The 144,179-nt window shown below is 45.8% G+C and overlaps 2 protein-coding genes across 2 annotated transcripts; one reads left to right on the forward strand and one right to left on the reverse strand.

Annotated features, from left to right (window-relative positions):
• Positions 1-15,772: 15,772 nt before the first annotated feature.
• LOC136620477 (oocyte zinc finger protein XlCOF22-like) lies at positions 15,773-86,425 on the reverse strand. Its single transcript, XM_066595268.1, has 10 exons — positions 86,307-86,425; positions 79,251-79,398; positions 78,948-79,127; positions 78,748-78,871; positions 65,494-65,642; positions 32,500-32,679; positions 32,300-32,423; positions 32,159-32,223; positions 20,850-20,970; positions 15,773-18,535 (listed from the first exon to the last, which is right to left on the reverse strand). The coding sequence occupies exons 2-10, from the start codon at positions 79,341-79,343 to the stop codon at positions 17,286-17,288; spliced, it is 2,286 nt and encodes a 761-aa protein (XP_066451365.1). The 5' UTR covers positions 79,344-79,398; positions 86,307-86,425; the 3' UTR covers positions 15,773-17,285.
• A 342-nt stretch (positions 86,426-86,767) lies between these two features.
• Positions 86,768-101,256, forward strand: LOC136620468 (oocyte zinc finger protein XlCOF22-like). The gene is made up of 7 exons (XM_066595253.1): positions 86,768-86,861; positions 88,417-88,564; positions 88,688-88,867; positions 88,945-89,068; positions 89,145-89,209; positions 91,665-91,785; positions 100,170-101,256. The coding sequence occupies exons 1-7, from the start codon at positions 86,788-86,790 to the stop codon at positions 101,249-101,251; spliced, it is 1,794 nt and encodes a 597-aa protein (XP_066451350.1). The 5' UTR covers positions 86,768-86,787; the 3' UTR covers positions 101,252-101,256.
• Positions 101,257-144,179: the final 42,923 nt, after the last annotated feature.

Consider the following 144,179-nt stretch of genomic DNA (forward strand, 5'->3'; position numbering starts at 1 on the left):
TATACTCTTGCTATAGAAATGTTACAGGGGTCCTCCTAAACTCTTGCTACAGAAATGTTACTGCGGTCTGCCTATACCCTTGCTACAGAAATGTTACAGGGGTCCGCCTAGACAGTTGCTACAGAAATGTTACAGGGGTCCGCATATACTCTTGCTACATAAATGTTACTGGGGTCCGTCTGTACACTTGCTACTGAAATGTTACAGTGGTCTGCCTATATTCTTGCTACAGAAATATTTCGGGGGTCCACCTATACTCTTGCTGCAGAAATGCTACAGTGGTCCGCATATAGTCTTGCTACATAAATGTCACTGGGGTCCGCCTATACACTTGCAACTGAAAGGTTTGAGGGGTTCGCCTATACTCTTGCTACAAAAATGTTACAGGGGTCCAACTATACACTTGCTACAGAAATGTTACTGGGGTCTGCCTATACTCTTGCTACAGAAATGTAACTGGGGTCCGCATATACTCTTGCTACAGAAATGTTACTGGGGTCCGCCTATACACTTTCCCCTGAAAGGTTTGAGGGGTTCACCTATACTCTTGCTCCATAAATGTTACTGGGGTCCGCCTATACGCTTGCTGCAGAAATGTTACAGGGGTCCGTATATACTCTTGCTACATAAATGTTACTGGGGTCCGCCTATACACTTGCAACTAAGAGGTTTGAGGGGTTCGCCTATACACTTGCACCAGAAAAGTTTCAGGGGTCCGCCTATACACTTCCTACTGAATGGCTTAAGGGGTTCGCCTATACTCTTGCAAAAGAAAAGTTTCAGGAGTCCGCCTATATTGTGGGTGCACAAAGGTTTCCCATAGCGGTGTTCAGCTGCCTGACACCTACACAGAATGAAGTGTGTGGGGACACATGGATTTCCCATAGCTATGTAACTCACAGCACCTTGGGTTACACAAGGTGGAGGCTGGGCCTGAGCCTGACCCAGGGCCCGCTCACGTACTTCTGACACAGAGTATTGCGGGCCCTACCTCTGTCATGGTTTCTTGGCCTTATTATGCCACCTCCTCCTTCTGATTGGGGTCTGGGGATCAGCACTGGGCAACATGTATTTGCTCTTGTGTTACCTGGAGCGTTACTGAATTAATGCGACATTTACAGCTGTACTAGCATCCGAATCCGCTTTAGGCCTACGATTATTGAGGGTGTGGGCAGAGGCCAAGGTCCTGGGGGGGAAGAATCAACTGCGCAAGGTTTGGTCTGTGGAACTTCTTGGTGGTTTATCCAGTCTTTGGAGCGATGAAAGCAACTGTAAATGATTTAATGAGACGTTCACAGCTGTACTAGCATCCGAGTCCCCTTTACAACCAAGATTACTGAGGGTGTTGGACGAGGCCGAGGTCCTTGGAGGGGTGAAACTCTGCCATGTGTGGGCACTCTGATTTCTTCATGTGTAATACCGTCTTTGAATTTCATGGGCTCGCCTATGCTGTGGCTGCACAAAGACTTCCCATTGCGGTGTTTTACCTATCTGGCACAAAAACACTGAATGACTAAGGCAGAAGTGTGGGCCGAGGTCCTTGGCGGGTTGAAACTCTGCCATGTTTGGGCACTCTGATTTCTTTATGTGTAATACCATCTTTGAGTTTCATGGGTTCGCCTATACTGTGGGTGCACGAAGACTTCCTATTGCGTTCCTTTACCTGTCAGGTACAAATAACTTGACTGACTTGGCTAGGGTGCAGAAGGCTTTCCCATTGCGGTGGTTTGCTTATCTGGCACAAATACACTGAATGACTAGGGCAGAAGTGTGGGCCGAGGTCCTTGGCAGGGTGAAACTCTGCCATGTGGGGGCACTCTGATTTTTTTATGTGTAATACTATCTTTGAGTTTCATGGGCTCGCCTATGCTGTAGGTGCAAAGATTTCCCATTGCGGTGTTTTACCTGGCACAAATACACTGACTGACTTGGGTAGGGCGCAGAAGGCTTTCCTATTGCGGTGTGCAGCTATCTGACATTTACACAGAATGAAATGTGTGGGGACACATGGATTCCCATTGCTATGTATCTCGCGGCACCTTGGTTCACACAAGGTGGAGGCTGGGACCGAGCCTGACCCGGGGCCCGCTCACGTGCTTCCCACACAGAGTATTGTGGGTCCTACCTCGGTCATGGTTTCTCGGGCTTATTATGCCACCTCCTTTTCCTGCTTGGGGTCAGGGGATCAACGCTGGGCGACATGTATTATCTCTCGTCCTACAAATTACGACAGTTATCCGAGATACTGGATTGGAGCGTTCACAGGAAGCGAAACAGATTTTATGAGACTTTCACAGGGTCACTGTATACGTGTGGTGGCTAGTTTTACGACACCCCTGGCTTCAAACTAATCTTTGGTGTTAGTATGCGCTGCTGCATTGTGGGGATGTGTAGAAGTGCTGGCACCTGAGTCCCCTTTAGGGCAACCTTTGCGGATCCCGAAAATTTTGTGACGGAGGTGGCACGGGATTGGAATGATGATCATACATCAATTTATCATCAATTCTCATCAGTATTGTGGGCTATCGCCCACACTTTCAAAGAGGGTCACTGCCTAGCCCTGCCAACCCTCTGCAGTGTGTGCCTCCGGTTCCTCCTCATCGCAGACGCACTTATAAATAGACATGAGGGTGGTGTGGCTATGAAGCGAGCGTGTGGCATGAGGGCAGCTGAACACTGCGCAGGGAAAGTTTTGTGTGCACTGTGGACGCAGGGTCGTGCGGGGGGTTGGACAGCAATGCCAGCATGTAACCCAGGAGAAGAGGCAGCGGCATCACCCGCAGGCAGTGATTGTCCTTGGGTGCAGCTAGTGTGATGCTTAGCTAAGATGTGCCAGCGTGTGTGCCTTGCTAATGAGGGTCTGTCCCAAGTAAATTGTTAGGGGGGTGACGCCAGGCTCCTGCCCCCATTTTGGCTTAATAGTGGGACCTGGGAGCCTCAGATGCAGCCATGCATGCTGCCCCTGCCATTCCCTATCTGTTTCTGTGGTGTTTCCATGACTTTTTGATGTTTTCAGGTGTTTCACAAATCATCCCCTATGCGGAGCATCGGTCCCATACACAAATGCTTCAGCCGTCCATTGAGCACTACGAAAAATTTGACTCGAGTACCGAGCACCCGAGCATTTGGGTGCTCGCTCATCTCTAATTGTAAACTGTTATGACGAAAGGCATTACCGATTAGGACAGTGGTGGTGAAATTATGGCATGCATGCCAGAGGCGGCACGCACAGCCCTCCCTACTGGCCATCATCGGCCACTCACCACTTGTGGAATACTGTCAGGGGCCACGGCCCCTGCCGGGTTTTCCTGAGCTGTGCTGCTAGCAGCGCTGGGTACTGGTGTATAATGTCGCCACCGGAAGTTAGGGGGGGCAACATAATACACCAGCTTTGACATTTGTTAACGCATCCAGCTTCTAATTGGCTTGGGGCGTGTTTATTCCGGGAGCAGCGGAAGCGTCAGCAATGGGGCCAATTCCAGTGCTACCCTGCTCCTGGAGGAGAGGACGAATCTGGGCAGCGGCACTGGTACGGGCGGCAGAGACTGCGGCAGCTCCTATTTATTTTCCGTCCTGGGAGCGGCAGCAGCCCAGCCGCCACAGATTGCATTGCCGCCTGTGGCCCCTAATGAAGGTCCGTCCTGGAAATGTAAGCGGCAGCGGCAGGGCATCTTCAAGTGCCATCCTATCGGCAATGGCGCGGGCCAGAAGTGGCGGGGTAGTGGTTGACCAGCGTTGATGCAAGGGGGACCCTGAAGGCCAAGTTAAAAGCAATAGGGTCCTGCAGCAGGCATACCCCTTCCATGTGCTAATTTAGCCTATCGCGAGCTAGGGGTGTGACCCTGGGGTTGGGGTCTGCTGTGAGATATCACTATTACACTTGGAGCCGCTGTGGGGTGTGGCTATTACTACTGGATCCGCTGCGGGGTGTCACTATTACTACTGGGGCCGCTGTGGGGTGTCGCTGTTAGTACTGGGGGCCGCTGTGGGGTGTCGTTGTTAGTACTGGGGGCCACCGTCGGGTGTCGCTATTACTACTGGGGCCGCAGTGGGGTGTCGCAATTACTACTGGGGCCGCTGTGGAGTGTTGCTGTTACACTGGGGCCCACTGTCGGGGGGGGGTCACTATTACCGCTGGGGTATGTTTAAATGTGGCGGAAATAGGCAGGGCTGTTTCAAAATAGACAGTGTGTAGATTTTGACTGCTTTTTGGATGCGGAAATGCTGCAGAATTTTCCACAGAAATTTCTGCATCTAAAAAGCAGTCAAAATCTGCACCCTGTCTATTGTGAAGCGGCCCTGTCCTTTTTAGAATGACGGGGGTAAAGTCATACGTTGTGATAAGCCCCGCCCCCTGATGTGTTGGCACTTTGCCATAAATAAGTGGGTTTTGGGTTGCAGTTTGGGCACTCGGTCTCTAAAAGGTTCGCCTTAACTGGATTAGGAGAACTGATAGAGGGCAGCTCATTGCCTTCAATGTAACAATCACTAAAGAAACCATGATGAGATCTTCTAAAGTAAGTTGTGACCAGTGTTGCCACCAATCATCTGGACTGCTCACGGTTCCCCCGTAACATATACACTCGTCAAGAAAATGTAACCTCGGAGTTGTCAGAATTGTATGAAACTTTGTGTGTGATTAATATCAGAGGAAAAGCTTAATTTATTGTAGAAAACTAACCACTGAAGGGAGGCTCTAGTACCATGTTGGGACACCTCTAGCTTGGAATCAAGAAGTGATACGGTGGGGGGGGGGGGGGGGGAGCATTTAGGCTGAGAAATGCTCCTTGGAAGCCTTGCCATGAGAGGAACTCATGTGGCTGCAGGATGTCCTGAACATTTCACTGAGCTGTCATTGTCCCTTGTACCACTACTAGGGGGGACCGACTGTCTTATGCGATTGTTTGCCCAGACCATCACAACATCTAGATTGCGCAAACTCATACACTGTGTAAGTTGTCACCCCCAGATGGTCCCATACATGTTCTAATGCCAATAAATCTGGCAACCAGGCAGCCATGGCAGTGTGGCAATGTTGTGAAGGCATTCCTATGATACCCTTGTGTTGCGGCCGGGCATTATCCTGCTGGAAAAGACCAAATGTCCTTCAGCCAAACGCCTGGTCAGAACGGCGCAGGTGGTGGGTAGTTTGTTGATCTGACCGTTGAGCTACTCGCATGCCAATAATACTCCCCTCTCCCACTCTGTTTGGGCCTCTCTCAGACAAGTGTTGTTTCACTGTGTATTACGAGCGCTTAATACGCACCCCTATAGCTCCATGTATCATAATGAGCATTTTTGTGCCACATATTTCAGGCACACAGAATCTCCCTGCCGATCCTATATCCTACATTGCCGCACATATTTCACGCACTTTATCGCCCTTTGAAATTAAGGGGGTGCGTGAAAAACGCAGTAAATATGCCATTGCTTGCATAATACGGCATTTTACACGCAGGTTATTGTGCCACCGGGAGGGAAAACATGACATCAGCTGCTTGTCTGCATTGTTACTGAGCAAAAAATGCAGTAAAAGCGCATGGAGGCAAATAAAAACATGGCTCTGCGTGCTGCAGAATGCGGAGGGAAGACCGTTCATCTAATCACGCCACAACGCTAATCGATTGCATATCTGTCTGAAATGTAACTGCATGCCAAGTTTTGCAGAAAAAAACCCTCCTTTTAGGTCCTTGTTTTTTTTTTACATTTGTGCGGCAAATATCATGGGAGAACGAGGTGTAAATTGATGATTAACTGGCAACTGGGTCGACCCCCACCCAGCATCACATAGTAATCCAAGCAAAGGCAGACGTTCGCACATCCAGTTGTGTGATCAGCAACCCATTTGATGCCATATATTAGGGATTATGGTGCCAGGCTATGTCAGGGTAATCAATCAGTACAGCATCAATCAAAGCCCACCCTAAAATGTCCCGCTGTCGACGGTAAAGGAAAAACACCACACACAGGTCTGGTATGCTTCCCTGTACGGGAGTAATGGCGCTTTACTGGCTTACACAGGGCTTTATACCCTCCTGTTGCAACACAAAGCATATAGCATCTCATTGGTCCAGATATATATATCATAGCTATATATGTCCATTACATTATTCAGAGCAGATTTTAATCACACAAGCAGCTGCATTAATCACATGTTCTTATCAGACACTTCTGCTTTTCTCCTCAGTCCTTTGAGCGAGATGTCGCAAATTTCCTGTCTGTGAAGACTGCCAAGCTAATAGCCATCGCATCTTGTTCCTCTTTATGGTTTCCAAGACACTTCCTTGTCTGCCTTGCAAAAAGCCTTGTCATATGTGATTTGATTTTTTAAGAATACATATTGAATATTAAGGTTTTTGTCGCAAAGCATTGCATAGAATATGAACGCAGGTATAAAGATAAAAAAAAAACATATATATATATACACACACACACACATACACGTGCCCTCACAGCTAGCCGTTGCATCTGTCAGCATAACCAGCAGTTTACTTGGTATGCCAGGAGGTACAGTATCAAAAGTGGTGCCAGAATCCACCCCTGAAGGCAAAACATCATCTGATGACCACAATAATGGCTGAAAGTGTAGACTTAGTGAAAGAGACAGAAGGCGGTGAAGCGGATTGTGACTTCTAATAGGGAGACACCTGCAGCCAGAGTGACTGCTGAGCTTGGTCATTATTTCCAGCATCCTCTCGACCATTACAGCGAGGAGAGAACGCCACAAACTGAGTTATTATAGCAGAGCAGCAATACATAAATGAATACACGAAGACAACTACAGTGGTGCCATGAGCACAACTCCTGCTCTGCTGATGTGGTTGGTCCAATGAATACTCCCTTATGGTATTTCCCTCCATAAAATGGGTTTATGCCTGGCAAACATCAAAGGAAGCCTGTTATCCCACCCGTTTGCTTCCCATAGTCAAACATGGTGGTGGATCGGACATGGTTTGGGGAGCTATCTCATGGTTTACTACAGCGCCCTTCATCACCTTAAAAAGGGAGGGCAATTGCCGAGGACTATAGTGACATTCTGGCTGATCAGGTCCAACCAATGGCGCACAGTGCAGGCATGGTCTTCTCACAGAGATGCTATTTTCCATGATGGTAATACCCCTATCCATGCAGCTTGCAGGGTCCAGGTGTGGTTTCAGGACTGTGAAGATGGGGTTCAGCATCTTCCCTAGCCAGCACAGGCAGCAGACCTGAACATCATGTTGTAAAAGCACAGGAACGACTATTGCTGGGACGACCTGTCGAGCATCTGCAGCCAACAGGTTGTTCTATGTAAACGTGCCCTTAATCTAAAGTTCCACTAACTCTCTCTGTGCAAAATCGATTTATATCCACCTCCCCACCAGGACAACATAGTATCTCTAATGCTAGAAACCTTAAGCAATCTGGATTTCCCCCATGTTCTTGATAGATCTGTCCTGCCACTGGAGTATCCCTTCCATCCATCACAACACATATATGGTCGGGGACACTTTGCTAGTAAACTACAAACAAAAAAAATTAATTTTGTGTCACCGCATTCCAAGAGCCATAGCAATTTTATTTTCCCAACAACGGTCTATGAGCGCTTTATGTTTTCTTTTTGCAAAAGAGTTCTAGTCTTGATGGATTCCATTTTTGGGAACAAATAACATTTTGATCACTTTTTATGCCATTTTTACTGGAGACTTTATTTAAAAAACATCAGAATTCCAGATTTTGTTAATCACTTTTTATGGCGATCACCAAGATATTAATGTTTAACCCCTTAGAGAACAAGCCTATTTGTGCCCTAATGACCAGGCCAAATTTTATAAATCTGACATGTGTCACTTTAAGGGCGAGCACCCACTGGCGTTTGCGTTTCCCGCGGGAAAAAAACGCAGCGTTTTCGCCGCGTGTCCCGCGTTTTTTCCGCGCGTTTTCCGCGGCGTTTTTAGCGGCGTTTTCGCGGCTTTGCCATTAATTTCCATGGAGAAAAATAAGGACACGTATGCAACTGACAGTTCCTATGTTAAAAACGCAAACGCAATGCAAAAAAAACGCCAGTGGACAGGAACACATGTTATCTCTATGCCTGTGCAGGAAAAACGCAAAACGCAAAACGCAGGTAAAAAAACGCCAGTGGGTGCTCGCCCTAACATAGAATATTCTGCGCTCATAGAATTGTGGGTTTCGGTAACTAGTAATTGTCAATTCCAGAAAGGAGTCACACTTACTCGGGAGGAGGGGGGTATGGTGGACAATAATCCCCCTCCTTGAAGTGATGTCTCCTCACTGTCCAAACACACGTCACGTCCTAGTCGTATAAGTACAGTATCACCTTTATTCCAATAGATGATAATATGGGCAACGCGTTTCTGTGCTCACAGGCACCTTTCTCAAGCCATAAATTGTATAATAGATAAACATGTATATATAGTCCTAACAGTTACCTTACATTGAGAATCATCTGTGCATACCGGCAGTAGCGGTGACATTGAGGGCGTGTCAGCTTGTCAGACGTCATCACGGCCGTCACGTGATCGGCGTGTGACGCTCATGTGACCAGGACGTTTGGGACGGCATCGGGGGTGTGGCTACATCGTCATCACGACCGTCACGTGATCGGCGTGTGACGCTCATGAATATCTCAAAATATATATTGAAGAGAAAAGAACTAGAAGCCCTTGCAGAAGGTCTGTCCTTTAGCCCCCCTATAAAAGCTAATCTTTTTGATCTTTTTGAATTAATTTATTAGAAAATTAACAATCAATCGTCACTTTGAAATTAAAAATCTGACAGGTAATATCACAACACAAGAGGCATTTCAAGATTTTCCATCTGAACTTATAAAAACAACACTCAAACCTAAGAGCCGCTTCTATCCTTTAGAGAGTAAAGGGTGTTACATCGAAACCTTCTATCAAAAAGTATTGAAAGATCTCAATACAATATGTAATGTGAAAGAACCATTTCCTAGATATAAGAATATAAAACAAAAGAGCATACTTTTAGGTCTGGCAAATAATGACCAAATTGTAATCAAAAGAGCGGACAAGGGAGGAGCAACAGTAATAATGGATGTAAGCTATTATGAAAAGGAGGCCAACAGAATTTTAAGTAATACTGAATACTATACTAGACTATATGAAAACCCTTGAAGAGAATATCTAACGAACTGTATGAATTGATAGATGAAGCCTTAGAAGAAAAATGCCTCACAAAAGAAGAAAGGAACTACATCTGCAAAAAAGAACCTGAGTCTCCTTATTTTTATTTTTTGCCAAAAATGCACAAAAACAAAGAAACTCCTCCAGGACGTCCAATCATCGCAGGAATGAATTCTATAACATGCTCACTGTCTGAATATGTAGATCACCAGCTACAGAGAATAGTAGTAAATTTGCCAGCCTATACACGTGACACAAGTGATTTTCTGAAAGCCTTGAAAACTGTTGATTGGCAAGATAATTACTTTCTATGTACCTTGGATGTAACATCCTTCTATTCGAATATTCCATACCAGAAAGGAATAGAAGCAGTAAATCATTTTTTGACAAAAAATACACTGATGCCCCACCATCAAAAAGAATTTATCCTTAGGGCTATTAGATTCATTCTAAATAACAATTATTTCACATATAAAGTACAATATTGTATTCAAAAGAAAGGAACAGCGATGGGCACAAAATTTGCGCCGGCATACGCAAACTTATTCATGGAGGCTCTGGAAGAGGAAATTCAGGAAAAGATTATTAGGTTTTATTGTCGCTATATTGACGAACGATGTCTTTTTATTATGGGGAGGAGAAGAATTTAAAATAAAAATTTTTATAAAGGGATTTAAATTCGAGTAGTTGGGGTCTTGAGTTCACAGGAAACTGTAGTCAAAAAAAACCCACAGTTTTTTTAGATGTAGAATTTTTTATCGATGAGAATACAATAAATACAAACAATTTTTTAAAACAAACTGACACCAATAGTTACTTGAAATTTACCAGCTGTCACGCAAAATCCTGGAAAAATAATATTCCTTTTGGGCAATTTGTACGTATGCGCCGCAATTGCACAAAGACTGAAGATTTCATTGCACAATCATCATTACTGAAACAAAGATTCCAGGAGAAACAATATCCTACCCAACTAGTCGAATCTGCTTTTAAAAAAGCCTTGATGAGAAGAACTGAGAATACTACACAAGTACTAGAACAAAGAAAGAAAACAAGCAGAGAAGAAACGAACATCCCCCAATCAAGATTCATAACAAAGTATAATGTAAAGCATGGAGAAATACGAAGAATCCTACAAAAACATTGGAGTATATTGAAAGATGATCCTTTTCTACAGAAAAGCCTACTAGAGAGACCAGTAGTAACCTTTATAGCGCCTTCTTGCCCCTTCAAACGACAGAAAAATAAACAAAATAGGAATGTAAATATTGCGAATCAATTTTTACGACCCATTCAAGGTACATACAAGTGTGGCATATCTAGATGCAAATGTTGTACACATAATCACACACGGCAAAAAGGAAATACCCATACCTCCAAATAAAATTCACAAGATCCTTTCTCTCTTGACATGCAGTACGAAATATGTAATCTACCTTCTGCAATGCCCTTGTGGGTTAAGATATATAGGACGTACAATCAATCCATGACGAATACGAATTAATAAGCATCGTAAGAATATAGTGAATGGTTTTGACAAACGTAGCATTTCAAGACACTTTGCGAAGGTACATAATAAAGACGCTAGAGGTCTAAGAGTAACACCATTAGAGAAAGTAAAACCAGAACTCTTCTCTTTACTCAAAAAACGAGAAATGTATTGGATCTTTCGTATGCAAACATTAAACCCAAACGGGCTGAACGAAACTCTGGGAAAAAATTTTTGAGCGAAAAAGTACCCTTAAGAAATTAATATTTAAGCGTTTTATATATATATATATTTTTTTTTAAATATTTTCTGTAAAAACTTTTTTAAATATTTAAATAATTTTTATAGATTTATAAATATTATCTATTAACATTAAAAACCATTTGATAATGAGATGTATACACAAAATAGGTTTTATATAAATAATAGGTTTTATTGATAATATTTATATATAATTTTATTGATAAGTTTTTATATGTGACATAATGGAACATATTGAGATATTAATCATGTGATTAACACACTTATGCCGGCAGTTTTGATGCCATACCATGGGAACAGTACAAATATGCCTGTACAACAATGATAGAACACACTGTTCATTATATTGAACAGTGCTTATATGGGATACAATGTAATGAAATTTTGATCACGTGACTAATAGCATTACGTCACCAGCCATGATCCCATACCAGATGACCAGCGCAAGTACGCTTGTATAATATGGATGGAACACATTCAGCGCTCCATCCATGGTATGTACGTCACATGCAGATCATGTGACGGCCGTAGTGATGTCTTGGCCACACCTCCGGTGTTGCCTCACGCTTGAGATTCATGAGCGTCACACGCCGATCACGTGACGGTCGTGATGACGATGTAGCCACACCCCCGACACCGTCCCAAACGTCCTGGTCACATGAGCGTCACACACCGATCACGTGACGGTCGTGATGACGATGTAGCCACACCCCCGACACCGTCCCAAACGTCCTGGTCACATGAGCGTCACACGCCGATCACCTGACGGCTGTGATGACGTCTGACAAGCTGACACGCCCTCAATGTCACCGCTACTGCCGGTATGCACAGATGATTCTCAATGTAAGGTAACTTATGACTATATATACATGTTTATCTATTATACAATTATGGCTTGAGAAAGGTGCCTGTGAGCACAGAAACGCGTTGCCTATATTATAGTCTATTGGAATAAAGGTGATACTGTACTTATACGACTGGGACGTGACGTGTGTTTGGACAGTGAGGAGACATTACTTCAAGGAGGGGGATTATTGTCCACCATACCCCCCTCCTCCCGAGTAAGTGTGACTCCTTTCTGGAATTGACAATTACTAGTTACCGAAACCCACAATTCTATGAGCGCAGAATATTTTTAATGCTAATAGTGGTTTCCTATTGTTTTTCTTTTGGGACCACTCTCTTATGAGAGACCCCAATTATTTCCGCAGCTCTGCCCCATTGGAGGATTAGAATTGCATGGTTTTGGTCAACTGAATCGCTCCTGAGGCGCTGTCTGGGTATTTTTTTCATGGGAGTTTAACATAGAATATCTCCGTAAAGGGTTTGCATCTCCAAGCGATTCTGACATGTTGTTGTTTTTTCACCACATGTTGTACTTCATTTAGGTAGTAAAAATAGTCCGATAGAACTTGTGTATATTTATTAAAAGCGCTAAAATTGGGAACTTTTTAAAAAAAATTGCTATTTTTTCACATATTCAATTATAAAATATCAAATATGTGCAAACATACGTTACACATTTTTCATAAGATATATTTTTCTATCGGTTTACTTTATTCTGGACGCACATTTGAAAAGCTTTCATTTTTCTTTAATCATTTAGGAGACGTACAAATTTAACATTTGGAGGAACACTTTGTTTTCCTGCACCAAGCCAAGATTGCAAAGGCTCATAAGTGTCAGAATGATATATACCCCCACATAGGACCCTATTTTAATAAACGACACCCCTTAAAGTATTCACTGAGTCGGGTCGTGAGTATTTTGACCCCACAGTTATTTTTCAGGAGTTTGTGCAATTTAGAGGAGAAAAACAAAAATTTCATATTTGACAAATATGTCATTTTAAAGGCAGTATTTTTTTTCTAGAATGCACATGAAAAAGAGAATTTACACCCCAAAATGGCCCACCCTGTTTGTCCTGTGTTCAGAAACATACCTATTGTGTCCCTAATGTTATGTCTGTATGTACAACGGGGCCCAAACCGAAAGGAGCAGCCGGTGGCTTTCAGAAGATTTTGCTTGAAGGTGTTTCCGGCCCCATTGCCCACTTGTAGAGCCCTTGAGCGGCCAAAACGATATAGAACCCCAACAAATGACCCAATTTTGAAAACTAAACCCCTTAGTGAATTCATCTAGGGGTGTATTGCGTATTTTGACCCCCCAGTACTTGAATGAATCTAAGCAAAGCAGAAGGAAATAATTACCGTTTTCATTTTTTTGGCAATTGTGTCACTTTTAAAAATAGTTTTTTTTGTACAACACACACATGAATGAAGACTTGCACCCCAAAACGGATCCCCTGTTTGTCCTGTGTCCAGAGACATACTCACTGTAGCCCCAATCTACTTATAGCATACATGGCTAGGACTATAATGAAGGGAACACCAATTGGGTTTCAGGGTACAACTGAATAAATTCTAGGCCCCATTGCCCAATTGTGCTGAATAAAAATTAACTCCCTTAAAAAAAAACCCGCCCCCTCCTGTGCCCTTTTTGGCATTCCCTGAATCTTAGATAAAAGTAATAATGTAAACTGTGTAGTATGTCTGAAGATAGGAGTAATTATAAAGGCTGGTTCGGATGGGCAAATGGGGCAATAAAATCTGGTATGCCTCTTCCTCCCATGCTTTTTGGGGGGTATTTTTTGATCCCAGTGGCAGCAATGGGGTGTAAAATGTGGTGCTCTGTGAGGCTTTGTAAGCTTGCTGAGGTGCGGCGGTCTCACACAGAAGGCACTCAACAAGCTGCTCCTGGAACTGCAGGAAGGCAAGCATTCTTACACCCCAGGGTTCTAAGGGAACTAAGTGATGTGATAGCTAGACCACTATTTCTTTTTTACACACATATACAAAATTTGTATATATATATAATATACATATATACACACACACATATATATATATATATATATATATATATATACACACACACACTATTCAAAGACTGGGTTGTACCATTGGATTGGCGCATTGCCAACCTGGTTCCAATTTACAAATAGGAGTCCAAAAGCTAGTAAGTCCCACTTCAATAACTGGAAAAATATTTGAGTGGTTTCTAAGAGATGCCATCGAACACTACCTCAAGGAGAACAACAGAATAACTCCTCACCAGCATGGGTTCATGAGGGGTCAATCATGTCAGACCAATCAGATCAGCTTCTACGATGAAGTAAGTTCTAGGCTGGAACTGGGAGAGTCTATTGATCTCGTATATCTGGATTTCTCTAAAGCATTTGACACCGTGCCGCATAATAGGCTGATATATAAAATTGAGGCAGCTCGGACTGGGTGAAAACGTGTGTATCTGGGTAAAGAACTGGCTCAGAGATAGAAAGCAGAGGGTGGCAATAAATGGTTCATACTCTGATTGGGACACTGTTGCTAATGGGGTGCCACAGGGCTCAGAACTAAGCCCTCTTCTGTTCAATATATTTATCAACGACCTGATAGAGGGACTGCACAGTAAAATATCAATATTTGCAGATGATACAAAATGATATAAGACAATTAATGCAACGGAGGACAATGTACGCCTACAAACGGACGTAGATAAGCTGGGGGCTTGGGCAGAAAAATGGCAAATGAAGTTCAATGTTGATAAATGTAAGGTTATGCACATGGGCAGGAGAAATGGATGTCACCAATATACACTAAATGGGGTACTGCTAGGGAAAAGTGATATGGAAAAAGACCTGGGGGTACTAGTGGACTAGACTAAACTGGAGTAACCAATGCCAGTCAGCTGCTGCAAAAGCTAATCAAGTCTTGGGGTGCATTAAAAGAGGTATAGGGGCGAGGGACGAGAACATTATCCTCCCACTATATAAGGCACTTGTCAGGCCCCACATGGAATACTGCATACAGTTCTGGTCACCGGTGCTCAGGAAAGATGTTGCAGTGCTTGAGGGGGTTCAAAGAAGAGCAACTAAATTAATAAATGGAATGAGAGGACTGCAATACCCAGAGAGGCTATCAAAATTAGGATAATTCAGCCTGGAAAAAAGACGGCTAAGGGGCGATCAAATAACTATGTATAAATACATGAGGGGACTATACAAGGATCTCTCCCATGATCTGTTTATACCCAGGACTGCGACGGTAACAAGAGGGCATCCACTAAGTCTAGAAGAAAGAAGGTTTCATCACCAACATAGAAGGGGGTTCTTTACTGTAAGAGCAGTGAGACTGTGGAACTCTCTGCCTGAGGACGCGGTGATGGTAAAATCTATTGAGACGTTTAAGAGGGGACTAGATGTCTTTCTCGAGCGGAAGGATATTACAGTATATAGACATTAGGTGACCAGCGGGGTTGTAGTTCCCGGTCTTACATTCAGGTAGGAACTATCAAAGGTGGATCCAGGGACTATTCTGATTGCCATTATCGAGTCGGGAAGGAGTTTTCCCCTAAATGGGCTAATTGGTTTTTGCTTTCCTCTGGATCAATTAGGGGGTTGAAACAGGCTGAACTAGATGGACATTGTCTTCATTCAGCCTAACATACTATGTTACTATGGAATCCGCAATTCCTATCCGGTCGTGTGAGAACAGCTTAAGGCAGTTCGCTACTAGAGATAAGCGAGTATACTCGCTAAAGGCAATTGCTCGAACGAGGATTGCCTTTAGCGAGTACCTGCCCGCTCGAGACAGAAGGTTCGGGTGTCGGGGTGGGGGAGTGGTGAGTAGCAGCTGTCAGCAGGAGGGAGTGGGGGGGAGAGAGGGAGAGAGAGATCTCCCCTCCGTTCCGCCCTGCTCTCCCCCGCAGCGCCTTGCCCGCCGCCAGCACCCGAACCTTCTGTCTCGAGCGGGCAGGTACTCGCTAAAGGCAATGCTCGCTCGAGCAATTGCCTTTAGCAAGTATACTTGCTCATCTCTATTCCCTACCTTTTTATAATGTGACCAGGGACTGCCCAACACTCCAGGCTCTCGGTGACTTTTGGTAGCCGGGAGCAAGGTGATTTAAAATTTCCTGGGCTCCTCGGCTCCTGTGCATGTGTCCGACATTTTGCCAGCAGGCGCATGCGCAGAAGCCGGAAAGGTCCATGGAGGATGATCACATCGGGGTTCAAATGTGGAGGCCTCTAGGAAGATGTTTCATCTCCTCTCACCGATCGCATTAGTGAGGGAAGCTGAGACTTCAACTTTATAAAAACTTTTACATGATCGCCATTATCCATTGGATAACAGCGATCATGTTACTAGAAGCCACATACCATGGGCCCCTGTGACATCTCCAGACTCTCGGCTACCTTTGGTAGCCGGAAGTATGGAGATTTTAAATTACCTGGCCAATCCTAGACTTTTGCGCATGCATCCGCCATTATGCTGACGGGTGCATGCGCCAAAGCCAGGGTAAGGTCTGCAGATAAAGATCCGATTAGAGGACAAACTTTAATCCGATCGGCGCTATTCATCATATAGCGCCGGTCACATTCCCGGGGAAGGACTCCCCACAGCCCGGGATGACAGCTCCATGTTGTCAGCTACCTCTGGGCACCGACAACATGGAGCTGTCACATCCATATCCCATGTGGCTTAAATCCCTGCAAGGTGCATGTTTTTACATCCTCAGGGATTAAACCCCACTTAGGCAGGACATAAAAACACTATAAACTGGTCACTAAGAGGTTAACAAAAATGAATTGAATGCCATAAGGTTCCCACATTCTAAACATGGGTTAGCGGGAATAAAAAAAAACCTAATGGGCATAGGCGCAGCTGGCCAAAATATAAACACCATGCACATACCAATAGCCAACACAAGGTGTATCTCCAGCTATAACTGAGGAGGGGGCGTTGCCATGAAATGCGTCTTTTTATGCTGGTTTAAAATAAAGCGGAGAAGCTGAGCTTACTTTCTGATTGAACTGAACTTTACATTTTGGTCAGCTGCGCCTACACACAGCGCATTTTTTCCCCTTCATTAATCCATCAGAATAGTCTCACCTGCCAGTGTGACTTTCATTGGGTTGACTGCACCCAAAGAACTAGGTCCTTTCCATGACCCACCATCTTAACAAGAGAGAAGAATCATATATTCTGCATGTTCCCCTGCTTATATTTACCCAAATCACTCACTCATTCGGGTAGCGCCACCCGATTTTTTCACCTTTCTACTAACATTCTGAACATGAAAATGGCTTTGTCCCATGTGGATTCTCTGATGTCTAACCAGATCTGATTTCAAGGTAAAATATTTCCCACATTCAGGACCTGAACCTGGCTCTGCGCCTGCATGAACCCTCTAATGTCTAACTAAATAGATAAAATATTTCCCACATTCTGAACATAAATATATGACTTCTCTTGTGTGTGAATTCTCTGATGTAGAACAAGATTTGATTCCAGCGTAAAACATTTCCCACATTAACGACATGAAAATGTTTACAAGTGAGATCTCTGATGTGTAACAAGAACTGCTTTCCGGGAAAAACATTTCCCACATTCTGAACATGAAAATGGTTTCTCCCCTGTGTGAGTTCTCTGATGTGTAACAAAATGTGATTTCAAAGCAAAACATTTCCCACATTCTGAGCATGAAAATTGGTTCTCTACTTTGTGAGTCCTCTGATGTCTAACAAGATGTAATTTCCGGATATAAGATTTCCCACACTCAGAACATGAAAATGTTTTCTCCCCTGTGTGCGTTCTCTGATGTGCAACAAAATGTAATTTCCGGATATAAGATTTCCCACACTCAGAACATGAAAATGTTTTCTCCCCTGTGTGTGTTCTCTGATGTCTAACAAGATGTGATTTCCGGATAAAACATTTCCCACACTCAGAACATAAAAATGGCGTCTCCCCTGTGTGACTTCTCTGATGTCTAATAAGATGTGATTTCCGAATAAAACAGTTCCCACACTCAGAACATGAAAATGGCTTCACCCCTGTGTGAGTTCTCTGATGTATAACAAGACTTGATTGCCAGCTAAAACATTTCCCACACTCAGAACATGAAAATTGTTTCTCCCCTGTGTGACTTCTCTGATGCATAACAAGACCCGATTGCCAGGTAAAATATTTCCCACACTCAGAACATGAAAAAGGCTTCTCTCCTGTGTGAGTTCTCTGATGTGTAACAAGATATGATTTCACAGCAAAACATTTTTCACATTCTGAGCATGAAAATGGCTTCTCTCCTGTGTGAGTTCTCTGATGTCTAACAAAATGTGATTTCCGGATAAAACATTTCCCACACTCAGAACATGAAAATGGTTTCTCCCCTGTGTGACTTCTCTGATGTGTAACAAGACGTGATTTCAGAGGAAAACATTTTCCACATTCTGAGCATGAAAATGGCTTCGCCCCTGTGTGGCTTCCCTCATGTGGAACAAGATCTGATTTGTCTATGAAACATCTTCCACTTTCTGAATGTAAAAATGCCTTCTCTTCTGTGGGAGCTTTTTGATATTCAACATCCCTGCGGTGACTTTTATCTGGCTCAGTAGTCTGTGATGCATCAGAAAGCAGGACCTGTGTAGCAAGATCAGATGATAGATGTTTGCTGTGAAGGGCTGATGGTATATCTGGGATAATAGTGGGCTCTTCTAATGTATCCTGGGCAATATTGCAGTCTTCTGCGTTAAGATCTGAAGACATCTGATATTCCCCTGAGCTCCTGGTACCGGCATCTGCCAACAATAAAATGTATTTTTGATATTTTTGAACAAAATATATATTTCATATTTTATAATATTTACAAAGAAAATTTCTATACACAATTTGAAGGCTTGAAGCAAATTTCAATATTTAACCCATTCCCCCTCTGTGACTTGCATTTACATCATAGAGGTGCAGGGTGAATATGAAGTGTGCTTGGAAGATGTGCCCGCTGCTTACCCAGTGGGTGCTGGTTGTTTGAAGCATATGACACCTGCCAGCTACAAATCACAGGTGTTTGACAGCTAAGGTACCTTTACATGGGACAATAATCGCCCAACTTATCACTGGTGTAAGAGTAATCTAGCAGTTGTTTCTGCACATTATACCCCGGGGTTAATAATAAATATTTACTTGACTTTTTGATATTATCCTCCAAGGCTAATATGGGTCACTCATAAAATTTCATGGAAATGGTCAAGAGTAGAACAGACTGGCTAGAAGCAGTTTGTGTGTGGGGGGGGGGGGGGGGATGTGAAACAAACTAATATGTAGTCACAGAAGACCTTGTTTGGCTTTCGCAACAAAATGCTGCACTTGTGTGACTTTCAATAGTTGGACGATTATTATGACTGCTTATATTATTAAATTGCCCTAGGAATACTCCGGGTTAGATAAACACAATTCTAATTGACAAAGGCAAAAAATACCCATAGGTGATATTCCCTGAAATATAATCTAAAAACTTTATTATTCAAAAAGACAAAGACAGCATTGAATGATATTTAAAATAAAGGGGCAAATGGTGGCAGTAATGGGATGGGGCCAGCAGTCATCAGTTAGTATCATGTGTGTAACTGTGCATATACACACCAAAACATAGGCCTGGATGGCCAACTGCCAAAAGCCTATGTGGAAATTTATAAATCAGCACCACCAAACCCCTATTAAAATCTAATGCATATACACAACATGTGTCGCCTTACGGCGCCCTCAGGGGGAGCAAAAAAAGAGCTATAGTCCCCCTGTGAGTGCCTTGCATCAGAAGTTAAGTGTCACTCGTAAACATGAATTTTCCTTGATTCCAGATCCAGACTCAAAAAAAGGGTCACATATTTTGTATCCAGGACCGGGTTGTCCTCAAAAGACATCAAAAAAAGTTTTGAACCAACATTTGACAGTCCATACCGGATCCAGTTGACAACTGCCAATTCAGTCAAACTGGAAGGAAAGGACACCTGGATACAAGCTAGTCATTGCAAAAAGCTCCAGAGCCGGAGGAATGCTTGGAAGGCTGTCTCTACTGTTATGGACAATCCTCGGTATAGAGGGAATCTATGATGTGCTAAATGAAGAGTTGGGACAAGAAGTTGTAAAGCATCATGAGATTATTGTTAAGGCTTTCCATAAATCAGGGACACATAAATATTGCTGGAGACGTACACATAGTCCCATAGCTGCAGAAACTATGTCATATATAGCCATTACCCTCAATATGTTCGAATTGTAAGACCTGCCAACACCCCAAACATAGCAGTGAGCTCCAGCAAATTATCACAGGAGGAATATGTATCCTCAGGAGTTAGATGGTATGAGAACACTTGGCTGATCCTTAACCGATCGTTGTCAACCGAGAAAGGCAGAAATGCACATTCACTTCAGCCCTCAGAAAATGACCGCAGCAACATGTCTACCCAACGGGATTAATTGCCCCAGACCCCAAGCAGCGCTGCAGCAGCCCCACTCTCTGCACACCTGCCACATGTGTGTGGGCAACGTATCACCCAACACCCAGTGTATAATAAGAGGAGGACCAGAAGTAAAAGCAATTACCCCTGTAATTACCGTAGGTTAGTGATCTGTCTTGCAGTCATTACAACGATGAGACATCTAAATACAAGACAGTAGATATTGTTTCGGCCCGGTGGTTAGCTGTTGTCCCCAACCATACTGTCCTAGCACTTCCTCCAAGTATCTACATTGTATGCAGACATGAGGCCTATGAACGGCTTCCGTTTAACAAGACAGGGTTATGTACCCTTGCTTGGCTTACAGCTGCCACCTTTGTACTTCCACACAATGATCTGTCATATATGGGAATCCCTAAACACATCCTTTAAAGAGATCAGCAGAGATCGGCATATTTAAATCCTCATCACGGTTTATCTCCTATAGCGATATCACATTTTCATCCACATTTAATTTGTGTTTCGGCTAAATGGATGAATACGCAGCTGAACAATCTGACAGAACGCAGAGCTTAAAAATGTAACACAAAAACATTGCAGGTGATGAAAGAGCAGAAGATGTGACTGTTCTCTGCATTACTCCGTGGTTACTACTCACCTGGACGGGTGTCTGTAGGGATCTCCTCCTTCCACCGCTCATCACCCCTCACATTTACCTCTTCTTTTACCACTATGGCTGCAGCATCAATATTCTTCAGATCATTACCCCGAGGGAAAAGCTGGGAAACAAATACTGTAAAAGTCAGACAGATGTAGAGGAACGTGTTAGATGAGTGGAGAAGATGGGTAATTAGCATAATGACCAGTAATGACAGGACAGCAGTAGTTATATGAGGGAGCCAGCTGCAGGTCTAACTTACATTTCCATACATAGTAGGAAGGAACAGCGAGATGAACGACTGTTGGAAACCTTTCATGTATGGGAAACCCCAGAATTCTCCAGACGGCCTCAGAACTGCTGATGTATCGACCACTTTCATATAATGTGATCTCATCGCTATCATTTACAAGACCAAATGAAGCCCGGCCGCAACCTTTATTACCATATTTACATGTATTGTATAGATCTTACAGAACTGCAATACTCTATATTATATATGGGAACAAATGTAGGTGAAAGAACAGGATTATTAGGCCCCCCAGCGGTTATCCAGGGTTACACATGGATCTCACCGGTGAAACCACCGTCTTTGGGGCTCTTCGCCGGCACTGGGGTATCTGTCGTCTCCTCTGGGAGTGTCTTTCAGGAGGCTCGAGGATACTTTTTGCTGCAGCGACCTTCTTTCATACAGGGTGCATTAGGGGTTAAATTACCGCAAGGCCCATGGATCATATTGGCCTTGATAATTTCATGAAGGGAAGGATCTTCTTCAGGTTTTGGTTTCTCCGCACAGATAACATTATCTATTCTGTTGGGAGAAATGCGTTGCTCTAGCCCCAACAACATGTATGAGGAAGACCTCTTCTGCCATTCAGAATACATAAAACAGCGCACCCTCCAAACTAATGCCCCTTTGTTACCAACACCATTAATGCTTTACTTTTAAATCCTCCAGCTATGATGTCATGATGATCGTGGAGCAGGCAGTAATATCTATGTCATTTCCTTCAAATTAAGCTCTGTAATCTAGGATTACACGTAAATGTGATTAAAAAACAAAAAGTCAGTATGACCGTAATAACGGACATAAGTCATGGCATCTTGAATTTTTCATGCATATATCCATAACTGATTTATCATTCACACAAGCGAACAATCATAGAATCATAGAATGGTAGATTTAGAAGGGACTTCCAGGGTCATCGGGTCCAACCCCCTGTTCAGTGCAGGATTCACTAAATCATCCCAACCAGATTTGATCACCCTCACCGTCAGAAAGTTTTTTTCTAATATCTAATCTGTGTTTCCTCCCTTTCAGTTTCATCCCATTGCTTCTAGTCTTTCCTTGTGCAGATGAAAATAGGGCTGATCCCTCTGCACAGTACAGACCTTCAGATATTTGTAGACAGCTATTAAGTCTCTTCTCAGCCTTCTTTTTTGCAAGCTAAACATTACCGGATCCTTTAACCGTTCCTCATAGGACATGATTTGCAGACCGCTCACCATCTTGGTGACTCTTCTCTGAACTTGCTCCAGTTTGGATATGTCTTTTTTAAAGTACGGTGCCCAGAACTGGACACAGTATTCTAGATGAGGTCTGACTAAGGAAGAGTAGAGGGGGATAATGACCTCACAAGATCTAGACTCTATGCTTTTTTTAATACATCCCAGAATTGTGTTTGCCTTTTTGGCTGCTGCATCACATTGTTGACTCATGTTCAGTCTATGATCTATTAGTATACTCCAGTCTTTTTCACATGTGCTTGAGTATACCAATAGTTCATAGACTGAGCATGAGAAGGTTTGCTCACGTGCAGCTTGCATATACAGTGAATGTGAATGATTAAACAATCGCTGTTTACTCACAACAATGTGTAAATGAGTGAACGATGATTTTTATGTTTGCATTTAACAAATGAGAAGCAAACAAATTCTTGTGCGTCGTCCAGTTGTTGGCCATGTTTATACTGAACGGTCATTCGAATTCGAACGATACATTGATTTTTTTGAACGATAACACAGATCGGCAACTAAAAAACTGTTTGATGATTTTCAACTAATTTTCATGTATTTTGGTGTGCTGAAAATGAAAAAAAAAAGGAAATAAATCCTAGATGTCAGGATTTATCACAAAATGCTGAATTCTCTTCAAATTAGCAAATTTTTGGATTTTTTTTATCTTAGGGTTTTTAACTAAATTTAACCCCTTCCCGCTCCTGGACGTACCTGGTACGTCATGGTAGCGGGATACTTCCCGCAACATGACGTACCTGGTACGTCATGCCATTAAAGTGTCGCCGCGGTGACAATCGCGGCGACACAGCAGTGATGTCTGCTGATATAGTCAGCAGACAAGTGCTGCGTCCGGGCTGGGGACCAATCAGAGCGGTCCCTCCCCCACGATCGCTGTGATTGGTCAGAGAAAAACTCCCTGACCAATCACAGCGCAGCAGCGGACTTCGCGCTGTTTACAGTAGGGGCTCCATGTGCAAGCATCCGGTGCTTGTAGATAGAGCACCTACTGTGATAAAAAAGAGCGATTAGTGTGTAGATTAGGCAGGGAGTGAGTGTAGTGTAGTGTAGTGTAGTGTAGTGTAGTGTAGTGGAGTGGAGTGTAGCAGAGTGGAGTGTAGCAGAGTGGAGTTAGTGATCAGTGTAGTGGAGAGGAGTTAGTCATCAGTGTGGTGTAGTGGAGTGTAGTGGAGTGTAGTGTAGTGGAGTGGAGTGTAGTGTAGCAGAGTGGAGTTAGTGATCAGTGTAGTGGAGAGGAGTTAGTCATCAGTGTAGTGGAGAGGAGTTAGTCATCAGTGGAGTGGAGTGTAGTGGAGTGTAGTGGAGTGTAGTGGAGTGTAGTGGAGTTAGTGATCAGTGTAGTGGAGAGGAGTTAGTCATCAGTGTGGTGTAGTGGAGTGAGTGTTAGTGATCAGTGTGGTGTAGTGTAGTGAGTGTAGTGAGTGATTGATCAGGCAGTGTAGTGTAGTGAGTGATTGATCAGGCAGTGTAGTGTAGCAGAGTGGAGTGAGTGATCAGAAGTGCAGTGTAGTGTAGTGAGTGAGGGATCTGTAGTGTGTGATCAGAAGAGTAGTGAGTGAGCTGTAGCGTGCGATCAGCAGTGTAGTGTAGCGCAGCGTGTAGTCAGTGTATCCCTTGGTGTAAAAAAATAAAAAAATAAAAAAAAAGTTCCTGTTGTTCCCATTTCGTTACCTGTCCCGTCACCCGTTATTAGTTAGTGTAGCGTGTCGTTAGTCCGTCTAGTGTGTAGCGTGTCGTTAGTCCGTGTACTGTCAGTGTATTCGTCTGTGTAAAAAAAAAAACAAAAAAACAAAAAAAGTTCCTGTTGTTCCCATTTCGTTACCTGTCCCGTCACCCGTCATTAGTTAGTGTAGCGTGTCGTTAGTCCGTCTAGTGTGTAGTGTGTCGTTAGTCCGTGTTGTGTCAGTGTATTCGTCTGTGTAAAAAAAAATAAATAAAAAAAAAACACACTTACGTGAATACACCACATAAGTTTCCGCGTTCTTTCCGACCCCCGTCCCGTGGTCACCCCATCCCGCAGTGTCCCATCTAATAAAACTTTTTCCCCGTGTGCCCCATTTTATATAAATATGGCCCGCAGGAGGTACACTTCAGAGGAACTGTATGCAATCATTGCATCAGACTCGGACTCAGGTAGTGGTGATGACGACCCCACTTTTTTGGCATTCTCCGACTCCTCATCCTCATCCTCATCCAGCGAGTCTGAGCTCCCTGCACCCCCGAGAAGGCGTCCAAGGACCGCCACTGACCCCAATGCATCAGATGCTCACTGGAGTACCCCGGAAGATTACAGACCCCAGATCCCTGATTTTATTGGGAACCCAGGGATTCAATTTGACACGGAAGGGCTCAGAGGGAAGGACTTCTTCAAGTTTTTTTTTTCTGAAGAGTTCATTGCCCATATTGTTACCCAGACGAATTTGTACGCCCAGAATTTTATAGAAGAAAATCCCACCTCCAGCTATGCCAGACCCGATAAGTGGACCCCTGTGGATGCACCAGAGATAAAAAAATTTGGGGGGCTTATACTAACCATGGGGCTAATAAAGAAGCCAACAATCAGGGCGTACTGGTCTACCGATATTTTTTACCACACCCCAATGTTCCGCATGGCGATGTCGAGGACGCGCTTTGAGTGTATTTTAAAATTTCTGCACTACAATGACAACCAGCTGTGCCCCCCCAGCGATCACCCCAATTACGATCGGTTGTATAAGATCAGGCCCGTAATAGACCATTTTAACGCCAAGTTTGCCCAGGCGTATGCCCCACAGATAAACATTGCAGTAGACGAGTCCCTGGTACACTTCAAGGGGAGGCTAAAATTCCGCCAGTACCTGCCCAGTAAGCGGGCATGGTATGGTGTGAAGTTGTACAAGCTGTGCGAAAGTACATCAGGGTACACCCACAAGTTCCGTATTTACGAGGGGAAGGACACTAAAATTGAGCCCCCAGAATGCGCCCCCGTGCTGGGAGTAACAGGGAAAATAGTGTGGGAACTGGTGCACCCACTATTAGACCAGGGTTACCATCTGTACCTGGATAACTTTTATACCAGTGTCCCCCTGTTTCAGTGCCTCGCTTCCAGAGGAACAGTGGCATGTGGCACTGTTCGGAAAAATCAAAAAAGCCTCCCTAAGACGCTGCTTGGGCAACTGCTCAGAAGGGGTGAGAGCCGGGCCCAATGCAGCGACAATGTATTGTGCGTTAAATATAAGGACAAGAGGGATGTCCTTATGTTGACGACAATACACGGCCACAGCAGTACCCCCTGCCCAGTACGAGGTACCAGTGCAGAGACCCCCAAACCAGACTGCGTCCTCGACTATAATAAGTACATGGGAGGGGTCGATCTATCAGACCAGGTACTGGAGCCCTATAGAGCCATGCGGAAAACACGGGTGTGGTACAAAAAACTGGCCATGCACCTCATACAGATGGCACTGTATAATGCCTACGTGCTGTTCCAAGGTGCAGGCCACAGGGGGACATTCCTTGAATTTCAAGAGGAAGTTATCAAGGACCTAATATTTGGGGACCAGGAGGTGGGGGAGAGGCCCAGTACTTCTGGAAGCGAGGCCACAAGAATTGTACCAGGGCAGCATTTTCTCAGTGAAATTCCCTCCACTGCGACGAAGGGAAGGACCCAAAAGAGGTGCAGAGTGTGCTACAAACAGGGGATAAGAAAAGACACCATATACCAGTGTGAAACGTGCCCCACACAACCCGGCCTCTGTATAAATGAGAGTTTTAAGATCTACCACACGTCCCTGAAATTTTAATTTTTTTATTGCCCTGACGTTTTACCCTGATGTACTTCGCACAGCTTGTACATAAAGCCACATGCTAAGTCCTTCCCTTCTGAGCCCTGCGCCCTAAAAACAGTTTAGATTCACATATGGGGCATTTCCCTGTTGGGTAACATCATGGGTTACGTTTTCTCCTTCTGCCCCTGGTAAAAAATAAAAATCTGGGCCTAAACTGAGCATTATTGGAAAAATGTGAATTTTTCGTTCTCAACTCAAATTGTTAAAAAAAATTCCTCAAATACCTGTGGGTTCAAACCGCTCACTACACCCCTTAAAAAATTCCCTGAGGGGTGTAGTTTCCAAAATGGGGTCAGTTGTTGGGGGTCTCAAATGCACTGGTACCTCAGGGGCACTGCAAACACTACATGGGGTCTGAAAATTATTCCAGCAAAATCTGCATTCAAAAAAAGCGCTCCTTTCTTTCTGAGCCCTGCCATGTGCCCAAATAACAGTTTACATCCACATATGGGGCATTTCCGTGCTCGAGAGTAATTGGGTAATGCATTATGGACTATGTTTTCTCCTTCTGCCCCTGGTAAAAAATGAAAATCTGGGCCTAAAGCTGAACATTATTGGAAAAATCTGAATTTTTCGTTCTCAACTCAAATTGTTAAAAAAAATTCCTCAAATACCTGTGGGTTCAAACCGCTCACTACACCCCTTAAAAAATTCCCTGAGGGGTGTAGTTTCCAAAATGGGGTCGGTTGTTGGGGGTTTCAAATGCACTGGTACCTCAGGGGCACTGTAAACACTACATGGGGTCTGAAAATTATTCCAGCAAAATCTGCATTCAAAAAGCCAAGAAGCGCTCCTATCCTTCTGAGTCCTGCCATGTGCCCATACAACAGGCTACGTCCACATATGGGGCATTTCCGTGTTCGAGAGCAACTGGGTAACGCATCATGGGGTACGTTTTTTCCTTCTGCCACTGGTAAAAAATATAAATCTGGGCCTAAAGCTGAACATTATGTGAAAAATGTGAATTTTTCGTTCTCAACTCAAATTGTTAAAAAAAATTCCTCAAATACCTGTGGGTTCAAACCGCTCACTACACACCTTAAAAAATTCCCTGAGGGGTGTAGTTTCCAAAATGGGGTCAGTTGTTGGGGGTTTCAAATGCACTGGTACCTCAGGGGCACTGTAAACACTACATGGGGTCTGAAAATTATTCCAGCAAAATCTGCATTCAAAAAGCCAAGAAGCGCTCCTATCCTTCTGAGTCCTGCCATGTGCCCATACAACAGGCTACGTCCACATATGGGGCATTTCCGTGTTCGAGAGCAACTGGGTAACGCATCATGGGGTACGTTTTTCCTTCTGCCACTGGTAAAAAATATAAATCTGGGCCTAAAGCTGAACATTATGTGAAAAATTGGATTTTTTCGTATTGAACTCAAACTGTTAAAAAAAATTCCTCAAACATCTGTGGGTTCAAACCGCTCACTACACCCCTTAATAAATTCCCTGAGGGGTGTAGTTTCCAAAATGGGGTCAGTTATTGGGGGTTTCAAATGTACTGCTACCTCAGGGGCACTGCAAACACTACATGGGGTCTGAAAATTATTCCTGCCAAATCTGCATTCAAAAAGACAAGAAGCGCTCCTTTCCTTCTGAGACCTACCATGTGCCCATACAACAGGCTACGTCCACATATGGGGCATTTCTAAAAACTGCGGAATCTGGGTAATACATTCCAAGTTTTGTTTCTTTGCTAACTCCTACTGTTTTATATAAAAAAAAAGGTTTTATATTGAAAATCAGTAGAAAAAAGGAACTGTTCTAATTTTTGATGCACTTTCCTTTAATTCCTGTAAAACATCTAAAGGGTTAATAAACTTTCTAAATGCCATTTTGAATACTTTGAAGGGTGCTGATTTTAAAATGGGGCAATTCATGGGGGATTCTGATATACAGGCTCGGCAAAACTATGTCTGAACTGCATTGGTCCTTAAAAAATTAAGATTTTGAAATTTGCTAGTAAATGGGAAAAATTACTGCTAAATTTATATACTTTGTGGAGTCTGCAAAAAGTAAAATAACACTTAAAAAATGATTGCTGTGTAAAGTAGGCCTATGGGAAATGTTAATTAATAACTATGTTGTGGTGTTTGACTTTCTATCTTACAAAGAAAACAATTCAAAGTTTGAAAATTGTGAATTTTTCCAAATTTTCAGTAAATTTGGATTTTTTTTCCTGATAAGGACAAAATTTATTGATGAAATTTTTACACTAACATAAAGTACAATATGTCACGAAAAAACAATCTCAGAATCACCTTGATAAGTAAAAGCATTCAAAAGTTATTAGCACAGAAAGTGGCAGATGTCAGATTTGAAAAATAAGGCTTGGTCCTTAAGCTCAAAATAGGCCATGTCATTAAGGGGTTAAAGTCAAAATTATTAAATATAACTTTCAAAGAAAAAAACTTCCAGAGTGAGCTAATGGAAACCAGCATCAACATGTTGCAAGCTGACCGCGAGGGCTCTGAAATGCACGGGCTTGATTCAATTTTTTTTCTTGGTTCTCGCCTGTGGTATTATTGCATCTTGACGCCACCGGAAGTATGGGTGGAGATAGTATACAGGGTGCTTGACAGGGCAGGATGCCCCCAGGAGATGATTGGCTGCCATGAGCAAGGTCCTAGCACGCCGCAGCAATCACTCTCCCCGGAGAAGCCGTCCCCCTTCCTTCTCCCCGTGGTGAACCGAGAGAGTCACCTGCGCTGACAGTGTGGTACTGCAGCCTTTCTAGGAATCCCCCTGCTAGGAGGCTGTGCCCTCCCATCTCCCCTAGCAAAGCCCTTGCACTGTGACTTACAAAGCTGCAGAGCATCTCCCCTGGCCATCTGCTCCCTCACAGCTCACTCCGCAGACATGTCTGTGCCTTTGTGCCACCTCTTGGCTCTGACCCAGACGCCAGCTCTCTGCTGCTGTGGCCGCGGACAGCTCGCTCCCCCACTCAGTGTCTGCCGGCGCTGACAGTGATGTTGACTCTCTGCTGCTGTGGCTGCTGACAACTAAAAAGAGAAGGTGTAACTCCCACAATCTCTTTGTGTTAGCTCGTCATTCCTAAATCATGTTTCCCCAAGTTAGCATTATGGGTCGGCGGAAGTGTATTAATTCACCTGACAGTTTCTGTTTCATTTGTGGTGATCATACAGTGTTGAAGCAACAGCTAAATATTACAGACTTTGTGAAAAAATGCTGAAATACTTCGGACTAAAACTTGGAGATGAAGATAAAGTTTGGTCGCCTCATAAAGTATGCAAACGGTGTGTTGAGGACCTCCGAAATTGGTTCAAGGGTAAGAAAAAAAGCTTTCTGTTATGGGATTCCTGTGGTATGGCGAGAGCAAAAGAACCATAGTGACGACTGTTACTTTTGTTCATGTGATGTGAAAGGGTATAATTCCAAAGCATTCCATTTAATACCCCAATCTTCACTCAGCAATTCATCCCATCCCCCATTGCACAGATATACCAGTACCCAAGCCTCCTGCTACCTTGGAAGAGATACCTAGCTCTGATGAAGGTGGAGTCATACCTGAACCAGATGATGAATCAAGTTCTGACTTTGAAGATGATACAAGACCAAAATTTTTTTCCCAGGAGGAGATGAATGATTTGGTAAGAGACTTGAATCTTCCCAAAGATGCCGCTGAGTTACTCGGTTCAAGGCTAGAGATGAGCGAGCGTACTCGGAAAAGCACTACTCGCTCGAGTAATTTGCTTTATCCGAGTATCGCTGTGCTCGTCCCTTAAGATTCGGGTGCCGGCACGGAGCGGGGAGCTGCAGGGGAGAGCGGGGAGGAACGGAGGGGAGATCTTTCTCTCCCTCTCTCCCGCCCGCTCTCCCCTGCTCCCCGCTGCGACTCACCTGTCAGCCGCAGCGGCACCCGAATCTTCAGACCCGAGCACAGCGGTACTCGGATAAAGCACATTACTCAAGCGAGTAGTGCTTTTCCGAGTACGTCACTCATCTCTATTCAAGGCTCAAAGGCAGGAACTTATTATTGCCAGGAGTGTCTTTTTCATGGTTCAGACATCGTGAAAAGGAGTTGGTTCCTTACTTTGCCCAGGAAGACAAGTTGGTTTATTCCATCGATGTCGAAGGTTTGATGGGTCAAATCAAAATCCAATATGATTCAACGCAATGGTGTCTTTTCATAGATTCTTCAAAAAGAAGTCTCAAAGCAGTTTTACTCCACAACAACGGTTTTTATGCTTTCATCCATGTAGGTCATTCCGTACACTTGAAGGAAACCTACGAGAACTTAAAATTGGTTTTCGTAAACTTAAATATGAAGACCACAGTTGGCAAGTGTGTGGGAAATTAAAGGTCTTGTGCATGCTGCTCGAGCAACTAGCTGGATATACCAAATAGCCTTGTATTCTGTGTCTATGGGACAGTCAAGACCGACAAACAAGAAGAGTTGGCAGCTCACAGTTGGTCAAAAAATGTCCTCCAAGAAACTTTGGTACCTCCACATAAAGTTCTTCTACCACCTCTCCATATAAAATTAGGATTGATGAAGCAATTCATGAAATTACTTCCAAGAGATGGAGAATGCTTCAAATATTTGGTCACCAAGTTTCCAGGCCTTTCGGAGGCAAAATTGATGGAAGGTGTGTTCGTCAGACCTGACATTAGAAGGCTTATAGCTGATCAAGAGTTTGTCAATACCATGATGGATTCTCAGAAAGAAGGGTGGATTGCATTTAAAGAGGTCGTAGAGAAATGTTTAGGCAATAAGAAAGATCCCGACTACAAAAAGATTGTCGGATGAATGCTGAAAGCATTTCAAGCTTTAGGTTGCCTGATGAGCTTGAAAGTACATTTCCCCAATCCAACCTTGACTACTTTCCTGAAAATTTGGAAGCTGTGAGTGAAGAACAAGGTGAATGATTCCACCAGGACATTAAAGACATGGAAATAAGACAGCAGATGGCAGACTACTGTTGGATGCTTCAGAGAGACATTCCAGATGCTACTCACAAGCGTAAATGTACCAAGAGGAGCCTCACAGGGAAGAAGAAACGATTTTAGTGTGTTTTAGTGCCACATTTTAGTTCAAAAATGATTTTCATGTAAAATTTGTAACTAAAAATTAATTTTATAAATCTATTTTCATTTATTTTGAGGTATTACCTTATTTAATATAGATGACTGAATTGTCAGGAAACGTGATGTCTTATGACAAAACGGAGGTCATTTTCGGATTCAGTATACCAAAAAAAATACAGATAACCAAAGCAGCTCTTTAAAAAAAATTCTTTTTTTGCAGACCTGTGTAATCGTTCCATGTGAAACCACCTCTAGACCTATTTGGTATTATTATCCCTTTGCAATCCAATTTTGGATTCAGGGTTTCCTAGGACGCTTTCTCTTCCTGCCATTATACAATGGCGCTATCTGCTGGCTAGAGCCAGTACTGTGGTATGGGACATGCTGGAGAGGCCCCCGACAACAGAGCTGCCAGTAATATACAGTAAGAATACCCTGCCGGACGTCTTCTGACATCGGAGCTGTACAGCCTTCAATCAGAATGCCTTCAGACGTCAGACAGTGGATTGGAAAGGGTTAAACTTGTTTTACACGGGATGAGAACTGCACAATTCTTGTTTGCCCGACGAGCGAACGCCATCACCAGCACATCCGCACACGGGCAGCTTATTTCTCGGTGAGAATCAAGCAGTTCTTGTCCACTAATCATTCATGGTTTCTCATTCCTATGTCACACAGTAAACGATCAGGGGTTAAACTGCAGGATAAGCGCACAAGACGCCGCTGATCCTTATGCCGGCTGAAACTGAACAACAAACGAGAAGCGCATCATTCTTGTTCGCCATTCAGTCATTTTCTGTGATTAATCTGAACGTTTGTCTCAAAGGGTTGGGGACAATTTGGTATTGAATGCAGAACCTTCAGAGCCTTCTACAGATTATAGGGAGTTTCTCCACGTACCGGATAATCCTGTGGATGGAGAGGACTGGGGCGGCTCTCTGGTGATGTCCTCTTACCGGATCTATCTGTAAGACACACATATAGTGACTGGAATCCATCTTCAAGTACTTAAGGTCATATATACTACTATATGTCTATTACCTTGTGATGTGAGGGGCTGCTGATCCTCCATCATGACCTCCTTGTACAGATCCTTGTGTCCTTCTAAATACTCCCACTCCTCCATGGAGAAATAGACGGAGACGTCCTGAGACCTTATAGGAACCTGACAACACAATATACAGTCATCCTCCACAGCCCTCCTGTTACTGTATAATGTCCCCCATTCCCCGCAGTGTCACCTCTCCTGTCAGCAGCTCAATCATCTTGTGGACATGTTCTAGGATCTTCTGCCCATTGAAGTCCTCATGTATCGGGTAGTGAGTTGAAGGCCCCGTTATTGGGTTCAGGGTTCTTCCATGACCTTCAGACACAAAGTTCTGCCAGCGCTCACTAGAGGTCTTCTTCACTGCTGTGTAATCCTGATGAGAGACGGAGTAATAAATGGTATTACATACATCTACAGAGTCCCTCAGCTTCTCAGTCATGTCCATCTGTTAGCATATAGAAGAACCAGCTTTTCCCCTTAACTTCTTCCTCGTGAAATTCGTATTACACTTTCTAGATGCTACAAATCGTAACTATCTTTATAATTACTGTGTTGCTAACCTGTCGCTAATTAACTTGTTATAAACCTCTTTCTTTATCATATATCTTTTGTGTTTATTATATAAATCATTCTAATAATCCCTGTATTATAATCCTATTAGTGAAGGACCTCTTTGTAAACTACATTCGTAGTATTACCTTCCGGTACAAGGACAACCAGACTGCTAGCGGAACTCCCTCTGGAACAGCCGCATAGAACTGATCGGTCATAAGCCGTCCTCCCTCAAGTCTATTCCAGCTATGAAATGGCCTGGCTAATTCATCAACGCAGAGCCGAAACTACTAAAGTTAGAAGCCTGATATTTGGACAGTAGCTTCTTTCTATAACGTAGGAATCCAATAAGAAAGGATCTCATTTAATTTAACTTTCAAGGTGGGTCAAAGTTTGTATGGGAAAACAATATCTAACGCACCAATGAACTTGAAGCTTTGCAAAAATTTATTGAACAGGTAATTAAACATGTATTTTACTGATTGTTGAAAACACTGACCTAAATATTTGCCTGTCTGCTGCTAATTCGCACAAACCACCATAAGGCCTCTTTCACACGGGCAATTTATTTTCACGCCGGCTTCATCATGGCCGAAAAACACGTGAAAAATAAAAAAGCAGTTGTGGCCAAAAGTTGCGTTTCCTCATCATTTCCCACAGCCAGCTGTGGCGTATTAGCAAATATAGACGCTGCGGCCCAGAAATCCCTCACTTGGCCTACATCCTCGGAATGTCTTCTAGTGCCTAAATAAAGGGTCTTGTATTGTGTTCGCAGCATTAGATGCTGCTAAACTCCTTTCCACTCTTTTTTAGCAGCTCTCCTAGAAATCTATGGGAACCGCCAGTGTTAATCGGCAAAAGATGGGACAAGACCTATAATTTCCAGCCACGTATAAAATCAGCCTGGAGCATGGAGTGCATGTCCGGTTTCACCTATTATGCGGCTTGAAAAAAATCCTTGAATGGTGGAAATGTTGTCTTGCCATTTTAAGATGAAGCAATAAAGTCCTTGCTTTTTGTATGTTGTTGTGAAGCACCATACATTTGCTGCTGCTCCCCTTTCTCTGTGTAACTAGGACCTCCGCTCCGGTGCAGGCGGGTTGCCCAATTCTTCTTGAGGGCTCCCGATGAGCACCAGGTAAGTCCATTTGACTATATATTTTTTTACAATGCATCTTTCCATGTTGGGTGGCTCGGATCATCTTGCCTCTCTTCAGCACATCCAGTGATTACTGTGGCCTCAATAAAATTTCCATGGAGAACTTTTATTTGTATTCGGGCAGCAAATGTAGGTGAAACCACAGGATTATTAGGCACCACCCAGCCATTACAACATTTTGGAGGGTTTGGGTTGCTTAGTAACATAACTGGTGCAAAAAACCTTAAAAATGAGGTTATACGGGCGATGGGAGGGGAACTGGTTGGGTTGAGGGTGTTTAGGAATTCCACAGGATAGTTTACTGCATCATCAGCTTGTAGTACTGAATCTATATTATATTGCGTTTCTTCTTTGAATGATTTCAGCAGATCATTAATGGCGGCTGCTTTCTCATATTTGGGAGTGAAAAACACACGGTTGCATAACAAGTTTATAGGCTGTGATGTCAGAGATGTCGGGGTACACCTTAGTAGTACATTCTCTAAGAGATCTCACCACTATGGCTAAGCTGGGTGTTATGATGATCTTACCTTCAAGTGTAAAGTTTTCCATCTCCCATTTTAAGTAAAATCTCTGAAAAATGCCCATCAAAAGAGTCACCTCTTTAGAGAACCTTCACATTTGTTACCACGTTTCCCCCAAAATAAGAGACTGTCTTATAAAAAAAATTCCCAGAAAGAGGCAGTGTCTTATTTTCAGGGGATTGGGGCAGGTGTCTATACTCACCTGGTCCACAGCGTTCCAGTGCCTTGCACTGCTGGTCTCTGGTGGCGATGCAGCACTCTGCTGTGTCCTCCACGCTGAGGTATCTTGTTTCTGGTGACGGAGCTTTGAATACCCCGCCTCCAGCAAAGCGAGCACTGCGATTGCATCGAGCGCCAACCAATCACAGCCGGTGCTCAATGAGCCAATCACAGTATTCAGTGATGTCATTCACTGAATGGCTGTAAAAGTTCAAGCGCCGGCTCTGATTAGCTGGCGCTTGATCCAATCACAGCACTAGCTTTGCTGGAGGCAGGGTATTCAAAGCCCCGTCACCAGAAAGAAGAGGATTTCTCAGCACAGAGGACACGGCAGCCTGCTGCAGCGCTGGGGACCATTGCGACGGACTCAGAGGCCGCTGGCCAGGTGAGTATTGATGGGTTTTTTTTCATGTACTCTAGCCAGGGCTTATTTTTAAGGGACGGCTTATAATTCAAACCTCCCCCCAAAACAGGGGTAGGGCTTACTTTTGGGGTAGGTCTTAGTTCCAGAGAACACGGTATTAGGGAGAGATTCTGAATATGAGGCTATAAATATGAAGATTTTAAACATTTTCTTAATTCATCAGCTCTTGTTCTCCCAGACGACTGGTAAAGTTTGCCTGGAAAGTCTCCAGCTAAGAGAACCCTAACATCCCCATTAAGCCATCATTTGCCCTTATATCTTTCAGCATTCTAGTGAGCGCTACAACTCCATATTTATGAGCCATAGAATATTCATCCCATACGGAGGAGGCAGTTACTCGAGATGAGCGAGGATTGCTCGAGTAACTGCCCTTACCGAGCGTGCTCGCTCATCTCTAATTGTTATGTCAGGTGAACAATACCAGTAACAGCCTTCAAATTCAAGAATGACGTCGGACCTCTAATTCCATGAAGCAGAAGATGAAGATAATAGCACTCAGCATTGTCAGGGTAGACAGTGTACTCTGTGCCAGAAGCTTCATGCTTACTTACTTCTGGCCAGTCAGTGACATCATTTCCACAGTTTTTCCTCTCAAATCAGTTACTTTTCCATAAATACTAGGAAGGAACTTCCACCTAAAGAAGAGTTTTTGCCAAATCACCTGTTTTGCATAGATCAAAAAATGTTAAAAGTGTAGTTTTCAGGGGGCTGCTAATCTTCTGTAGCAAATTATTCTTGGCATGTGGATGAATATAGATATGCTGGCCATTATCCATACGAACAGCGAGGTGAACGATTGTTAGAAACCTTTTTTGTTTGGGAAACGCCAGAATTCTCCAGACGGCCTCAGAACTGCTGATGTATCGACCACTTTCATATAATGTGATCTCACCACTATCATTTACAAGACCAAATGAAGCCCGGCCGCTGCCTTTATTAACCTTCTAGCTTGTGACCCGCAACTTCGTCCGTGTTGAATTCATATATATATATATTATCTAATCTGTGTTTTGCTGTATATTAAAATGTAAAAAGTTGAAATGGTGAAAGGAATGTAACTGCAATATGCCGTGTCAGCACAGTTCTGTATGTTTTTGGTCCTGTCATCTGTTGCTAGGATATAAAGGTTTTGCGGGCTGTATACACGCGAGCATGGAACATATAGTTGAGCATTAGATGCGTGACGCTCAGCATCTAAAATCTGGTGGACGAGAGTTTGCTCTATTGTCTCGGCAGTTCTAAGAGACGCATGATGCTCAGCATCTAAGGCCTGGCAGTCCTCAGTCCACCCCCATATCTATAATAAAAAAAACTAAATCATAAAACAAAAATACATATTTGGTATCGCCGCATCCGTAAAAGTCTGATCTATCAAAGAAGTACATTATTTACCCCGCACGGTGAACGTCATCTGAAAAAATAAATAAATAAGAACGCACACCAAACATTAAGGTCTGAGACATGCACACTTGGTACAGCCGCTCCTAGTCATATATTGCAATGACTGTTAAGTCTCACGCATGCGCACCGGACATGAATGTCTCTGCATTGGACCACTGTACACGCCGTAGCCACTCACAGTCCCACACCTGCCACCATGGAGTAGTATGTATGTTACACAGTGGGTGGAGGTCCTGTATTTTTAATTACCTGTGCACTGTATATAGTGTCTTGTTTTTACTTTGAGTTAGCTTGACAAAAACTCCAGGGGAGTTGAAACGCTGCTCTGCCTTTTTGTATGGATTAATAAAGAAGCACTATTTTGGATAACTGGTTGTGCTGCTCGATTTATGCTTTATTTGGATGAACTCTGCAGTCCCAGGAGTCGGGACTCTGAGCTTTTACACCCCAGTTCCACGCCTTGCACCTATAGGTGTACTCCAGAGGAGTGCTGCGGCATCTATATTTTTTGGTAGTATTGTTACAGACCCCTCTTCATCAAGAGCATTTGGAGGAAGGGATTGGAAATTTAGTGCTAATGGGAGCCATTATACCAGTCCCTATGAGGAAACAGGGTTGTGGTTATAATTCTGCTTTATTTTTGGTGGCTTATTTAGAACCACACTTACTTTGAAGGCCCTTAACCCCTTAGTGACGGAGCTTTTTTACTTTTTCCCATTTTCGTTTTTTCCTTTTCCCTTTTAAAAAATCGTAACTCCTTTATTTATTCATTGATCTAGCTGTATGAGGGCTTTTTTTTGCGGGATGAGTTGTATTTTATTATGGTATGATTTAATGTACCATATAATGTGCTGAAAACCTTTTTAAAAATTTTAAGTGGAAAGAAATATAAAAAAAGCAACACTGCGCCATCTTTCAGTGCGTCTTGTTTCTACGGCACACAAACTGCAACAAAAATGACACGATAACCTTATTCTATGGGTCTGAACGATACCATATGATTACTAGGATACCAAGCTTATAGATTTTTTTGGCTATACTACTTGTATTTTTTTTTTAAAGATATATATATATATATATATATATATACACACACACACACACACACACACACACATATACATATATATATATATATACACATTCATACATACACATAACATTTTCTGCTATCATCTTCTGAGCACAATAACTTTTGTATTTTTCCACCAACATAGTTATGCGAGGGCTCATTTTGTGCGGTACATCCTGTCGTTTCCGTTGGTACTTTTTTTTATTATATTGAACTTTTTGATCACTTTAAATTACATTTGTTCTTGGAGACAGGGTGACCAAAAAAGTGCATTTCTGTCGTTCTTTTATTTATTTATTTTTTTTGGCAACGTTCATTGTGCGATGTAAATGATGAGTTATTTTGATCAGACTCAGGGATGCGGGGATACCAAAATTTCGATTTTTTTATTGTAAAAATGACAAAAGGTTTTTTTTTTTAAACTTTAATTTCTTTTTTTAATAATTAGCAAAACTTTATTGCTTTTATTTTTATACTTTCTTTTAGTCCCCCAGGGGGACAACAACTATTGATGCTTTGATCGCTCCTGCAATATGACGTAATGCTAAACCTTTACCTCATACTGCATTCTGACAGGCAGTCTATCAAGCCCCCCTACGGAGATAGCTTGATAGGCATACTGCCAAGACAGCCCTGGGGCCTTTCAGAAGGCCCCTGGCTGCCATTACACCCACACGGCTCACCCGATCTCACTCCGGGGTGGCCGTACAGGACCCCCAAACATCATTTGGGAGATTTAAACGCCGCTGTCAGAATGGACAGTGGCATTTAAAGTGTTAACAGCCCTTGATCAGCCACGCGGTGTGTCAGGGGTGTTGCCTGTGGGTGTCAGTTGTAATAAACACTCACGATATATGAAGGGAGATAGCAACGTGATCTCCCTCCATACACGTCCTGCAATGACAGGACATTAAAAAACACTACGGGGCCGTCACTAAGGGGTTAATGAATATATCAGCATTTTTTGTTTTAAAATGGTAATGATTAGATCGGCAATTCCTCCAATTGGTCAGCCTAATGTTAGTAGCCGTCCTTCACGGCCAACGCACATATATCATGTACCCATTCATGCTGCATATCAGAAATGTCTTAGATTTGCAGTAATTATGGATACGGAGATATTTCATTTTCAATTCATTTCTTTGCCTTTTGGTGTCCCCTCGGCTCCAAGAGCTTTTTTTAATAAAATAATGATTGAGCTAATTGCTTTCCTTAGAGGAAAGGGTGTTAACAAAATTCCCTATCTTGATGACCTGCTAATCATATCAAGGGTGTAATGGATATACACAATATCTATAGTTCAGTCTTCAGTCCAAGACAGTGGACATACTCTTTCATATATCTGTAGTGGACATACACTCTCCTATATCCTTTATATACTCTACATTCTTCTATATACCTATGACAGTATTTTTCCATTCCTTGTTTACTGTTACACATATATCTTTTTATACCTTTATATACCCACTTCCTCATACAAGAATATACAGTGAAACTCTGTTTCCCGATTCCTAGCAGACTTTAGCAGAGCAAGCAAGATACATGAAACCGCAGCCTTAACATGACCGCTTTTAGCAAACGCACTAGTCAGCATAAATAATTTCAGCGAAACACATGCAAATAACCTCTGTGATACAAGTTTTAACCACTGGTCATATTTGACTATCCACATGTGGTCCCAAGCGTCATTTGACACCAACTCGCTCATCCTGCTTTCCCTGATCAACCCAGTCGGTGATTCTGTCATAGAAGGAAGTTAAGATTCATCTGGCATGACTTGTTTATTACAAACCCATGATGGCTCAGGTTAATTACTCCATTTTCATCCAAGTACTTGCATACATGCTGTTTAATAATTTGTTCAAAGATATTTCCCAGTATAGAAGTCAGGCTCACAGGCCTATAGTTTCCTGGATCCACCTTCTTCCCTTTTTTGAAGATAATATTTGCCTTTTTCCAATATTCTGGGACTTCTCCTGTTCTTTGGGAATTTTCAAAGATTATGCCAAGTGGTTTTGCAATTACCTCCGTTGCTTCCTTTAGTATCCTAGGATGTAACTCATTCAGCAGATCCACAGCGCTCCTGGTCAGCATATGTTAGCTCTCAGTCCTTGAATTATATAGAACTTAGAGCAGTCTGGGAGATTTTAAATCAGGCTGGGGATTTAACACGAGGAAAGATCAAATACTGTTGAGGTTAGATCCATCCTTTTTCCCTAAAGTGATGTCCACATTTTACCCTCCGTTTATCAAAACTTTGAAAACTACAAAGAACGGCACTTACACAATCTAAATGTCTGTCGTGCAGTCCTGACATATTTACAAGTCGCACAGACGTTAGGAAATCAGATAATTTCTTCAATTTTAGGAACATAAATGGAAAGCAGCGTCAAAAGACACCATTTCTGGATGGATCAAGACAGCGATTCAGGTTGTTATAGTACTAGTAGTGCGAACAGGTACGCACGGCACGGAGGTTTCCTGACCCTCACCCAAGCCTATGTCCCTTCCTGGAGGTAGCTCAAAAGGTGGACCGGTCGAGGCCGCCAACATTGACCCTACGCTGCCTAGTGGCAGGACAGGAAGGAACTGCCGTACCTATGCAGATGACAACTTACTAGTACCGACAGGCTAGGCTGATAGAATAAACCAACACGACAAGAAGGATAAACAACTTCAAAAGGGATTTATGAAACACCCTATGCACCCTCCAAGAACTCGGTAAATCCAACTCATAAGCTAGAGGATTAATGACTCGCGTTATGGCAAAGGGACCAATAAAACACGGCGCAAGCTTTACCGAGGGGAGCTTTAATTTTAAATTCTTTGTGGACAGATAGACTTTCTGACCGACCTCAAATAGCTCCGACACAGTGGACTTTTTACAACTACGTAGTTGCATTAGACCACTTGCTTCCTCCAGATTCTTGTGCACACCATTCCAGACCTCCCACAAGCTGTAGGTACTGGAATGGAAGTCAGCAACCGGGGATGCCGACCGAACACACAGAAGAAAGGTGACACCCCCGTCACAGAACTGATATGATTATTTATGGCAAATTCGGTCAAAGGTAAAAACGCTACCCGACTGACCACTTGCGCCCACAAAAATACGCAAGTATTGTACTAGTATATCACCGAGGCAGCCAAGTTCCCGTTGAAGAAATATATTTCACCGTAGGGAACCACAAGAAATATAAAATATAACTTTTATTAGTTAGATAAAAAGAAAAAGAAAATATTGTGCGATATAAAGTGATAGAGTAGATCTATGCTGATATAATGATAAGACTAGGAGGTCTCATATGTATACTGATTGTTTTCTTAAAGTCCAGATATTCCCTTTAAGAAAGAAATCTTATATGACCCATTGGGAACTCTATGTGATACATAAACTCTCTCTCCCTTCTAAGTTGGTGGGAATTGGTTTAAATCAATTCTCCTATTATCCAGTGTATCAGATAATATAGTCGAAGGGGAGATGTGTAGATGTTGACAGGGATTACTGAGTGCCCCAATCACAGATGGAAGTGTCAACTGGGATCCTATATCCCCAAATTCAATGGGGTATGTATTCACTTTTAGATATATAGAATCCTAGGGTCATATATCAGGCTGGAACAAATGAATAAGTCACCACAATAGATGATTTGTAAATCCTGGGTTCCTATTTTATGGTAACCCACATATACCTACAATCATCAAGGGATGGATACACATCCCAAAGTCCAATGGTGCATATTCAAAAGGATGGCTTATGAATTTATAGAGCAATGCGCGGTATGCCCTAGATGACAGGAATAGCCAAAAGGCAAAGCTCTGGCCATCCAAAGTCTATGTAACAAAGATCAAAGGTTTTTTCTTTGATTCATATAGAGCAGGGGTCCCCAACTCCAGTCCTCAGGGACCACCAACAGGTCATGTTTTCAGGATCTCCTATGGTAAGAACACCTGTGGCAATGTCTAAGGCACCGACAATAATTACATCACCTGTGCAACACTGAGGAAATCCTGAAAACATGACCTGTTGGTGGTCCCTGAGGACTGGAGTTGGGGAACACTGATATAGAGAACTCCTTTCAGAGGAAAAATATATACTGATCTGAGATATAACTACAGATCATATATATTACTCTGAGATATAACTTCAGATCATTTTGCTGTTAGTATAAGTGACTTCTGTCATATTACTGCAGGGGTACACCCAAAGTTTTTTATGTGTGCCAAGCAGTAAAATACCTATGTGATTATTGTGGCAAAAAGCCAACTACTGATATTGATCACATTAGGCAAAAACCTTTTGCATCAAATCACTGCTGGGGTGCACTTTAAGATTTTTATATGTGCACAGCAGCAGAGTCCCTAAGTGATTAGTTTGGCACAAAGCCAACCACTGATAATAATCACTTTAGGCAGAAAGCTCTTTCTCCATCTACGCGTTTCTGCTGTCAGAGACTATCTGGCAGCGTCATCAGGATGGATTTTATGCTAGAGACAGGATATTAAAGCCACACAGCATCGTGGCTGATGAAAGATCTGCACAGCACGGTGGCTGTGGAAAGAATGAGCATAGATGGTAACTGAACCTCCAGTTGAGGTTTATATTACCCAAGGCACGCCTCCCAAGCAAGGGGATTGGCTCTAGTGCCTTCAAATCAGCTAGCAGCATTGCCACACACCTCCTGGAGAGGCAGCGGCCATGAAGGACACAGTGCCTTTACCTCATGCAGATGGGCGATTAGTTAGCAAAGTTTTATGGAGACAAATCAGTTTAAATGATGATCAATGTCTTTTATCAAGGACAGGAACAGCTCTATAAGATGCAAATGCCAATACCAGCGCAGGCTGATGTAGATGGACTTATCAAAAGAGGGTCATATTCAGACAGTGGAGATACATAATTAAATTAAATGCATCTCTCATCAGATACACTGAGAGATGCATCTGCCAGTACCAGTGCAGGCTGATGTGAATGGAACTATCAAATGAGGGTCATGTCCAGGCAGTAGAGATACATAATTAAATTAAATGCATCTCTCATCAGATACACTGAGAGATGCATCTGCCAGTACCAGTGCAGGCTGATGTGAATGGAACTATCAAATGAGGGTCATGTCCAGGCAGTAGAGATACATAATTAAATTAATGCATCTCTCATCAGATACATTGAGAGATGCATCATTACACATCTATGGTGATTCAATGTATCAAGTCATGATTATAGATGTATTGTTTGATGCACAATACTGATACATCAATTAAAGTAATCATGATATATTTGATCAATTAGTTATAACAATAGAAGGTATTACATGATCAATTGATTAGATATTAAAAAAACATATCAGAGATCTATAATTGGACTGAATGCATTTTTCATCAAATACACATCACTTATTGCCTGCGTGGATTTTGTATATCAAGTCATGATTACAGATATAATTATTTGATGCACGATAATCGCACAGCAATTTCAGATAATCGTGATACATTTTTTCGAGCAGTCATGACAATAGAAAGCATTACACAGTCGATTGAATAGATATTGGAGGACCATATATCAGAAATCGACAGAGTCGACCCCTGGTATAGGTCAATGTTGGATCTCTGGACTGTAATCTTATTTTTACAGTGCTGTAATGCAAAACATTGCTCTCAGTCCATCATTCTATGTAGTAATGGCCCAAATATGAAAACACTCTATGCCTGTATTTGAATTAGCTTTGCATCTCAGTTGGTTAGAATGAGGGAAACGCATCAAATAAATGATGAGAATGATTGGCATTAATTTAGACCTCTTGGGACAATGGAGTCGAGTCTGTAGATCCATTGACTTTCCTTTTGTAGTAATCTACGGTCTCGATTACCTCGTCTTCCATTGTCTCTGAGTATTTCAATGCCCTGAAATTTCAGAACATTAGGGTCATTTTGATGGTATTCCTTGACGTGTGTTGCTAGGCTAGTCTGTTCCCCTCTATCTACGTTCCCAATATGGGCCAACAGCCGTCGACGCAGCTGTTGGGTGGTTTTGCCCACGTAGTCGAGGGGACATGGGCAAGTTGCCTTGTATACAACACATTGAGACCTACAATTGATGAAATCACGGATAGTGTATATCTTCCCAGTTGATGCGCTTCTAAAGGTGCTACCTCTTTGTATGAATTTACATGCCTTGCACCCAGCACATGAAAAGCAACCCTTAGGTAAATCGGATGCTAACCAGGTCTGGGACTGTGGGTTAGATCTAAGATGGCTGTGCACTAAGCGATCACCTAGATTTCTTCCTCTTTTATACGTGATCAGAGGTCTTTCCGGTATATTTTCTAGTAGGTCTGTATCACGTCGAAGTATATGCCAGAATTTCTCCAGAATCATTCGTACCTCCCTGGCATGATCATCAAAGGTACCAATGATTCGGACTTTTGTTTCCCCCGGTAAGAGCTGTTTCTTTTGAAGGAGTTCTTCTCTTCGCTTATTTTTCACAAATTCGTTAGCTTGTGTTATTACTGAATTTGGGTAACCTCTGTCTTTGAAGCGCAAGGACATTTCTCTAGATTTAGACTGGAATTCTATGTCAGAGGAACAATTTCTCTTGACCCGAATCATTTGGCCCTTAGGTATTCCACGCTTCAGAGCTGTCGGGTGATGACTCTCCCAATGCAGTAATGTGTTGGTTGCAGTACTTTTTCGATGGACCGTAGTCTCCAGGGAGCCGTCTTCCATTTTACTGATTTTCAGATCAAGAAAGGTAATTGTCGTAGGGTTGATTTCTGCCGTTAGGAATAGATTTAGACTGTTCTGGTTCAGATGTTGAACAAAATTGTGGAAGCCTTCCACTGAGCCCGTCCATAAAATGAGGATATCGTCTATATAGCGAATCCATAAGTCTATAGATGGTAACCACTCTTCGTTTGTCTCACAAAAAACGTTTCCTCCCACCAGCCCAGGTATAAGTTGGCATAGCTGGGGGCACAAGGGCTCCCCATAGCCGTACCCCTGAGCTGGTGGAAGTACTTCCCCTCGAATAAAAAATAATTTTTGGTGAGCACAAACGAGAGGAATTCCAGGAGCATGGAATCATGTGCTCTAAACTGGGTTCCTCTTTGAGGAAAAAGCTAACCGCTTCCAAGCCCCCTTTGTGTGGTATGCAACTGTACAATGATTCGACATCCAAACTAGCTAGTTTGGTGTCGGGGGAGAGGGTTAAACCATCGAGTTTTTTAAGGACGTCTGTGGTGTCTTGAACAAAGGCTGGGAGGGATTCCACAAAAGGTCTAAGAATGATATCAATATATCTACTAATTCCTTGGGTCAGATTATCGATCCCCGACACAATCGGGCATCCCTTCAGATGACTCAGCCCCTTATGGATCTTTGGCAATCCATAAAAGGTCGCTATTTGGGGGGTTGTAGAGTACAAACATTTGAATTCATTTGCGCTGATTAATGAATTTTCCTTTGCTTGTGAAAGGATTTCTTTGAGCTCAGCATTAAATTTATCCGTTGGATCGGCCGGAAGAATTTCGTAATTAGATTTATCTTGCAAAATCCTAAAACACATGTCGCGGTACTGATTATAATCCAAAATGACGATGTTACCACCTTTATCTGAAGGCTTAATAACTATATTAACATCGTTTTCAATAGTTATCAAAGCTCTTTTTTCAGCGACAGTTAGATTTTGATGCGTGAATCTCCGAATTTTAGATATTTTGGTGAGTTCATCATTCACCATTGTTTCGAAGATTTCCAAGTAAGGTGAATCCGCTGATGGAGGATAGGAGGTGTTTTGGGTTTAAGCCCAGTGAATGGACCTTTCCCCGGATCCCTCTCCCCATCGCGTTCAAGTTCTTCAAGCATTGTCACTGTGTCTAGATCTTGTGGATCCAGGCCTAATTCATTACACTTTTTTCTTCCTTGGATAATAAAATGCTTTTTCCAACGGAGTTTTCTTAAGAATAAATTGATGTCTTTAACCCACCCAAAAGAATCGTATTTATTTGTTGGGATAAAAGAAAGACCTTTTTTCAGTACTGCCTCTTCATTATTTGTCAGTATCCTTGATGATAGATTCATAATTTGTAGTTGGTTTTCTGGCGAAGATGATGTCACAAAGTTATTTATTATCTGGCCATCCAAAATATTATATTCTGAGTTTGGGCCTAGTAGTGTTGGGGTGCAGATGGTCCCGCCCGATTTCTGGTCATGTACTGGTAAATAGCTTGACCTAAAAAATGGGTCTCATTCATATTTGGATTAGCTCTACCCCTTCCACGGGTTTTAGTACGGCCATAAGCCTTGTTTTTGCGTCTATCCCCGTACCTTCCTCTCCTGTTTTGTTCTGAGTTGGTATATTCGCCTTCAGAGGAGCTGATTTCGGACTCTGTAACAGATCTATTATCATAGATTTTATTTTCCATAAAGTCCTTGAGGTCTCTTGTATACTGATAGTGCTTTCGTTCTTTTAGAAAGCCTGTGTATCTTTCAATAGTCACTTTGAGTGTATTTTCTTTTTTCTCAAATTCGCTATCTGCTGAGAATTTTTGAGCCTCTTTTATCAGCTCCTCAAGGTTTTTACTATTTTTTTCCAAATTAATTTTCTCCTCTTCCAACAGGAGATTCATGAGACGGAGGGAGCTATCTAGAGCTTCTCTCTCCCATTTTTTCATAAATTCAGGTGTGCGTAGTTTTTCAGATGGCAACACTTGAATTCTCAGTCCCCGAGGTACGATTTTGTTCGTTAAGTAATTTGTGAGACCCTGCACCTCCGTGCTGTGCAGATCTTTCATCAGCCATGATGCTGTGTGGCTTTAATATCCTGTCTCTAGCATAAAATCCATCCTGATGACGCTGCCAGATAGTCTCTGACAGCAGAAACGCGTAGATGGAGAAAGAGCTTTCTGCCTAAAGTGATTATTATCAGTGGTTGGCTTTGTGCCAAACTAATCACTTAGGGACTCTGCTGCTGTGCACATATAAAAATCTTAAAGTGCACCCCAGCAGTGATTTGATGCAAAAGGTTTTTGCCTAATGTGATCAATATCAGTAGTTGGCTTTTTGCCACAATAATCACATAGGTATTTTACTGCTTGGCACACATAAAAAACTTTGGGTGTACCCCTGCAGTAATATGACAGAAGTCACTTATACTAACAGCAAAATGATCTGAAGTTATATCTCAGAGTAATATATATGATCTGTAGTTATATCTCAGATCAGTATATATTTTTCCTCTGAAAGGAGTTCTCTATATGAATCAAAGAAAAAACCTTTGATCTTTGTTACATAGACTTTGGATGGCCAGAACTTTGCCTTTTGGCTATTCCTGTCATCTAGGGCATACCGCGCATTGCTCTATAAATTCATAAGCCATCCTTTTGAATATGCACCATTGGACTTTGGGATGTGTATCCATCCCTTGATGATTGTAGGTATATGTGGGTTACCATAAAATAGGAACCCAGGATTTACAAATCATCTATTGTGGTGACTTATTCATTTGTTCCAGCCTGATATATGACCCTAGGATTCTATATATCTCAAAGTGAATACATACTCCATTGAATTTGGGGATATAGGATCCCAGTTGACACTTCCATCTGTGATTGGGGCACTCAGTAATCCCTGTCAACATCTACACATCTCCCCTTCGACTATATTATCTGATACACTGGATAATAGGAGAATTGATTTAAACCAATTCCCACCAACTTAGAAGGGAGAGAGAGTTTATGTATCACATAGAGTTCCCAATGGGTCATATAAGATTTCTTTCTTAAAGGGAATATCTGGACTTTAAGAAAACAATCAGTATACATATGAGACCTCCTAGTCTTATCATTATATCAGCATAGATCTACTCTATCACTTTATATCGCACAATATTTTCTTTTTATCTAATAAAAGTTATATTTTATACTTCTTGTGGTTCCCTACGGTGAAAAGTATTGTACTAGGTCTTGATTTTTACGTTCCGTTACGCCATTGATCTGCGGATGAAACGCTGATGAGAAAAACAGAGATGTTCCCAAGTTTTTACAGAAGGCCCTCCAAAATTGGGCCACGAATTGCACCCCCCAATCCGAAAATATATTGACCTGTATTCTGTGCAAACTTATAATCTCTCTAATGAAAATCTTCGCTAATTCAGCGGCAGACAGCGATTTTTTCAAAGCAACAAAATGGGCCATTTTCGAAAACCGGTCAACAACTACCACAATGGTGGAACAACCTTGTGACAGAGGCAGGTCAGTGACAAAATCCATGGACATGTGCAACCATGGACTACCAGGTACTGACAGCGGCACTAACAGTCTCTCAAGGCTCCTACGGCGACTCTTACCGCGTGCACAAGCTAAACACAGATTTACGAACTCCCGGATGTCCCGTGCCATGCCGGGCCACCAGTAGAATCGGGAACATAGCTCAAGAGTCCCCTGGACCCCCGGATGCCATGCAAAATGGAGGAATGAGACTCTTCCAGAACCACAACCGCAGAGACATCGGTACAAATAACTTCCCTGCCGGAACCCACTCCGGGGCTTCTTGTTGATATACCTGAAGTTGGGCCATAAGGTTCCGTGTCAGGGCTGCCACCACGACACCGGGCGGGAGGATGCCTTCCAGAGAAGAGCCCTTAACCTCCGGAGTTCCGAAACTGCAGGACAGAGCGTCAACTTTCACATTTTTATCTCCCGGCAGGTATGTGACTGTAAAATTGAATCTCGAGAAGAAAAGTGCCCACCTGGCTTGCCGCGAAGCAAGACGCTTAGCATTCTCAAGATACACTAAGTTCTTGTGATCGGTGAAGAATGTCACCTGGTGTTGAGCCCCCTCCAGAAGATGACGCCATTCCTCAAATGCCCATTTTATTGCCAATAGTTCGCTGTTCCCAACACTGTAGCTGCGCTCGGCGCTACTGAATTTACGGGAAAAGAAGGCCCACTGACTATACACTGAACGGCCTCCCAATTCCTGGGAGAGGACTGCCCCCACTCCAACCTCCAAAGCGTCTACCTCCACGAAAAAAGGGCTTCTGAGGGTCAGGCTGAGCAAGCACCAGCGCGGTGGAAAAAGACCTCTTAACTTGCTCAAACGCTTCTGAAGCTTCCGGAGACCACGGCGTCACGTCGGCCTCTTTTTTTCGTGAGATCAGTCAGCGGTTGTGCAATCACTGAAAAATTTCTGATACATTTTCTGTAAAAGTTGGCAAACCCAAGAAAGCGCTGAAGAGCCTTTAAATTATCTGGTTTAGGCCACTGTGTGATTGCCGCAACCTTGTCTGACTCCATGCACACATCAGTTGGAGTAACGATATACCCAAGGAATGACACGCGTTTGACCCCAAATGAGCATTTCTCCAATTTAACATACAATTGGCACTCCCGTAGCCGCTCTAACACTAAATGGAGATGTCTGACGTGTGTCCCAATCCGACGAGTACACCAAAATGTCGCCCAAATAGACAACCATAAAAACCCTAGATAATCGTGGAAGACCGCATTCAAAAACCCCTGAAAAACCGCAGGGGCGTTGCATAACCAGACACTGAAAGTGCCCCAACGGGGTGTTGAACGCGATCTTCCACTCGTCACCAGACTTAATACGTATAAGATTATAAGCCCCCCGCAGGTCAAGCTTAGAGAACCAGCGTGCTCCCACCACCTGATTCAACAGATCAGGGATCAGAGGTAGCGAGCACTGATTTTTAATTGTGATTTTGTTTAAAGCCCGATAGTCAACACAAGGCCGCAAAGACCCATCTTTCTTTTCAACAAAAAATAGGCCTGCTCCAGCTGGTGACTTTGATGGTTTGATATGTTCCGTGGCTAAAGCCTCTGAAATATAGGATTTAAGAGCCTCATGCTCCCGACCCGACAGATTAAATATGGCTCCCTTAGGGATGGGACTATCCGGGACCAGATCAATCCTACAATCCCATTCGTGGTGTGGGGGTAATATCTAAGAAAGCTTCTTAGAGAGCACATCTTGAAAATCCCGTAAATAGTCCGGAATACTAACAGGATCATCTAGTGCCTGTTACATTGTGCTCCACCGATACTGACAGCCCACTCCCCACGGAACTAGCTCCAGAGTAGTCCAATCGAACTGAGGATTGTGTGTCCTTAGCCACGGCAATCCCAGAACGATATCCATGGACATCTTCTCCATGACCAGAAAGGAAATAACCTTCGAATGTAATGCGCCCACCACGAACCAAAGTTCTGGTGTCCTCAAGCGCACTACCCCTGAGGATAGAGGGGTTGCATCGATACTGGTAAAGTGGATCGACAAACCTAACGCGGTAAAACTTGATAACAGTGGTTTTGCGAACTGAAAATGGACAAGGTTCGCGGCCGACCCAGAATCAATAATGTCTGTCCCACTCTGTGAAAAGCCTTGTAAGACTCACTACAAGGCACCAAAAATTTAGGGAGTACCTGACCTACTAGATGACCCTCCCGACAGTCACCTAGGAGCTGAAGTTTTCCTGCTGCTTCCGTATCTGCCGTTCCTGGCAAGACGCGATGCGATGACCAGCCTTGCCAGAGTAGAAACAGAGATGGTTTGAGACCCGGAACCGCCTCTGTTCATTAGGATTCAACCGGTCCACTTCCATACCATCAGCTCCGGGGGTTGACAATGGGGTACAGGCTGTAGAAGTTGCCAGAGACTTAGCACCCCGTTCTTGACGGTACTCTAGCTTAGCTTACCTTCTAGACCCGAGTCTATGATCAGCTCTGACTGCCAATTCCATAGCCTTATTCAAAGTAGAAGGTGACAGATGGAACAGCAATAGATCTTTTACTGCGTCAAACAGGCCTACCAAAAACAAATCTTTGAGCGCACAGTTGTTCCATGCAGATTCACCTGAATACTGACGTAGGGTCAACAACTTACTGACTGCATAACCTGCACGATCGGGTTCATCAAAAATATTCCCGAGCTCAATGAAAAAAAAGAGTCTACCGACTGCACACAAGCGTAATCAGCCGGTAAAGAATAGGCCCATGACTGGGGCCCTTCTCTGAATAGAGACATGTCCCCGTTGGGACTCGGACCCAGAGGAACGAGTCTGCAAGCGAAAAAACGACTTACAAGCCTTCCGGAAGACAAAGAATTTTTTCTGGTACCTCAAGAACACCTCGGGTAATGGGCATTTAGGTTCAGGTAGTGGATCAGCGGGCACAACCAATCACTGCTTATGATGGCTGAGACGCCCCAACAGGTCCTGAACCATCCCGGCCAGGTCACAAATCTGACTGGTAATCGTATAGGACTCCATTCACACAGTGAATCCCACCTCAAAAAACCACAGGAAAATATTTTTTAGGCCCGTTATTATGTTACAGTACTAGTAGTGCACACAGGTACGAATGGCGCAGGACTCTCTGACCCTCACCCACGCCAATGTCCCTTCCCGGAGGTAGCTCACAAGGTGGACAGGTCCAGGCCACCAACACTGACCCTATGCTGCCTAGTGGCAGGACAGGAAGGAACCGCAGTACCTATGCAGATGACAACTTACTAGTACCGACAGGCTAGGCTGATAGAATAAACCAACAAGACAGGAGAACCACAGAACACAAGCAGAACTGGATCGAGACAAGGTAACTTGCACTGGAGCAGGACCGAAGTCAGACATACAGGAAACAGAACCAATAACTGGCAACTGCTATCAGCAGCTGCCAGACTATATTCAGAAGTCTCCGCCCCTTGGGCAGAGACCAATCAAGTCGGCTGACTGGAGCTCCCAGCCAGCCACTATAACTCACAGAGGTAGAGCGTGCCCGCCTCTCATAGCAGACACTCCACGCCCGCACAGCAGAGCATGGCAGCACGGCACCGCGGCACCTAACGTGGGCGCAATACTATCCCAGAACGCCGCGGCAAACCGCGCCATTGCCACCCATGGTCCCTGACTGGCCTCATGGTAACACAGGTGGTGTATAAATCCAGAAATGTGTTGGCCCCAGAGAGGATAAGAGCTCACTCTACTAGGGCTCTTGCTTCTGCATGGGCCGAACACAGTGGAGCATCGACAGAGCAGATTTGTAGGGCAACGATGTGTTCTAGTGTCCATACATTTTCTAAGCATTATCACTTGGATCATTATCCTGGTAAAGAACTGGCCTTTGGGCAGAAGGTCCTCTAGGCAGTGGTTCCCCCCTAAGGTTACAGTCATAATCTGGTATTTCCTCCAGGTGTCCTGTCAGGATGGATGGTATGGTAAAACTGGAATTATTCTTAATTCCTTTTCCATGAGTCCCTCATGACAGCACATACTTACCCACCCTTGTAAATTGCTGCATATTGTGCATGTAAACAACAGTATGTTAATTTTTCAGCATCAATAAAAAACTATGCCAAGTATCCGTTATGATAATTTGAAGCCACTGGAGAATGGTGGTGGGAGGTGACCTTAAGAACTCTCCTCTTCCTGTCCCATTGAGCTCAAGAGGGGGCAACCCCCATGTGTGCTGTCATGATCGACTCCTGGGAAAGGAATTAATTGTAAGAATAATTGCAGTTTTCCCATACAAACTTTGACCTCCTTCCTTATCACCCCATAGGGCTCAGTCACACGGGCGTTTTAACGTGCAAATTTTTGTGCACAGAATGCATGCGTTCAAAAATTTGTGTGACCGAAGTGTGCGTCACGCTGTGAAAAACGCACCTAGCAGAGTTTTTCTGCTGCAAAAATTCGCAATGCACAGCAAAATGCGTTTGAATCTTTGAGCATCCGGAACTTGATCCCCGCGCAGCTATTCATGGTCAAGCCCACTACTAGGTGTTATAAATTGGCTGTAATGAGGCTTCTGCTTTATTCTGCTTCGTTCTGGATGTTCAAGACATTACTGGACTTGGAGACATGTCGTCGGGGGATATTTTCTTTGGCTGGTTTATGTTGCGTGTATGTAGGCTTTCCTGTTGCATGCCAAAGGATGCATTTGGCTACCTTGCTAGTGACTGAACTAGTGTTAGCAATAGTCCTAGGCCGGTCAGGAGGAGGAGGAGAACTAGGAGGTACTGGGTGCATCCGATGGTGTCACAGCGTAAACATATTGGGCTGTTTTATTCCCTGTACGCGGACCTGAGGTGTTACCTGAGAAGTTCATTGCCTTTTGTTGTTTGTCATGTTCTGTGAACTTCTGGAGGTGGTGCATTCCGAAATTACCCACAGAGATTCCAACATGCATGAGTGTGTCTCTGCTAAGGAAAGACTCCCGGTCATTCTGCGGTAAGTTAACATCTGTCTCTAGGTAACATCATGTATGTAATTATGCTTGATCCCTTCCCTGCATAGGCTTTGTATCTTTGACTAGACATGTTTGGTTATTAGGTGCGTCTTTGATTTGCCTGCACATTAGCAAACTTAACACCTATGCCTGAAGCACCATCACAGGCTCCATGGCCATGGCACATATGGTCTTGTTTTTCATTAATTAAAAAGGCTAATTGTAGCTGTTAAGATTCCCTTTTTACAGGCGTTAATGCCTAATAATAAGCCCCACTTTGCTGCTAACGCCCTTTGTCAGCGCTGCCCCCGCCCCCACCCTTCCTCCCCCAATGGAGCCTGTGTTTATGGAGGCGGAAGGCTGTTTTGTTTTTAATTTTTCTTTTCACAATCATGCCCTTTGAACTGACTAGAGGCAGTGAAGTATGTGCACCAAATTAGCAGCCAGGCAAAAATTTGCTTGCATTTTCAGAGCTTTCAGAATGGGTAGATGGCTGAGGGACGAGCAGCTTTCTGTGCCTGCGCCCCAGAGCCTTCCTGGCTCATCAGGTACAGAAGCCCCATTTGTCTTTGTGGCGGATGAGGCATTTAGCCTGTCTAATTATGTTATGCGTCCTTTTGCTCGCAGGAACATTGACAGCAGGAGTTAGGTGTTTAATTACCTCACACGTGCCCGGTGTTATGTTGAGTGTGCGTTTGGGATTCTCGCTAATCGTTGGCGAGTGTTACTAGGTGCCATTCAGCTGGCTCCTGAGAACATATCTGCGATAATTAGTAACTGTGTGGGTTTACATCATCTTTGTCGGCAACATGATACGGTTTTGAATACTGTGGATGCTTTATCAACTGCTTTTGGGGGCGAAGTTTTGTAGGATCCTGTACAGTATGGTCAGCCAGCACACTCTGCTATCCAAGTCAGGGAACTCTTCGCAGAGTACTTCCTCTCTCCAAGGGGAGCGCTTCCATGGCAGTTGGACCATGTGTAAGAAGGCCGGTGAGCTGGTTTCTCAAGATAGTATCATTTTTTTTAGTTTTCATAATATTTTGAAGTATTGCAGGAGATTTTTCCCCTTGCAGGGGGCATAAAGAACAATATTTATCCATCAAACATTAAACATATACAACAAGTGATAGTGACAAGATGAAGGTAATGTTTCACACATGGTTTAAAGCTGCAGCTGGATATCCTATAATTTATCCTCCTTTCCTCTCCCCCCCTTGTAGGTGTATGGTATTTTATTTTTTCAGCTTTTGTTAATTTTGTGCTTAGTTTTATGGTTCTAGTGATGTCTTATTTTTCCTTGGTTAGTGTATTTTACTGGAGCTTCTTCTCCACTTGATGTTTCATGCGCTAAGTGGCCTATTTAGGCCCGGTATATTTAGGAATTCCACCCAGGGTCTCCATGTCTTGAGAAATAGGTCCATACTATCTTCTCTCATGGCCGACAGCTTTTCATAGAGCATCATTCTAGATACTCTAGCTTTAATTGGTTCTAAAGAAAGGTTGGGTGATAGCCACTGTGAAGCTATGTATGTTTTGGTCGCCATACAAATCTGTTGTGACAATTTATGCTGTTGGTTGTTGTATCCTAGAGGTTTGTCGGCCAGGAGATAGACAGATGGTGAGCGGGGAAAGGCCTTTCCCAGGACTCTTGATATCAGATTAGTTACTTCTCTCCATAATCTGGTGACTAATGGGCAGGTCCACCACGTGTGCGCTATTGTTCCCAGACTGTCACAACCTCTGAAGCAGTTTGGAGAAGTGGATGGGGAATATTTGAGGATTGTTGTGGGGACTAGATGTGATCTGTGTAGGATTTTTACTGCCGATTCTGCAAGGGTTACTTGGTGGCTTCCTTTTGCAATACATGTGCAGCAATGGTGCCAGCGGGGCAAGTACAGGGAGACACCTAGGTCTGACTCCCAGCATTGCATGAATGGTAGTTTAGCTTCTGCGGGGGGTTTATTCATACTGGAGTAGAGCGAGGATATTATGCCTGGTTGGAGTGGGGACCAAAGGCATACTCCCTCGAGTGGCGTGTGGGTTGCCTGAGGACTGGTCGTGCTTAGTAATGAGCGTATGAAGCTGTGTATTTGTTGCAGCTCGAGCCATATTTCCCTTGGAACCGAATATTTTTCAGCCAACTGTTGTGGGGAGAGAATTTTGTTGCAAGCTGTAAAGTGGTGAAGGAGTGTGATATGTTTGGATCGCCACCATTTAAAGTTTTCTTCTTGGAGACGTAGTGAGAATGCATGGTTGGGGATCACTGGTGTCAGCGGTGAGATGGGAGACATGTGTTTGAATCTGTTTTTTCTCCATATCAGGAATTGGTGGTGTGTTAATGGGGCTATATGTGCTATATTTGTGGGTTTCCAGTTTCTGTCCCAAAAGATGGTTCTTAGATCTAACGGTCTGATGAGAGAGGCTTCTATGTCCACCCATAAGGGTTTTTTGGAGCCTGCCAGCATGGAAGGGATTTGTGTTAATTGGGCTGCCAGGTAATATTTCTTTAGGTTAGGTACCGATAGGCCTCCTATTCTCTCATGGTAGTGCATTACCTTCTGTTTGATTCTGGGTTTTTGTTTCCCCAGATGAACTGGAATATGGCACTTTGCATATCCTTTAGTTCCTTTGGGTTATAAGTTAAAATAAAAGTAAAGACTATCCCGCGCCTTTGCAGAAAACCAATCTTTTTTATTATTATTAAAACAACGCGTTTCGACACAACGTGTCTTTTTCAAGTTGGTACGTAGAAAAAACAACTGTGTGTTCTACATGAACCTATTTTTCGATATCAGAACTAGTTGTTTTTTCTACGAACCAGTTGTTTGTTCTACATGAACCTGTTTTTCGGTCTCGGTTCCGAAATTATTTCTTAAGAGAGCCCAGCATAACTATCAATTAATATTCTGTGCTGATGAGCCAGTCTAGGATTTATTTGTTCTGAGTCAGGTTATGCATGAAATCTCATCATAACGCTCGATTGTAGTTCTTGGGCTGACTCTCCATTGGGCACATTAGTACTTATTATAATTCTGGATTCGTACCTTCTGGCTGTTATTCTTTTTATCACTATCTAATCAATTCCCAAACCAGATAGGTATTTATTCTTGTACAAGAACTCAGCAAAACTATTGGACTGGTGCCATCTCACTCAGAATTTGGTCTGAACCTTATAACGTATAAAGAAACCAGTACAATCATTGACTGGTGTTCGTTGGTTCACATCTGACCAGACGTTACGCTTTTGCCCTTTATTTATTTAATCGGGCTTTGTCCCGGATGGAATTGAACCTGTCTCCTATCAAAACATCTTTACAATTATATGATCGGTGCTCTTCGACCCATGTTAAGTTGGTTATTTTTTTGACTCCCAATCCCGAATAAGGGATTTGACCTTGGGTCGAAATAGTCATCTATTGGACGCTATCTACAAATCACCGATTTTGGGTGATATCGTTGCCCTCAATCTATGTGTCCAAGGGCATACGGTCTGACACTGGACTCGAGTCATATCTGAATAAATTACATCCTCCAATGTTGTCAGACTATCAGGAATAGGCAGCAGTGTCGTTCAATCAGTTATCCCCTTTGGACCACAACAGAGGTGCCATCTTCACCCCATTGCTCTCGGTTCCTTTCCTCTACAGAACTTATTGTTCTGTCTTTGGTTGTCTTGTTTGTCTTATTACTGTGAGGCGCTATACGTTTTTAATGTATTTATCATTAAAAAGGGTGATTATACCTACCCGATAATCGGGTTTCCAGGAGTCTCCACGACAGCACCACCTGAGATCGCCTTCCTCCTGATAGGACAGGAACACACCGAGAGGTTAAAATCTCCCCGCCCCCCCCCCCCCCTTCCTCAGTGTATTTTAACGAAACTGCCAGGGTAGGAGCTAACTTAAATTTCTTTACCTATCTGGTATATGTAAAATTTTATTTATTTTATTTTTTGGGGGGAGGGGAGGGAATGTACGGGTGCCGTCGTGGAGACTCCTGGAAACCCGATTATCGGGTAGGTATAATCACCCTTTTCCCAGGTCGTCTCCACGACAGCACCACCTGAGATGTACCAGCTAAAGCTATTTTTAGGGTGGGATTGCCGCCGAGAGGACTTTACGGCCGAAGGTTATGTCCTCATCAAGTTGCACTTTTACCCTATAATGTCTGACAAAAGTGTGTGGCTTCTTCCACACTGCTGCCTTGCATATTTGTTCCACGGATGCCGAGCTATGCTCGGCCCATGAAGTCGCTACTGCCCTCGTGGAGTGGGCTTTAAGAGCCGCGGGGGCCTCTTTCCCCAGGGTCCTATATGATTCCCTAATGGCCAGGCGCATCCACCGGGCTATAGAGCTTTTAGCTGCTTTTTTCCCCTCGTTAGGGCCTGAGAATTGGACGAACAGGTTGTCGTCCTGCCTCCATGGACCTGTGGCCTCGATATACTTCAGGACCGCTCTCCTGACATCTAAGCAATTTACGTCTCTCTCCTTCTCATTTTTTAGGTTATTAAAGAACGAGGGGATTACTATGTTCTGTGCCCTATGGAATGGAGACACTACTTTAGGCAAGAAGGTCGGGTCCGTTTTAAGACTAATTTGGTGTCTGTTATTTTGAGGAGCGGGTGGCGGATGGATAGGGCTTGTAGCTCGCTAACCCGTCTAGCTGAGGAAATGGCCACTAGGAAAAATTGTTTTAATTGTGAGCGTTCTTATTGAGAGCCCCTCAATTGGTTCGAAGGGTTCTGCCGACATAGCCCCCAAGACCAAATTTAAGTTCCAGTCTGGACATATATTAGTAGGTCTAGGTCGCAACCTATCTGCCGCCGCCAGGAATCTACTGATCCACCTATCTCCCGCTAGCTTAGTATCGAAAAGGGCGCTAAGGGCTTCCGTCTGGACCCTTAGGGTGCTCGGGGAGAGGCCCATGTCCAGTCCCTCCTGCAGGAAGTCCAGGATTAATGGGATGTCAGCACCGCTGCTCGAGGAGTCCTTTCCCTGTCTCCAAGAGATAAACCTCTTCCAGATCTTTTGTTAGATGCGGTTTGTTGTCTCTTTTCTACTTGCCAATAGCGTTCTGACTACCTGAAGGGTGACAGGCTCCTGGATGCTCAGGTTCTTTAGAAGGCTGAACCAGCTCCTCCTTGGCCAAAAGGGAGCCACTAGGATCAGGGTGCATGCCTGTGACCTGAAGTGCTGCAGTACCCTTGGGATTAGTGGAATTGGGGGAAAAGCGTACACCAGTTCTCCTCCGCAATCCTGGCTCAGGGAGTCCACTGCTGTTGGCCGGTCCTCCGGTCTGAGGGAGAAGTTGTTCTCTACTTTGGCGTTTTGTCTGGATGCGAACAGGTCCAGTTGTGGGAGACCCCACCTGTCCGTCATGATCCGGAATGCCTCCTGGGATAGAGACCATTCCCCTGGGTCTATACGCCTTTGGCTGAGGAAATCTGCCCTCTGATTCAGGGATCCCTTCAAGTGTACTGCCGATAATGAGAGGATGTGGCCTTCCGCCCAGCGAAAGATTCTTTGTGAGATGCTTTGTAGAGCTGGCGACCTCGTGCCCCCCTGATGCTGAATATGGGCGAATGCCGTGACATTGTCAGATAGCACTCTTATGTGCTGGTTTTTTACCGCTTCCCCCAGGTGCTGGAGGGCCTTCCAGATCACCTGCAGCTCTCTGTAGTTCGAGGACTCGTGTTTCATCCCCTGCGGCCATGGACCCTGTAGGAGCTTGTCTCCGACGTGTTCCCTCCATCCCTAGGAGCTTGCGTCGGTCGTGACCTGCGTGGCCGGATTCTGCATCCAGTGGACCCCCCTTCGCAGATTCCCTGGGGAAGTCCACCAGCGTAAGGATACCTTCACTGAGTTCCTTATCTGCATTCTTCTCTCTAGCGAGGATTGCTTGCCGTCCCATGCCGCGAGAACTGCTGCTTGCAGAGATCTGGTGTGTGCCTGAGCCCATGCCACCCCCGGGATGCATGATGTTAGGCTTCCCAGGAGGTACATAGCCTCCTGGATTGAGCATGACCGTCTTTGACGTAAGGATTCTACCATCTGTCGGATCTTGTGCGCTTTTGACTAGGGGAGAAAAGAGCATTGAGCTTCTGAATCTAGTGTTATGCCTAGAAACACCTTCTCCGTGCTGGGGTTTAGGCTGGACTTCTCCCAATTTATTATCCATCCTAAAAATTGTAGTAGGTTGAGCACCGTCGTTAGGTTTTCAGCTAGGAGTTCTCTGGACTCAGCTATAATTAAGATGTCATCCAGGTAGGGGACTATGAGAATCGACCTCTGCCTTAGGTAGGCTGCGACCTCCGCCATGATTTTCGTGAAAATGCGGGGTGCCGAGGAGATTCCGAAGGGCAGGCATCTGAATTGGAGATGTCTTGTCCTCGTGCCCATTTCTAGCGCGAACCTTAGGTATTTTCGTGAGTCCTTGTGGATTGGTACATGAAAATAGGCGTCCTTCAAGTCGATCGATGCCATATAGGCTCCCTTGGGGATCAACCTCACTGCTGAAGTGATTGATTCCATCCTGAACTTTCGGTATTTGACAAAGATGTTCAGGGGTTTTAGATTTATTATCATGCGTGAGCCCCCCCCCCCCTGTTTTTCTATTAGGAAGAGTCTGGAGTAATGCCCCCAGGTCTCTTCTCTCTGTGGCACGAAGGACACTGCTTTTAGACGTTGTAGGTCCCAAACCGCCTACTGGAGCGGGTGCAGTTGTTGCGCTGGACCTCTGGTAGTGACATATCTTCTCCTGGGGAGGGACACCAGTTCGATTCGGTATCCCTGCTGCAGGATCTCCGGGATCCATGGGCTCCTGCACACTGAGGCCCACCGATTCACGAAGCTCTGCAGCCTCGCCCCCACTGGGATGGCGTCAGGGCTTCTGCTTGGCTGGATCCCCCTGGTGAGGGTTAAAAAAGAAATTCCTCCCTCTGCCCCCCTTGGGGTAACTCCAGCGGCCCGTCTTGCCCTTGCCTCTATATGGTTCCGGCTGCTGGGCTGGGGCCCGGAAGAAGGTCTTCCCTTTATACTGTTTCTCTTCCGGGAATCCTTTCCTTTTGTCTGATGCCTCTTCTAGGATCTTGTTCAGATCCGGACCGAAGAGGAACTGGCCGTGAAAAGGGAGCGAGCATAATTTATTTTTTGAAGCCAGGTCGCCTGACCAGGACTTCAGCCACAGAACTCTTCTGGCAGAGTTGGTTAGGGCCGTTGTTTTTGCTGAGAGTTTCACAGACTCGGCCGCTGCGTCTGCCAAAAAATTGGTGGCCATTTTCAGTATGGGGAGGGAATCTATAATTTGTTCCCTCAGTGTTTTATTTGAGATATGCAGCTCCAGCTGCTCTAGCCATACCCCCAGGGTTCTAGCGACACACGTGGCTGCGACCCCTGGTCTGAGCGTACTGGCGGCTGCCTCCCAGGATCTTCTTAATAGGCCCTCTGCCTTCCGATCCATTGGATCTCTCAGTTGTGTGGCGTCTTCAAAGGGCAAGGTTGTCCTTTTAGCCACCTTAGCCACCGGGACGTCCACCCTGGGTATTTCTTCCCAGCTCGAGCATACCCCCTCCTCAAACGGGTAGCGTCTCTTAACTCCCCTAGAGGAGAAGAATCCTGTGTCAGGTTTTTTCCACTCTTTATGTATCAGTTTGGATATATTGTTGTGGACCGGGAAGGTATGTTTCCGCCTCTCCCCCAATCCCCCAAAGACCTCATCTTGTATGGTGCGGGGTTCCTTGGGTTCTTCCATCTTTAACGTGGCTCTAACGGATTTGATAAGCTCCGTTAGGTCTTCTCTGTGGAAGAGGTATTTTTTATAGTCCTCTTCTTCTGAGGACTCCTCGAGCAACAGCTCTTCTGGTTCTGATTCCGAACTCTCTTCAGAGTCTGAGTACTCCTCTGGGCTATACGCCTTCCTCCGGTGTTTCGCCCCTGATGCCCCCGTTGGTGGCGTATTTGGAGGGCTGACCGTACTTCCTCTCGGACAAGCTTCCTGATGTCCTCGAGGAATCCCCCCAATTCCTCCTTGACTCGTTTGGCTACGCATGTTTTGCATAATGACCTCACATGCGAAGCCAGTAGTCTTGCGCCGCATTCTGCGCATTTTTTCGCCTTGGATCTGGGAGGGGCATCCTTTTTATCCCCCTGGCAGATAAACAAAAAATTTTTGCGTATAAGGATGCAACATTCACAAATAACATACACGAATGTGCATGCCTTGTTTTGCCCCACTGGCTACTTACGGTTGCTGCGGCTGAACATTCCGCAACCTCTGGTGCTGGAGCACTCATGTCTTAATACTGGTGCTGCAGACACTCTTGGGGCAGTAAGCCATATACTCACAGATTGGCTTTTAGTTGCTCGCCGCCCTCTTCTCTCAGGTTCCTTTTAATTTTTTTGAATTTGGCGCCTTTCATTTTAACCCCTTAATGACATGGCCTATTTTGGCGTTGAGGACCAAGCGATTTTTTCGTATTTTTCCATCTCCATTTTTCAAAAGCCATAACTTTTTTATTTTTCCGTGGACGCGGCCGTATAAGGGCTTGTTTTTTGCGTGGCGAGCTGTAGCTTTTATCGGTGCCACTTTTGGGTACATAGACAATACCGTAACATTTTTACATTTTTTTTTTTTGATAACATGGAGATAAACCGCATCAATTCTGCCATAGATTTCTTTTTCTTTTTTTTACAGCGTTAATCATGCAGCATAAATGACACACAAAATTTTTTCTGCGGGTCGGTACGGTTACAACGATACCAAAATTGTTATATTTTTTTAGGTTTTTACTAAAGATGAGCGAACGTGTCCGTTACGGACACATCCGCACCTGAACACCGGCTTTGCCGAACACTGCAGTGTTCGCGCGTAAAGGTCCGGGTGCCGCCGGGGGGCGGGGAGATGCGCGGCGGCGCGGGCGGCAGTAGCGGAGAACAGGGGGGAGCCCTCTCTCTCTCCCTCTCCCCCCCACTCCCCGCCGCACCCCCCCCGCGCTGCCACGGCGGCCCCCGAACTTTTTCGCCCGAACACTGAAGTGTTCTCAAAGTTCGGTGTTCGGGCGAAAAAGGGGCGGGGCCGAACGTGTTCGCTCATCTCTAGTTTTTACACTTTTTTGCAATAAAACCCCCTTTTTTTTGGAAATCTTTTTTTTTTCTCTATAGCTGCATTCAAAGTCCTGTAACTTTTTTTTTTTCTATGTACGGAGCTCTGTGAGGGCTTATTTTTTGCGAGACAAGCTGTAGTTTTTATTAGTACCATTTTGGTGAATGTACGGCTTTTTTGATCACTTTTATTGCACTTTTTGGGAGGCAAAATGCTAAAAATTAGCATTTTGCCTCTGTTTTTTAGCTTTTTTTTTACGCTTTTTGTCGTACAAAATGAAAAGTGTGTTCAACTTTTTGTACACGTCGTTACGGATGCGTCAATACCAAATATGTGGGGTTTTCATTTTTTCCCCTTTTTTTATGCTAATATTAGAAAAAGCATAAAAAAAGGGGGTTTTTTACATTTTTTTTTTTACATTTTTCTTTTCTTTTTTTTACACTATTTGAGTCCCTCTGAGGGACTTGCAGCAGTATGCCTATGATCGCTGTCATAAGGCATGGCAGAGCTACTGCTCTCCCATGCCTTATCGCCTATACAGCGATTATAGGCACAGGCAATACAGGACGCCAGTTTCTGGCATCCTGTTGCCATGGCGACAGGCCAGGCTCCCGCGATGACATCATGAGAGCCGGCCGGAGACACAGAGGGATCGCGATCCCTCTGTGAACTCTTTCCCTGCAGCGATCTACTTAGATCGCGGCAGGGAAGGGGTTAACAGCGGGGGGCGCATCTCCGATGTCCCCCCGCTGTTGCAGCGGGACGCCGGCTGTGAGTGACAGCCGGCTCCCGCTGCGGGATAGCGCGGGATCTTATGTGATCCCGCGCTATCCCCAGGACGTACCGGTACGTCCTGTTGCGGGAAGTACCAGGCTCCCAGGACGTACCGGTATGTCCTGGAGCGGGAAGGGGTTAAGCCCCGCCCTCTCCGAGCGCCGGCCAAGCCCGCCGCGATGACGTCATCGCGCTCGTCACGTGACGTGGCGCCCTGCCCCCCCCTCCGTGCTCGTTAAGGGGAAGCAGGAAGCGCCGCGGAGAGCTGGAGCCCCGCTTTGAACCCCCCATGGGCCGCCGCAGGAGGAACCTGGCCCGGGGGAACCACCCCATGTGGCGTCCCGGGAGTCGTTCTGCAGGAAGGGAGGGCAGGCTGGACCACTGCCCTCCGATCCGCCGGTAAGAACTTCAGGCTGGCGTCTCCACCAACCCCTCTCGGTGATCCTGCCTCCTGGCAGGACAGGAAAACACTGAGGAAGGGGGGGGGGATTTTAACCTCTCGGTGTGTTCCTGTCCTATTAGGAGGAAGGCGATCTCAGGTGGTGCTGTCGTGGAGACGACCTGGGAAAGTTATATTTTAGGGGATACACCCAGTGAATAATTTGTCAAATAGTCCTCTCTTCAGTATCCCTCTGCCTCTGTGAATTCTATTTTATTTTCATAGGTCTAACCGCAGTGTTGCATTGGCTTACTGGTTGTGTAACCAAAATCAGGTCTTCAGATGTTGGAACATTTCACAGATATTGGCCAGCTTTTTTCAAACATGTATGCTTGCTATGCAAAGACAAATCGTTGATTTCTAAGTAAAATGCCCAAACTAACCACACCTTGCATATGTAGAAGCTTAAGTATTGTCGCCTGGACCACCGTTGTAAGCATCTGTTAACAGTGACTATTGTGTTCTACATGCTGCCCTTCTATTAGTTGAATGGACTGTGTCCTGTTACCATGCGGAAGTTGCTGGTCCTCCCGGGGCAGCGATATACGGGGACCCAAGGTCAGGGCGCATCCCCTGACTTGTCTGGCTGCCAGGGGCACGGGTGCCTAGGCGGCGTGGTGCTGGTGGCGCACGGCGCCGTGCATGCACGAGCTCCTTTTTATTATGTTCTGTTAGGAGCTTTGTAATGCCCCCGCTGTGTTCCAGGGATTTATGAACGCGGTCTTCCATGACTTTCTGGGGGTATTTTTGGTCATATATCTCGATGACATCCTGGTGTATTCCCCAGATTGGGATTCACATGTGCGGCAGCTAAGGCTGGTTCTGACCCGTTTGCGTGACTACCAACTTTTTGTCAAGTTGGAGAAATGCATTTTTGGTACTAAACAAATGTCTTTCCTTGGTTATGTGATTTCACCCACGAAGATTCAAAATGGAGTCATAAAAAAGTGGCAGCAATTCCCAATGGGCCAGACCAGATAAGCTCAAAGATCTCCAGCGTTTCTTAGGTTTCGCAAACTTCTACTGTAGATTCATTAAGAATTATTCTGTTATTACTCAACCCCTGACCGATCTTACCAAGAAGGGTACAGACTTATGACAGGTTTAACCTCGTCATTACATATATTTGAGAATATCTTGGCACCTGGGGTGGTGGTGGCAGCTGTAGAATCTGATCTCGTTCCTCGTCTACGGAGTTGTCAGCAGGACGCTCCCTTGGGGGTGCCGGAGGGCAGATGGTTTGTGCCAGAGTCTTTGCGTCTCCGAATCATTGAAGAGTCTCACTCATCTGTTCTCACAGGCCATCTGGGGGTTCAGGGTACTCTGGATCTTTGTTCTAGACACTACTGGTGGCCAGGCATGTCTTGGGAGTTCTGAGAGTTTGTTAAGAGATGCTCTGTCTGTGCATGCGGCCGTATTTCTCTGTGACTTCACCAGTCATTCAGAGCCGTAGTTCTCTGCGACCTCTACATACGACTGTCACCAGTCATTCAGTGCAGGAACTCTGTATATGCACTAAAGTTATCCACTTATACTGACCATGCTATTGTGACCATTATCTACATTGGAGACATTGGATGCATAATTCAAACTTGCACCGAAATATATCTTCTCCTCTTTTTTGTGTTAATGTATGTTAGTACTGTTAGTCAGCCCGTATATGTTTTTAAGAGTTTCTAATAAACTATATTCTTTTAGTCTATACCTGTGAAGGGCTTTTAAGAAAAAATTTACATATAGACTTCCCGTCTCTGTGATACCCCAATAAGGACAACATCGTCAGCACTTGCTATTGATTTCACTTTCAGCATAGAAGCCTATGCACTCGTTTAGATGATGGAAGTACAGTGCGGCATGCTCGAAAAAACTGAATAGCAGGCAATGGCAATTTCTGCATTTTTGAAAAAAAACTTTGCGAACGCAGAACACAGCTAGCCGCGTTTTAACAAACGGTGTCCTATAATTTTCGTCACAGACGTTTTTGCGCATGTAAAATTCGCCTATGTGACCGCTGCCATTGGAAAGCATTGGTTCTATATAGTGCAATCTTTTCTAACGCACGAATAATGGGACGTTAAAACGCCTGTGTGACTGAGCTCTTAGGGGTTGAATTTTAGAAAATCCTTTCTTATTGGATCTCTACATTATACAAAGAAGCGTCTGTCCAAATTTAAGGTTTCTGACTTCAGTAGTTTCGGCTCTGTATTGATGAATCAGTCAGTTAGGAAAATTCATTATACGTAGTGATGATGTCATGATGTGACGTCATCAGAATCTCTCACCTCCCCAGTAAGCTGATAGAGGATCTCTAGGGTGAGCTGTAATAGACTCTCTGCCATCTCCTTCCTCTTTCCATCCATCCCTGGCAGGTTAATAGAAGAAAACTCTCTCATATTGAAGATCCCAACAGACGATACTAGGATGCCGGAGCCTGAATGGAAAGAAGATGAACGAATGTAAAAACACAAAAAATACCATGTGGAAAAAAAGGGGAATTTTTTCTTACCGATAATTCCCTTTCTGGAAGACATCATGACAGCATACGCTGGAGGTTGCTCACCTGCTGACCTGAAGGGACAGGAAGAGGCAAAATATAAAAAGCACCTCCCCTCCACCAACACCAGTGCGTTCCAAATGACCACAGTGACCAGTTACTTAACCAGAAGGTGTGTTTTTATTGACATCACACACCTCAGAAAACAAAGTTAAAGCATACACATTACCTCATGTGTTGGACAAACTAGGGTAACCATGTTGGTAAGGGGGGGAAAAAAGCCCGTATGCTGTCATGATGTCTTCCAGAAAGGGAATTATCGGTAAGAAAAAATTCCCCTTTTCCCCATGACATCATGACAGCATACGCTGGAGGAATACCAAATAAGTGGCATGGGCTTTTTAGGGAGGGATTACGGCTTGGAGCACCTTCCTACCGAAGGATGCGTCCTGGCTATATTTAAAGTCCAGCCTATAATGTTTAATGAAAGTATGGCCTGAAGTCCATGTGGCTGCGTTACAGATTTGCTCAATCGATGCGTGCGCTCTCTCCGCCCAAGAGGATGCCACCGCTCTCGTTGAGTGGGCCTTCAATCCTTCTGGAGGGGGGATGCCCTTGGCCTTGTAAGCCTCCTGGATGGCTCTCCTGAGCCACCTGGCGATCGCATCTTTAGAAGCGGCCTTTCCTTTGGCCTGCCCCTGAAATTGAACGAAAAGTTTGTCAGACTTCCTGAAACTTTCTGTTGCCTCGAGGTACGCTAGTACCGCTCTTTTGACGTCTATATTATGGAGCTTTTGTTCTTTTGCATTTTTGAAATTTTGGCAAAAGGCTGGAATAACTATTGGTTGGCCCCTGTGGAAATCTGACAATACTTTAGGCTGGAAGGATGGGTCTAAAGAAAAAACGATTTTATCCGGGTGGATAGTCATATATGGGGCCCTTCGTGAGAGGGCCTGGATTTCCCCCACGCGTCTGGCTGACGTAACTGCCACAAGCAGGGCTACCTTGTATGTCAGCCAGGCGATGGATAGATCCGTAATCGGTTCAAATGGGGGGTCGCATAAGGCCTGAAGGACTATGGTTAGATCCCAGGGTGGTGCCGTGGGCCGTGTGAATGGATGTAATCTGCTCGCCCCTCTAAGAAATCTCCTAATCCACCTGTGCTCCGCCAGCGCGAGATCGAAGAATGCCCCCAAGGCCGCAATTTGGACTTTGAGTGTATTCGGACTCAAACCTTTATCCAGGCCCGCCTGGAGAAAATCTAAGATTTTCCGGACGTCTGGCTGATCCAGCTGCTGGATGTCCTGGCCTAACCACTCCGAAAATTTTTTCCAGACTTTGGAGTAGATTTTGTGTGTCGAGGGTTTAAGGCTCTCGCTAATGGTGGAAATAACCTTAGGGGAAAGACCCTTTCCTAGGAACTTTACCCGCTCAAGCTCCAGGCCGTAAGCCTGAACTTGTGAACTTCCGGGTAAAGAAGAGGGCCCTGCGACAGTAGGTCCGGTCTTGTTGGAAGGTGGAAGGGCTCTCCCACTGACAGGGATCTCAGGAGGGGGAACCACGGTCTTTTGGGCCAATATGGTGCTACAAAAATTAGTGTTAGGGTTGACTGCAGTAATTTCCTTAGCAGAAGCGGGATTAGTGGTAGAGGGGGAAAGGCATACGCTAGGTCCCAATCCCAGGGGTGAGAGAGAGCGTCCGTGCCCAGGGCCTGTTTCTCTGCGCCTCTGGAAAAGAAAAGCCGGCATTTGGTGTTTGCGCTTGACGCAAAGAGGTCTACTTCTGGTACCCCCCACTTCTCCACAAGAAGGCTGAACACCTCTGGATGGAGTTCCCACTCTCCTGGGTCCACTTTCCTTCTGCTTAAAAAGTCCGCGGCTGAGTTCTCGGCTCCTCTTATATGAAAGGCCGATAGGGACTTTGTTGTGCCTTCCGCCCATTGAAGGATCCGCCCCGCCAGTCGTTGTAGTGGAGGATTCCTGGTGGTACCCTGGTGGCGAATGAGTGATACTGTTGTCATATTGTCTGAGAAGATCCTCACATGTTTCGCCACTAATCGTGTTTGCAGGCTACGCAGGGATTTCCATACAGCTTTAAGCTCCCTAAAGTTCGATGAGCTAGCTTTCTCGTGAACGTCCCAGGCCCCCTGTACATAACCGCCTTCAAAGTGGGCCCCCCACCCTTTGGCGCTGGCATCGGTCGTGATTATTACGGCCGGGTCCAAATTCCAATCGGATGCCTGAGACAGGTTGTCCGACGACACCCACCAACGGAGAGAAGCTCTGGCTTCCGCAGAAATAGGGATTGTCTGATCAAGCGAAGCCTGCAACTTGTCCCAATTCCGGAGAATTAGTGACTGGAGTCCGCGACTGTGGAATTGGGCCCAGGGGACCACGCCGATGCACGAAGTCATTAGTCCCAGGATCCGCATTGCGTCTCTTATCGTTACCCTATGTTTTTTATATAGGTTGGAACATTCTTCTATGATAAGATGTTTTCTTAGGGGAGGAAGGGACGAATTTTGTAGACTGGAATCCAGAATGACACCCAGGAATTTCTTCCTGGTTTCTGGCTCCATGTTGGATTTTGACTCGTTAACAATCCAGCCAAGCTCCTTAAATAACTGCAATGTGGACTCCAAGTGTGATCTCAGAGTAGATGGGGAATCTGCCACCAACAGGAAGTCGTCTAAGTAGGGGATGATCATGACACCCTGGTTTCGTAAGAAGGCCACCATTTCCATCACGACCTTGGAAAAAATTCGCGGAGCCGAGGAGATTCCAAATGGTAGGCAGACGAACTGGAAGTGGCGGATTTCCCCCTCCACCCTCAGCGCAAACCTCAGGAATTTTTGTGAGTTGGCGTAAATAGGGATATGAAAATAGGCATCCTTAAGGTCTATTGTAGCCATTACGTTATCCCTGGCAATTAAAGGAGTTGCAGTTCTAATGGTTTCCATTTTGAATCTCCTATATTCAATGAATTTATTCAGTTGTTTTAAATTGATAATGGTGCGGTGGGAGCCGTCTGGTTTGGGAACCAGAAAGAGGGGGGAATAGAAGCCTTTTCCCTGTTCCTTCTTAGGGACTGGGATAATCGCGCCGAGACCCTGTAGGTTCCGTATGCCCTCCAACAGAGCCTGTTCTAGGCCTGGAGACTGGGTTGGGGTTATCATAAACCTGTCCGGGGGGCGGGATAGTAGCTCGATCCTGTACCCCTCCGCCACTAGGTGCAGTACCCACTCATTAGTTGTAATACTACGCCAGCTATTGGAATAGCGAGCCAGTCTACCCCCTACCGGGCCCGAAAGTATGGGCTGAGGGACAAAAGTTAAAGTCTTACCCCTTCCGCCCTTTGGATAAGACCATCTTCCGGTCTTTCCCTTCCCGGCGTACGTAGACGAGGGATGAGGGGTGAAGGGTCTCTTGGGTGGTCTGGTGGCAGGCAGTCCGTGACTCTTGTCAGCTGCTTTCTCCAGCAGACGATCCAGGTCTGGTCCGAATATACGCCCGCCCCGGAACGGTAGGGTACATAGCCTATTTTTGGACGCAGCGTCCCCTGACCACTCTTTCACCCACACTGCCCTTCTGGCGGTGTTCGATAGGGCTGCCATGCGGGCTCCGAGGCGGACTGTTTCCATCGAAGCATCTGCCAGGAACCCTGTTGCCATTCGCAGCAGAGGGATGCCGCTTGCGAACTCCTCCCTAGGGGCTTTTTGGTCGACTAGGGCTGCGAATTGGTCCAACCAGATTGCCATGGAACGAGCCACGGAAGTGGCCGCGATGTTAGCTTTCATGATGAGACCGGAGGTGGACCAGGCTTTACGCATGGATGTGTCCACCTTATGGTCCAACGGGTCCTTTAAGTGGGATGTATCCTCAAAGGGCAACCCGGACTTTCTGGATACCATGGCAATTGCAGTATCGACTTTAGGTATCTCGTCCAAAAAGGACACTTCATCTCCCGGAAATAACAGGCGTTCTTTAAATTCCCTGGGGATTAGCGGAGCCTGATCCACGCTCTCCCACTCATTTAGAATCAGCTGCTTGAGTGTGGCGTTTACGGGGAATGAAGATTTTTGTTGCGGGAGTAACCCCGCGAACATATCCTCCTGGACTGTGCGGGGTTGCTGCACGTCTTCCTCCACCTGCATGGTCCTGCGTACTGCTTTTAGCAGTTGATCCATGTCCGCGGTAGAGAAAAGATATTTCTTGTCCTCCTGCGTCACTTCCCCGTCAAAATCCACATTTTCCGCTATGTCGGAGTCAGACTCAGACACCGCCGGAACCGACCTGCGTGTAACCCCGGAAGGCCCAGGTTGGAGGTCCGAGAGGGAGGACTGCACTTCTTCTCGGACGACTGACCGAATTTCGGCCATAAGGGAAGTTTTTTCCTCCTGCATAATTTTCGCGGAGCAGGTAGCGCATAGCGTTTTGGTGCAGGAGTCGTCAAGTTTGGTTAGACATACTGGACATTTTTTACTCTTGCGTCTAGCCTCCCTTGGTTTTTGAGTATCCCTGTCCTGTAAGACAAGGGAAACTCTGTTAGTGGGGAAGTGTATGTAGTGCAGGTGTAGGTTGGTCCACTGGACCACTTACAGTTAGGAGGGTCTCTGGGTCCTCTCTGGTCGACATCTTGCGCCTTGCAGGAACGCTTCCTGTGCTTAGGATCGTTCCTTAGCGTGGAGAAACACCACCAGCTGATGCAGGGGCAGCGGATTTTTGAATTTGGCGCCGGCCGCGCCAGGCCACGCCCCCTTTGCGGAGCGTCCGACGTCACCGCGCTGTCGAAGCCACGCCCCCTGGAGCGCTCCTGTCGGCCCTGGACCCGGAGATGGCGGCCGCCGCCGCAATGACGGCCGCAGTGGTGCCGGCAGCCCGTACTTGGACCCCGGCCCACCAGAGATGGCGGCCGCCGCCCGAAATGACGGCCGCAGTGGTGCCGGCAACCCGTACTTGGGCCCCGGCCCACGCAGTCCCCGGAAAGCTCCCAGATGGGGTCCTTCCCACTGGGTTTGCCGGGGCTGCCCGAAAGATCCACGCCGCCGCTTCGCCGGTAAGTCCTCCTCCGGCATGGGACAGCGTTGCTGGAGTTCTGCCGCTGCTGTCCTGAAGGGACAGGAAAAACACTGGTGTTGGTGGAGGGGAGGTGCTTTTTATATTCTGCCTCTTCCTGTCCCTTCAGGTCAGCAGGTGAGCAACCTCCAGCGTATGCTGTCATGATGTCATGGGGAAAATACCCTTTATTGAGCTAATAATGAGAAACAGGAGATGCTAAGGCTCACACAAGAGTAAATTCCTCGTGGATTATGCGCACATAATAGGCGGTGAATCCAGTCAATTAAAGTACATTCATTTTCATTGATTCACTCACACTAGCAATTGTTTTATTGTGTATAGTACGTGTGTAAAAAATAACGCAGCATTTTCTATTTTACCACGTATTATGTGCGGTAGAGCCCTATTGTTCTTTATGTGAGTGTAATAAATGCTGTACATACGCAATTACATTACATATGTGTGCAGTTTATACGCAGTGTCGCTAAAAATGGAAAAAAAAGAAACCACAGTGTTTCCCTGAAAATAAGACCTATGCTGATAATAACCCCTACCCTGATTCTCTAGGGGTGTGGGGGGCGCTTATTAGCCATCATTACTTTGAGGAGACGAAAAGGGAGTATTAGTACTTGGGAAAGACACACAGTGGGACAGACATTACTTGGGGAAGACATACAAAGATGTGACTCCATTGTGTATGATCCTTCATACATTATGTTTTTTCCTTCACAATGCCTAAAAAGGCATTAAATAGTTGTTCAAATAGCCTTGAGTGAACAGCTGAGGCCAAATATACCAGAAGATGATGAATAAGTCTCCAGACTGGCCCCCATGTCGAGATGACATGTTCCTCGCTGTTCACATATGTTTCAAGATAATTATAATAAACATTCTATTGTTTTTTTGATTATTGTGTACCAGCGTTTGAGAAGCAATCATGTGTGATTCTAGTATGCTTGCACGCATTTGTTTGGTATTTTAGATGTTAAATTCCTTATCTTCCGTATTCATATTATGTTTATGATTTATCGATCAATGGTAATGAATAGAGATGAGCGAGCACACTCGTCCGAGCTTGATACTCGTTTGAGCATTAGGGTACTCGAGATGCTCGTTACTAGAGACGAACACCACGCGGTACTCGAGTCAATTTCATTTCCTTCTCCGCATGTTTAGCTCCAATTTCTAGCCAATAAACATGCGGGGAAGGCATTAACACTTCCTGCTGTGACATGCCAGCCCTCTGCCCGCCAACAGCAGTGAGTGGCTGGCAGGATCAAGTGACCGCAGAGTACTTAAACTGGTCCCACCCGCGGCTCGCCTCAGAGGTTGGCAGAGGTTAGGGATAGTGCTGCTGATATAGGGAAAGTGTTAGAGTAGGATCCAGTCTTCCTAGCTGGCTTTCTAGTTTTCTCCCACTCCATACAGCCTCTCTATTATCTACAAGTCTCCGTGAGCGGTAAATTACCCCCCCGTTATCAGCGCAAGACAGCGGTTTAATTTTTTCTGGTCACAGCATAGAGCCTCCGCTATCTACAAGTCTCTGTGTACGGTGAATTAGCCACAGTTCTCAGCGCTATACGGTGGGGTAATTTACTTTGTCCATATGTTCATATCACAATTTGCGGGTCCGCGTGGTAGACCTTTATTATGAGCAGAGCAGTGTGAGCAGGTCCTGTCGTGGATGGTAGAAAACACATCCAGCAATGTATCGACAACCCAGTCTTCTACGCAGTCCACTACTCCTGGCCTAGGGACTGCAACTCTGAATCCTCTGGCTGCTGCTCCTCCTTCCTCCCAGCCTCCTCACTCCATGAAAATGACATATTCTGAGCAGGCAGACTCCCAGGAACTGTTCTCTGGTCCCTGCCCTGAGTGGGAAAAACCGGTTCGTCTCTCACCTGAGAAGTTTGTCGTGACCGATGCCCAACCTTTGGAAAGTTCCCGGAGTCCAGGTGATGAGGCTGGGAACCTCCGGCAACTGTTTCAAGAGTTTTTTCTGCGTGAGGATGATGAGACACAGTTGTCTGTCAGTGAGGTAGTAGTAAGGGCACTAAGTCCGAGGGTGGAGCGTACAGAGGATTCGGAGGAAGAGCTGTTGGACGATGAGGTGACTGACCCCACCTGGCTTGCTAAGCCTACTGAGGACAGGCCTTCAGAGGGGGAGGCAAGTGCAGCAGCAGGACAGGTTGGAAGAGGCAGTGGAGTGGCCAGGGGTAGAGGCAGGCCCAGAATCCACCAAGTGTTTTCCACAGCAACCCCTTGCAGCAAGCCTCCGTGCAGAGGGCTAGATGTTCAAAGGTGTGGATGCTTTTTAGTGAGAGCGCGGACGACCGACGAACAGTGGTGTGAAAGCTGTGCCGCATCAAGATAAGCCGGGGAGCCACCACCACCTGCATGCGCAGGCATATGATGGCAAGGACCCCACAAGGTGGGACGAAGGCCATTCACTGCCTCTGGGTCACACCACTGCCTCTTCCCCCTGTGCCACAACCTGCCATACAGATCCAATCCCGCTCCCAGGATGCAGGCACAAGCGCCTTCTGCCTGCACCCACACCCACACCTCCATGGTCCTCTAGCAGTGTCTCCAAGCGCAGCGTTCAGCTGTCGCTAACACAAGAGTTTGAGCGAAAGCAGAAATACGCCACCACCCACCTGCATGCGCAAGCTTTAAACGTGCACATTGCCAAATTAACCAGCCTGGAGATGCTGCCGTACAGGCTTGTGGAAACGGAGGCTTTCAAAAACATGATGGTGGCGGCGGTCCCGCGCTATTCGGTCTCCAGTCGCCACTATTTTTCCTGTTGTGCCGTCCCCGCCCTACACAAGCACGTCTCCTGCAACATTACCCGTGCCCTCAACAATGCAGTTACTGGGAAGGTCCACTTAACGACAGACACGTGGACAAGTACTGGCGGGCAGGGCCACTATATCTCCCTGGCGGCACATTGGGTGAACATGGTGGAGGCTGGGACCGAGTCAGAGCCTGGGACCGCTCACGTGCTACCCACATCAAGAGTAGCGGGTCCTACCTCGGTGCTGGTATCTGTGGCGTATTATGCTGCTCTGTGAATTTTGGGGTTATTAAGCTGATATTTAGCTGATAATGTTCTATGGACCTCGGGGTTATTTAGATGATGATGTTCTATGGACCTCGGGTTCATTCAGCTGATGATGTTCTATGGACCTCGGGTTCATTCAGCTGATGATGTTCTATGGACCTCGGGGTTATTATCTTAGTATTTAGCTGCTGCAGCTCTAGGAACCTCAGGGTTAATAGTGACTTATGTGGCACAGAGTATTAAGACAGCAGAAATGCAGTCTTAAGCTCTCGCTCGTGACCTAAAGGTTGTGAGTTCAAGGAAGCTGGCTCAAGGTTGACTTGGCCTTCCATCCTTCTAAGGTAAAATAAGTACCTAGGTGGCGGATGAAAAATAAATTACCTGAAAGCGCTTATTACAAAAGTAATAAGATTACTATTGTTTAGTTGATATTCAGCTGCTGCAGTTCTATGGAGCTCGGGGTCACTCAGCTGCTGCAGTTCTATGGAGCTCGGGGTCACTCAGCTGCTGATGTTCTATGGAGCTCGGGGTCACTCAGCTGCTGATGTTCTATGGAGCTCGGGGTCACTCAGCTGCTGATGTTCTATGGAGCTCGGGGTCACTCAGCTGCTGATGTTCTATGGAGCTCGGGGTCACTCAGCTGCTGATGTTCTATGGAGCTCGGGGTCACTCAGCTGCTGATGTTCTATGGAGCTCGGGGTCACTCAGCTGCTGATGTTCTATGGAGCTCGGGGTCACTCAGCTGCTGATGTTCTATGGAGCTCGGGGTCACTCAGCTGCTGATGTTCTATGGAGCTCGGGGTCACTCAGCTGCTGATGTTCTATGGAGCTCGGGGTCACTCAGCTGCTGATGTTCTATGGAGCTCGGGGTCACTCAGCTGCTGATGTTCTATGGAGCTCGGGGTCACTCAGCTGCTGATGTTCTATGGAGCTCGGGGTCACTCAGCTGCTGATGTTCTATGGAGCTCGGGGTCACTCAGCTGCTGATGTTCTATGGAGCTCGGGGTCACTCAGCTGCTGATGTTCTATGGAGCTCGGGGTCACTCAGCTGCTGAAGTTCTAAGGAGCTCGGGGTCACTCAGCTGCTGATGTTCTATGGAGCTCGGGGTCACTCAGCTGCTGATGTTCTATGGAGCTCGGGGTCACTCAGCTGCTGATGTTCTATGGAGCTCGGGGTCACTCAGCTGCTGATGTTCTATGGAGCTCGGGGTCACTCAGCTGCTGATGTTCTATGGAGCTCGGGGTCACTCAGCTGCTGATGTTCTATGGAGCTCGGGGTCACTCAGCTGCTGATGTTCTATGGAGCTCGGGGTCACTCAGCTGCTGATGTTCTATGGAGCTCGGGGTCACTCAGCTGCTGATGTTCTATGGAGCTCGGGGTCACTCAGCTGCTGATGTTCTATGGAGCTCGGGGTCACTCAGCTGCTGATGTTCTATGGAGCTCGGGGTCACTCAGCTGCTGATGTTCTATGGAGCTCGGGGTCACTCAGCTGCTGATGTTCTATGGAGCTCGGGGTCACTCAGCTGCTGATGTTCTATGGAGCTCGGGGTCACTCAGCTGCTGATGTTCTATGGAGCTCGGGGTCACTCAGCTGCTGATGTTCTATGGAGCTCGGGGTCACTCAGCTGCTGATGTTCTATGGAGCTCGGGGTCACTCAGCTGATGATGTTCTATGGACCTCGGGGGTCACTCAGCTGATGATGTTCTATGGACCTCGGGGGTCACTCAGCTGATGATGTTCTATGGACCTCGGGGTCACTCAGCTGATGATGTTCTATGGACCTCGGGGGTCACTCAGCTGATGATGTTCTATGGACCTCGGGGGTCACTCAGCTGCTGATGTTCTATGGACCTCGGGGGTCACTCAGCTGCTGATGTTCTATGGACCTCGGGGTCACTCAGCTGCTGATGTTCTATGGAGCTCGGGGTCACTCAGCTGCTGATGTTCTATGGAGCTCGGGGTCACTCAGCTGCTGATGTTCTATGGAGCTCGGGGTCACTCAGCTGCTGATGTTCTATGGAGCTCGGGGTCACTCAGCTGCTGATGTTCTATGGAGCTCGGGGTCACTCAGCTGATGATGTTCTATGGACCTCGGGGGTCACTCAGCTGATGATGTTCTATGGACCTCGGGGTCACTCAGCTGATGATGTTCTATGGACCTCGGGGTCACTCAGCTGATGATGTTCTATGGACCTCGGGGTCACTCAGCTGATGATGTTCTATGGACCTCGGGGTCACTCAGCTAATGATGTTCTATGGACCTCGGGGTCACTCAGCTGATGATGTTCTATGGACCTCGGGGGTCACTCAGCTGATGATGTTCTATGGACCTCGGGGTCACTCAGCTGATGATGTTCTATGGACCTCGGGGTCACTCAGCTGCTGATGTTCTATGGAGCTCGGGGTCACTCAGCTGATGATGTTCTATGGACCTCGGGGGTCACTCAGCTGATGATGTTCTATGGACCTCGGGGTCACTCAGCTGATGATGTTCTATGGAGCTCGGGGTCACTCAGCTGCTGATGTTCTATGGAGCTCGGGGTCACTCAGCTGCTGATGTTCTATGGAGCTCGGGGTCACTCAGCTGCTGATGTTCTATGGACCTCGGGGGTCACTCAGCTGATGATGTTCTATGGACCTCGGGGGTCACTCAGCTGATGATGTTCTATGGACCTCGGGGTCACTCAGCTGATGATGTTCTATGGACCTCGGGGTCACTCAGCTGATGATGTTCTATGGACCTCGGGGTCACTCAGCTGATGATGTTCTATGGACCTCGGGGTCACTCAGCTAATGATGTTCTATGGACCTCGGGGTCACTCAGCTGATGATGTTCTATGGACCTCGGGGTCACTCAGCTGATGATGTTCTATGGACCTCGGGGGCACTCAGCTGATGATGTTCTATGGACCTCGGGGTTACTCAGCTGATGATGTTCTATGGACCTCGGGGTCACTCAGCTGATGATGTTCTATGGACCTCGGGGTTATTCAGCTGATGAGGTTCTATGGACCTCGGGGTCACTCAGCTGATGAGGTTCTATGGACCTCGGGGTTATTATCTTGGTATTTAGCTGCTGCAGCTCTATGAACCTGTGGATTTGTTTGCTGGTAATCTGTCGCTGCAGCGCGGTGAACTTCCTTATTTCTGTGTACTTAGTAGCGGTTTCGTAGAGTCGTATTGTTCTTCTTCTTTTAGCATCAGTAAATCTAGCTCGGCGTTTTTTAGCACTTTTCCCAGAATTAGAAGTACTTTCAAGCTGAGGAATGGGCAGTGCGTTCAACACAGCTTCATAAGGCTAATTAACACGGACAATTGCGATTTTGCCACAAGAAAAATGTGGCAAAATTGCATCTTTATTCACTGCGATCTGTGAACGAGAGCGATGCTTTTTTTTTTTTCTTGTTTGTTTTTTTACGAAAAAATCTTGCATCACATCACTGCCACCTGCAATAAAATCGTGTGATATTTTTTATCACAAAAGTCAATGGGACTAAGTAATGTTAATCACATTGTGTGTTTGTAGCGATGCAATAAAAATAAGCCTCCATAGGAACAAATGGGAACTAAAAAATAGCAGACAGTCAGGGAGCAACAGAGAACATTGAGCAGGAGGAGATATTGGAGCACGTGGAGAATCACTGGGATGGTTTCACCATTTTATCTCCTGATAGTGATGGGATTAATTATAACAGTTTAGCTGACTATTTAGAGGATATGGCGCGGGCTCGCCGTTATGGTGGATTGTGGAAATCAGTAGCAGCTCAGCAAATCTTTAGGTCAGTGTTTGACAGTCGGTGAAATATGTGTAAAATTATTTGTTCAATTGATTATTTTAGCCAAGTCTCACATTCAGAGGTGCGTTAGATATTGCTTTCCCATACAAATTTGACCCCCTTTGTCACCCTCTTAGGGGGAGAATTGAAAAAAAATCCTTTCTTAGGGGATCTCTATGTTATACAAAGAAGCTGCTGGCCAATTATGTTTCTAACTTTAGTAGTTTAACTCAACGTTGATGAATCAGTCAGTCAGGACGTTTCATTATATGTATAGACTAGCTGATATACCCGGCTTCGCCTGAGTTAATTTGGTACTGGTGTTTATCTGGTGTTCACACGGAAAATCCTACTTATGAAGTCGTGGTTACTTTAGAGACACCGTAAAAACATATGTTCACCATTTTGCATAGTTCTCTGCGTTACCCAGCAAACACCACGTAGAGGTAATCATGCGACGTTTTCTTTATATAAAATGACATTAGGAAGTGAGAAAATTAGATTCCATACTTAAAATTTGGACGCTAATTCTTTTGCACTTAGAATTGAATAATCGAGTTGGGACTCATTAACTTTTCCTATTTATGACATAATCAATGCTCGTGCCAAATTTCACGTTTCTATGACACCGGAAAGCGAGAAAATTACATTCCGTCCGTAAAATTTGGACGCTAATTCTTTTGCGCTTAGAATTGAATAATAGAGTTTGGACCCATTAGCTTTTCCTATTTATGACATAATCAATGCTCGTGCCAAATTTCATGTTTCTATGACACCGGAAAGTGAGAGAATTAGATTCTGTACGTAAAATTTGGACGCTAATTCTTTTGCACATAGAATTGAATAATCGAATAGGGATCCATTAACTTTTAGTATTTATGTCATAATCAATGCCCGTGCCAAATTTTAAGTTTCTATGACATTGGGAAGTGAGAGATTTAGATTAGGTACGTAAAATTTCGACGCCAATTATTTTGCGCTAGAATTGAATAATCGAGTTGGGACCCAATTACTTTTCCTATTTTGGAGATAATCTATGCTTGTGCCAAATTTCATGTTTCTACGACATCGGGATGTTGGAGAACTTTTGGCGAGTCAGTGAGTCAGTCAGTGAGTGCTTTTGTCTTTATATATATAGATTACCTTGTGATGTGAGGGGCTGCTGATCCTCCATCATGACCTCCTTGTACAGATCCTTGTGTCCTTCTAAATACTCCCACTCCTCCATGGAGAAATAGACGGAGACGTCCCGACACCTTATAGGAACCTGACAACACAATATACAGTCATCCTCCACAGCCCTCCTGTTACTGTATAATGTCCCCCATTCCCCGCAGTGTCACCTCTCCTGTCAGCAGCTCAGTCATCTTGTGGACATGTTCCAGGATCTTCTGCCCATTGAAGTCCTCATGTATCGGGTAGTGAGTTGAAGGCCCCGTTATTGGGCTCAGGGTTCTTCCATAACCTTCAGACACAAAGTTCTGCCAGAACTCACTAGAGGTCTTCTTCCCTGCTGTGTAATCCTGATGAGAGACAGACTAATAAATGGTGTTACATACATTTACAGAGTCCATCACCTTCTCAGTCATGTCCATCTGTTATCATAGAGAAGAAAGATGTCATGTGACGTCATCAGAATCTCTCACCTCCCCAGTAAGCTGATAGAGGATCTCTAGGGTGAGATGTAATAGACTCTCTGCCATCTCCTTCCTCTTCCCATCCATCCTTGGAAGGTTCATCAGAAAAACTCTCTCATATGGAAGATCCCAACAGACTATACTAGGATGCCGGAGCCTGAATGGGAAGAAGATGAACGAATGTAAAAACCACAAAAAATACCTTTTATGGAGATAATAATGAGAAGCCTTTTAGGAGACACTAAAGTGTAGATGTTGTATTCTATCTTTGTACAGATTTATGGGGTGATTACACCCTACAGCGCTGTTACTTGGGGGGAACACACAGAGGAGCCATTACTTTGTGGATATGGAAAAGGACCTTTAGTACTTGGGGGGGACATTCAAGGAGACGGCCATTACTTAAGAGAAGGAAGCACAGAGGGCGGCTATGACTTGGTGTAGATGTACAGAGGGTCTGCTGTTACTTAGCTGGAGGCACCATTACTTCAGGGGGGCACAGAGGGGCCGCTGCTACTTGGGGAAGATGTACTAAGGGACGGCTATTACTTAGAAGGAAACACCAATACTTGGGAGCTACATGGAGAAAATGCTGGTAGTTGGTGGGGGAAGCACCATTACTGGGGAAGGTACAGAGGGGCTGCTATCACCTTGTCAGGGTCACAGATAATGCTTATTAGTTTGGGGTACAGAGGAGCCATTACTATGTAGGGGGGATTATTACTGTGTGGGGGGTTACACGTTTCTTGGGGTCCCTCATCTCATAGGACCCTAGTACAGACCCCCGTTCACTTAAGACACGCAGCATTAGCTACACGGCGCACATAGCAGGAGCCGGACATCGTACTTAGGCTAGCCCCACACTGGCGATCGCGATTTTGTTCAAGTGATTTTTAAGGCATCAGCAACGCATTTTTTGAGAATATTTTAAATTGATTTTTTTATTGAATAAGTCAATAGGACTTTCCACTGTTAACCCCTTAGGTTGTTGTCCCCCATGGGCACTACAATAAGAAGTAAGAATAAAGTTAAGAGTTTTACTAATTATTAAAAAAAGGGAAAGTTTAAAAAATAAAACCCTTTTGCCATATTTATTATAAAGACAAATACATATTTCTCATTGCTGTGCCTGTAAACGTCCGATCTATCAAAGTAACACATTATTTATCCCGCATGGTGAGCGTTGTCCGAAAAAAAAAAAAAAAAAAGAGTGCCAGAAATGCGTTTTGGCCGCCCGATCTCTAAAAAAAAAGAATGCAATAAAAAGCAATCAAAAAGTCGTATGTATTCAAAGACTGAACCAACACAAACCACAGGACATCCTGCAGAAAATCAGCCTTCGTATAACTATGTCAACTGAGAAAAAACGTTTATGGCGGTCAGAAGTCGGCGGCAGAAAATAATTAAACAAAAAATGTTTTTCACACCGAGCCGATATATGTCGTCCTCGTGTGCAGGGGGGGGGGGGGGGGGGGAGGATGGAAGAGCCAGGAGCAGGAATTGAGCTCCCGCCCCCTCTCTGCCTCCTCGCCACCCCTCTGCACTATTTGCAATGGGGAGAGGTAGGACGGGAGAGGGGATAATTGTCGGAACTTAGCCCCACCCCCGTCCCGCCTCCCTTCATTGCAAATAGTGCAGAGGGGCGGAGAGGAGGCAGAGAGGGGGCGGGAGCTCAGTTCCTGCCCCTGGCTCTTCCATCCTTCCCCCCCCCCCCCCTGCACACGAGGACAACGTATATCGGCTCGGCGTGAAAAACCGAGCTGATATACGTTCGTGGGAATGCAGCCTAAGAGAGTAATAAACCTCTCCCCCCCCCCCCAATTTGTTCATTAGCCATCCAAAGGTGGGTCAGCTGGTTGACTAGTGAAATGTAACAAGTCCCTCCCAGCTGAAGTCCTGTAGCCAGAAGTTTAAATCCAGTTCTATCCTCCATGCCGCACCTGATGTGTCCAGAAACAATTGTCTTATGCTGTCGAATGATGCAGTTATACAGCGCAGTACGACAGAGCAGGAGACAGGTAACATCCACAACTGTCCAAAGTCTGGAGGGAAATACTCTCCTCTTTGCACTGATCTCCATCACTATCCTCTTTTCAGGCTTTAACTTTTTCTTCTAATGCCCAGGCCCAACACACTCCATCCACATCAGCCCCTCCCTCCTCTCCTCACCCATGTATGGCTCCCTCGCACTTTTCAACTTCCTAAGACACGTCCAGCCCCCACATATGGCAAGAAACACCTAAGCCACACACACAAATCCCCTAATCATGCGCTCACCCTTGCTACCCTGCTACTCCTAGCCGCAGGGGACATATCCCTCAACCCAGGCCCACCCCGTACTGCTCCCTACCAAAATGCCCCCCTGCCCCATTCAAATGCACTCTATGGAACTCCCAATCTGCATGTAACAAACCCCCAACTATCCATGACCTCTTCACCAGTAAACAATTGAACCTGCTCGCCCTCACAGAAACCTGGATACAGCAGTCTGATTCTACCTCCCCCGCTGCATTGTCCTATGATGGCCTGCAGTTCTCCAACACCCCCAGATCTGATGACAGACACGGCGGAGGAGTAGGCATCATCCTCTCGCCAAACTGTACCTTCCAGGTCATTGCCTCAGCTCCCTTGCTTAGCTTCCACTCCTTCGAAGTCCACGACTCTTCCGCCCACTGCCTCTGCGTGTCGCAGTTATTTACTGCCCTCTAAGTCCCACCCGCCTGTTCCTAGACCACTTTGCTGCCTGGCTCCCCACTTCCTTTTCTGTGAAATCCCAACCCTCATCCTTGGTGATTTCAACATCCCTACTAACAACCCCAGCTCATCTGCCTCCCGGCTTTTAACGCTTACCTCCTCCCTTGGCTTATCACTAATCTCTGACTTCCCCACTCACAGAGATGGCAACACTCTCGATTTAGTTTTCCTCCGTCTCTGCTCTGCCTCTCACTTTACTAACTCCCCCCTTCCACTCTCAGATCACAACCTTCTCCATCAGGCACCCTAGCATCTCCCCTGATCCTCCTATCTATCGCACCTCTAGGAACCTCCAGTCCGTCTGTACTAAGCAGTTTGCCGAGACTATTCAGTCCTCCCTATCCCCTCTTTCTCTCCTCCCCTGCCCTAACCTGGTAGCCGAATACTACCACACCACCCTCAGTCGTGCCCTGGATGAAGCGGCACTGCCTGTGACTCGAGCCGTCAAACGCAGACCACGGCAACCTTGGCTCACGCCCCAAATGCGCTTCATCGGGCGGTGCTCTAGGTGCGCCGAGCGGCTGTGCAGAAAGTCAAAGCTGCCAGCAGACTTCCTCCACTTCAAATTTATGCTTAAAACTTATAACCTAGCCCTTCACCATGCCAAGCAAGTTTATTTCACCTCCCTTGTCTCCTCACTATCCCATAACCCCAAACAACTCTTTGAGACCTTCCACTCCCTCCTCAGCCCCAAAGAACAGGCCCCTGCGACAGACCTGACTGCTGGAGAACTAGCTGCCTATTTCAAAGAAAAAATTAAAAAAAGACAACATTCGCAAAAAAAAAATCTCTGAAAACTGCATGGTTAGCCCCGATCCCAGTTTCATCAGCACTACATCCAGCACCTACTCACTATCTACGTTAGAACCAACGACAGAGGAAGAAGTCTCCAGGCTCCTTTCCGCTGCCCGCCCCACCACCTGTGCTAGCGACCCTCTCACCTCCTCCGGTCCCTTTCCCCAGCTCTCATTACTCACCTCACCACAATCTGCAACCTCTCCCTAACCTCTGGCACTTTCCCCTCCTCATTTAAACACTCCATCATATCCCCTCTGCTTAAAAAAACCAACCCTGGACCCAAGTGATGCTGCCAACTACCAACCCGTCTCAAACCTTCCCTTCATCTCCAAAATACTGGAGCGCCTGGTCTACTCTCGCCTTACACGCTTTCTCTCTGACAACTCACTCCTTGACCCCCTCCAGTCTGATTTCCGCTCTCTACACTCGACCGAAACTGCCCTCAAAAAAGTAACAAATGACCTGATGACTGCAAAGTCGAGAGGTGACTACTCCCTACTAATCCTCCTTGACCTGTCTGCTGCTTTTGACACTGTCAACCATGACCTCCTTCTCACTATGCTCCGCTCTATTGGGTTAAAGGACAATGCTCTCTCCTGGTTCTCTTCCTACCCCTCTGACCGCTCTTTCAGTGTCTCCTTTGCTGGTTCTATCTTCGCTCCACTTCCTCTCGCTGTCGGGGTACCCCAGGGCTCGATCCCCTTCTCTTCTCTATCTATACTGCCCCAATTGGACAAACCATCCACAAATTTGGCCTCCAATACCATCTCTACGCTGACGACACCCAACTATACACCTCCTCTCGTGAGATCTCTGGACCATTCCTCAAAAAACATCACCGACTGTCTGTCCGCTGTCTCTAAGAGTATGTCCTCCCTTTTTCTCAGACCTAACCTCTCTAAAACTGACCTCCTTGTCTTTCCACCTTCTAACCGACTTCCCCTCAACATCTCCATTCCAGTGTCTGGCATCCTCATAACCCCCAGACAGTATGCCCGGTGCCTTGGGGGTCACACTGGACTCTGACCTCTCCTTTACCCCCATATCCAATCTTTGGCCCAAACATGCCACCTGCACCTCAGAAATATTGCTCAGAACATACAGCCGTTCCTCACCACGGACACGCTAAAGACACTCCTGGTGGCCCTCATCCACTCCCGACTTGACTACTGCAACTCGCTACTCATCAGCCTCCCCCACAGTAGACTTGCTCCACTCCAATCCATACTAAATGCGGCAGCTAGACTCATTTTTCTATCCAGTCGTTACTCAGACGCCTCTGCATTATGCCAGTCGCTGCATTGGCTGCCCATCCACTGCAGAACTAAATTTAAACTCCTCTACCTCACCCACAAAGCTCTGCATGGTGCTGTGCCAACATACATCGCCTCCCTCCTGTCAGTATACCACCCAGCCCGCTCACTCCGATCGGCTAACACACTCAGACTTAAAGGGGTTGTCCCGAGCCAAAACCGCAAAATTTTAAATCTGCACATTCCCCCAGTCACCCCCCGGCATAAAGCAGCCCTTTAAACCGTTTAAAAACCGCTTCCTACTTACTGTTGAGATGAAATAATAACTTATAAAGTTCAGCAGCTAAGATGGCGCCTGTGTTGTCCCATCCCACGGTGCATCGTGCTTCCAGGAGGCCTTCATGCGCTCCAGCAGCAGCGGCGTTCTGGCTCCGCCCCCTTGTACGCGTCATTGCGTAGCTCCGCCCCCGTCACATGTGCCGATTCCAGCCAATCAGGAGGCTGGAATCGGCAATGGACCACACAGAAGCCCTGCGGTCCACCGAGGGAGAAGGTCCCGGCGGCCATCTTCAGCAGGTAAGTAAGAAGTCACCGGAGCGCGGGGATTCAGGTAAGCACTGTGCGGTTTTCTTGTTTAACCCCTGCATCGGGGTTGTCTCGCGCCGAACGGGGGGGGCTGTTGAAAAAAAAAAAAAAACGTTTCGGCACGGGACAACCCCTTTAATGCACGATGTATATTACAAAGTGCATTAATATGGCCATACAGAAGTATATAACCCCACTTGCTTTCACGGGACAACCCCTTTAAAGGGGTTGTCCCGCGCCAAAACCTTAAAAAAAATTTTGGGCCAGTCCCCCAGTTCTTCAAAGGGAATACCGTAGCCATGTGTTACTTTTTAAAAAAAAACAAACTCTCTTACCTGGATCCCCTTTCAGCAACTTTTAAAAATCTTCTCTCCAAGATGGCGCCGCTGGACTTCTCTCACAGTACACCGCGGGTGTTCTTCTGCAGTGTGCGCTCCACTGCCGATTCCAGCCACCTCATTGGCTGATCGGCACCACATGGCGGAGGCGGAGCAATGCGATGATGCAGAGGACGGCCGAGGGAGGAGTCAGGACGCAGCTCGTGCACACGGACCATCCTGGAGAAGATTCGTCTCTGCGCAAGCGCGACGGTTCCAGCGAGGAGAAGAGGACTTTGGTCGGCGCCATGGAGACGGGGACGCCAACACTGGGGGGGGGTTATATTTACCCTGTAGGTAAATATATAACTTCTGTATGGCACATATTTCATGCATGATGTATATTACAAAGTGTATGTATATGGCCATACAGAAGTGATTAGCTTAAGTTATATTTGCGGGACAACCCCTTTAACACCCCTGTAATATGAACCTCACATGCTCGCCGACAGGACTTCACCAGAGCAGCACCCATCCTCTGGAATGCTCTACCCCAAGGCATCCGGACAATTCCCGATGCACGAAACTTCAGACGTGCCTTAAAAACGCACCTCTTCAGGGAAGCATACCAAATCCCCTGACCTAGTCCCCTGCCTATGTCGCCCCACCCCGTTTGCCTTTTAATAATTGATCTGCACATGAATTCCCCTATTGCCTGTGTTCCCCATGCCTTGCTCCCCCCCTTTGCCCGTGTTCCCCATGCCTTGCTCCCCCCCTTTGCCCGTGTTCCCCATGCCTTGCTCCCCCCCTTTGCCCGTGTTCCCCATGCCTTGCCCCCCCCCCTTTGCCCTTCCTGTATCACCCCAACCCATTTGTGTGTAACCCAATGTACCTCACACTGTAATTGTTGTATAGTTTGCATTTATCCATGCCTGAAAGCTGCAAAATAAGTTGGCGCCATACAAATAAAGATTATTATAATATTATTATTATTGTTTTATCTTCTGGATTGAATAACTTTTAAAAATTCAATAAAAACATTGTTTACAAAAAAGAAAAGAATTCCAATCATTTAAAAAGGGGAGGAGGAAAAAACGAAAATGGAAAAAAAAGAGCCATGTCCTGAAGGGGTTAAAACAACATCACAACGCAATTGCGACACGATAAAAAGGGAAGCTCCATAGGGAAACACAGGCGATAAAAGATAAAACAAATCTTACATCACAGATAGATAGAGCGCGCCGCGATATTTTATTCTCGCAACATCAGTGAAAATATCGCTAATCGCTTTCATAAATCTGCTATTTTTCCCACTCTGGCCTCGAACGATCTTATCTCCAATGTGAAACCAGCCTTACCTTGTGCAGCCGTGTGCTTACAGGACCTGTGGTGATGTCATAGTCATGTGAGCGGTCACATGGGTGGGAGGAGGAAGGGTCACATGATCGGCCCAGTGCATACAGGACCTGTGGTGATGTCATAGTCATGTGAGGGGTCACATGATCAGCCAGGTACATACAGGATGCATATTTGGTATTTCAGCCGCACTTAAGCGGCGGTGAGCGATTCCCGCGATACCAAATATGCATCCTGTATGCACTGGGCTGATCTGTGACCACTCCTCCTCCCACCCATGTGACCGCTCACATGACTATGACATCACCACAGGTCCTGTATGCACTGGGCTGATCTGTAACCACTCCTCCTCCCACCCATGTGACCGCTCACATGACTATGACATCACCACAGGTCCTGTAAGCACACGTCTGCACAAGGTAAGGCTGGCTTCACATTGGAGATAAGATCGGTCGAGGCCAGAGTGGGAAAAATAGCAGATTTATGAAACCGATTAGCGATGTTTTCACTGATGTTGCGAGAATAAAAAATCGCGGCGCGCTCTATCTATCTGCGATGTAAGACTTGTTTTATCTTTTATCGCCTGTGTTTCCCTATGGAGCTTCCCTTTTTATCGTGTGCAGTTGCGAAGTTGTTTTAACCCCTTCAGGACAGGGCCTTTTTTTTCCATTTTCGTTTTTTCCTCCCCCTCTATTAAATGATTGGAATTCTTTTCTTTTTTTGTAAACAATGTTTTTATTGAACTTTTAAAAGTTATTCAATCCAGAAGATAAAGCCAGACGTATTCATCAGGACTCTAAAATTACAATGTTTGACTCAAACCATCTTGATAAAGAAAAATATATATTCTATTTGTCCGTCGCTGTCGGAGGGCTGGTTGGTGTTTTCTGCGGGACGAGTTGTATTTTTCAGTGGTGCCATATAATGTACTGAAAAACGCTAAAGTGGAGTAAAGTGAAAAAAACACGAAATTCTGTCATCTTTCGGTGCTTCTTGTTTCTACGGCAACTAAACTGCAACACAGATGACCTGATCACTTTATTCTATGGGTCAGTCCGACATACCGAACCTATAGTGGTTTCGGTTTTTGCTGTTCTACTTGTATTTTTTTCAAAGATATTTCATATTTTTATTACTATTTTCTGCCGCCGTCTTCTGACCGCCATAAACGTTTTTTCTCAGTTGACACAGTTATATGAAGGCTGATTTTCTGCAGGATGTCCTGTAGTTTGTGTTGGTTCAGTCTTTGAATACATACGACTTTTTGATTGCTTTTTATTGCATTGTTTTTTTAGAGATCGGGCGGCCAAAACGCATTTCTGGCATTCTTTTTTTTTTTCGGACAACGCTCACCATGCGGGATAAATAATGTGTTACTTTGATAGATCGGACGTTTACAGGCACAGCAATGAGAAATATGTATTTGTCTTTATAATAAATATGGCAAAAGGGTTTTATTTTTTAAAGTTTGCTTTTTTTGTGTAACCCCCAACTCAGTCCCCCACACAGGAATAATCCTCACTGCGTAATGGCTCCTCTGTACCCCAAAGTAATAAGCATTATTTGTGACCCTGACAAGGTGATAGCGGCCCCTCTGTGCCTCCCCTAAGTAACAGCGGCTCCTCTCCCCCCCCCCCCCCCCCCCTAGTAATGGTGCTTCCCTCACCAACTACAGCATTTTCTCCATGTAGCTTCCAAGTATTGGTGTTTCCTTCTAAGTAATAGCCGTCCCTTAGTACATCTTCCCCAAGTAGCAGCGGTCCCTCTGTGCTCCCCTGAAGTAATGGTGCCTCCAGCTAAGTAACAGCAGACCCTTTGTACATCTACACCAAGTCATAGCCGTCCCTCTGTGCTTCCTCCTACTAAGTAATGGCCGTCTCCTTGAATGTCTCCCCCAAGTACTAAAGGTCCTTTTCCATATCCACAAAGTAATGGCTCCTCTGTGTGTTTCCCCCCAAGTAACAGCGCTGCAGGGTGTGATCACCCCATAAATCTGTACAAAGATAGAATACAACATCTACACTTTAGTGTCTCCTAAAAGGCTTCTCATTATTATCTCCATAAAAGGTATTTTTTGTGGTTTTTACATCCGTTCATCTCCTTCCCATTCAGGCTCCGGCATCCTAGTATCGTCTGTTGGGATCTTCCATATGAGAGAGGTTTTCTGATGAACCTGCCGAGGATGGATGGGAAGAGGAAGGAGATGGCAGAGAGTCTATTACATCTCACCCTAGAGATCCTCTATCAGTTTACTGGGGAGGTGAGAGATTCTGATGACGTCACATGACATCATTCTTCTCTATCATAACAGATAGACATGACTGAGAAGGTGAGGGACTCTGTAAATGTATGTAACACCATTTATTAGTCCATCTCTCATCAGGATTATACAGCAGTGCAGAAGACCTCTAGTGAGCGCTGGCAGAACTTTGTGTCTGAAGGTCATGGAAGAACCCTGAGCCCAATAACGGGGCCTACAACTCACTACCCGATACATGAGGACTTCAGTGGGCAGAAGATCCTGGAACATGTCCACAAGATGACTGAGCTGCTGACAGGAGAGGTGAACACTGCGGGGAATGGGGGACATTATACAGTAACAGGAGGGCTGTGGAGGATGACTGTATATTGTGTTATCAGGTTCCTATAAGGTGTCGGGACGTCTCCGTCTATTTCTCCATGGAGGAGTGGGAGTATTTAGAAGGACACAAGGATCTGTACAAGGAGGTCATGATGGAGGATCAGCAGCCCCTCACATCACAAGGTAATAGACATATAGAAGTACACATGACCTTAAGTACTTGAAGATGGAGTCCAGTCACTGTATGTGTGTCTTACAGATAGATCCGGTAAGAGGACATCACCAGAGAGCCGCCCCAGTCCTCTCCATCCACAGGATTATCCGGTACGTGGAGAACCTCCCTATAATCTGTAGAAGGCTCTGAAGGTTCAGCATTCAATACCAAATTGTCCCCAACCCTTTGAGACGAACATTCAGTTTAAATGCAGAAAATGACTGAATGGCGAACAAGAATCATGCGCTTCTCGTTTGTTGTTCAGTTTCAGCCACCATAAGGATCAGCGGCGGCTTGTGCGCTTATCCTGCAGTTTAACCCCTGATCGTTCACTGTGTGACATAGGAATGTGGAACAATGAATGATTAGCGGACGAGAACTGCACGATTGTCAACAAGAAACAGGCTGCCGAGTGCGGATGTGCTGGTGATGGCGTTAGCGGCTCGTTCGCTCGTCGGGCAAACAAGAATTGTGCAGTTCTCATCCCGCGTAAAACAAGTATAACAATACAGAATAGGACTAAAGGGGATTTACAGGGAACGATTACACAGGTCTGCAAAAAAGAATTTTTTTAAAGAGCTGTTTTAGTTATTCCACGTAATCTATATATTTTTCGGTACACTGAATCTGAAAATGACCTCCGTTTTGTCATAAGACATCACGTTTCCTGACAATTCAGTTATCTATGTTAAATAAGTAGCAGGCGAAAAAAGCAAAAATCCCCGCGCTCACCGACTCCAAGGGATGAAACCGGGACTCGATGGTCCGTATTACATTCACTTTATTACAATGCAACGGAAATGAGACCAAATGTTTTATATACATACTAGCTTACCCGTCGCGCGTTGCTGCGAAGACAGACATACATTTGTTTTTATATATCTAGATAACAACCCATCACAGCGCAACTTTCAAGTTACCTCAGCGGTATAATATATAACAACCAATCACAGCACAGCAGCTTTCATGTTACCTCAGCGGTATAATATATAACAACCAATCACAGCACAGCTTTCATGTTACCTCAGCGGTATAATATATAACAACCAATCACAGCACAGCTTTCATGTTACCTCAGCAGTATAAGAAATAGCAACTAATCACAGCACAGCTTTCATGTTGCCTCAGCAGTATAATATATAGCAACTAATCACAGCTCAGCTTTTATTTTACCTCAGCATTCTCAATATCCAGGAATTGTCTTGTGATACATTTGGCGGATGCATCATTTTGTAGTTGAACACTCATCCCGTTGCTCGTAATGCCTTTTGCTTTCGTGCTTGAGATGGAAATCAAACGATCTTTGTCTGGGGGGCATAACTGTCGACGATGCTCGCACGGTGCCACCTATCGTAGGATAGATGTACTATGCCAGTAATCTTCCCAGGAGTGTACTCAACAACTTCCCAAAGTTTCATGGCGATTAGATGAATGGTGTAGTAGCGCATAAAGGACAGACAGACAGACATACATTACTTTTTATATATATAGATGACATCAGGAAGTGAGAGAATTAGATTCCGTACGTAAAATTTGGACGCTAATTCTTTTGCGCTTACAATTAAATAATCGAGTTGGGACCCATTAGCTTTTCCTATTTATGACATAATCAATGCTCGTGCCAAATTTCACGTTTCTATGACATTGGGAAGTGAGAGAATTAGTGGCAGTGATGGAAATCGAACGATCTACGTGGGGGGGGGGGGCGTAACTTTCGACGACGCCCGCACGCGCGCCATTTATCATAGGATAGTTGTACTATGCCTATAATCTTCCCAGGAGTGTACTCAACAACTTCCCAAAGTTTCATGGCGATCGGATGAATGGTGTAGTAGCGCATAAAGGACAAACAGACAGACAGACATGCACGCATACAGACATACACACAGACAGACAGACATTCAATTTTATATATATAGATAAGTTTATTTCTGAAGTGTTTTATGCTTGAAAAGGGCGACTAGTAAATGTTGCCGAAACGCGTTGCATTGTAATAAAGTGAATGTAATACGGACCATCGAGTCCCAGTTTCATCCCTTGGAGTCGGTGAGCGCGGGGATTTTTGCTTTTTTGCCTGCTACATTGTACCACAGCCCAGGGGAGGGCTGCATCCCACAGACGACTTTCCGATGATCCGGGTCAGAAACCCAGGGTGGTTTAACAAGCTTTCGTGGATATTAGGTGCCAGCGGGCTCTCAGGATCGAGAGTTCTGTAAGATCTATACAATACATGTAAATATGGTAATAAAGGCAGCGGCCGGGCTTCATTTGGTCTTGTAAATGATAGCGATGAGATCACATTATATGAAAGTGGTCGATACATCAGCAGTTCTGAGGCCGTCTGGAGAATTCTGGGGTTTCCGATACATGAAAGGTTTCCAACAGTCGTTCATCTCGCTGTTCCTTCCTACTATGTATGGAAATGTAAGTTAGACCTGCAGCTGGCTCCCTCATATAACTACTGCTGTCCTGTCATTACTGGTCATTATGCTAATTACCCATCTTCTCCGCTCATCTAACACGTTCCTCTACATCTGTCTGACTTTTACAGTATTTGTTTCCCAGCTTTTCCCTCAGGGTAATGATCTGAAGAATATTGATGCTGCAGCCATAGTGGTAAAAGAAGAGGTAAATGTGAGGGGTGATGAGCGGTGGAAGGAGGAGATCCCTACAGACACCCGTCCAGGTGAGTAGTAACCACTGAGTAATGCAGAGAACAGTCACATCTTCTGCTCTTTCATCACCTGCAATGTTTTTGTGTTACATTTTTAAGCTCTGCGTTCTGTCAGATTGTTCAGCTGCGTATTCATCCATTTAGCCGAAACACAAATTAAATGTGGATGAAAATGTGATATCGCTACAGGAGATAAACCGTGATGAGGATTTATATATGCCGATCTCTGCTGATCTCTTTAAAGGGTGTGTTTAGGGATTCCCATATATGACAGATCATCGTGTGGAAGTACAAAGGTGGCAGCTGTAAGCCAAGCAAGGGTACAAAACCCTGTCTTGTTAAACGGAAGCCATTCATAGACCTCATGTCTGCATACAATGTAGATACTTGGAGGAAGTGCTAGGACAGTATGGTTGGGGACAACAGCTAACCACCGGGCCGAAACAATATCTACTGTCTTGTATTTAGATGTCTCATCGTTGTAATGACTGCAAGACAGATCGCTGACCTGCAGTAATTACAGGGGGAATTGCTTTTACTTCTGGTCCTCCTCTTATACACTGGATGTTGGGTGATACGTTGCCCACACACATGTGGCAGTTATGGAGAGAGTGGGGCTGCTGCACTGCTGCTTGGGGTCTGGGGCAATTAATCCCGTTGGGTAGACATGTTGCTGCGGTCATTTTCTGACGGCTGAAGTGAATGTGCATTTCTGCCTTTCTCGGTTGACAACGATCAGTTAAGGATCAGCCAAGCGTTCTCATACCATCTAACTCCTGAGGATACATATTCCTCCTGTGATAATTTGCTGGAGCTCACCGCTATGTTTGGGGTGTTGGCAGGTCTTACAATTCGAACACATTGAGGGTAATGGCTATATATGACATAGTTTCTGCAGCTGTGGGACTATGTGTACGTCTCCACCAATATTTATGTGTCCCTGATTTATGGAAAGCCTTAACAATAATCTCATGATGCTTTACAACTTATTGCCCCAACTCTTCATTTAGCACATCATAGATTCCCTCTATACTGAGGATTGTCCATAACCGTAGAGACAGCCTTCCAAGCATTCCTCCGGCTCTGGAGCTAAAACCTTTTTTGCAATGACTAGCATGTATCCAGATGTCCTTTCCTTCCAGTTTGACTGAATTGGCAGTTGTCAACTGGATCTGGTATGGACTGTCAAATGTTGGTTCAAAACTTTTTTTGATGTCTTTTGAGGACAACCTGGTCCTGGAAACAAAATATGTGACCTTTCTTGTGAGTCTGGATCTGTAATCAAGGAAAATTCATGTTTACGAGTGACACTTAACTTCTGATGCAAGGCACTCACATGGGGACTATAGCTCTTTTTTTGCTCCCCCTGAGGGCGCCGTAAGGAGACACATGTTGTGGATATAGATTATATTTTAATAGGGGTTTGGTGGTGCTGATTTATAAATTTCCACATAGCCTTTTGGCAGTTGGCCATCCAGGCCTATGTTTTGGTGTGTATATGCACAGTTACACACATGATACTAACTGATGACTGCTGGTCCCATCCCATTACTGCCACCATTTGCCCCTTTATTTTAAATATCATTCAATGTTGTCTTTTTGAATAATAAAGTATTTAGATTATATTTCAGGGAATATCACCTATGGGGATTTTTTTAATTTGGCAATTAGAATTGTGTTTATATAACCCGGAGTATTCCTAGGGCAATTTAATATTATAAGCAGTCATAATAATCGTCCGACTATTGAAAGTCACACAAGTGCAGCATTTTGTTGCAAAAGGCAAACAAGGTCTTCTGTGACTACATATTAGTTTGTTTCACATCCCTCCACAAACTGCTTCTAGCCAGCCTGTTCTACTCTTCACCATTTCCATGAATCTTTATAAGTGACCCATAATAGCCTTGGAGGATAATATCCAAAAGTCAAGTAAATGTTATTAATAGAGATGAGCGAGCACCAAAATGCTCGGGTGCTCGTTACTCGGGACGAAAATTTCGCGATGCTCGAGGGTTCGTTTCGAATAACGAACCCCATTGAAGTCAATGGGCGACCCGAGCATTTTTGTATATCGCCGATGCTCGCTAAGGTTTCCATTTGTGAAAATCTGGGCAATTCAAGAAAGTAATGGGAACGACACAGCAACGGATAGGGCAGGCGAGGGGCTACATGTTGGGCTGCATCTCAAGTTCCCAGGTCCCACTATTAAGCCACAATAGCGGCAAGAGTGCCCCCCCCCCCCCCCAACAATTTTTACTTCTGAAAAGCCCTCATTAGCATGGCATACCTTAGCTAAGCACCACACTACCTCCAACAAAGCACAATCACTGCCTGCATGACACTCCGCTGCCACTTCTCCTGGGTTACATCCTGCCCAACCCCCCCCACCCCACCCCCGCACGACCCAGTGTCCACAGCGCACACCAAAGTGTCACTGCGCGGCTTTCAGCTGCCCTCATGCCACAGCACCCTCATGTCTATTTATAAGTGCGTCTGCCATGAGGAGGAACCGCAGGCACACACTGCAGAGGGTTGGCACGGCTAGGCAGCGACCCTCTTTAAAAGTGGTGGGGCGATAGCCCACAATGCTGTACAGAAGCAATGAGAAATCCAATCCTGTGCCACCTCCATCAGGAGCTGCACACGTGGGCATAGCAATGGGGAACCTATGTGACACACACTATTGATTCTGTCAAGGTGTCTGCATGCCCCAGTCAGACCGCGTTTTTTTATACATAGTCACAGGCAGGTACAACTCCGCAATGGGAATTCCGTGTGCACCCACAGCATGGGTGGCTCTCTGGAACCCACCGGCGGTACATAAATATATCCCATTGCATTGCCCATCACAGCTGAGGTAATGTCATGTTTAATGCAGGTGGGCTTCGGCCCACACTGCATGCCCCAGTCAGACTGGGGTTCTTTAGAAGTGGACACATGCAGTTACAACTTCGTGTGGACCGACAGCATGGGTGGGTGCCAGGAAGCCACCGGCAGTACATAAATATATCCCATTGCATTGCCCTGCACAGCTGAGGTAACGTCAGTTAAAATACAGGTGGGCTTTGGCCCACACTGCATGCCCCAGTCAGACCGGGGTTTTTAATACATAGATACAGGCAGGTACAACTCCCTAATGTGAGGTCCGTGTGGACCGACAGCATGGGTGGCTCCCTGGAACCCACTGGCGGTACAAAAATATATCCCATTGCAGTGCCCTGGACAGCAGAGCTAACGTCTGATTAAATACAGGTGGGCTTCGGCCCAAACTGCATGCTCCAGTCAGGCTCGAGTTTTTTATAAGTATACACAGGCACGTACATCTCCCTAATGAGAAGTCCATGTGGACCGACAGCATGGGTGGGTCCCAGGAAGCCACCGGCGGTACATAAATATATCCCATTGCAGTGCCCAGCACAGCTGATGTAACGTCAGCTTTAATGCAGGTGGGCAAAAAATTAATTGGATTACACTGTAGGCGAGGGCCCCACAAAATTGGTGTACCAACAGTACTAATGTACCTCAGAAAAATTGCCCATGCCCAACCAAGAGGACAGGTGAAACCCATTAATCGCTTTGGTTAATGTGGCTTAATTTGTAACTAGGCCTGGAGGCAGCCCAGTTAAAATAAAAATTGGTTCAGGTGCAAGTTTCAACGCTTTAATGAGCATTGAAGCGTATAAAAATTGTTTACAAAAATTATATGACTGAGCCTTGTGGGCCTAAGAAAAATTGCCCGTTCGGCATGATTACGTGAGGTTTCAGGAGGAGGAGCAGGAGGAGGAGGATGAATAGAATACACAGATTGATGAAGCTAAAAGGTCCACGTTTTTGATGGTGATAGAGAACGATGCTTCCATCCGCGGGTGCAGCCTACATATTGTTTAGGTATCGCTGCTGTCCGCTGGTGGAGAAGAGAAGTCTGGGGAAATCCAGGCTTTGTTCATCTTGATGTATAAGCCTGTCGGCACTGTCGGTTGACAGGTGGGTACGCTTATCCGTGATGATTCCCCCAGCCGCACTAAACACCCTCTCTGACAAGACGCTAGCCGCAGGACAAGCAAGCACCTCCAGGGCATACAGCGCGAGTTCAGGCCACGTGTCCAGCTTCGACACCCAGTGATGTAGGGGGCAGAGGCGTCACGGAGGACGGTCGTGCGATCGGCTACGTACTCCCTCACCATCCTTTTACAGTGCTCCCGCCGACTCAGTCTTGCTGGGGAGCCAGAAAGCTGTCAAAGGCCTTATAGAGTGTTCCCCTGCCTGTGCTGTACATGCTGCCTGATCTCCGCGCCTCCCCTGCTACCTGGCCCTCGGAACTGCGCCTTCGGCCACTAGCGCTGTCGGATGGGAAGTTTACCATCAGTTTGTCCACCAGCACCCTGTGGTATAGCATCATTCTCGAACCCCTTTCCTCTTCGGGTATGAGAGTGGAAAGGTTCTCCTTATACCGTGGGTCGAGCAGTGTGCACACCCAGTAATCCGTAGTGGCCAGAATGCGTGTAACGCGAGGGTCATGAGAAAGACATCCTAACATGAAGTCAGCCATGTGTGCCAGGGTACCTGTACGCAACACATGGCTGTCCTCACTAGGAAGATCGCTTTCAGGATCCTCCTCCTCCTCAGGCCATACTCTGCTGAAAGGATGACAGGCAAGCAGCATGGGTACCCTCAGCAGTGGTCCAAGCTGTCTCTTCCCCCTCCTCCTCATCCTCCTCATGCTCCTCCTCCTCAACACGCTGAGATATAGAGAGGAGGGTGCTCTGACTATCCAGCGACATACTGTCTTCCCCCGCCTCCGTTTACGAGCGCAAAGCGTCTGCCTTTATGCTTTGCAGGGAACTTCTCAAGAGGCATAGCAGAGGAATGGTGACGCTAATGATTGCAGCATCGCCGCTCACCCTCTGGGTAGACTCCTCAAAGTTTCCAAGGACCTGGCAGATGTCTGCCAACCAGGCCCACTCTTCTGTAAAGAATTGAGGAGGCTGACTCTCACTGCGCTGCCCATGTTGGAGTTGGTATTCCACTATAGCTCTACGCTGCTCATAGAGCCTGGCCAACATGTGGAGCGTAGAGTTCCACTGTGTGGGCACGTCGCACAGCAGTCGGTGCACTGGAAGATTAAACCTATGTTGCAGGGTGGCAGCGTCCGTGTGGGACTTGCGGAAATGTGCGCAGAGCTGGCGCACCTTTCCGAGCAGGTCTGACAAGCGTGGGTAGCTCTTCAGAAACTGCTGAACCACCAAATTAAAGACGTGGGCCAGGCATGGCACGTGCGTGAGGCTGCAGAGCCGCCACCAGGTTACGGCCGTTGTCACACACGACCATGCCCGGTTGGAGGCTCAGCGGCGCAAGCCAGCGGTCGGTCTGCTCTGTCAGACCCTGCAGCAGTTCGTGGGCCGTGTGCCTCTTCTCTCCTAAGCTGAGTAGTTTCAGCACGGCCTGCTGACGCTTGCCCACCGCTGTGCTGCCGTACCGCGCGACACCGACTGCTGGCGACGTGCTGCTGCTGACACATCTTGATTGCGAGACAGAGGTTGCGTAGGAGGAGGAGGAGGGTGGTTTAGTGGAGGAAGCATACACCGCCGAACATACCACCACCGAGCTGGGGCCCGCAATTCTGGGGGTGGGTAGGACGTGAGCGGTCCCAGGCTCTGACTCTGTCCCAGCCTCCACTAAATTCACCCAATGTGCCGTCAGGGAGATATAGTGGCCCTGCCCGCCTGTGCTTGTCCACGTGTCCGTTGTTAAGTGGACCTTGGCAGTAACCGCGTTGGTGAGGGCGCGTACAATGTTGCGGGAGACGTGGTCGTGCAGGGCTGGGACGGCACATCGGGAAAAGTAGTGGCGACTGGGAACTGAGTAGCGCGGGGCCGCCGCCGCCATCATACCTTTTGAAAGCCTCCGTTTCCACAACCCTATACGGCAGCATCTCCAGGCTGATAAATTTGGCTATGTGCACGTTTAACGCTTGAGCGTGCGGGTGAGTGGCGGCGTACTTGCGCTTGCGCTCCAACACTTGCGCTAGCGGCGGCTGGACGGTGCGCTGAGAGACATTGGTGGATGGGGCCGAGGACAGCGGAGGTGAGGGTGTGGGTGCAGGCCAGGAGACGGTAGTGCCTGTGTCTTGAGAGAGGGGTTGGATCTCAGTGGCAGGTTGGGGCACAGGGGGAGAGGCAGCGGTGCAAACCGGAGGCGGTGAACGGCCTTCGTCCCACCTTGTGGGGTGCTTGGCCATCATATGTCTGCGCATGCTGGTGGTTGTGGCTCCCCGGCTGATCTTGGCGCGACAAAGGTTGCACACCACTGTTCGTCGGTCGTCTGCACTCTCAGTAAAAACTGCCAGACCTTTGAGCACCTCGGCCTCTGCAGGGTGGCATGGCGCAAGGGGGCGCTTTGGGAAACAGTTGGTGGAGTATTCGGTCTGGCCCTGCCTCTACCCCTGGCCACCGCACTGCCTCTTCCAACCTGACCTGCTGCTGCACTTGCCTCCCCCTCTGAAGACCTGTCCTCAGTAGGCGTAGCAAACCAGGTGGGGTCAGTCACCTCATCGTCCTGCTGCTCTTCCTCCGAATCCTCTATGCGCTCCTCCCTCGGACTTACTCCAATTACTACTACCTGAGTGATAGACAACTGTGTCTCATCGTCATCGTCCTCCTCACCCACTGAAAGCTCTTGAGACAGTTGCCGGAAGTCCCCAGCCTCATCCCCCAGACCCCGGGAACTTTCCAAAGGTTGGGCATCGGTCACGACAAACTCCTCCAGTGGGAGAGGATTCGGAACCATTGCTGCCCATTCTGGGCAGGGGCCCGAGAACAGTTCCTGGGAGTCTGCCTGCTCCTCAGAATGTCTCATTTTCATGGAGTGAGGAGGCTGGGAGGAAGGAGGAGCAGCAGCCAGAGGATTCAGAGTTGCAGCAGTGGACGGCGCAGAACTCTGGGTAGTCGATAGATTGCTGGATGCACTTTCTGCCATCCATGACAGGACCTGCTCACACTGCTCATTTTCTAATAAAGGTCTACCGCGTGAACCCATTAATTGTGAGATGAATGTGGGGACGCCAGAAACGTGCCTCTCTCCTAATCCCGCAGCAGTCGGCTGCGATACACCTGGACCAGGAGCTCGGCCTGTGCCCACACCCTGACTTGGGCCTCCGCGTCTTCGCCCGCGTCCATGTCCACGTCCTCTAGGCCTACCCCTACCCCTCAGCATGGTGTATTACCAGTAGTGCAGAAACAGAACGCTGTAATTAACTGTGCCGCTTATTGGCCTGTGGTTGAAGGCTGACTTTGATTACGGAACGCACAGCAGAGCCAGGAAAGAATTTTGCGCAAGCCTGCTGGAACACTTAGCTGGCTGCGTATTAATTAGGACTACTACCCCCAGCACAGACGCAGTACACTGAGGACGGTCACAGGCAGCTTAAATAGAAAGTTTTTTTCCCAAATTTTTTTGGAAAAGCCCACTGCCTATATAGACAGTATATCTCTTTCACTGTCCCTGCCTCACCACTACTGGCCCTAGACTATGTAAAATTACTGCAGACTGAGGACGCAATGCTCTGCACGGCCGATATACAAAAAAAAATAAAAAATGTTCAACACTGCAAAAAGCAGCCTCAACAGTACTGCACACAGTCAGATGTGGCCCTAAGAAGGACCGTTGGGGTTCTTGAAGCCTAAAATCACTCCTAACACTCTCCCTATAGCAGCTCCACCATGAGCAGCACTTTCCCTGAGCTGTCAGAATGCATCTGTGGCGAGCCGCGGGAGGGGACGATTTATATACTCGGGTGCCACCTGATCTCGCCAGCCACTCACTGCAGGGGGGGAGGTATAGGGCTTGAACGTCGCAGGGGGAAGTTGTAATGCCTTCCCTGTCTTTCTATTGGCCAGAAAAGCGCGCTAACGTCTCAGAGATGAAAGTGAAAGTAACTCGAACATCGCGTGGTACTCGTCACGAGTAACGAGCATCTCGAACACGCTAATACTCGAACGAGTATCAAGCTCGGACGAGTACGTTCGCTCATCTCTAGTTATTAACCCCGGGGGATAATGTGCAGAAACAACTGCTAGATTACTCTTACATCAGTAATAACATGGGTGATTATTGCCCCATGTGAAGGCACCTTAGCTGTCAAACCCCTGTGATTGTAGCTGGCAGGTGTCATATGCTTCAAACAACCAGCACCCACTGGGTAAGCAGCGGGCACATCTCCTGAGCACACTTCATATTCACCCTGCACCTCTATGATGTAAATGCAAGTCACATAGGGGGAACGGGTTAATTATTGAAATTTGCTTCAAGCCTTCAAATTGTGTATAGAAATTTTCTTTGTAAATATTATAAAATATGAAATATATATTTTGTTCAAAAATACATTTTATTGTTGGCAGATGCCGGTACCAGGAGCTCAGGGGAATATCGGATGTCTTCAGATCTTAACACAGAAGACTGCAATATTGTCCAGGATACATTAGAAGAGCCCACTATTATCCCAGATAAACCCTCAGCCCTTCACAGCAAACATCTATCATCTGATCCTGCTACACAGGTCCTGCTTTCTGATGCATCACAGACTACTGAGCCAGATAAAAGCCATAGCAGGGATGTTGAATATCAAAAAGCTCCCACAGAGGAGAAGGCATTCTTACATTCAGAAAGTGGAAGATGTTCTATAAATAAATTAGATCTTGTTCCACATGAGGGAAGCCACACAGGGGCGAAGCCATTTTCATGCTCAGAATGTGGAAAATGTTTTCTTGTGAAATCACGTCTTGTTACACATCAGAGAAGTCACACAGGGGAGAAACCATTTTCATGTTCTGAGTGTGGGAAATGTTTTATCCGCAAATTACGTTTTGTTAGACATCAGAGAACTCACAAAGAAGAGAACCAATTTTCATGCTCAGAATGTGGGAAATGTTTTCCTTTTAAATCAAATCTTGTTACACATCAGAGAACTCACACAGGAGAGAAGCCATTTTCATGTTCAGAATGTGGGAAATGTTTTATCCGGAAATCAAATCTTGTTATACATCAGAGAACTCACACAGGGGAGAAACCATTTTCATGTTCAGAATGTGGGAAATGTTTTGTTGTGAAATCAAATCTTTTTACACATCAGAGAACTCACACAGGGGAGAAAACATTTTCATGTTCAGAATGTGGGAAATGTTTTTCCTGGAAAACAGATCTTGTAAAACATCAGAGAACTCACACAGGGGAGAAGCCATTTCCATGTTCAGAATGTGGGAAATGTTTTTCCCGGAAAACAGTTCTTGTTACACATCAGAGAACTCACACAGGGGAGAAGCCATTTTCATGTTCTGAGTGTGGGAAATATTTTAGCCAGAAATCACACCTTCTTGCACATCAGAGAACTCACACAGGGGAGAAGTCATCTCCATGTTCAGAATGTGGGAAATGTTTTTCCCGGAAAACAGATCTTGTAAAACATCAGAGATCTCACTTGTAAACATTTTCATGTCGTCAATGTGGGAAATGTTTTACTCCGTAATCAAATCTGGTTTCACATCAGAGAAGTCACACACAAGAGAAGTCATATATTTATGTTCAGAATGTTGGAAATATTTTACTTATTTTATTAGAAATTAGAGGGCTCACGCAGGCGCAGAGCCAGGTTCAGGTCCTGAATGTGGGAAATGTTTTATCTTTTCATGTTCAGAATGTAAGTAGAAAGGTGAAAAAAATCCGGGGTGGTGCTACCTGAATGAGTGAGTGATTTGGGTAAATATAAGCAGGGGAACATGCAGAATATATGATTCTTCTTTCTCGTTAAGATGGTGGGTCATGGAAAGGACCTAGTTCTTCAGGTGCAGTCAACCCAATGAAAGTCACACTGGCAGGTGAGACTATTCTCATAGATTAATGAAGGGGAAAAAATGCGCTGTGTGTAGGCGCAGCTGACCAAAATATAAAGTTCAGTATAATGCAGAAAGTAAGCTCAGCTTCTCAGTTTTATTTTAAACCAGCATAAAAAGACGCATTTCATGGCAACGCCCCCTCCTCAGTTATAGCTGGAGATACACCTTGTGTTGGCTATTGGTATGTGCATAGTGTGTATATTTCGGTCAGCTGCGCCTACACCCATTACGTTTTGTTCATTTTTCGCTAATCCATGTTTAGAATGTGGGAACGTTATGGCATTCAATTCATTCTTGTTAACCTCTTAGTGACCAGCTCATAGTGTTTTTATGTCCTGCCTAAGTGGGGTTTAATCCCTGAGGATGTAAAAACATGCACCTTGCAGGGATTTAAGCCACATGGGATATGGATGTGACAGCTCCATGTTGTCAGGTGCCCAGAGGTAGCTGACAACATGGAGCTGTCATCCGGGGCTGTGGGGAGCCCTTCCCCGGGAATGCGATCAGCACTAGATGATGAATAGCGCCGATCAGATTAAAGTGCAAAAAAGTTTTTAAAAGTTAAAGATTCAGCTGCCCTCATGGATTAGATCCATGGAGGCAGTTGAGATTGCTCACCCTGGTCCTCCAGAACCTAACGCTGGCCTTCTGCGCATGCGCGCCAGGCATCATTTCATCAGATGCATGCACAGAAGGACGGGATACTCAGCAAACTTGAAGTCTCCTGGCTTCCAGCTCCTGAAGGATAACGGCAATCACGGAAAATTGAAAAAAGTTAAAAAAAAGTTTAAAATTCATCTCTCCTCATATCCAAGAGGGGAGATGAAATTACACAACTAAGGTCCCTTAGATTTGTCCTCTAATGGAATCTTTATCCGCAGACCTTACCCCGGCTTTGGCGCATGCACCCATCAGCATAATGGCGGATGCATGCGGAAAAGTCTAGGATTGGCTGGGTAATTTAAAATCTCCATACCCACGGCTACCAATCCTGTAATATCCTTCCGCTCGAGAAAGACGTCTAGTCCCCTTTTAAACTTCTCAATGGATTTTGCCATCACCGCGTCCTCAGGCAGAGAGTTCCACAGTCTCACTGCTCTTACAGTAAAGAACCCCCTTCTATGTTGGTGATGAAACCTGCTTTCTTCTAGACTTAGTGGATGCTCTCTTGTTACTGTCGCAGTCCTGGGTATAAACAGATCCTGGGAGAGATCATTGTATTGTCCCCTGATGTATTTATACATAGTTATTTGATCGCCCCTTAGCCATCTTTTTTCTAGGGTGAATTATCCTAATTTTGATAGCCTCTCTGGATATTCCAGTCCTCTCATTCCATGTATCAGTTTAGTTGCCCTCCTTTGAACCCCCTCCAGCACTGCAACATCTTTCCTGAGTACCGGTGATCAGAACTGTACACAGTATTCCATGTGAGGCCTGACAAGTGCCTTATATAGTGGGAGGATAATATTCTCATCCCTCGCCCCTATACCTCTTTTAATGCACCCCAAGACTTTATTAGCTTTTGCAGCAGCTGACTGGCATTGGTTACTCCAGTTTAGTCTATGATCCACTAGTACCCCCAGGTCTTTTTCCATATCACTGTACCCCATTAAGTGTATATTGGTGACATCCGGTTTTCCTGCCCATATGCATAACCTTACATTTATCGACATTGAACTTCATTTGCCATTTTTCTGCCCAAACCCCAAGCTTATCTACGTCCTTTTCTAGCTGTACATTTTCCTCCTTTGTATTAATTGTCTATCATTTTGTATCATCTACAAATATTATTTACTGCACAGCCCCTCTCTCAGGTCGTTGATAAATATATTGAACAGAAGAGGGCTTAGTTCTGAGTCCAGTGGCACCCCACTAGCGACGGTGGCCCAATCAGAGTATGAACCATTTATTACCACCTTTTGCTTTCTGAGCCAGTTCCTTCTCCAGATACACACATTTTCTCACAGACCAAGCTGTCTCATTTTATAGATCAGCCTATTATGTGGCCCGGTGTCAAATGCTTTAGAGAAATCCAGATATACGAGATCAATAGACTCTCCCAGGTCCAGCCTAGAACTTACTTCATCGTAGAAGCTGATCTGACGTTATTGACCCCTCATGAACCTATGCTGGTGAGGAGTTATTCTGTTGTTCTCCTTGAGGTATTCTAGGATGGCATCTCTCAGAAACCCCTCGAATATTTTTCCAGTTATTGAAGTTATGCAAGTCTTCATTCATGTGTGTGCTGTACAAAAAACTTTTTAAAAATGACACAATTGCCAAAAAAATTAAAATCGTAATTATTTCCTTCTGCTTTGCTTATATTTATTCAAAACCTGTTGAGTCAAAATACACAGTACACCCCTAGATGAATTTGTTAAGGGGTCTAGTTTTCAAAATGGGGTTATTTGTGGGAGTTTTCCATTGGTTTGGTGGCTCAAGGGCTCTACAAGTGGGCAACGGGGCCTAAAACACCTTCAAGCAAAATTTCTGTCCTGAAAGCCACCGGCTGCTCCTTTCATTTAGGGCCCCTTTGTGCCTTCAGACATAACGTCATGACACTGGTAGGCGTTCATATTGATGCTACCATGATGGGTGGCAGCCAGCCCTTAGCACTGAGTAGATTTCTATCTACAATCGAGGGCGTTCTGTCAAAGATCAGACTGCAGACAAGTAATTACATCTCGCACATGAATAATATCTTGTGCATCTAGCGGTAGGATACCTATTCAGACAAGAAATAGTCTGTTTGACAGCTTATTGATACATGGTGATTGGTTGCAACTTTAACACTCCCCCGGAGGGGAGGAGTCTTGGAGACTATTTAACACAGGACGAGTTAGTAAATCTCATACTGCCCCGTCCTACCATCCAGGCTGGAGGCTATGTTTCTCAGACCATGCATCTTGTGATCTAGCACCTGCACTAATGAAAGTATCTCCATTAGGGAAGTACAGGGCTATTGTTACACAAATATAGATTAGTCCTTAGTATCATATGATTGAGATCACGATCAGTGCTTAGACTAATGGCTAACTTGGTCTACAGTGTATTGGTTATAGAACTGCAGCATAAGCACTAATACACTTGCTCATAGACAGAGGTTATACCTATGTGCTGTCTACCAAATACGTATTCCTGCTAAAGGAGTACTGGATTCATCTTTCCACTGAGCAATAAAGTGGTTCTATCTATTGCCACTTGAGTATATTGGGCACTTTTTATTTCATGAACTTCTTTTATGCCAATGAGCACAAGTGTCGCTTACTATAAAGATTGGCAGCAGTTTAGATAATCCAGTTACAAGGCAGCTGTTCAGAGCCCCAGCACCTTACCTATCCTGCAAGCAAATATTTTGATCCATGAAATATTATCAAGGTATAGGTGCTGGATATATTGAGAGCTGTCTCTGCAACAAAGTCTGAGGAGATACATATCTGTCCTTTAGACTTCTGCATGGGGCATCAGTTCACTGTTACACCCACAGACCAAGCCTCGACAGTAGTCACAGAGTGAACAATAGAGAGCCTCGATTGTGACAACTCAAGCCTGTAGCAAGTCTTTAGACAGTCACCTGTTTATACAACAATGTAATACAACAATTGTTCATCTAGCAATAAACAAAGCCAGTCTGTCTAAAAGGAGACTAATCTATATAAATAAATCTGTTCCAACTATCGAGGGTTAAGTATAATATACTCCTGATGAACCGCTAGGTATTAGCGGGGAAACGCGTCGAGTATAGTATTACCGGCATTTGTATATATCACAAAAGCAAGGGCAAATTATAGGCTATTATGCCCATTTATCTATCTATAACCCAGTATAGTTTCTGAGAGCATCCACATCATCATGCAGATAGAATACGATTGTACGACCAATAACCGGGCTGTCAAGATCCCATTGTTATCAAAATATAACGTACAATCATTCTTCTTTACACATTATGCACATAAGTGGTGTCCTGTGGTATTTTTAATACCAAATATCTACTTCCAGGTATATGACATTTCAGATACCGGAAATCTGTTATTTGTTTGTTGCTCCCTCATTTTGAATTTTAATAATTTTCTAATAAAGATTGAAACTTTTTAATTAGTACTATAGTGTGCCCACACCATCATGCCAGACACAAGCTCTAAGTCTCAAGTCTAAGCTGGATCTGAGCTATATAATTCTCAGAGCCTCAGGTTTATTGAAACAAATAATATCTGCCCTTTATGGGTGTATAACACATTACATTAGTAACATATAGAATTCTCCCCGCCCCCCTCCCCCCACCTCTCTCAAGTCCAGTGTATGAGCCAGTCTTTGTCCCATCAACATGTGGTTAGGCAAAAGTAGTTTCTTTGTTTCAGCAGTTGAGAGTGCGGGAGGGCTGGGAAGACGCCCAACCTAGATACAAGTAATACAGTATAGGAATGTGACTTTAACCCTTTAAGAAGCTGCAGCAGAGCTTTACATTAGGCTAAAGTTATAAAACACATCTTTCACCATGCCATTGTCCAGTAATTACCATAATGGAATTATGCAGCCATTAGCCTCTACAGAGTTAAATCACTACAGCTGCATAATACATCTAGTTTATTACAAATCAATAGACATTTTACGCTAACTAATCATCATGTCTACTACACCCAATATAATCAAATATTACAAGACGGCCCAAATAGCCCAATGGGTAGTGGGGTCAAATGACCCAAAAGGTAGCCTATGGCTAGATATAGAGAAAACCCGTATTTATCCACACAATATAGCATATTTGATCTGGTCTTCAGGGCCACTCCTCCAGGGGCTACAAAAAATGAGCCTGTTATTATATCGCTTCCTCTTTTTGTGAAGAAGCGCCTGGTTTAAGTAGTATCTGTCCTCTAAGATTTCCCCCATGCTACCAGTACTTCACAACCCGCATTTTCCACCAAGCCAAGACCTAGCTCATTTTCAATGGTGACTAAGTAATCAGAAAACCACCCTACGACATGTTTACGCTAAAACTAAACTTTACACCATAAAACAATTTGTTGCTACATTTAAACTGCCCCCTCAGGAATATATGAGAATTAATCAAATATTCCACTTTATCCACTCTATAGTGCACACCTCCATGCCACTCTTGCCCACAGCATTTGAAGCCACCTGTGCCAAAAACCCTTCTCAAAAAAAGGAATGCTTTCATATATATATAATACGCTAAACCAACCCCTGACAAAGGAGAAACTTATGTTTATGAGGAGATGGGAAGCAGACCTTTAGCTTGAGATGACCTCCGATAGATGGCAGCATTGTTGTACCACGATATCCAAGGGTAGCCACCAAGTCTCCCTTAGGGAGACTTCAATTAAAATTCTACATAGGGCATATTTAGTCCCACAAAGATTACACCATCTCTACCCAACCTCTTCCCCGCTATGTTTTAGGTGATCCCAAGAAAGAGGAGACATGCTCCATACACGGTGGACATGTCTGGTCGAAAGTCCACAGGCTTCTTAACCAAATATTTGTGGGTCCGATTCCCAAACCCTCTACGGTGTTCTTGCTCGGGGATCGCCCTGTACGATATAAGTACCAAGCCGATAAATTGATACAATATGCATGTATGGCTACAAGAATCCACATCGCCTCCGCTTGCAAATCACCTACTCTCTCCTTCTCAGAGGTGTTGATAGAATATCCTCAATTATGCTATATGAAAGGATTCATGCTATCAGAACAGATAGGATAATAAACTTCCAGAGAATTTGGCAACCTTGGATTGAAGGTATAGAGATCCCAGAGTTATGCCATATCATATCATCTGCTAAGCCTTTATTCTAGTGACCAAATAAAAATATACACGCTATTTAGACACTTCTGACCGATGATGTGGATTCTTGGCGACCTACTGGTTTAAATTTCTATGTTGACCCCTTTGTTTTGTTTTAACCCTATAACTTTGCAATCTATTAGCCGCTGTAGGCAAATACTACTTTTATTGGCAATATTTAGCCCTCTGCGAGGGGAATTTAGAATGTTACAAGCCTATCAAATGTATGATTGTAAAATTCAATAAAACTCTTTGAAACTAAGATTATGGACGGAACCCAGTAACATTTCTGTAGCAAGAGTATAGGTGAACCCCACGAACCTTTTAGTACAAGAGTATAGGCGGACCCCTGTAACATTTCTGTAGCAAAAGTATAGGCGGACCCCTGTAAGATTTCTGTAGCAAGTGTATAACAGACACGATTAGTTTCTCAGCAGCACTTCATATGCCCAAATGGGGCTGAACAGGTATCCTGCAGCGCCTACCGTGGTCTGGATCCAATTCAAATCATTGATGTAGATACTTCAATAAAAGATGGTGGAGGCAAAACAGGTTATCAGACTATATTCTTTAAACTGCATTGGCTATCGTTCTCATAGATGAATCCAATATGACAGATAATTTATAGTAATGGTCAGTGATACTATTGCATAGAGAGATAGATCCACAGTATACTTAAACAGTCTAAAAGACCTGATTTGGAAAACTTTCACAGCTATAGTGGATACAAATATATGTACATTTCGGTACACTGAACCATAATTCAAGCAGATATACATAAAAGTAAATACCAACATAGAATGTGATGCCATGATGACCCCCTGAATGCACTGTGAAAACAGAAAGATGTATGTAAAAATTTTTTTAAATTAGATTAAAAACAATACGAGAAAAGGGCGTAACCGATGTAGATAACAACAAGAATACTTCACAAGAACATAGTGGCATTGTAATCATGATTCAAGCCTTTGGGGGCCATTGTATCTAATACATATATCCAACGTAGTTCTTTTTTCATCAACGTTCTCATTCTATCACCCCCCCTGGTCATCTCTGGAACTGAATCGATTACGCAAAATCTTAGTTGGCTAACTGAATGGCCTTTGTCATTAAAGTGACGCGGTACCGATAAATCGAGTTTTTTACTGCGAATTGAGCTTTTGTGGCTGGAGATTCTACTTCTTACTTCCTGGGTGGTCTCCCCTACATATTGTAAACCACAGGGGCAGGTAAGTAAATATTTAACAAATGCTGAAGAGCATGTGTACCGACCCTTAATATGATAACACTCTCCTGTCTGTGAGTGGAAAAATGTATCCCCTTTTACCAGATTGGCACAGCTGGAACAACCAAGACATGGGTAATTTCCCATCTTCGTGGAAAGAAACGTTTTACCTCCCCTTGGTGCTCCTTTTTCAAAGGTGGAATGGACTAACCTGTCCCGCAGGCTTGGACACCGTCTATAAGACATAATGGGTTGTTCGTGAAAATCTTCCACATTGGAAGATAATTGTATGATGGGCCAGTGCTTATGCAGGATTGATGATATACGCCTGCTCATGGGGTTATATGTGGATACAAATGGTACACGTTCTCGCTTAGCAATTTTCTTTTGTGATGTTAAAAGTGTGTCCCCTGGTACCAATTTAGCTTTCTCCATCTTTTCTAAAACCAATGTTTCCGGATAGCCTGTATTCGTCGTGATGACGCCGGCAATAATGCAGGACGCCTACATCACGTGACCACTTACACCCCGCCCGGCGTGATGATGCCTGTGATGATGCGGGACGCCTGTATGACCATGCAGACCCCGTTTGATGCAAACATTGAAGCCGATGGCGTTACAACGCTGTTGATGACACATGATCACATGATCAGCTGGTGACCCGGATGTGCGCCGCTCAACATGGAAAGATAGTAGCCATCACTCTTTAGCGTGCCATGATGACGTAACGAATGCAGGTGATTTTCACTGGGCAATTATGTGTTGTCCTGTGATAGGATGACTATGTATTTTAAGCACTTTATATATGTCTAGTGTTCACATGTTTTGTATACTTCATAAAGACTCGCTGAGTCAAAACGTTGTGTATGTTTTGGGAGGAATTAAAGGACTACTTGTTTTTGCACCGCAACTGCTGCCTCCACCATCTTTTATTGAAGTATCTACATCAATGGTTTGAATTGGATCCAGACCACAGTAGGCGCTGCAGGATACCTGTTCAGCCCCATTTGGGCATATGAAGTGCTGCTGACAAACTAATCGTGTCTGTTATGCTTTGATCCACGTCAGCGTGCACTGCTATTGAACAGAAATGGAACAAGGTAACTTGGACATCGGTGCACCGGGGTCCTCCCAAACACTATGGTATTCCGATGCGGATAAGGCTCAAATCTTCGCAAGCATGACATATGATGGCACATTTCTCAACACCCCCACGATTGATGTCTTACGCCGTAAGTGGTAAAATGGGAAGAAAAGGTATGCGTCCCTTAATCTTCATATGGTGACACTATCAGAGTACTTTAAGTCTAACCGCATACCACGTGGGTTGCGGTCCCATCTGCGTCCAACATTAATGCCTTACAATGAGGCGTTTTGTCGGACATTTGAGAACATTTCCAACTGCTACTCCTTGGATATCATGCTCCTAAATATTAAATACCTGCAATTCTCATCAACATGCATGACAAATATTGATAAAATAGAAACACATGCACGTTTAGCGCCATTTTCTGGCCAATGGAAATGCAGGGAAGGCATTACAACTTCCTCCTGTGACGTTCCAGCCCTATCACACCCCCCTGCAGTGAGTGGCTGGTGAGATCAAGTGACCGCCGAGTATATAAAGTGGGCCCGCCCGCTGCTCGCCCCAGTCACACACTGAGAGACATTAGGGCAGGTGCTGTCGCTCATTCAGAGATAATGTTAGCCTCTACAAGAACCCCAACAGTCCTTCTTAGGGCCATATCTGACCATGTGCATTACTGTTGTGGCTGCTGGGAGCAGTTTTGCACATTTTTTTTTTGTATCTCGGGCGTGCAGCCCCATTACAGCTATAGCGTTTTCAGGCTGCAGTCTGTGCTACATAGTATAGGGAGAGTGTTGGTGAGGCAGGGACAGTGGTAGTGTAGAAGCCTGTCTACAAGAACCCCAACGGTCCTTCTTACAGTTACCTGTGACCGACTGCATTTCACTGCGTGGCCTGTGGGACTTGAGGTGCATCACAACTGCATATTGCACAGCAAGGCCTGCTTGCAGCCTTCCATATAATTTTTTTCTGGGTGTAGTTTGCGTAACGTAACCGCTGTCTGACTCCAACTGCACGCCAATAAATCAAAAAATTTTTACACCGCTCTGTGTCTGCCGTCAACTGTACGCACAGCATACGGCGACAGCCCCTGATGGAGGGAAAGTGATATACCTGCTATATAGTCTGTATTGTAGTTAAAAATTTTTTTTAAATAAAAGCTCCTTCTTACAGCTACCTGTTACCGTGTGCATTTTACAGTTTGTCTGATGGGAGTTGTAGTCCATCACTATATCACTTAGGCCTGTTTGCGGCCTTCCTGACTATTTTTTTCTGACTGGAGTTTGCCTTACTATACCGCTCTCAGCGACAAAGTCTACGCACATAATTCCAAGATTATTTACACCGGCCTGTGTCTGCAGTGAATTAGAGATGTACAGTGTATGGCCACAGCGACTGATAGAGGGGAAGTGATATACACACTATATAGCCTGTATTCTTTTACCAAAAAAAACAAAAAGCTCCTCAGTTGGGCTACCTTTGACCGTTTAAATTGTACTGGGTGTCTGGTGGGAGTTTTAGTCCCACACTATTGCACTTAGGCCTGTTTGCAGCCTTCCTGACTATATTTTTCTGCCTGGAATTTGCCTTACAATACCGCTCTCAGCGACAAAGTCTACGCAAACAATTCCAAAATTATTTACACCGGGCTGTGTCTGCAGTGAATTTGAGACGCACAGCGTATGGCCAACGCAGCCACTTATAGAGGGAATGTGATATACACACTATACAGCCTGTATTCTTTTTTTTAAAGCTCCTTGGCTGGGCTACCTTTGACCATTTAAATTTTACTGGGTGTCTGGTGGGAGTTTCAGTTACGCCTGTTTGCGGCCTTCCTGACTATTTTTTTCTGCATGGAGTTTGCCTTACTATAACGCTCTCAGCGACAAAGTCTATGCACATAATTCCAAGATTATTTACACCGGCCTGTCTACAGTGAATTTGACGCTCAGTGTACGGCCAACACAGGTACTTATAGAGGGAAAGTGATATACACAGTATATAGCCTGTCTTCTTTTTTAAAAAAAACCCCAAAAGCTCCTTCATTGGGCTACCTCTGACCGTCTGCATTTTACTGGGTGCCTATTGCATTGCTACGCCTGTTTGCGGCCTTTCTTCCATTTTTTTCTGAATGGAGTTAGCGTTACGATTCCGCTCTCTGCGTGAAAGTGTTCGCATATAATTCCATAATTATTTACAGTGGTCTGTGTCTGCTCTATTCGCAATCCACCATGCTGAGGGGTAGGGGTAGGGGTCGAGGATGTGGACGCGGGCGAGGATGCTGAGTTCCAAGTCAGGGTGTGGGCACAGGCCGAGCTCCTGGTCCAGGTGTATCCCAGCCGGCTGCTGCGGGATTAGGAGAGAGGCAAGTTTCTGGGGTCCCCAGCTTCATATCACAATTTATGGGTCCACGTGGTAGACCTTTATTGCAAACAGAGCAGTGTGAGCAGGTCCTGTCGTGGATGGCAGAAAATGCATCCAGCAATGTATCGCGCACCCAGTCATCTACGCCAGGGGTCCCCAACTCCAGTCCTCAGGAACCACCAACAGGTCATGTTTTCAGGATATCCTATAGTAAGAACAGCTATGGCAATGTCTGAGGCACCGATAGTAATTACTTCACCTGTGCAATACTGAGGAAATCCTGAAAACATGACCTGTTGGCAGTCCCTGAGGACTGGAGTTGGGGAACATTGTTCTACGCAGTCCACTGCTGAAACTCTGAATTCTCTGGCTGCTGCTCCTACTTCCTCACAGCCTATACTGCTGCTACAAAAATGGTACTGGGGCCTGCATATGCTTCTGCTACATAAATGTTACAGGGGTCTGCGGATACTGCTGCTACAGAAATGTTACAGGGGTCTGCGTATACTGCTGCTAGAGAAATGTTACTGGGGTCTGCCTATACTTCCACTACAGAAATGGTACTGGGGTCTGCCTATACTGCAGCTACAAAAATGTTACAGGGGTTTGCCTATACTGCTGCCACAGAAATGTTCCTGGGGTCTGTTTATACCTTTGCTACAGGAATGTTACAGGGGTTTGTCTACTATGGGTGCGCTAAGTCTTCCCATTGCGGTGTTTTACCTATGTGGCACAAATAATACAGTGACTGACTCGGCCAGAATTGCTGGCCGAGGCCAAGTTGCTTGGCGGGGCGAAACTCTCCCATGGTTGGGCGCTCCGATTTCTTCCTGTGTAATACCATCTTTGTGCACTTACAGCATAGGCTAGGCCAAGGAACTCAAAGACTGCCCCTTCCAGTGTTGAAGAAAAAGAAAAACGCCCGCGCTCTTTGGGACCTGAACACCAGAGTCAGGCTGTGGACACCACTAATTTCAAAGTTTTATTCTAACAAATCCTCTGTGCAACGCGTTTCATCGTTATCCACAACGACTTTATCAAGCACAATAACTCTAGCATCACACATTCACTATATATATAGATAACTCACCCCTCGTTGGCAGCATCCCATTTGTTGCGGTGATAATGGGGGTTGGCGTCCTAGGCGTCCGTCTGATGCAGGCGCCATGTCGGGATCAAATGACAGTATAGTTCTTCCGGGTAGGTGACGCGTGTGAGGTCTGGGTGGAGCTACATGTACTGATAATTCTATTTGCGCGGCTATTGGTTGCTGAACTGTCAATCAGGTGACGTCTGATGTTTACGCTATTTGCGTTAGATACGTACGAATAGTGTGTAGCCTTTATCCTAATGTTTGCCGCGGTGTGTATCTGTTGTATCCCTGGCAACCGAGTGTAAACGCTGCTTGCGTTAACTGCGTACGCATAGTGTGTAAGGTCCTTCATGGCTCGTACTGTGCTGTGTATCTGTTATACGACCAGGATAAATGTCTCTGGCCGTTTTTTGTTATTTTTATTGTTTTTATTAGAGCGCTTTTATGCGATCCTCATCTGTATATATATAGAGAAACCCCGATGATTTCTAATTATTTGTAATGTTATTACTTTATAAATCAAAGAGTTTTTTTGATGATAGCACTGATTTATAATAAAAGTGATGACCCTAGTTTTTTTATATAAAATATAAATATATCGATAAAAATAAAACTATGTATTATATAATGTATACGCAATTAGATGAAAAATGGGGAAAGAAAAATAAAAAATGAAATAATAAATGATAAAAATGAAACCTCGTTTGACGTTCATATGAGGGTGCTTAGAAATGGGATGCTGCCATCTTAAGAAAAGGGGGGGGGAAACCTTTACACATATACGTATAAAAACTTAAATAAAGTATTTTTTGGATGTTTTTTACATGTTTTTTTATATATATATACATCATCTATACAATTTGTTACCCTCAAAATCTACTGATTCTATCTGTGAGTGGGGCTTGTTTTATATTATAATCCATCCAGATGTACAAATGAGCAATTAATGAGGTGACTGTTAGTACTATATCGTTGTACCCCCAATTTGTTACGTACATGTCTATTTCTATGTATTCATACATTCATGTAGATAATATTATACATCGATTACTTAAATTGGTTTCCCTATAGTATGATTAAAAAAATCTTCTATATAGTGATACGTAAAAATGTATAAATTACTAATATACAGGTAAATACATAATACAATAAAATGAATAAATACATACCAATCTTGTTTAAAATAAATAAATGGCTGCAATAAAAGAATTGAAATTAGTAAGGTGTCTCAAATTTTTTCCAGTATTTCGTTTAAGCCGTTTGGTGTGAGTGTATTGAGTCTAAAAATCCAGTACATTTCTTTTTGCCTAAGATCCTGTACTGATTTGGAGATTATGTGTTCTAATGGGGTAATTCTCAAGGTGGTATAGTCTCTATTGTGTTTATTTGTAAAATGTCTCGAAATGCTGTGTTTTAGGAAACCGTTTTTGATGTTACTACGATGTTTATTCATGCGATCTCTTAATGCATTGATTGTTCTCCCAACGTATCTAAGATTACAGGGACATTCCAGCATATATACTACTGCTTCTGTTTTACATGTTAGTCGTTGGTTGATCTCTATAGGTCTTCCTTCTTTTACTTCGATTTCTGTTCTTCCATTAGATATATTTTCACAGCATTTACATTTTTTATCTCCACACCTATAGATACCTTTCGGTCCTTTCTGTCCTTTCTCCTGGTTCTGTTTGTTTTTCTTCTCTTTCTTCGGGCATGAAGGTGCCAGCATATTTTTGAGGGTCTTGTTCCTCCGAAAGGTACATAGTGGTCTTTCTGGTATAATCTTTTGCAAAAATGGGTCTTCCTGTAGTAGTGACCAATTATTTCTCATGATCCTCTTTACCTGGCTGAACTGCTTGCTGTATTTTGTTGTGAACGCTGTTCCGAATCTGTCATTGGACTTATCTCTTCTTTTCGTGTTCATCTTGGGGTTCTCCATATTTTGTTCATGACCAATTTTTTGTTCTTCCGACACTTTTTTATAGGCCGAATTAATTATGTTGACCGGGTATCCTTTGTCACGAAATCTCTTCTTAATTAGTTTGGCTTGGTCTTCAAAGTCTTCTTGAGTGGTGCAGTTTCTTCTCACCCTTTTTAACTGTCCATATGGGACATTTGTCTTCCATTGTTTCTGGTGACAGCTGTGGAAATCCAGATAACTGTTGGTATCCACAGTTTTAAAATGCGTACGGGTAATGATATCTTGTTCTTTTACTGATAGTTCGAGGTCCAAATATACAATTTTGTTTGGATCTATAGTATACGTAAATTTGAATCCGAACTCGTTCTTCATTAAGCTTTTGATAAACATTTTCAGTTCTCTTTCTTCACCGTCCCAGATTATTAGCAGGTCATCTATATATCTTTTGTATAGAATGACCCTGTGGTCCACAAACCGGTTTTTTTCAAAAATACCCATAACACAATTTGCGTAACTTGGGGCACAAATCGTGCCCATTGCTGTACCCCTTATCTGTCTAAAGAAACTCCCGTTATACGTGAAAAAATTGTTATCTAGTATGAATGAAATGGCTCGTAGTAAAAATTCTCTCTGATTTTTTGGCATGAGAGGATCTTCTTCCAGTATTTCGTTTATAGCTAGGATACCTGTATCATGGTCAATGTTTGTATACAAGGCTTCCACGTCCATTGTGCACCACTTGTATGTTTTCTTCCAGGGAATATGTTTGATGGTGTCCAATAGGTGACTTGTGTCTTTGAGATACGATGGTAAACTCTTAACATATTTTTGCAATTGCACATCGATGTATTCGGACAACCGGTTGGTTATAGCTTGCATGCCGGCGATTATAGGCCGACCCGGGGGATTGGAAACATCTTTATGTATTTTCGGCACATAGTAAAAATATGGCATGCCTATAGGTGTCTCGAGTAGATATTTGTATTCAGGTTTCAGGATACATCTGTCTCTATATCCTTCCTGGAGTAGTTGATAGAATTTCACTTTAGTTATTTCTGTTGGATCTTTACTTAATTTCTCATAGTATTTACCATCCTGAAGGATCCTTGTTGCTTCATGGTCGTACTGTGTGTAATCAAGTATAACTATCCCCCCCCCTTTGTCTGCATTTCTAATAACTATGTCTTCTTGTTTCATCAGGTTAGTTAAAGTGATTCTCTGATTCTTCGTAAGGTTGTCTGATCTTCGTTGTGTTTTCTTATCTCTCTGACACATCTGTTTAAATTCTGTCATCACTTTGCTATAGAACAGCTGTATGTATTCCCCTTTTACTTCCACTGGGTAAAATCTACTTGTAGGTTTTAGGTCCGTCGTTATGGGGTCATCAATATTGAATGTTGGTTCAATTTGTCCCCCATTTGTTTGCCTATCTTTCCCATTCATTTCTTGAATAACGAAATATCTATTAAGGGTTAGTTTTCGTATGAAGCTATTCAAGTCCACAAATAAGTCAAACAGGTTCGAATCCGTCGTGGGACTGAAAGAAAGACCTTTAGCCAGAATATCCACTTCTTTCCGTCTTAGCATATAACTCGATATGTTGAATATGCCTTGATTTTTCGCCTCTTCAAAGGACACTACTTCCTCATTTGGGGAATTCCTTTTGTTCTTATTCCTCCTTCTGCCCCCCCTTTTCCCCCTTCTGGTTTTTCTCTTTCTGTCCTGTTTGTTGGTTTCATTGGGAGATAAAACTGATTTATTTTTGATTTTGCTATTTGGTTCACACTCGATTTCTGAATTGCTCCGTTTCTGTAAGAGACTATGTTGTTCTTTGGTACCGTTCTTGGGACACTTCTCGGTGTTGTGGAGAGCCTCTGCTCTGTTGCTTTGTCTAAAAAAGCCTGATTTTCCTCTGTTGGTTTAGAGGTTTGTCCCATTCCATTCAGTGTTCTTCTATTCTCTGTATTTGAGATACAGAGATCCAAAATGTCTGTTGGTGAGTTTGCCATCGGTGATGTCAATAGTGCACTTTCCACCTCCTGCGATATTAATTCTGGTGTAAACGTCATGAATTCTTGGACATGCTCATTCGGTGGATTGTGGTTCTTACTCCTTCCTAAGCTGGAGGTTCTGACCCTTTTAGGGGTATGGTCTACTGTGCTACAGAATGTAGAATCTACCGTAATAAGGGCATGGGCATTTTCATCCAGATATTTCGCTCCCCCTGGATTAGTAGGGGGTGTTCTCCAATTTTCCATTTGTGGACCTCTTGGATGTCTATATTTGTTTATAGGGCCATTCATACGTGTTTGTATCATGTTGTCAGAATTGTTTGTAGTTATTTTTCTTCTCACTTGATGTTGTCCTTGATCTTCTTCTTGTTGTTCTTCTTGCCAGATTGATCTATCTCTATCCCCATGCCAGTTTTTTCCTCTGATTCTTTCTCCTCCTCCTCCTCTTCTTCTCTCTTGTCTCTGTCTAGAATTGTTCATATTTTGTGGTTGAAACTGGTTCTCATGTCTGTTATTTATTTGCCTATTGTCCCATTGTCTGGTTTGCTTTCTATACGTATAGTTGGTATTTTGTCTGTTACCCCATTGATTGGTATATATAGATGACCTGCTAATAATCTGGGACGGTGAAGAAAGAGAACTGAAAATGTTTATCAAAAGCTTAATGAAGAACGAGTTCGGATTCAAATTTACGTATACTATAGATCCAAACAAAATTGTATATTTGGACCTCGAACTATCAGTAAAAGAACAAGATATCATTACCCGTACGCATTTTAAAACTGTGGATACCAACAGTTATCTGGATTTCCACAGCTGTCACCAGAAACAATGGAAGACAAATGTCCCATATGGACAGTTAAAAAGGGTGAGAAGAAACTGCACCACTCAAGAAGACTTTGAAGACCAAGCCAAACTAATTAAGAAGAGATTTCGTGACAAAGGATACCCGGTCAACATAATTAATTCGGCCTATAAAAAAGTGTCGGAAGAACAAAAAATTGGTCATGAACAAAATATGGAGAACCCCAAGATGAACACGAAAAGAAGAGATAAGTCCAATGACAGATTCGGAACAGCGTTCACAACAAAATACAGCAAGCAGTTCAGCCAGGTAAAGAGGATCATGAGAAATAATTGGTCACTACTACAGGAAGACCCATTTTTGCAAAAGATTATACCAGAAAGACCACTATGTACCTTTCGGAGGAACAAGACCCTCAAAAATATGCTGGCACCTTCATGCCCGAAGAAAGAGAAGAAAAACAAACAGAACCAGGAGAAAGGACAGAAAGGACCGAAAGGTATCTATAGGTGTGGAGATAAAAAATGTAAATGCTGTGAAAATATATCTAATGGAAGAACAGAAATCGAAGTAAAAGAAGGAAGACCTATAGAGATCAACCAACGACTAACATGTAAAACAGAAGCAGTAGTATATATGCTGGAATGTCCCTGTAATCTTAGATACGTTGGGAGAACAATCAATGCATTAAGAGATCGCATGAATAAACATCGTAGTAACATCAAAAACGGTTTCCTAAAACACAGCATTTCGAGACATTTTACAAATAAACACAATAGAGACTATACCACCTTGAGAATTACCCCATTAGAACACATAATCTCCAAATCAGTACAGGATCTTAGGCAAAAAGAAATGTACTGGATTTTTAGACTCAATACACTCACACCAAACGGCTTAAACGAAATACTGGAAAAAATTTGAGACACCTTACTAATTTCAATTCTTTTATTGCAGCCATTTATTTATTTTAAACAAGATTGGTATGTATTTATTCATTTTATTGTATTATGTATTTACCTGTATATTAGTAATTTATACATTTTTACGTATCACTATATAGAAGATTTTTTTAATCATACTATAGGGAAACCAATTTAAGTAATCGATGTATAATATTATCTACATGAATGTATGAATACATAGAAATAGACATGTACGTAACAAATTGGGGGTACAACGATATAGTACTAACAGTCACCTCATTAATTGCTCATTTGTACATCTGGATGGATTATAATATAAAACAAGCCCCACTCACAGATAGAATCAGTAGATTTTGAGGGTAACAAATTGTATAGATGATGTATATATATATAAAAAAACATGTAAAAAACATCCAAAAAATACTTTATTTAAGTTTTTATACGTATATGTGTAAAGGTTTCCCCCCCCCTTTTCTTAAGATGGCAGCATCCCATTTCTAAGCACCCTCATATGAACGTCAAACGAGGTTTCATTTTTATCATTTATTATTTCATTTTTTATTTTTCTTTCCCCATTTTTCATCTAATTGCGTATACATTATATAATACATAGTTTTATTTTTATCGATATATTTATATTTTATATAAAAAAACTAGGGTCATCACTTTTATTATAAATCAGTGCTATCATCAAAAAAACTCTTTGATTTATAAAGTAATAACATTACAAATAATTAGAAATCATCGGGGTTTCTCTATATATATACAGATGAGGATCGCATAAAAGCGCTCTAATAAAAACAATAAAAATAACAAAAAACGGCCAGAGACATTTATCCTGGTCGTATAACAGATACACAGCACAGTACGAGCCATGAAGGACCTTACACACTATGCGTACGCAGTTAACGCAAGCAGCGTTTACACTCGGTTGCCAGGGATACAACAGATACACACCGCGGCAAACATTAGGATAAAGGCTACACACTATTCGTACGTATCTAACGCAAATAGCGTAAACATCAGACGTCACCTGATTGACAGTTCAGCAACCAATAGCCGCGCAAATAGAATTATCAGTACATGTAGCTCCACCCAGACCTCACACGCGTCACCTACCCGGAAGAACTATACTGTCATTTGATCCCGACATGGCGCCTGCATCAGACGGACGCCTAGGACGCCAACCCCCATTATCACCGCAACAAATGGGATGCTGCCAACGAGGGGTGAGTTATCTATATATATAGTGAATGTGTGATGCTAGAGTTATTGTGCTTGATAAAGTCGTTGTGGATAACGATGAAACGCGTTGCACAGAGGATTTGTTAGAATAAAACTTTGAAATTAGTGGTGTCCACAGCCTGACTCTGGTGTTCAGGTCCCAAAGAGCGCGGGCGTTTTTCTTTATACGGAGTCCCTATACGAAGTTTTCTTCAAGTGGGTCCTGCTAGCCAGCAGGACACAGGAGCCCAGCAGCCGCAAGGACACGCCAGATTGTCTTAAAGCCGACGAGGATGTGGAGGTGCTGGTGAGACCTCTTTACAGGGGTGCTCGCCAGACACCGGGTGAGTCTAATTAAATCTTTTTTTACTCATCTATAGTAGTACTCTAATTCATCATTAGAGTAACTATATGGAGAATATATAGCTCCAAGCCAGTACGGGTAACGCCTCCCTGACATCTTTATTTGCCTTCCAGTGTTGAGCTATCTATGTTGCGACACATGGATTTCCCATTGCTATGTAACTCAGGGCACCTTGGGTCACAAAAGTGGAGGCTGGGAACTGAGCCTGACCCTGGGCCCGCTAACGTGCTTCCCACACAGACTATAGCGGGTCCTGGTCACGGTGTCTTGGGCTTGTAATGCCACCTCCTCCTCCTGCTTGGGGTCTGGGGATCAGCACTGGGCATCATGTATTTTCTCCCGTGTTACCACAGCTATCTGAGACACTGGTTTGGGCCAAAGAAGAAGAGTGTTACTGCATTGATGAGACCTTCACTGCTGTACTAGCATCAGAGTCCGCTCTATGCCCACGATTGCTGAGGGTGTGTGCAAAGGCCTGTGTCCTCGGCACAGTGAAAGTCTGGCATGTTTGGGCACTATCATTTCTTCGTGTTTATTACTGTCTTAGGGTTCCTTCGGCTTGCCTACGCTGTGGGTGCACAAAGACTTCCCACAGCGGTGATTTCCCTGTCTGGCACAAAGTCACTGACTGACTTTGTTAGGGTGCATAGTGCAGATGGCTTTCCCCTTGCGGTGTCGATAGAGCTATCCGACACCTAGACAGAATGAATACTGTGTGGGCACATGGACTTCCCATTGCTATGTCAGTCGCGGCACCTTGGGTCTCACAAGGTGTTTGCTGGGACGGAGCCTAGCCAAGGGCTTGCTCACATCCTTCCCACACAGGCTACAGCAGGCCTTGGTCATGGTTTCTTGGCCTTGTAAGGCCACCTCCTCCTGCTTGGGGTCAGGGGATCAGCAATGCCCATCATATATTTTCTCTCGTGTTACCACAGTTATGTGAGAAACTTGTTTGGGCCAAAAGAGAGTAGCGTATCTGCATTAATGTTACAGGGGTCTGCCTATACTTCAGCTGGAGAAATGTTACTGGGGTCTGCCTATACTGCTGCTACATAAATGCTACTGGGGTCTGCCTATACTGTTACTACTGAAATGTTACTAATACTGGGCTCTGCCTATACTGGTGCTACTGAAATGTTACAGGGATCTGCCTATACTGCTGCTACACAAATGTTACAGGGGTCTGCCTATACCGCTGCTACACAAATGTTACCGGGGTCTGCCTATACTGCTGCTACACAAATGTTACTGGCGTCTGCCTATACTGTTGCTACAGAAATGTTACTGGGGTCTGTCTATACTGTTAGTACAGAAATGTTACTGGGGTCTCCCTAGACTTCTGCAACATAACTGTTACAGGGGTCAGCTTATACCTTTGCTACAGGAATATTACAGGGGTCTGTGCATACTATGGGTGCACTAAGTTTTCCCATCGCAGTGTTCTACCTATCTGGCCCCCCAAAAAAACTGACTAGGGCATGGAGTGTGCGTCAAAGCCAACATGTATTTTCCCTCACGTTACCACAGCTATCCGGGGCACTGCAATGGGATTTCTTTATGTACCTTCTCTGGGTTCCTGGGACCCACCCATGCTGTGGGTGCACACAGTCTTCCCATAGCGGAGTTGTACCTACCTGGCACTTTCAAAAAAAACCCAGACTGACTTGGGCATGGAGTGTGGGCCGAAGCCAACATGTATTTTCTCTCACGTTACCACAGCTATCCGGGGCACTGCAATAGGATTTCTTTATGTACCTTCTCTGGGTTCCTGGGAGCCATCCATGCTGTGGGTGCACACAGACTTCCCATGGCGGAGTTGTACCTACCTGGCACTTTCAAAAAAAACCCAGACTGACTTGGGCATGGAGTGTGGGACGAAGCCAACATGTATTTTCTCTCACGTTACCACAGCTATCCGGGGCACTGCAATAGAATTTCTTTATGTACCTTCTCTGGGTTCCTGGGAGCCATCCATGCTGTGGGTGCACAGCACACAGACTTCCCGTAGCGAAGTTGTACCTGCCTGGCACTTTTAAAAAAAACCCAGACTGACTACGGCATGGAGTATGGGCCAAAGCCAACATGTATTTTTTCTCACGTTATCACAGCTATCCGGGGCACTGCAATGGGATTCCTTTATGTACCTTCTCTGGGTTCTTGGGAGCCACCCATGCTGTGGGTGCACAGCACACAGACTTTCCATAGCGGAGTTGTACCTGCCTGGTACTTTAAAAAAAAAAAAACAGACTGACTAGGGCATGGAGTGTGGGCCAAAGCCAACATGTATTTTCTCTCACGTTACCACAGGTATCCAGGGCACTGCAATGGGATTTCTTTATGTACCTTCTCTGGGTTCCTGGGAGCCATTCATGCTGTGGGTGCACAGCACACAGACTTCCCATAGCTGAGTTGTACCTGCCTGGCACTTTAAAAAAAAAACAGACTGACTAGGGCATGGAGTGTGGGCCGAAGCCAACATGTATTTTCTCTCACGTTACCACAGCTATCCGGGGCACTGCATTGGGACAAACAAGAGGAGCGATACAGCGCTAATGAGACGTTCACAGCTACCCTAGCATCGGAGTCCGCTCTATGCCCGCGATTGCTGAGGGTTTGTGCAGAGGCCTATGTCCTCGGCGCAGTGAAAGTCTGCCATGTTTGGGCACTCTGATTTCTTCATGTGTACTGTCTTTAAGTTCCTTGGACCCACCCATGCTGTGGGTGCACACAGACTTCCCATAGAGGTGTTTTACCTGTCTGTCCCCAAAACACTGACAGACTTGGGTAGGGTGCAGAGTGCAGATGGCTTACCCCTTGCATTGTCGATGAGGTATCCAACACCCAAATAGAATGAGTAGTGTGTGGACACATAGATTCCCCATTGCTATGTCAGTCGCAGCACCTTGGGCCACACAAGGTGTTTGCTGGGACCGAGCCTGGCCAAGGGCCCGCTCACATCCTTTCAGCACAGGCTACAGTGGGTCCTGGTCATGGTTTCTTGGCCTTGTGAGGCCACCTCCTCCTCCTGCTTGGGGTCAGGGGGTCAGCATTGCACATGATGTATTTTCTCTCCTGTTACCACAGTTATCTGAGAAACTTGTTTGGGCCACAGGAGAGGAGCGTTACTGCATTAATGAGAACTTCTCAGGTGTACTAGAATCGAAGTCCGCTTCATGGCTACGATTGCTGAAGCTGTTGGCTGAGGCCTATGTCGCGGGGGAACTGTAACGGCGCCAGGTTGGGCCTGTGGAACTTTTTCCTGGCTAATCCAGTCTTTGGAGCGGTGAAAGAAAACGTAAGTGATTTAATGAGACCTTCACAGGTGTACTAGCATTGAAATCTGCTTCATGCCTACGATTGCTGAAGCTGTGGGCCGAGGCCTATGTCGTCAGTGCAGTGTAAGTCTGCCATGTTTGGCCACTCTGATTTCTTTATTGTTCATGTCTTGGGATTCCTAGGACCCACCTATGCTGTTGGTGCACACTTAGTTCCCATTGCGGTGTTTGACCTGTCTGGCACAAAGACACTGACTGACTTGGGTAGGGGACAGAGTGCAGATGGCTTTCCCCTTGCGGTGTCGATTGAGCTATCCGACACCTAGACAGAATGAATACTGTGTGGGCACATGGATTCCCCATAGCTATGTGACTCATGCCCACGTTTGCAGCTCCTGACGGAGGTGGCACAGGATTGGAATGAAGATAGAACGTCAATTTCTCATTGATTCTCTACAGCATTGTGGGCTATCGCCCCACCCCTTTTAAAGAGGGTCGCTCCCTGGCCCTGCCAACCCTCTGCAGTGTGTGCCTCCGGTTCCCCCTCATCGCAGATGCACTTATAAATAGACATGAGGGTGCATTCACACGACCGTATATCGGCTCGGTTTTCATGGCGAGCCGATATACGGTGTCCTTGTCTGCAGGGGGGAGGATGGAAGAGGCAGGAGCAGGAACTGAGCTCCCGCCCCTTCCCCGCCCCACTATTTGCAATGGGTGGGGCGGAGCTAAGCTCCGGGACTTAGTTCTGCCCCCGTCTCGCCCCCTCCTATTGCAAATAGTGGCAAGGGGACGGGAGCTCAGTTCCTGCTCCTGCCTCTTCCATCCTCCCCCCCTGCAGACAAGGACACCGTATATGGGCTCACCGTGAAAACCGAGCCGATATACGATCGTCTGAATCCAGCCTGAGGGTGGTGTGGCTATGAAGTGAGCGTGCAGCATGAGGGCAGCTGAAGGCTGCACAAGGACACTTTTGTGTGCACTGCGGACGCAGGGTCGTGCGGGATGTGTGGGGGGGGGGGGTGTTGGGCAGCATGTAACCCAGGAGATGAGGCAGCGGTGTGTCCCGCAGGCAGTGATTGTGCTTTGTTGGAGGTAGTGTGGAGCTTAGCTAAGGTGTGCCTTGCTAGTGAGGGTTTGTCCAAAGTAAACATTGTTGGGGGGGGGGCACCCTTGCCGCTATTGTGACTTAAGAGTGGGACCTGGGAACCTGAGATGCAGCCCAGCATGTTGCCCCTCGCCTGCCCTATCCATTTCTGTGTCGTTTCCATGACTTTGGTTGGTTTTCCCGACTTTCACAAACGAAAACCTTAGCGGAGCATAGGTCATAAACAAAAATGCTCGAGTCACCCATTAACTTCAATGGGGTGCTGTTACCATGCAGGGCGGCGCTGGGTCCCGCGGCCGGCGCGCGCCGCCTCGAGCTCGGCTTCGGCGTCCCGGAGCTGTGCTGTCAGGGATCTCCCGGCGGCGGGGAGCAGCCAGCGCGCAGCAGCGTGGAGCAGCCAGCGTGCTGCGGCGTGGGCGTGTCCGCCCGTAGGGTGCCGCCCGCTCTCATCCACCTCCCTTATGCACAGTGGGAGAGTCGGCTCCTCCCACTCTCCGCCCCGGGGCGGAGGCTTTTAGTTAAAAGACTGGCAGTGACCTGAACTCACTGCCAGTTATTGGTTCTGCTAGCCTCTAGTCAGGTCTATTCTAGTCTGTCCTAGTTGCTTGTGAGTATCCTTCGTTTGCCTGTGAGCTTCACCTCCAGCCTTGATCCACCTAGTAGTTTTGTTGGTCTGTTACACCTGCCTCTTCTGTCGGCACTCTGTCCCCTGTTAGTAGTTCCCTCCAGGTAGTCGCCAGGTCCCTAGCCAGCGCAGGGACTGCCGCCCAGTTGTCCGCCTGGGGTTAGCCAGGGCCGAGGCAAGTAGGCAGGGACAGTGGGGTGCAGGAGATCAGGGCACCCCAACTGGCGCTCGGGGGGCAGAGTGCCGTAACATAATAACTGGCCCTTTAAAACCGTTCTTGTCATGGAGGCGATCAGTTCCCTCGCGAACCAGCTGCAGGCCCTGGTGCCTGTTATCCAGGATTTATCCGCCCGCATGGTGGCCCAGGAGCAGCGGGGGGTGTCGCAGGGGTCGGACGCCTCAACCAGCCCCGAACCCAAGTGCCCTCTTCCCGAGGTGTTTTCTGGGGAGAGGAACAAGTTTTTTGTTTTCCGACAGGCGTGTCGCCTGTTTTTTCGCATGCGTCCCCGTTCTTCCGGGTCGGAGGCTCAGAGGGTCGGGCTGATAATGTCCCTGCTGCGGGGCTCAGCACAGACATGGGCTTTCTCCATCCCCGAGGGTTCCTCCTGCCTGCAGTCCGTGGACTCCTTTTTTCTGGAACTCGGGAGTATCTTCGACGAACCGGACCGAGCGGGGTTGGCGGTTTCGCGGTTGTTGGCGCTGCGGCAGGGGTTGTCGTGTGTGGAGGATTATTGCTCCAACTTCAGACGCTATGCGGGGGATACGACATGGAACGATAGCGCGCTGAAGGACGTTTTTCTGCAGAGCCTCTCGGACGCAGTTAAAGACCTGTTAATTTCCCATCCCGTTCCCGGGTCCTTAAGGGAGGCTATGGAGCTAGCGGTGAGAGCAGATAGGAGGCTCAGGTCTAGGAAGCAGGACAGGCAGACCCGTAGAGTCAGGGAGGTCAGTGGCCCTGGCCCCTCCTCCTCCTTACCAGTCTCTGCGCCCGAGCCGATGGAGGTGGACCCGCTGGACCCCAAAGAGCGACGCCGGATCCGTTTGTTGCATCGTCTCTGCCTCTACTGCGGGAAAGCTGGACATCGGGTGATAACCTGCCCACTGAGGTCTCAACGCCCGCAGCCGGAACCGGCGGAAAACTCCGAGTCCTAGGCGATTGCAGGGAGGATCGCCTAGGACTTCAGGTACTTCCTAAACTTTTGGTACCGTGTCACGTTAGATTCGGGGATTTTTCCCGATCAGGGCGGGCGTTTATTGATTCCGGAGCAGCCGCTAACTTGATAAGTCTGGGTTTTGTCCGTTCTCTGAGGGCGGAATTTGTGGCGTTGAAGACGCCAATTCATTTTACCAGCATTGATGCCACCCCTCTCTCTACAGGCTTGGTACGATGGAGGACCCCAAGATTACAGTTCACGGTGGGGGTCCTCCACTCGGAAGAACTGTCTTTCTTGGTGATGGAAAAAATGTCGGTTGATGTGGTGCTGGGTATGCCCTGGTTGGCACTGCACAACCCCCAATTTGATTGGTCCACCCGGGAATTGACTCATTGGGGGTCATCGTGTCACACTCACCTGTCTACCATAGCTGTGTGCTCCGCAGATACGGTGCTCATTCCGGAGTATTTGTCAGACTTTCAGGATGTGTTCTCCAAACGACTGTCTAAGGCTCTGCCCCCTCATAGGGAGTGGGACTGTGGTATCGACCTGATTCCCGACGGTCCCATCCCTAAGGGAGCCATTTTCAATCTGTCCGGTCGTGAGCACGAAGCCCTCAAGTCCTATGTCTCGGAAGCTCTGGCCAACCGACATATCCGGCCGTCCAGGTCCCCTGCCGGGGCAGGTCTCTTCTTTGTAGAGAAGAAGGACGGGACACTAAGGCCTTGTGTGGATTATCGGGCCTTGAATAAAATCACTGTGAAGAACCAGTGCTCCTTGCCCCTAATTCCTGACTTGTTGAATCAGGTGGTAGGGGCTCACTGGTTCTCCAAGCTGGACTTAAGGGGGGCTTACAATTTAATTCGCATCAGAGAGGGAGATGAATGGAAGACAGCGTTCAACACCCCGTTAGGACATTTTGAATGTCTGGTCATGCCTTTTGGACTCTGTAATGCCCCCGCTGTGTTTCAGGGTTTTATGAACGCAGTCTTCCACGACTTCCTGGGGGTATTTCTGGTCATTTATCTGGACGACATCCTGGTGTACTCACCTGACTGGGATTCACATGTGCGGCACCTGAGGTTAGTCCTGACCCGTTTGCGCGAGTATCAACTTTTTGTCAAATTAGAGAAATGTACATTTGGCTCTAAACAAGTATCCTTCCTGGGTTATGTAATTTCCCCCACAGAGATTCAGATGGAGTCTGATAAAGTAGCAGCAATCTCCCATTGGGTCAGACCCGACAACCTCAAGGCTCTCCAGCGGTTCTTAGGTTTTGCAAATTTCTACCGCAAATTCATTAGAAATTACTCAGTTATTGCTCAACCTCTGACCGACTTGACTAAGAAGGGGGCTGACTTGGGTAAGTGGTCGCCTGCAGCCCTTGAGGCCTTTAGCCGTCTAAAAAAGGCATTCACGACTGCCCCGGTGCTAATACAGCCGGACGCACTACTACCCTTTTTTATTGAGGTAGACGCGTCGGAAGTGGGGACAGGAGCAGTATTGTCGCAGGAAGTCAGTGGGAGGTCTGGCTATAGCCCATGTGCGTTCTTTTCGCGAAAGTTCAATTCAGCAGAGCGCAACTACGACGTGGGTAACCGTGAATTGTTGGCTATCAAATGGGCTCTGGAAGAGTGGCGACACCATCTTGAGGGTGCTAGACACCCAATTACCGTATATACTGATCACAAGAATCTGGTATATCTCGCCAATGCGAAAAGACTCACTGCTCGTCAAGCCAGGTGGGCGTTGTTCTTCGCCAGGTTTAACTTCGTCGTGACATATATCCCCGGTGAGAAGAACGTGAAGGCGGACGCCCTGTCACGGAGTTTCGGGGTACCAGACAGTGGGACCATGACTCCCGAGAATATCTTAGCCCCCGGCGTGGTGGTGGCAGTGTTAGAGTCTAACTTCGTCCCTCAACTACAGGATGCTCAGCAGGACGCTCCGTCAGGGGTGCCGGAGGGCAGATGGTTTGTGCCAGAGACCCTACGCCCTAGAGTCATGGATGAGTCCCACTCGTCGGCTCTCGCCGGGCATCCAGGGTTCCAGGGGACCCTGGAGCTTTGCTCCCGATACTTCTGGTGGCCGGGCATGTCTCAGGAGATCCGCAACTTTGTGAGGGGTTGCTCGGTCTGTGCTCGCAATAAGAGTCGGCGGCGTCCTCCGGAGGGTCCCCTGAGACCACTACCGGTTCCTTCCAGTCCCTGGTCTCACCTATCAGTAGATTTCATCACTGACCTACCAGAATCCCAGAAGTGCACCACTATCTTAGTGGTGGTCGACCGGTTCTCAAAGATGGCACATTTTGTGGCGTTAAAAAAGCTACCCTCGGCAAAAGAATTTGCCACGATTTTTGTAAAGGAAATAATTCGCTTACATGGGGTCCCCAAAATATTGTATCTGATCGCGGGGTTCAGTTTGTGTCGTAGTTTTGGCGTGCCTTCTGCAGAAACCTGGGAACGTCGCTGTCCTTCTCGTCAGCATTCCACCCCCAGACTAATGGTCAGACTGAGCGGAAGAACCAAGACTTAGTGCAATATTTACGGTTGTTTGCCAGCGAAAAGGCTTACCAGTGGGCAGAGTTCCTGCCGTTGGCAGAGTTTGCACTAAACAACCGCCTTTGTTCTTCTACTGGGGTGTCCCCATTTTTTAGTGTATACGGCCAGCATCCTCGCTTCCTTACAGCAATCCCTACTCCGTCGCCCTGTCCGGCAGCGGATGACGCCACAGATACGCTTCGGGGAGTATGGAAAGAGGTGCAGAGAAACTTGGAGGCAGCGGGGGCCCGTATGCAGTTGCGCAGTGGGAAGAGTCTGTCTGTGTCTGAACCTTACAGGGTGGGACAGAAGGTATACCTGTCTTCTAAAAATCTCAAATTGCGGGTCCCGTCCTTGAAGCTGGCGCCACGTTACGTGGGGCCGTTTGCCATCACACGTGTGGTGAACCCACTCGCCTACGAGCTGGGGTTGCCAGCCACATGGAGGGTTCACAGGGTATTCCATAAGTCGCTGCTGAAACCTTTTGTCCCTTCGGTGATACCCACCTCCGGTCCCCCTCCGCCCACCCTGGTCCGGGATGAAGTCGAATACGAGGTCCAGGAGATACTGGACTCTCGTCGGTGTCGAGGAATCCTACAATACTTGGTGGCCTGGAAGGGTTTTCCACCAGAAGATCACTCCTGGGTGGCCGCATGTGATGTTCATGCTCCCGTTGTTACGGCACTCTGCCCCCCGAGCGCCAGTTGGGGTGCCCTGATCTCCTGCACCCCACTGTCCCTGCCTACTTGCCTCGGCCCTGGCTAACCCCAGGCGGACAACTGGGCGGCAGTCCCTGCACTGGCTAGGGACCTGGCGACTACCTAGATGGAACTACTAACAGGGGACAGAGTGCCGACAGGAGAGGCAGGTGTAACAGACCAACAAAAACAGACAGAGTGAATCAAGGCTGGAGGTGAAGCTCACAGGCAAACGAAGGATACTGACAAGCAACTAGGACAGACTAGAATAGACCTGACTAGAGGCTAGCAGAACCAATAACTGGCAGTGAGCTCACATCACTGCCAGTCTCTTAACCACAAGGTTCCGCCCCCGGGCGGAGAGTGGGAGGAAGCAACTCCACCCACTGCTGTATAAGACGAACGGAGGAGTGCGGGCGGCACCCTACGGGTGGACACGCCCATGCCGCCGCCCACCGGCCGTCCCAAGCTGCTGGGATAACCTCGACACAGGGCTCCAGGCTGCTGGAGCCGACGCCGGAGCGACGCGCGCCGACCGCGGGATCCCGTGCCGCGCTGTATGGTAACACCCGTGTTGGTACGGCGGTTCCACCGTCGTTTTCCAGATAAGCCTGGTCGAGTTTCCGGGGGCCCGGAGGTCCTCCGTCAGAGGGGGGGTAATGTTACCATGCAGGGCGGCGCTGGGTCCCGCGGCCGGCGCGCGCCGCCTCGAGCTCGGCTTCGGCGTCCCGGAGCTGTGCTGTCAGGGATCTCCCGGCGGCGGGGAGCAGCCAGCGCGCAGCAGCGTGGAGCAGCCAGCGTGCTGCGGCGTGGGCGTGTCCGCCCGTAGGGTGCCGCCCGCTCTCATCCACCTCCCTTATGCACAGTGGGAGAGTCGGCTCCTCCCACTCTCCGCCCCGGGGCGGAGGCTTTTAGTTAAAAGACTGGCAGTGACCTGAACTCACTGCCAGTTATTGGTTCTGCTAGCCTCTAGTCAGGTCTATTCTAGTCTGTCCTAGTTGCTTGTGAGTATCCTTCGTTTGCCTGTGAGCTTCACCTCCAGCCTTGATCCACCTAGTAGTTTTGTTGGTCTGTTACACCTGCCTCTTCTGTCGGCACTCTGTCCCCTGTTAGTAGTTCCCTCCAGGTAGTCGCCAGGTCCCTAGCCAGCGCAGGGACTGCCGCCCAGTTGTCCGCCTGGGGTTAGCCAGGGCCGAGGCAAGTAGGCAGGGACAGTGGGGTGCAGGAGATCAGGGCACCCCAACTGGCGCTCGGGGGGCAGAGTGCCGTAACAGGTGCGTTACTCGAAACGAACTCTCGAGCATCGCGAAAAGTTCGACTCGAGCAACGAGCACCCGAGCATTTTGGTGCTCGCTCATCTCTAATCAAAAGTAGTATTTGCCTACAGCGGCTAATAGATTACAAAGTTATAGGGTTAAAACAAAGCAAAGGGGTCAACATAGAAATTTAAACCAGTAGGTCCCCAAGAATCCACATCATCGGTCAGAAGTGTCTAAATAGCGTGTATATTTTTATTTGGTCACTAGAATAAAGGCTAAATAGATGATATGATATGGCATAACTCTGGGATCTCTATACCTTCAATCCAAGGTTGCCAAATTCTCTGGCAGTTTATCATCGTATCTGTTCTGATAGCATGAATACTTTCATATAGCATAATTGAGGATATTCTATCAAGCATCTCTGAGAAGGAGAGAGTAGGTGATTTCCAAGCGGAGGCGATGTGGATTCTTGTAGCCATACATACATATTGTATCAATTTATCGGCTTGGTACTTAGATTGTACAGGGCAATCCCCGAGCAAGAACACCGTAGGGGATTTAGGAATCAGACCCACAAACATTTGGTTAAGAAGCCTGTGGACTTTAGACCAGACATGTCCACCGTGTATGGAGCATGTCTCCTCATTCTTGGCATCCCCTAAAACATAGCGGGGAAGAGGTTGGGTAGAGATGGTGTAATCTTTGTGGGACTAAATATATCCTATGTAGAATTTTAATTGAAGTCTCCCTAAGAAAGACTTGGTGGCTACCCTTGGATATCGTGGTACAACAATGCTGCCATCTATCAGAGGTCAACTCAAGCTGAAGGTCCGCTTCCCATTTCCTCATAAACATAAGTTTCTACCTCGTCATGTGTTGGTTTAGCGTATTATATATATGAAAGCATTTCTTTCTGAGAAGGGTTTTTGGCACAGGTGGCTTCAAATGGTGTGGGCGAGAGTGGCATGGAGGTGTGCACTATAGAGTGGTTTCTAATTACTTAGCCACCATTGAAAATGAGCTAGGTCTTGGCTTAGTGGAAAATGTTGTGAAGTACTGGTAGCATGGGGGGGATCTTAGAGGACAGATAGTACTTAAACCGGGCGCTTCTTCACAACAAGAGGGAGTGATATGATAACGGGCTCATTTTTTGTAGCCCCTGGGGGAGTGGCCCTGAAGACCAAGTCAAATATGCTATATTGTGTGGATAAATACGTTTTTTCTCTATATCTAGTCATAGGCTACCTTTTGGGTCATTTGACCCCACTACCCATTGGGCTATTTGGGCCGCCTTGCAATATTTGATTATATTGGGTGTAGTAGACATGATGATTAGTTAGCGTAAAATGTCTATTGATTTGTAATAAACTAGATTTATTATGCAGCTGTAGTGATTTAACTCTGTAGAGGCTAATGGCTGCATAATTCCATTATGGTAATTGCTGGACAATGGCATGGTGAAAGATGTGTTTTATAACTTTAGCCTAATGTAAAGCTCTGCTGCAGCCTCTTAAAGGGTTAAAGTCACATTCCTATACTGTATTACTTGTATCTAGGTTGGGCGTCTTCCCAGCCCTCCCCCACTCTCAACTGCTGAAACAAAGGAACTACTTTTGCCTAACCGCATGCTGATGGGACAAAGACTGGCTCATACACTGGACTTGAGAGAGGTGGGGGGAGGGGGACGGGGAGAATTCTATATGTTATTGATGTAATGTGTTATACGCCCATAAAGGGCAGGTATTATGTGTTTCAATAAACCTGAGGCTCTGAGCATTGTATAGCTCAGACCCAGCTTAGACTTCAGACTTAGAGCTTGTGTCTGGCCTGATGGTGTGTGCACACTATACAATTAGGAAGCTACAGAATACCCTGAAACCTGCTGGAGAAAAATATAATCCAGTTCATGGGCACTGATAGACCTCCCAGTCTTCAATGGTAATGCATTATTGTGTGTTTGTAATTCTTGCTCTTTTATTGGCCCATATGAATCTAAATATATCGCATTGGAAGTTGCGTAAGATGGCTAAGGGAATGGGTAGGCATCTGAAGAGATACAATATACGTGGCAAAGTAGTCATTTTTATGTGTTTATTCTACCTATCCAGGAGAGTTTGGGTTCATCCCATTTCCGCAGATCAGATGATAGTCTCTTTATTAGTTCTGGGTAGTTCCACCTACAGAGAGATTGTATTGAGGTAGTCAATTTAATGCCTAAGTATGAGATGTAATGTATTTTATATTGAAACTGAAAATTAATGTTTATCAGTTTTATTAAGGATTCCGGGGTGTTGATGAAGAATATTTCGGATTTATCGATGTTCGCGCGAAGGCCTGAGAGCTGAGACCAGATGTCTAGTGTGGACATTAGGTTCGGCAATGATGTTAGGGGTTGAGAAAGGGTCAGAAGTAGGTCATCCGCAGATAGGCTCATTTTGTATTCAGTGTTCTCTATCCAAATTCCTTTTATGTTTAGGTTAGAGCGGATTGCTTCTGCCAGTGATTCAATCGCTAAAGCAAATAATGCTGGGGAGAGGGGGAAACCCTGTCTGGTACCCCTACTAATTTGTATAGGGGCCGCCCTGGTGCATGGAAGTTTCAGGTTTGCAGAGGGTGTTGAATAGAGGGCTAGGAGGGCTGAAAGGAAAGGTCCCCTAATCCCAATGAGACATAGGACTGAAAATAAGTAGCTCCAGGACAATGTATCAAAAGCCTTCTCTAAATCTAGAGCTAGGAGGGTCATTTGGGATTTTGAAGTATGAACGGAATCTATAATGTTTAGGACCTTTCTTATATTGTCTGGAGCTTGTCTTGCTGGTATGAAACTCACTTGATCTCTGTGGATCAGGGAAGAGAGAAGATGATTCAGTCTGGTTGCTAGTATCGAGCTAAACATCTTACAGTCCTGGTTCAATAGTCCTGGTCTATAGTTTTTTGGGGACAAGCTATCTTTGCCCTCTTTAGGGATCACTGTAAGTTGCGAGTCCAGAAATTCGTTCGGAGGTATATCCCCATTCAGGAGTTTCTGGAACAGTTTCTTTAAAGGCTGGATTGATACGTCTTTGAATTTTTTGTAATATAGCGCGGTGAAGCCGTCAGGGCCTGGGGCTTTTCCCAATTTAAGATTTTTGATGGTATCTAAAATTTCTTCTTCTGAAATATCGGCATTCAGGGCTTCTCTTTGGGAGTCAGAGAGGAAGGTGAGTTTTACGGCATCTAAGAAGGTGGCTCTCGGGGGGCGTGGGGTTACCGTCTTGGGCTTTATATAAAGTATTATAATCGTGGGAAACATCATGGATCCTGTCAGGATTGGACGTAGTGGTTCCTTGGGGGGTGTTTATTTAAAGACTGCATTAATTTTTGTCTTATTCCGCATACTTGCTGCTAACAGGCGATCCGGCTTGTTTGTATATTTGTAGTAAGTTGCTCCTGTCCATTGAAGGGCTTTTTCAACCTGTTGTGATAATAGGGCATTCATTTGCAATTTGATATCTTTGACCCTAGCTAAAGTTGAATTGTGGGGGGCGTGGCCTGGCATCTGCAGGAGAAAGACGTGTGGCTGATCGGCTCCTGAGGAGACCCACAAATATTCCCCTCTCCAGCGCTCTAGAGAGCTCTCTGACTGTCTCCAATGCCTGCCCTGTGCTCCCTGTGAGGAGAGGTACGTGCAGGGTGTCTGCCGGGGTCCTGCCGCGGCGTCGGAGCATTGCGGCCTTCTCACAACCTGTGGCTGCGGGCGCTCCTCGAACGCTGGTCCCGGCAGGACTCTACTTCCGGTCCGCGGGCTCCTGCTGCTGTGAGGAGAAGGCTGTCGGCACTGTGAAGAGGGGAACCGCTGGTGCTGTCATCTGCCGCTGGGGAGGGAGGTTTGCAGACACTCCCTTCAGCTGCTGGAAGTGAAGAGCCGTTGTATGCAGCAGGGGAGGGAGGTCAATCGGCGTTCCCCTCTGCCGCTGGCAGTCTGAGGAGAGGACTGTCGGCACTTCCACTTGCCACTCAGAGTCGGAGTATTCTGTCGGGGACCCGCTGAGGGGATCTCTGAGTTCCAACAGGGGATCCTGGCACTGCAGCAGCCACCATACTTGCCTTCCTCTACGGTGGGGAGAGGCAGCAGAGCTCCCTGCTTGCAAGCTTCAGCCTGCCAATAAGGTCCAGCCTGTGCTAGGTGGACTGCAGGCTCCACAAATTAACCCTTGCTGGCAGGGGCTTGGAGTGCATCCCCTGGGTTGCTTGAGGGAGATCCTACTTGCCTGCACAGTTAGGAGTCCTCACAGCCTGCAGCCCAGGGCTTCCTTGCACCCCACAACTAATAATAGAAAAATAAATAACTTGCTAAACCCAGAAAGAGCTTGGGATCATTATCCAGTGCTACTCTAAACTTCTGCTAGCTTATACAGAAGCAGCAACATTTTCAACTCTGCTACATGCAACTTTCACATTGAGACGTCTAACTAATTCACTCTAGCGCCACCTCGTGGCCCAAATAGAAAATCGCTATTTTTGATTACATATCGACTTCTCACAGAGTATTTCTGCAGATTCATTTTAATTTATCACAAATAAGTACTTTTGTCACGCCTACAAACAGCCTAAGACCGAAATCAGCAGCGCTAGAGCGACCAACTTACAACTTATCCCACATGCCAAGCTGCTCTCTTATGATCCTTCTTCACCGTGGAAAATCGCTGCAAGATAATAATATACTAATGTGAACAAGCCCTACATCTCTCCCAGCGTAGTGACATTCAAAGCAGACACAATGGGGAAGAACGTCAAAATTGCCAACCCGGAGACAAACAAAAATACTAAAACTCCCAACAAATACCTGGAAAGATCCTCAAAAAAACCTCGCCAGAGATTTCAAGACTGATGAGAACAAAGAACACTGTGAGTCAAATCCTCATCCCTACTTGCTCGACCCTTAATCTCGGACTCACATAGCGACCTTGAAGAGGGTGCGCAAGCTCAGGAGGTCTCAGAATTAAGAGATTACATCAAAGCCTTACCAACTAAGGACTGCATCAGAGACTTATTTAAAGAATTTACCCAGACAATCAAAGCTCCTAAAAATTTTGTGACGGAGGTGGCACGGGATTGGAATGATGATCGTACATCAATTTATCATCAATTCTCATCAGTATTGTGGGCTATTGCCCACACTTTCAAAGAGGGTGGCTGCCTGGCCCTGCCAACCCTCTGCAGTGTGCGTCTCCGGTTCATCCTCATCGCAGACGCACTTATAAATAGACATGAGGGTGGTGTGGCTATGAAGTGAGCGTGTGGCATGAGGGCAGCTGAACACTGCGCAGGAAAACTTTTGTGTGCACTGTGGACGCAGGGTCGTGCGGGGGGTTGGACAGCAATGCCAGCATGTAACCCAGGAGAAGAAGCAGCGGCATCACCCGCAGGCAGTGATTGTCCTTGGTTGCAGCTAGTGTGGTGCTTAGCTAAGATGTGCCAGCATGTGTGTCTTGCTAATGAGGGTCTGTCCCAAGTAAATTGTTAGGGGGCTGACCGCCAGGCTCTTGCCCCCATTTTGGCTTAATAGTGGGACATGGGAGCCTCAGATGCAGCCATGCATGCTGCCCCTGTCATTCCCTATCAGTTTCTGTGGTGTTTCCATGACTTTCTGATGTTTTCAGGTGTTCCACAAAGCATCCCCTATGCGGAGCATCGGTCCATACAAAAATGCTTGAGTCGTCTATTGAGCATTACGAAAAGTTCAACTCGAGTACCGAGCACCTTGGTGCTCGCTCATCTCTAATTATAAACTGTTATGACCAAAGGCATTAGCGATTAGGACAGTGGTGGGGAACCTATGGCACGCATGCCAGAGGTGGCACGCACAGCCCTCCCTACTGGCCACTATTGGCCACTCACCACTTGTAAATACTGGCAGGGGCCACGGCCCCCTGCCGGCATTCCCTCAGCTGTGCTGCTAGCAGTGCTGGGTACTGGTGTATCAAGTCGCCACTGGAAGTTAGGGGGGGCAACATAAAACACCAGCATTGACACTTGTTAACGCCTCCAGCTTCTGATTGGCTGGGGGCGTGTTTATTCCGGGAGCAGCGGAAACGTCAGCAGCGGGGCCAATTCCAATGTTACCCTGCTCCTGGAGGAGAGGACGAATCTCGGCAGTGGCACCGGCACGGGCAGCAGAGACTGCGGTGGCCCCTATTTATTTTCTGTCCTGGGAGCGGCAACAGCACAGCCGCCACAGATGGCATTGGCGCCTGTGGCCCCTATTGATGATCCATCCTGCGAACGTAAGCGTCGGCAGCAGGGCATCTTCAAGTGCCATCCTATCGGCAATGGCGCGGGCCAGAAGTTGCGGGGTAGCGGTTGACCAGCGCTGATGCAAGGGGGACCCTGAAGGACAGGTAAAAGTAATAGGGTCCTGCAGCAGGCGTACCCCTTCCATGTGCCAATTCAGCCAATCAGGAGCTAGGGGTGTGACCCTGGGGATGGGGGGCTGCTGGGAGAGGTCGCTATTTCTACTGGAGCCGCTGTGGGGTGTCGCTATTACTACCGGGGCCCGCTGCGGGGTGTTACTATTACTACAGGGGCTCGCTGCGGAGTGTCGCTATTACTACTGGGGCCGCTGTGTCGTGTCACTGTTACACTGGGGGCCGCTGTGTCGTGTCACTGTTACACTGGGGGCCGCTGTGTCGTGTCACTGTTACACTGGGGGCCCCTGTATCGTGTCACTGTTACACTGGGGGCCCCTGTGTCGTGTCACTGTTACACTGGGGGTTGCAGTGGGGGGGGGGGGGGATCACTATTACCGCTGGGGTATGTTTACATGTGGTGGAAATAGGCAGGGCTGTTTTAAAATAGACGTGTAGATTTTGACTGCTTTTTGGATGCGGAAATGCTGCAGAATTTTCCACAGAGATTTCTGCATCCACAAAGCAGTCAAAATCTGCACCCTGTCTAGTGTGAAGCGGCCCTGTCCTTTTTAGAATGACGGGGGTAAAATCATACGTTGTGATAAGCCCCGCCCCCTGATGTGTTGGCACTTTGCCATAAATAAGTGGGTTTTGGGTTGCAGTTTGGGCACTCGGTCTCTAAAAGGTTCGCCTTAACTGGATTAGGAGAACTGATAGATGGCAGCTCATTGGCTTTAATGTATCAATCACTAAAGAATCCATGATGAGATCTTCTAAAGTAAGTTGTGACCAGTGTTGCCTCCAATCATCTGGATTGCTCGCGGTTCCCCCGTAACATATACACTCGTCAAGAAAATGTAACCTCGGAGTTGTCAGAATTGAATGAAACTTTGTGTGATTGTAACGTTGATATAAGTAAGGGATTACAATAGCAGAGAAAAAGGCTTATGGGGGAAAACTAACCATTGAAGGAGGCTCTAGTACCATGTTGGGCCACCTCTAGCTTGGAATCAAGAAGTGATACGGAGGTGGGGGCATATAGGCTGAGAAATGCTCCTTGGAAGCCTTTCCATGAGAGGAACACATGTGGTTGCAGTATGTCCTGAACATTTCACTGAGCTGTCATTGTCCCTTGTACCACTACTAGGGGTCACGGACTGTCTTATGCGATTGTTCCCCCAGACCATCACAATATCTAGATTGTGCAAACTCATACACTGTGTAAGTTGTCACCCCAGATGGTCCAATACATGTTCTAATGCCAATAAATCTGGCAACCAGGCAGCCATGGCAGTGTGGCAATGCGGTGAAGGCATTCCTATGACACCCTTGTGTTGTGGCCGGGCATTATCCTGCTGGAAAATACCTCTTAGAAGTTGCCATGAGAGAAACATATATGTTCAGGACATCCTGCAGCCATTGTCCCTTATACCGCTACTAGGGGGGACCAACTGTCTTAAGTGATGGGCCCCCAGACCATCACAGCGGCTTTGGTGGCAAAGTGCCGCACCACAGCAAAGGCAGGATTTAGGCGCTCACACCTAGGTCTTTAGACATGAACATGACCATTGTCCGTGGGCAAACTAAACCCGAATTCATCACTAAAGACAACCTGTTCACTCCATAGTTCATGACATTCTGCAAATATATCTAATGGGCGCCACGAGACCAAATGTCCTTCAGCCAAACGCCTGGTCAGAACGGCGCAGGTGGTGGGTAGTTTGTTGATCTAACCGTTGAGCTACTCCCATTCCAATAATACTCCCCTCTCCCACTCTGTTTGGGCCTCTCTCAGACAAGTGTTGTTTCACTGTGTATTACGAGCGCTTAATACGCACCCCTATAGCTCCATGTATTATAATGAGCGTTTTTGTGCCACATATTTCACGCACGCAGAATCTCCCTGCCGGTCCTATCTCCTACATTGCCGCACATATTTCACGCACTTAATCGCCCATTGAAATTAAGGGGGTGCGTGAAAAACGCAGTAAATATGCCATTGCTTGCATAATACAGCATTTTACACGCAGGTTATTGTGCCACCGGGAGGGAAAATATTACATCAGCTGCTTGTCTGCATTGTTACTGAGCAAAAAATGCAGTAAAAGCGCATGGATGCAAATAAAAACATAGCTCTGCGTGCTGCAGAATGCGGAGGGAAGACCGTTCATCTAATCACGCCACAACGCTAATCGATGGCATATCTCTCTGAAATGTAACTGCTTGCCAAGTTTTGCAGAAAAAAACGTCCTTTTTTAGGTCCTTGTTTTTTTTTTACATTTGTGCAGCAAATATCATGGGATAACAAGGTGTAAATTGATGATGAACTGGCAGCTGGGTCGACCCCCTCCCAGCATCATATAGTAATCCAAGCAGAGGCAGATGTTCGCACATCCAGTTGTGTGACCAGCAACCCATTTCATGCTACGTTAGGGATTATGGTGCCAGGCTAGCCGTTACATGTGTCAGCATAACTACCAGTTTACTTGGTATGCCAGGAGGTACAGTGTCAAAAGTGGTGACAGAATCCACCCCTGAAGGCAAAACATCATCTGATGACCACAACAATGGCCGAAAGTGTAGACCTAGTGAAAGAGACAGAAGGACGGTGAAGCGGATTGTGACTTCTAATAGGGAGACAACTGCAGCCAGAGTGACTGCTGAGCTTGGTCATTATTTCCAGCCTCCTCTCAACCATTACAGCGAGGAGAGAACATCACAAACTGAGTTATTATAGCAGAGCAGCAATACATAAATGAATACACGAAGACAACTATGGTGGTGCCATGAGCACAACTCCTGCTCTGCTGATGTGGTTGGTCCAATGAATACTCCCTTATGTTATTTCCCTCCATAGAATGTGTTTATGGCTGGTGAATGGCGAGGGAAGCCTGCCATCCCATCTGTCTGCTTACCATAGTCAAACATGGTGGTGGATCGGTCATGGTTTGGGGAGCTATCTCATGGTTTTCTACAGTGCCCTTCATCACCTTAAAAAGGGAGGGCAATTGCCGAGGACTATAGTGACATTCTGGCTGCTCAGGCCCAACCACTGTTGCAGGCATGGTCTTCTCACAAAGATGCCATTTTCCATGATGGTAATACTCCTATCCATGCAGCTTGCTGTGTCCTGGTGTGGTTTCAGGACTATGAAGATGGGGTTCAGCATCTTCCCTAGCCAGCACAGTCACCAGACCTGAACATCATGTTGTAAAAGCACAGGAACGATTATTGCTGGGACGACCTGTCGAGCATCTGCAGCCAACAGGTTGTTCTATGTAAACGTGCCCTTAATCTAAAGTTCCACTAACTCTCTCTGTGCAAAATCGATTTATATCCACCTCCCCCACCAGGACAACATAGTATCTCTAATGCTAGAAACCTTAAGCAATCTGGATTTCCCCCATGTTCTTGATAGATCTGTCGTGCCACTGGAGCATCCCTTCCATCCATCACAACACATATATGGTCGGGGACACTTTGCTAGTAAACTACAAACAAAAAAAATTGATTGCGTCACCGCATTTCAAGAGCCATAGCAATTTTATCTTCCCAACAACGGTCTATGAGCGCTTTATGTTCTCTTTTTGCAAAAGAGTTCTAGTCTTGATGGATTCCATTTTTGGGAACACAAATTTCCATATACAGGAGTCCGGCCTTCGTGAGATACTTCCTGCTTTATTTGTATAAACTTGTGCTCATGACAAACAAGAGAGTACGCGTTTCGGTTCACATAGAACCTTGCTCACCTCATCAGCACAAGTTTATACAAATAAAGCAGGAATTATCTCACGAAAGCCGGACTCCTGTATATGGAAATTTGTGTTTTAACTAAAGCCAAAACAGCCGGATGGCAATGTGAAGGCGTGTGAGAATACCTGCCGACAGGAACAGAACAGCAGCACATGAAACAAGGTGGGACAAGTTTACATTTTTGGGAACATATAACATTTTGATCACTTTTTATGCCATTTTTACTGGAGACTTGATTAACAAAATCTGGAATTCTGATGTTTTTTAAATCACTTTTTATGGCGATCACCAAGATATTAATGTTTAACCCCTTAGGGAACACGCCTGTTTGCGCCTTAATACCCAGGCCAAATTTTGGAAATCTGACATCTGTACTTTAACATACAATAGCTCCATAAAGGTTTTGCATCTCCAAGCGATTTTGACATGTTGTTGTTTTTTCACCACATGTTGTACTTCATTTAGGTGGTAAAAATAGTCCGATAGAGCTTGTGTATATTTATTAAAAGCGATAAAATTGGGAAATTTTTTTAAAAATTGCCATTTTTCACATTTTCAATTATAATATATCAAATATGTGCAAACATAAGTTACACATTTTTCATAAGATATATTTTTCCATCTGTTTACTTTATTCTGGACGCACATTTGAAAAGCTTTCATTTTTTAAAAATAATTTAGGAGACGTATAGAGATGAGCGAGCACCAAAATGCTCGGGTGCTCGTTGCTCGAGTCGAACTTTCCGCGATGCTCGAGAGTTTGTTTCCAGTAACGAACGCCATTGAAGTCAATGGGCGACTCGAGCATTTTTGTATATGACCGGTGCTCCGCTAAGGTTTTAATTTTTCAAAAATGGAAAACCCAAGAAAGTGATGGAAACGACACAGAAAAGGATAGGGCAGACGAGGGGCAACATGCAGGGCTGCATCTCAAGCTCCCAGGTCCCACTGTTAAGCCACAATAGCGGCAAGAGTGCCCCCCCTCCCCAACAATTTTTACTTTGGACAAACCCTCACTAGCAAGGCACACCTTAGCTAAGCACCACACTACCTCCAACAAAGCACAATCACTGCCTGCGGGACACACCGCTGCCTCTTCTCCTGGGTTACATGCTGCCCAACACCCCCCCCCCACATCCCGCACGACCCTGCATCTGCAGCCCACACAAAAGTGTCCCTGCGCAGCCTTCAGCTGCCCTCATGCCACACGCTGGCTGCATAGCCACACCACCCTCATGTCTATTTATAAGTGCGTCTGCCATGAGGAGGAACCGGAGGCACACACTGCAGAGAGTTGGCAGGGCCAGGTAGCGACCCTCTTTAAAAGGGGCGGGGCGATAGCCCACAATGCTGTAGAGAATCAATGAGAAATTGACGTTCAATTTTCATTCCAATCCTGTGCCACCTCCGTCAAGAGCTGCAAACGTGGGCATGAGTTACATAGCTATGGGGAATCCATGTGCCCAAACAGTATTCATTCTGTCTAGGTGTCGCATATCTCAATCGACACCGCAAGGGGAAAGCCATCTGCACTCTGCCCCCTACCCAAGTCTGTCAGTGTCTTTTTGCCAGACAGGTCAAACACCGCGATGGGAATTAAGTGTGCACCAAAAGCATAGGTGGGTCCTAGGCAACCCAAGACATGAACAATAAATAAATCAGAGCGGCCAAACATGGCAGACTTGCACCGCGCCGATAACATAGGCCTCAGCCCACACCCTCAGCAAACGCGGGCATGAAGCGGACTTCGATGCTAGTTCATCTGCGACGGGCTCACTAAATCAGTTACTTTTCCTTTCACCGCTCCAATTACTGGATTAGCAGGAAAAAGCTCCACAGCCCCAACCTGGCATACTTGCACTTTCCCAGGGACATAGGCCTCAGCGACACCCTCAGCAAACATGGGCATGCAGCGGACTTCGATGCTAGTTCATCTGCGACGGGCTCAGTAAATCAGTTATGTTTTCTTTCCCCGCTCTAATGACTGGATTAGCCAGGAAAAGTTGCACAGCCCCAACCTGGCGCAGTTCCCCTGGGACATAGGCCTCGGCCAACAGCTTCAGCAATCGTAGGCAGGAAGCGGACTTTCACTGCACCCAGGACATAGGCCTCTGCACAAACCCTCAGCAATCGCGGGCCTAGAGCGGACTCCAATGCTAGCGTAGCTGTGAACGTCTCATTAGCGCTGTATCGCTCCTCTTGTTTGTCCCAATGCAGTGCCCCGGATAGCTAAGGTAACGTGAGATAAAATACAGGTTGGCTTCAGCCCACATTGCATGCCCTAGTCAGTCTGGCCTTTTTTCATAGTCACAGGCAGGTACAACTCCGCTATGGAAAGTCTGTGTGCACCCACAGCATGGATAGCTTCCTGGAACCCACCAAAGGTACATAAACAAATCCCATTGCAGTGCCCTGGATAGATGAGCTAACGTGAGATAAAGTACAGGTTGGCTTCGGCCCACACTGCATGCCCTAGTCAGGCTGGCCTTTTTTCATAGTGCCAGGCAGGTACAACTCCGCTATGGGAAGTCTGTGTGGACCCACATCATGGGTGGGTCCCAGGAAGCCACTGACGGTACATGAATTAATAACATTGCAGTGCCCCGGATAGCTGAGGTAACATTAAGATAAAATACCGGTCGGCTTCGGCCCACACTGCATGACCTAGTCAGGCTGGGTTTTTTTGGGGGCCAGATATGTAGAACACCGCGATGGGAAAACTTGGTGCACCCATACTATGCACAGACCACTGGAATATTCCTGTTGCAAAGGTATAAGCTGACCCCACTAACAGTTATGTTGCAGAAGTCTAGGGAGACCCCAGTAACATTTCTGTAGCAGCAGTGTAGGCAGAGCCCAGTAACATTTCAGTAGCAGCAGTATAGGCAGAG

This window comes from Eleutherodactylus coqui, chromosome 3, assembly GCF_035609145.1.
Source record: "Eleutherodactylus coqui strain aEleCoq1 chromosome 3, aEleCoq1.hap1, whole genome shotgun sequence".
Taxonomy (NCBI): Eukaryota; Metazoa; Chordata; class Amphibia; order Anura; family Eleutherodactylidae; genus Eleutherodactylus; species Eleutherodactylus coqui.

What these genes read in the sequence shown, in the direction of transcription:
- LOC136620477 (XM_066595268.1), bottom strand. Translation starts at nt 79,343, where the DNA reads ATGAACCTTCCAAGGATGGATGGGAAGAGGAAGGAGATGGCAGAGAGT. An exon ending in TCTATCAGCTTACTGGGGAG is followed by an intron (nt 32,680 to 65,493) that starts GTGAGAGATTCT and finishes GTCTCTCATCAG; the next exon opens with GATTACACAGCAGTGAAGAA. An exon ending in TTGAGCTGCTGACAGGAGAG is followed by an intron (nt 32,424 to 32,499) that starts GTGACACTGCGG and finishes TTGTGTTGTCAG; the next exon opens with GTTCCTATAAGGTCTCAGGA.
- LOC136620468 (XM_066595253.1), top strand. Translation starts at nt 86,788, where the DNA reads ATGAAACCGATTAGCGATGTTTTCACTGATGTTGCGAGAATAAAAAAT. An exon ending in GCGCTCTATCTATCTGCGAT is followed by an intron (nt 86,862 to 88,416) that starts GTAAGACTTGTT and finishes CTTCCCATTCAG; the next exon opens with GCTCCGGCATCCTAGTATCG. An exon ending in TCTATCAGTTTACTGGGGAG is followed by an intron (nt 88,565 to 88,687) that starts GTGAGAGATTCT and finishes ATCTCTCATCAG; the next exon opens with GATTATACAGCAGTGCAGAA.